The 115316-nt window shown below is 45.5% G+C and overlaps 2 protein-coding genes and 1 pseudogene across 2 annotated transcripts; 2 read left to right on the plus strand and 1 right to left on the minus strand.

Moving 5' to 3' along the window:
- The window catches only part of LOC137325640 (di-N-acetylchitobiase-like), a 15159-nt pseudogene extending 10376 nt beyond the window's left edge, over positions 1-4783 (plus strand).
- Positions 4784-49224: 44441 nt separating this feature from the next.
- Positions 49225-86475, minus strand: LOC137325641 (di-N-acetylchitobiase-like). Its single transcript, XM_067990906.1, has 10 exons — positions 86395-86475; positions 81473-81634; positions 70882-71030; positions 67163-67310; positions 62206-62344; positions 55127-55335; positions 53409-53580; positions 53223-53320; positions 51527-51688; positions 49225-49410 (listed from the first exon to the last, which is right to left on the minus strand). The coding sequence occupies exons 1-10, from the start codon at positions 86473-86475 to the stop codon at positions 49225-49227; spliced, it is 1506 nt and encodes a 501-aa protein (XP_067847007.1).
- Positions 86476-89899: 3424 nt separating this feature from the next.
- Positions 89900-106049, plus strand: LOC137325642 (di-N-acetylchitobiase-like). Its single transcript, XM_067990907.1, has 8 exons — positions 89900-90031; positions 94585-94723; positions 98198-98406; positions 99942-100113; positions 100203-100300; positions 101461-101622; positions 104263-104444; positions 105971-106049. The coding sequence occupies exons 1-8, from the start codon at positions 89900-89902 to the stop codon at positions 106047-106049; spliced, it is 1173 nt and encodes a 390-aa protein (XP_067847008.1).
- Positions 106050-115316: the final 9267 nt, after the last annotated feature.

The raw sequence follows: 115316 nt of genomic DNA on the forward strand, positions 1-115316 counted from the left end.
AGCTCTAGTTGGGAGTTCCATGGTATGGTTATGACTATCCTTGCACACAGTTTTTTGAGGTAAGGTTTTGTCATTATCTGGCTTTCAGTAATCCGAATTATTTACAATAGACTATTGTAAACCATTACAAAAGAGCCAGAGGTGATCTGGGGAAACATTTTTTTTACGCAGCGAGTTGTTATGATCTGGAATGCACTGCCTGAAAGGGTGGTGGAAGCAGATTTAATATTCACTTTCAAAAGGGAATTGGATAAATACTTGAGGGGAAAAATTTACAGGGCGATGGGGAAAGAGCAGAGGAATGGGACTAATTGGATAGTTCTTGTGACGAGCCAGCACAGGCATGATGGGCCGAATGACCTCCTCCCTTGCTGTACTTACTATGATACTATGATGTTATGATTGTCTTGTTGCTGTGCAAAATATCCCATTGATTCACTGTTCTGGAGAAATTATTTGTTTGCAGCGCTTGCTCTCTGGGCTTACCTTATCTGTGCTATTTAACATTTTATTCCACTGAGGCCTCCCCTTAACTGCATTCTTCTCGGCTGTAAATCTTAAGCTTCTCTAATCTTTTCTCAAAGCTCATCCTTTTAACACAAGGGATCATAAGAACATAGGAACAGGAGGAGGCCATTCAGCCTCTCAAGCTGTTCCGCCATTCAATTAGATCATGTCTGATCTGTATCTTCATTCCATCTACACACCTTGGTTCCATAACCCTTAATACCCTTCCCTAACAAAAATCTATCAATTTCAGTTTTGAAGTTTTCAATTGACCGAGCCTCAACAGCTTTTTGGGGGAGAGAATTCCAGATTTCCACGGCCCTTTTCGTGAAGAAGTGCTTCCTGACATCACCCCTGAACAGCCTTGCTCTAATTTTCAGGTTATGTCCCCTTGTTCTGGACTCTCACACCAGAGGAAATACTTTCTCTCTATCTACCCTTTCAACTGCTTTGATCATCTCAAACACATCAATTACATCACTCCGTAATCTTCTATATTCAGTCTTGTTGCTGTCTATTTGAAATTACAACCTTGTCCTTGTCTATAAATGTACTATTTAATTTTATATATTTCAGTGAGAGACCCTCCTGTCTAAATTGTAAAACTTATTTTTCTCTAATTGTTCCTCTTTACACTTAGAGATCAGTCATGTTGTAACTGCATTTTTGATGTTACCAAAGTAACTATATTTTCATCCTTTTGTATTTTCAGACTGGTAGGTGTGTATTGGAAAAGATTCCTTTCCGAGGTGCCCCTTGCAGTAATGCAGCTGGACGTCAGGTCCCATACAAAGAGATCGTACAGCATGTGCACAAATCAATTACTGGCAGATATTGGGATGATGAGCAGAAAGTCCCGTCTTATATCTACATGGTAAGACTATCAATCAAAACACAATGGAGAGTTGTGCATTGTCCATTCTTTGCAGAATGCAAACCTTGCAGTATTTCATGATTCAATATTCCCTGTATACAGGATTCAGCACAGTTCAGAATGTACAGTTTATACAGTAGAAAATGTGTGTAGTTGGAGAATAGCCAAGAAAATGGGAGTTGACAGACAAAGCACCAAACCCAGTTCCGTTTGTTAAGACATTGTGTATGACCAGTTGCAAAAAATGAGATGAGCTGTGGTCTTTTCAAATCGATCACTTTGCACAACCCATATTGACCCTCCTGTGAAAATTAGCGATTGTTTGGTTTGTGAAATGTGTGCCCCTGTCTCCCATTTGATGATCAATTTAGCACAAAAGATTGACGGTAGCGTGCCCTGTACATAAGAAAACTGCACAGTAGCAAATACCACACACTCTCGACCTACTGCGTTCTAATGTCCTTCAGGGAAGGAAACCTGCCGTCCTTACCCGGTCTGGCCTATATGTGACTCCAGACCCACAGCAATGTGGTTGATTCTTAATTGCCCTCTGAAATGGCCTCGCAAACCACTCAGTTGTAAAATCCAGATACGAAAAGTCATAATAAGAATAAAACCGGATGGACCACCCGGCATCGGACCACTAGGCACCGGACACGACAACGGCAAACCAAGCCCAGTCGACCCTGCAAAGTCCTCCTCACTCACATCTGGGGACTTGTGCCAAAATTGGGAGCGCTGTCCCACAGACTAGTCAAGCAACAGCCTGACACAGCCATACGCACATATCTTTCAACCAACTTCCCAGACTCTTCCATCACCATCCCTGGGTATGTCCTGTCTTCATCAATGACCTTCCCTCCATCATAAGGTCAGAAATGGGGATGTTCGCTGATGATTGCACAGTGTTCAGTTCCATTCGCAACCCCTCAAATAATGAAGCAGTCTGATCCCGCACGCAGCAAGACCTGGACAACATCCAGGCTTGGGCTCATAAGTGGCAAGTAACATTCGCGCCAGATAAGTGACAGGCATCTATCTCTTTCTATTTCCCCCAAATCATTTTTTTACCAATCAAACACCATAATCTTTTGACTTGTTGCATCCGAATTGACATCTGGGCTGTTCATGTGGATTTTTCTAAGTTGCTGTCCTGAGGGAGTGCTGCACTGTCGGAGGTGCCGTCCTTCAGATGACACGTTAAACTGAGGTCCCGTCTGTGCTTTAAATGTGTGCCTTATGTTCATATGTTGCACAGCATCCAGATGAGTTAATTGGTTTGGGTGTTAAAAAAGATAGACTTGGAGCTGCTCCTGCTCCGTTCCCGTTACTTGTGTGGACGTGCAGCGGAAAACCGCGTTTGTGCACGGAAATGGAGTTTCTGCCGACGGTCAGGGGACGGAGTGGGAGAAGCCCTGAGGAAATTGCCGGCCGTTGCCGTAAGTCCCTAATTTTTGAGTTTGTTTTGCTCATTTGTCATTGTGCATTTTCTCATCGTACATTTCAGTCCATTCTGTCTTCTGCTGATGAAGATTTTCAGCATAGTGTCTCGAACTGAGCATTGACCCAAACCCCTCGCTCCTATCTGTGTAACTCTTTATTTTTTTATGGCAGGTTAATAATACATTTCATGAGGTCTGGTATGACGATCCACAGAGCATTTCAATTAAGTCAGCGATCATGAAGAAATTGAGACTCCGTGGCATAGGCATGTGGAATGGAAATATGCTGAACTACAGTGATGATCATTTCATAGTGAAGCAAACTGAAGACATGTGGAATGCTCTTTGCCCTTTGTGAGGAAAACGGCGACGTTGAACCATCTCATCTTAACAGAATGTAATCATTTAATTTTGCAAGTAAACTCAGCAAAAAGTGAGCTTGCTTCCAACATTAGAAATTAAAGATAACGCAGATCTAGGGAACAGATTTAACATTTTGTCGAGCTAACGAATTTCTATTCAATGAAAAGAAAATGTACGAATACAATTTGTACTCCAAGATCTGGTCACTTCAGGCATCTCAAGTTGTTTACAAAATGCATCAAATCTGTATTGACTTTCATAATGCTTAATGATAGTGCAGGTTAAAACATCTCGCCGCTAATTATTTACAATTCAGGAAACAAGTCAGCTTTCCCGTTGGGTAATAATCCAATTCTGATATGCACACGCGTGTTGTCTGTTTTATGCACATCTTAATTCTTGACAATGATTTTGATGATTTTATTTTGATTGGTTATCATTTTGAACCTCGATAACTTTAATTTTCAACTTTCCTCCATTAAGGGGGGGTGAACGGACCAGATAATAGTATCCTGTGTACTGCTAGTATTTTTATTTAATTGTAATATTACAAGACAATGTAACCATTTGAATTTTATTCCACCTGAGTGCTTTACAATTGTCTATTCTTGAAAGGCAATTTAAATTTTTACGGGAACACGTATTTCACAAAATAAAATGTGATGTTTCCAAAGTAAGTGTTTTAGTTGTGTTGCTCCAGGAAAGTGGGGATTGTGTAAATATAAAACAGTTGTGGTACCGGTTAAAAAAATTCCCCTCAAGTCTAATCTTGGCACATATATTTAGTAGTCCTCAGTTAATCACTTGCCCTCCTCGTTGCCAACATGTGAAACTCAGTGTTGGGGGGAGGGAGGTCTGTGTCCCATTTTATCTTTATTTACTTTGTAATATTACCCAGCAAGAATTGTCCTGGTCTTTATTCCTGACACAGTTTTCTTCATTCACAATATTGTTTGACGAACTCTGTGCGTGAGATTATGGTCTAACCATCTCATAGATGAAAATGATAAGACAAAGAAGGCAATAAAATTGGTGCTGTCATTAAATAATACGTAAGTAAGACCATACTTGATCTTTAATATCTTTAACTGATTTCTCGAGGTAAAGTGATCGTTTCGTCGAACAGGAAGCAAAGTTGTCAGAATGGGGGACGGCGAATCAGTCCACTGATCTAATCTTTCCATGTTAGCAGACTGGAGCCCGCTGGCAATTGTACCAATGGGCACAGGAACCAGTTTAGAGCAGGCACTGAATTGGCAATGCAGAGAGCTGTCAGGGAGATCACACTGCTCATTAGGACCCGTGAGCATCATTAAAGCTGAAAGAGCTGGAAACATGACTTCATCTTATCAAGTTAATCATGGGCTGGGTGAGAAAAGGAAACTTTCTTTTTTTCTTTTCCCTTTTTTTCTTGAGAATGATAAGGCAAGTTCTTTCCTTTCTTTCCTTTCCTCTTTTTTCTTTTTCGATCTTTTCTCTTTTTCTTTTCTGTTCTCTTTTTTCTTTTCTTTCTTCTAGTTTCCGTTATCCTGTGCTCTCGAGCATTTCCAGCTGTTTCAATAGGATTTGTACGTTTGCTTTAAAACAAAAGCATTGAAGCAATTCCGACCCAAAATGGAATAAGACTCTTAGTTAATGGTGTAGAAAGACCTCTGAACCAGCAAGTTCCAAGTCCAAGTGATGAGTGGCCTTTTCACTCCTAAAGGGATATTGGTGACAGATTTACATTTCAGTAACCTCTTCACATTCCTGCAAACCCGTTAACTTGCCTATTCTGCATTACTTATCAGGTAACAAGCAATAAAGACTTTAGATCCTGAATTTCTTCTTTTACTTACTTTAGGATAAATGTTCGTATCATTTTAGAGTGGTGAATTGCACAAATAGAGTCATTTCTTTTCTACAAATGTATTTATTTGAGAAAATAGCGCGATATATATATGTGAGAATACTGAGAAAATCCGACTTCTGAGAAAGAGGAAAGGATATCACACCACGGTTTCCCGAATTTCCCTCTGTCGACGAGGGTTGGGCAGGTTGCTGAGGCCTAAGCAAGGTACATTCTTGGGGTCTGGGCAGAGGGAGAGTTGCCCACTACCGGGGCCCTGACCCTCCAAAAGAGGCTTCATCAGGACTTCAGCTGCTGACCAGGGATAACCACCACCCCTCTCCTGGTGACCTCTGTGGTCAGCAGTGCTAGGTGGGTTGCATTACCAGTGGCAGTGCGGCCAAGGATCTGCTGGAGGCCTTCCCTGATGTGATGGGAGGTGGAGAGGGTGGGAATATCCAGGTCGCTGGGAATGCTGCAGTCGGCATCATCGCAAGATATTCCTTGATTCATTATAGTGCAACTCACTGCAGGCAGACTTTGAAAGTGGCTGCAACAAAATATAGTTCAGAATTTGTTAATATGTGACAGTGGAATACCCTAACATAGAATCATAGAAATTTACGGTACAGAAGGAGGCCATTCGGCCCATCATGTCTGTGCCGACCAATAAAGAGCCATCTCGCCTGATCCCACTTTCCAGTTCCTGGTCCATAGCCCTGCAGGTTGTGGCATTTCAAGTGCATATCCAAGTACCCTTTAAATGCAATGAGGGTTTCTGCCTCTACCACCCTTTCAGGCAGTGAGTTCCAGACTCTAACCACCCTCTGGATGAAAACAGTTTTCTTCAACTTCCCTCTACCAATTACTTTAAATCTATGCCACCTGGTCATTGATCCCTCTGCTGAGGGAACGAGGTCCTTCCTATCCACTCTCGCTCGGCCCCTCATGATTTTATACACCTCATTTAAATCTCCCCTCAGCCTCCTCTGTTCCAAAGAAAACAACCCCAGCCGAACTAATTTTTCCTCTTAGCTAAAATTCTCCTGTCCTGGCAACATCCTCATAAATCTCCTCTGTACCCTCTCGAGTGCAATTACATCTTTCCTGTAATGTGATGACCAGAAATGTATGCAATACTCCAGCTGTGGCCTAACTAGTGTTTTATACAGTTCAAGCATAACCACCTTGCTCTTAAATTCTATGCCTCGGCCAATAAAGGAAAGTATCCCATTTGCCTTCTTAGCGAGAACCAGGCTGAATATAGAAAGTTCAGAGGGAAAGTGAGAAAGGAAATAAGAGGGGCAATGAGAGAATATGAGAATAGATGGGCGGCCAACATAAATGGGAATGCAAAAGACTTCAAGAGGCATGTGAACAGTAAAGGGGTAGTAAGAGGAGGGGTGTGGCCATTAAGGACCATGAAGGAGAACCACTCATGGAGGTAGAGGGCATGGCTGAGGTACTAAATGAATACTTTGCATCTGCCTTTACCGAGGAAGAAGATGCTGCCAGGGTCTCAGTAATGGAAGACATAGTAGAGATCCCAGATGGATTAAAAATTGATGAAGAAGAGGTACCAGAGAAGCTAGTCATACTTAAAGTAAATAAGTCACCCGGTCTGGATGGGATGCACCCTACGTTGCTGAGGGAAGTAAGGGTGGAAATTGCGGAGGTACTGGCCATAATCTTCCAAACATCGTTAGATACGGTGGTGTTGCCAGAGGACTGGAGAATTGTAAATGTTCACCCTTGTTCAAAAAAGGGTGGAAGGATAAACCCAGCAACTATAGGCCAGTCAGTTTAACCTCGGTGGGGGGAAACTTTTAGAAACGATAATCTGGGACAGAATTAGCAGTCACTTGGACAAGTGTAGATTGATGAGGGGAAGCCAGCACAGATTTGTTAAAGGCAAATCGTGTTTAACTAACTTGATCGAGTTTTTTGATGAGGTAACAGAGAGGGTAGATGAGGGCAATTCAGTTGATGTGGTGTATATGGACTTTCAAAAGGCGTTTGATAAAGTGCCACATAATAGGCTCGTCATCAAAATTGAAGCCCATGGAATAAAAGGGGCAGTAGCAGCATGGATACAGAATTGGCGAAGTGACAGGAAACAGAGGATAGTGGTGAACGTTTATTTTTTCGGATGGGAGGGAGGTATACAGTGGCGTTCCCCAGGGGTTGGTATGAGGACCACTGCTTTTCTTGATTATATTAATGACTTGGATTTGGGTATAGAGGGCACAGTTAAAAAATTTGCAGATGATACAAAACTTGGAAATGTAGTGAACAGTGAGGAGGATAGTTATAGACATCAAGAGGATATAGACAGGCTGGTGGAATGGGCGGACACGTGGCAGATGAAATTTAATGCAGAAAAATGCAAGGTCATACATTTTGGTAAGAAGAACGAGGAGCGGCAATATAAACCAAAGGACACAATTGTAAAAGGGGTGCATGAACAGAGAGATCTGGGGGAGTGTGCACACAAATCTTTGAAGGTGGCAGGGCAGGTTGAGAAAGTGGTTAAAAACCATATGGAGTCCTGGGCTTTATAAATAGAGGCATGGAGTACAAAAGCAAGGAAGTCATGATGAACCTTTATAAAACCCTGGTTCGGCCACAGCTGGAGTATTGTGTCCAGTTCTGGGCACTGCACTTTTGGAAAGATGTGAAAGCCTTCGAGGGGGAGCAGAAGAGATTTACTGGAATGATTCCAGGGATGAGGGACTTTAGTTACGTGGATAGACTGGAGAAGCTGGGGTTGTTCTCTTTGGAACAAAGAAGGTTGAGAGGAGATTTGATAGAGGTATTCAAAATCATGAAGGGTCTCGACAGAGTAGATAGGGTTGGCAGAAGGGTCAAGAACCAGAGGACATATATTTAAGGTGATTGGAAAAGAACCAAAGGTGACATGAGGAAAAGCTTTTTCACACAGCGAGTGGTTAGGATCGGGAATGCACTGCCCGAGGGGGTGGTGGAGGCAGATTCAATTATGGTCTTCAAAAGGGAATTGGAAAAGCACTTGAAAGGAAAATGTTTGCAGGGCTACGGGGATAAGGCGTGGGAGTGGGACGAACTGGATTGTTCTTATGTAGAGCCGGCACGGACTCAATGGGCTGAATGGCCTCTTCCATGCTATAACCTTTCTATGATGCTGTGATTCTCTGATTCTAACCACCTTATCTACCTGACCTACCTTCAGGGATCTGTAGACATGCACTCCAAGGCCCCTCTGTTCCTCTACACTTCTCAGTATCCTCCCATTTATTGTGTATTCCCTTGCCTTGTTTGCCCTCCACAAATGCATTACCTCACACTTCTCCGGATTGAATGCCATTTGACACTTCTTTGTCCACCTGACTGGTCCATTGATATCTTCCTGCAGTCTACAGCTTTCTTCCTCACCATCAACCACACGGCCAACGTTTGTGTCATCTGCAAACTTCTCAATCATACCCCCTACATTTCAGTCAAAATCATTGATATATACCAGAAAAAGCAATGGTCCTAGTGCTGAGTCCTACGGAACCCCACTGGAAACAGCCTTCCAGTCACAAAAACACCCGTCGACCATTACTCTTTGCAACTCACCAAGGCTTCTTCGACAGCCCCTCCCAAACCCGCGATCTCTACTACCGAGAAGGACAAGAGCAGCAGGCACATGGGAACAACACCACCTGCACGTTCCCTTCCAAGTCACACACCATCCCAACATGGAAATATATCGCCGTTCCATCATCGTCGCTGGGTCAAAATCCTGGAACTCCCGACCTAACACCACTGTGGGAGAAACTTCACCCCTCGGACTGCAGCGGTTAAAGAAGGTGGCTCACCACCACCTTCTCAAGGGCAATTAGGGATGGGCAATAAATGCTGGCTTTGGCAGCGATGCCCACATCCCATGAACGAATAAAAAAAAAGCCAATTCTGGATCCAACTTGCCACTGTCCCTTGGATCCCATGGGCTTTTACTTTTCTGACCAGTTTGCCATGTGAGATCTTGTCAACAGCCTTGATAAAATCCATGTGGACGATATCAAACATGCTACCCTCATAGACCCTCTTTGTTACCTCCTCAAAAAATTCGATCAAGTTGGTCTGACACGACCTTCCCTGAACAAATCCATGCTGACTGTCCTCGATTAATCCGTGCCTTTCTAAATGAGGTTAGGCTGACTGGTCTGTAATTACTCGGTCTATCCCTTTCTCCCGTTTTAAACAATGTTACAACGTTAGCAGTCCTCCAATCCTCCAGCACCAGGCCTGGAACCAGACAGGATTGGAAAATGATGGTCAGAGTCTCCGCTATTTCCTCCCTTGCTTCACGTAACAGCCTGGGATACATTTCATGCTGGCCTTGTGATTTATCTACTTTCAAGGATGCTAAACCCCTTAATATTTCCTCTCTCACGATGCTTATCCCGTCCAATATTTCACACTCCTCCTTAACTACAATGTCTGCATCGTCCCCCTCTTTTGTGAAGACAGACGCAAAGCATTCAGTCAGAGCCATGGCAGATGTCTTTGAGCCTCTCTCCTTGCATTTCTTTCAAGTCAATGCCAAAGTAAACAACTGTCCACTTTGACTGTGGAAAGTTTTCTGAACAAACATTTTTTTAAAAGCACAGCATAATAGACAGTCATCACCTGCTGACACATCACTGCAATCTGTGAGTCTGAGTTTTTTCCTCCATACATCACTCAATGCACAGATCTGTCCAGATACTTTCGAGGTGAAAATCATAACAATGGTATTGAAATGCAGAGGGGAAAATCATCACTTTTAAAAATATCTCCATTTTCCATCGTGGTTCTGTCATTAATCCCATATTTTTCTATTTACAGATTTCACCGTGCCTGACGTTACGATCTTCAATAAGAATTCTGTGGACCTCAGTCGCTCAGTAGATTCCCAGAGTGATTGTTTGTGCAGGTGTACTGAAGCATAAAGACATACGGCTACCTTGTCTTTAAGGAGGATGCAAAGTGTATACATTAACTTTATATTCATTTGTGAATTTAGAATAAGGTGAAAATTCTGAACTACAGTGTTCATAACAAGATGGACTAACTGTCCAGTAAATTCAACATTCTGAAATGTTCTTTCAAATAGGCCAATAAGTTTTTATTTCTTAGCAACAAATTGTTTGTGAATCATTTATGTCGATAGGAATAAACAATTACTGAAAGTATTCTGTCAGCAACTGAATATGACCCCGGATCTTTTTCTAGTTTCTCCCTTGTCTTCCCTCAAGCCCTTTCTGAGCCCATCTTGTCAACGAGACCCACCTCCTGCTCCATTTACCCCTAAACTGCTGACCACCCAATTTTACTTCATGGCCCCCATGCTAGCTGACATTGTAAATGGTTCCCTCTCCTCAGTTTACTGCCCCCACCCCGCTCCCTATCAAAACCAACATCATCACTCCTCCTTCTCAAAAACTCACCCTCGACCCCTCCGTCCTTGCAAACTACCACCCCATCTCCAACCCCTGTTTGATCTCCAAATTCCTTGAGCGTGTTGTTGCCTCTCAAATCTCAACTCACCTTTCACGCAACTCCATGGTTTAATCCCTTCAATCAGGTTTCCACTCCTGCCACAGCACAGAATCTGCTCTAATCAAAGTCACAAATAACACATAAATGCCGTGGCTACAAGATCAGGTCAGATGGTGGGTAATTCAATTGAGGGATCTGTGTATTCTACTTTTTAAACTCGAGAAATGACCAGATGGTCCAAAATAGGCTTTTTCTCTCCTGTACATTCCTGTGTTCCTACAAGTAGAATCCCACAAAGGTTGAATCCCTGTGTCCTGCCTCTGTACCATAATTGGTGAGCTTCATACAGTCTGTTGTGTCAGTGTGAGAAGAGCACTGTTCTTTATTGGTGGTTGGCATGGAACTTTCTGGGAGTCCTGCAGGGAAAGGAGAGGGTGGATCCGATCGGGTAGTCCCTGACCAGATGGTCGATACCATTTGGTAGAACCCCTTGTCACCAGAACTGACCAACATGCACCAAGATGTAGCCTGGATGGTGGTGAGAAGGGGCCTCCGAGTGCGGTCCTTCCAACACGCACGAAATCTCAGTGCCACCGCGAGCTGCCCTCGAGGATGCAGCGGGGACAAGACCGTCGTCAACCTCCTGATGGACTGCCCCTTCGCGCAGAAGGTATGGAGAGAGATGCGTTGGTATCTGTCCCGATTCATCCCCAACAGCTGGGTAATACAGGACGCTGTGCTCTATGGCCTGTTCCCAGGGACACACACCGAGACAGATATCAACTGCTGCTGGAAAACTATCAACTCGGTGAAGGAGGCCCTTTGGTTGGCCCAAAATCTGTTGGTCTTCCAGCTGGAGGAGCTGTCCACGACCGAGTGTTTCTGACAGGCACATTCCAAGGTCCAGGAGTAGATGCTGCGGGATGCACTGAAGCAAGTGCAGCCCAAGCAAAGGCTCTATGGGGAAAGGCCACCGAGTAAGGCCATCCCACTTTGTATTGTACAAAATGTATTCGATGATATGTACTGTGTTTTGAATTGTAATAATGAGATCATAGTGTGTACGATCTGCACTGTATTGATTCGAACTACATTGATTGAAATTGTGTCTTTTTACGTTGAACTGTGTGTATCTTTAAATATGATGAAATAAAGTGTATTTTGAAATAGAAAAAAAATTATCAAGTTTCTTAAAGTCTGTTGTGTCAGTGTGAGTAGAGCACTGTTCTTTATTGGTTTGATGGTTGATGAGGTCACTAAGGGAGTGAAGCTCTTCTCTGCTGCCGTCTGGAGTTTTTCACAAACATTTCATTCATTATGCTCGATACAAAATTTCCCCGTAAACTGTGGATTCAGTATCTGTTGCCATTTTGTAACAACGTGAACCACTTTCAGTTGCATATCAACAAGGTTTTACATAGAATTACACACATAGAATGGACAGCACCAAAACAGGCCATTCGGCCCAAATGATCGATGCCTCCTCCCACCCCTCTTCATCTAACCCTATCAGTATATCCTTCTAGCGCTTTCCCCCATGCTTTTATCTAGCTTCCCATTAAATGCATCTATGCTATTTGAACATAAGAACATAAGAAATAGGAGCAGGACGAGGCCATGCAGCCCCTCGATCCTGCTCCGCCATTCAATAAGATCATGGCTGATCTTCGACCTCAACTCCACTTTCCGGCGCGATCCCCAAATCCCTTGATTCCCCTCGATTCAAAAATCTATCCATCTCAGCCTTGAATGCACTCAACGACTGAGCATCCACAGTCCTCTGGGGTAGAGAATTCCAAAGATTCACAACCCTCGGAGCGAAGAAATTGCTCCTCATCTCAGTCCTTAATGGCTGACCCCTTATCCCGATATTGTGCCCTCGAGCTCTTGAATCGTCAGCCAGGGGAAGCAGCCTCTTTGCATCTACCTTGTCAAGCCCTCTCTGCATCTTATATGTTTCAATGAGATCATCTCTCATTCCTCTAAACTCCAGAGAGTATAGGCCCATTGTACTCAATCTCTCATCATAGCACAACCCTCTCATCCCAGGAATCAATCTAGTGAACCTTCGCTGCACCGTCCCCAGGGGTCAAGTATATCCTTCCTCAGGTAAGGAGTCCAAAACTGCACACAGTATTCCAGGTGTGGTCTCCATAAGCCCCTGTACAATTTGTAGGGGGTGGTGGTGTGTGTCAGCTTCACCTCTGACTTCTGAGCAGTTCGAATCACTCCCACTCCCTGGGTTCTCGACCTTGGACTTATTTGGGGGTTGTGACAAAGTGCAGCAGACAACTGGTTTTGGTGCAAGAAACATTGACCTTTATTCAAGAGAGAAAATACAACACAACAATCTTAACACTCTAATAAAATGGGGAACACTTCGGTACACATGAGGGAAATTACAGTAGAATGATACCTCACCCCTCCAAATCCCACTATACTTGCTAAGTTGGACTCTAAAGGGCCAGAGTTAATGGTTGGTGGCAATATTCGGTTGGTTGTTTCGTAAGGCCCTTATTGCCACGAGGTGTCTGATGGTCACTGGGGCTGTTGCTCTGGTTTCTTCTTGTGTGTCAGCCTGCTTCTGGAGCTGCTGACCTTCCCTGTCGAACTGCTTTCCTGTTGCCCCCTCGCCTTGTTGTTCGCTGAAGCTGCTCTTCCTTCCAGAGACAGCCAGAACAAGACAAGCAGCACACAAGCGCCAGCAAGAACCAGAGAGAGAGAGGGAGGTTTTGAGATTCCACTTCTATATCCCTCTCTTACAATGGTCTTCGTCACTTTTAAAAAAAACACTTCATGCCTGTTTAAACAGTTCTTGCAAAGTCCTTAAGAATCTCTGATGGCTTTTTGATGGTCCCTCATCATGTTGCAATTGCTTCTCCCGATGGGTCATTGTTAATTCCAATTTTTCGAGCTTGTCACTCAAGGCTTCCTTTTGTATCCAACGTCCTAGGTATTGATCGGTTTTGCTTTAAAACAAAGACGCGGTCCAACCTCAGTCTGGAGCTGTTGCCTCTTTCAATGGCAGTGAGTGTTGACCACCTGCTGTAGGTTTTGCATTAAAACAGAGGATGTCTGAAGCAGTAATTCTCCCACATTCCACAGTGTTTGTTGTGGATTCGTCTGGTGACCTCTCACCTATCCTTCCATCTTAGGATTTTAGTCAATGGTCAAAGTTTTCCATACTCAGGGAAAAGATAAATTCCAAAGTCCTTTTCTTTCGGGTTTTTCTCCGAGTTTTGGGAGATCTGTGAATTTTGAGAATCTTACAATTGTAGCAAGACTTCCTTACTCTTGGACTCCAAACCCCTTGCAATAAAGGCCAACATACCATTTGACTTCCTAATTGCTTGTTGTACCTGCATGTTAACTTCCTGTGTTTTGTGTACCAGGACACCCAATTCCCTCTGAACACCAACATTTAATAGTTTCTCTCCATTTCAAAAATATTCTGTTTTTCTATTCTTCCGATCAAAGTGAATAACCTCACATTTCTCCACATTATAATCCATCTGCCACCTTCTTGCCCACTCACTTAACCTCTCTATATCCCTTTTTGTGCCCTCCTCACAGCTGACTTTGCCCCAACTACTCCTTGAAGGAGCAAATTCCACAGAAGTAACAGATGTCAGGGCAGCAATCTGACTCCCAACGGTACTAAAATCAAGTAAAGCAATGACCCTCTGTTCCCCTCTCCCTCTATCCAGGAGTCTGTCCTGCACCAGCTTAAGTTCGTACCGGCAAAGTGAGACCCTCTCCGTTCCCCTCTCCCTCAGTCCAGGAATCTGTTCCGCACCAGCTTGAGTTTGTACCGGCTGCTATCATTTCCACCTGATGCAAAACAGCATTTTAAAACATCCGAGATCTTTTTAAACTTTCTGTGGAATCTTTTTAATTTGAGGAGGAAGCAAACACTCCCATTCATTCCCTCCCTATCATTAAAAATTAACTGGGAGAAAGTGGAGCTCTGCACCAGCATCCATCCAGACATGCACAGTACTCCTTTACAGCTGATATCAGTATAACTTTGGTCTGGCGACTCTGTACCGCACTCGGCAGAGACTGGCAGCTGCAGCATATCTGCAGCCTGAGTGATGAAAGGTAAAGTAAAAGGCAAATTTACCACTGATATCAGGGAGTTCAAAGAGTGATCAACAGATGGAATAAATTCCCAGATCCGGTAGATGGGACGAAAATCCTAGGAATCATTTAAATAGCAACTGGATGCAACAATGGGGTGGGGATTTGGGAGATTTCTGGATGGGCCGAGTGGCCTCCCTCATCTGTAATTATCTTGTGTGTACATTAAATTTGATAACATTGTACGACTGCTTCACATTTGTCTTGAATTCCTCTGAGCATCAGTCAACTGTGATATTATCCCATTTATTTCAAGGGGAGTTAGTGCCTGAGTTAAAATAGAGCGAAATACCTTCAAGAAAGAACTTGCATTTATATAGCACCTTTCATGCCCTCAGGACATCTCAAGGCACTTTGCAGACAATGAATAAATTTTTGAAGTGGAGTCACTGGGCCCGATTTTACCAGGGGTGGGGGTTCCCTGCGGGTCGGCCTGCGGGCACGTACCAAACGCGCCCGGTGAAATCAGTGGGTTTCCCGCGTGATCGCAGCAGGCAATTCACTAATTGGATCCACTTACCTGCTCCTCCGGGTTCCGCGCTGCTGATCTGCGCGTCGGGTGGGCTGCGCATGCGCAGTGCGATCTGTCAGCTGGAGGCGCTCTATTTAAAGGGGCAGTCCTCCACTGACAGATGCTGCCACAAAAAGTAAAAATTACAGCATGGAGCAGCCCAGGGGGAAGGCTGCTCCCAGTTTAATGACGCCTCACCCCAGGTATCATTAGATGGGGTGAGGAGGAGGGGGAGGACAGAGATCTTCCCCCCAGCGGCCGGGAGGAAGCGGCCTGCCTCTGCCACCAAGAAGGCCTGGCCCGAGGTGGCAGAGGGGGTGAGCTGCGCCACCAACATATCGCCCACCTGCATACAGTGCAGGTGGCGCACCAATGACCTCAGTAGGTCAGCCACAGTGAGAACACGTCGTCTTTCCCCTACACTCCGCCTGCCACATCACTGCCCCCACCCCACATATCCTTCGGCACTGCCAACACTACTCTGTCACATCACCCTTCATACCCACTCAAACATCATCCTCATCTTACCTGCACCTACTCACCTCACGAGTACTCACCCCGCCACTACCACACAACCCAATCCTCATACAATCTCATGGCTCTATCCCATACTCACCCTCTCGTGCATCTCTCTCACGGCCAGCCTCACTCAACCTGCCACCACCTGTGCTGCAGCCACAGGGCATGCATCACATATGTGCAGTAGGCAGCGTAAGGCAAACGTGCCGTGAGCATGAAGGGGATGCACAAGGGTGTTTGAGGGTCTGTCATGGTTCGTACTTCTATTGAATTAAATAACAACTCACATCACACATTATATTGGCTCCACTAGTGCCATGTCTTCGCGAATCCTGTCCGGTTTGTGCAATAATGCCCGCTCCTGGGTATCCCTATGAGGACCCACCACTGATGCCACCCAGTGTGTCACTGCAGAGTGGATGTGGATGTATTTGCAGGGCTCATCCGCGCAGACGACTGAGAGACACCGGGGATGTCCCCGGTTGCAGCCTGGAAGGCTGTGGAGGTGCCCTCACGGGCACCGAAACACAGGGGGCGTCGGCCCAAAGCATCTACCAGGTCAGGGCATGAACAGAAGCAACCTGCCACCACCTCTGCTGGAGCCACAGGGGTAGCACCACGTAGGGGTACCAGGAAACGAGAACCCAAAGTTCCGTGAGCACACAGGGATTGCACCAGGGTGTTTGTCTATTTGTTATCTTTTTATTTCCAGTCTTTGAATGGCAACACGAAATAAAGTCACTTTTTCTCACCAATGCTGCCACCTCTTGTCCATAATTCTGCGGCTTGTGCAATATGTCCCTTCTGTGCGCCTCATCATCACGACGACCACCCCGTCCCACCCATTGGGCATAATACAGTGGGTGCAGGTGTACAGGCACCACTCTTCTGTGGAGGGAGCCTGTATGGACCCTCGTCTGTGCACGTTATGACATGTGAACGCCTCACACAGTGTGATGTTAGGGGAACCGTTGGCATATGAGTGCCTCCCTGGCCTGACGAGCACGCAGGTCAGCCAGTGTTCGGGCCATGGGTCGTTCCTCCTCCTCTCGCTCGTACTCCTCCTCTTCCTCCTCCCCCTCCTCCTCCTCCTCCTCATTGTCGTCCTCAATGTGGGTGGCGGGTGTGCATGGGGCCTCCTCCAGCGGCACCCCTCTCTGTAGTGCCATGTTGTGCAGGGCACAGCAGACAACTATAATTCGTCCCACTCTGAGTGGCGTGTATTGGAGCGCTCCCTCGGAACGATCAAGGCACCTGAAGCGGATCTTGAGCAGCCCTGTGGCCTGCTCAATTGTAGACCTGGTAGCAATGTGGCTGTCATTATATCGACGATGTGGCTCGGTAATGGGGTTCCTCAGAGGTGTCAGAAGCCACGTGTGCAGGGGATATCCCTTGTCGCCGAGGAGCCAGCCGTTGCCGGCGTTGGGTGCGTGGAAGAGGGGCGGGACGGTGGACTCCCTGAGGACGAAGGCATCGTGGCAGCTGCCAGGGTATCTGGCGCACACGTGTAGGAATCTCTAGCGGTGGTCACAAATGCGCTGGGCGTTCATGGAGTGATACCCTTTCCTGTTGATGAACAGCCCTGGCTCATGTGGAGGTGCCCGTATTGCTATGTGGGTGCAATCGATTACACCCTGCACCCGTGGGAAGCCAGCCACATCATGGAATCCCACCGCCCTCTCCATCTGACTGCGCTCATCCATGGCGAAGTTGATGTAGGTCGAGGCCCTACGGAACAGCCCATCGGTGACCTGCCTTATGCACTTGTGTGCAGACGACTGAGAGACCCCGGTGATGTCCCCCGTGGCACCCTGGAAGGATCCGGAGGCGAAGAAGTTGAGGGCAGTGGTGACTTTGACGGCAACGGGTAAGAAGATGCTGCTTGGTGCATCCGGGAGCAGCTCGTCATTAAGGAGGCTGCGGATGTCGGCGACGACCTGGCGAGTGACTCTGAGCCTCCGTATGCACTGCTGCTCAGAGAGGTCCATGAAGCTGAGCCTCGGTCTGTAGACCCTGTGCGGAGGGTAGTGCCTCCTGCGACGTATCTCTCTCTGCGGTTGCCCTCCCTCCTGCTGTGCAGGTGGGTGTGCCGCAGCAACGTGTTGGTGGGCTCCACGTCGATGAGGCGGACGGCGTGGACTGCGAGGCTGCTGGGGCTGGTGATGCTGTTCGTCCTCCGAGGATGTCGAAGCGGCATCAATCTGGCAGGTGTTGGTTTGAGGGGTTGTGCACGTCGGTCGGTGTTTCCTCGCACTGGGGCTGTGGTTCCACGTCGGGGTTTCCTCTGGCTCGGAGCGGGGTGGTGGAGGGCAGGCGTTGCCCTATGTGACGGAGTGGCCTCCTGCGTGGGTGAGGGGTCTCCCCCACCCCCACCCTGTGGAGTGCACCTTGGCAGCTGCCACAGGCTGCTGGCTGCAACACGTCCGGTTGAAGTGAGACTGTTTCCCCCAGTGTGTGAAACAGTCTGCGTTGAAGGTAAAATCCCACACTTCCGATTAAGACAGCTGAATCAGGTCATTTAATGACCTCATCAAGCAAGGTAAATACACTCAAGTGGCATCCCGCTGGCTTTAATTGCCTGCGGGATTCCCACCAGCGGGGCCTGCGCACGCAGCCCCGCACGTCAGCGTGGAACCCGGAAGTGGCCGGGATCGAGGCGCGATCCGGTGACGCACCTGGATATCGCGCTGGTAAAATCGAGCCCATTGTCTTTTTGTCGGCAAAATGCAGCCACCTATTTTGTTCACCGCCGAGGTCCAACAAACAGCAAATGAGATAAATAACCAGTTATAAATGAGTCCTGGTCAAATTCTATCCCTCAACCAACACCGAAACAAAAACCAGATTTTCTGGTCATTTATTTTATTGCTGTTTGCGTGAGCTTACCGTGTGCAAATTGGCTGTCGCTTTTCCTACCTTTACAACAGTGATTACGCTTCAAGAGTACTTCATTGGCTGTGAACAACAATAACAACTTGCATTTATATAGTGCCTTTAATGTAGTAAAACGTCCCAGGACGCTTCACAAGAGCGATTATCAAACAAAATTTGACATTGAGCCACATAAGGAGATATTAGGACAGGTAACTAAAAGCTCGGTCAAAGAGGTAGTTTTTTTTTATTCGGTCATTCGATGTGGGCGTCACTGGCAAGGTCAGCATTTATTGCCCATCCCTTATTGACCTTGAGAAGGTGGTGGTGAGCCGCCTTCTTGAACCGCTGCAGTCCGTGTGGTGAAGGTTCTCCCACAGTGCTGTTAGGTGGGGAGTTCCAGGATTTTGACCCAGCGACGATGAAGTCACAGTGATATATTTCCAAGTCGGGATGGTGTGTGACTTGAAGGGGAACGTGCAGGTGGTGTTGTTCCCATGTGCCTGATGCCCTTTTCCTTCTCGGTGGTAGAGTTCGGGGGTTTGGGAGGTGCTGTCGAAGAAGCCTTGGTGAGTTGCTGCTGTGCATCCTGTAGATGGTACATACTGCAGCCACAGTGATGAAGGGAGTGAATGTTTCGGGTGGTGGATGGGGTGGCAGTCAAACGGGTTACTTTGTCCTGGATGGTGTCGAGCTTCTTGAGTGTTGTTGGAGCTACACTCATCCAGGCAAGTGGAGATTATTCCATCACACTCCTGCCTCGTGTCTTGTCGATGGTGGAAAGGCTTTGGGGAGTCAGAAGGTGAGTCACTCGCTGGAGTGTCTTCAAGGAGGGAGAGAGGCAAAAAGGCTGAGGGAGGGAATTCCAGAGCTTAAGGCCGAGGCAGCTGAAGGCATGGCCGCCAGTGGTGGAGCGATTAAAATCGGGGATGCGCAAGAGTCCAGAATTGGAGGAACTCAGAGTTATCGAAGGGTTGTACAGCTGGAGGCAGTTACAGAGATAGGGAGGGGAGAGGCCATGGTGGGATTTGAAACAAGGATGATTGTAAAGGTAGGAAACGCGGCAGCCAATTTGCGCACAGTAAGCTCCCGCAAACAGCAAGAAAATAAATGACCAAATAATCTGGTTTACATTTAGTTGTAGGTTGAGGGATAGATTTTAACTTTGAGGTTTCGGTGGACTGGGAGCCAATGTAGGTCAACGAGCACAGGTGTGATTGGTGAATGTGACTTGGTGTGAGTTAGGATACGGGCAGCAGAGTTCTGGATGAGCTCAAGGTTTTGGAAGGTGGAAGATGAGAGGCCGGTGGGGGAGCATTGGAATAGTCAAGTCTTGAGGTATCAAAGGCATGGATGAGGATTTCAGCAGCAGATGAGCTGAGGCAGGGTCGGAGAAGACAATGTTATGGAGGTGGATGTAGGCAGTCTTGGTGATGGAGAGGATTTGTGGTCAGAAGCTCATATCAGGGTCAAATAGGACTCCAAGTTTGCAAACGGTCTGGTTCAGCCTCAAACTGTGGTCATGGAGAGGGATGAAGCACTTTGAGACATTCTGAGGTCATGAAAGGCACTAAAAAATGCAAGTTCATTCTTTTTCCTTTATTAGTTACTCTGTTTGCTGTTGGCCAAGACTTGGAGGAAGGGGGAGAAGAGAACTTCCCTTGAAATGTTGCATTTCAGAGTATGAAGATTGTGTCAACATTTCACGATTGCCACATCCACCAACACAGAGAGAGAGAGAGAGAGAGAGAGACTCAGGAGGTGTCATCATCAGTCACATCCGGGTGGATTTCAATAAATGATCTTGCTGCATCTGGTGGATCTTCATATCGGGCAGAGCTCAGGCGGAGAGGATGCGCTGGAGTTTGGAATTGGCGCAGGCCCTGGTCGTGCTCGTGCTGTGGGTCTGCTGCGGCTCCGGGACTGGCTGCCCGTGTTCGGATCGGACTCTGTGCGAACCCGTGACCGTGGAGCATGAGTTCGAGGTGGGTGTTCGGGGGCTGGGGGTGGGTGTTCGGGGGCCGGGGTTGGGTGTTCGGGGGCCGGGGGTGGGTGTTCGGGGGCCGGGGGTGGGTGTTCGGGTCCGGGGGTGGGTGTTCGGGGGCCGGGGGTGAGGGCCCCCTGCTCATGGGCTTGTTTACCACGGTGGGTGGTGTTTGTTAAAATATTGGAGCCAAAGGCGCCTGGGGAGTGAGGTGAATTTAAAGGTCACGGGCTGGGCTGATTTGGGTTGGGGACACGGGCTGGGCTGAGTTGGGTTGGGGGACACGGGCTGGGCTGAGTTGGGTTGAGGGGCACAGCCTTTTTTGGAATTGGGGCACGGGCTGGGCTGGGGGCCGGCGGTGGAACAGAGAGCTCCAGCTTGGAGCATGGGTGAGAGATGGGCTGCAGAGGGGTCGTTGATATGGTCCAAATGTCAGGAACAGTCTGAGGGGTGTGGGTCGGGGTGAGGGACAGGTGGAGCTATTGGGATGGGGGTAGGAGGGGGAGGAATGTCCGATTATTGTTGAAATGCAAAGTGTATCATATTATAATCCGTATGTTAAAGTGTTAATATTGATATAGTTCCAGTTTGTATAAAATAGGACCAACCGTAGTATTGAGCAGTGCAAAGATATTTTAACAAGTGCAGCATCCATAAAATGTGTTTCTTAAAATATTTCTCCAATGTGCAGAGTCTGAAATGATGTGTGATCTAACTCCTGCAGTGTGTCTGTCTAATACCATGGTTGAGGTCACCGGTTTGCGGTTTTCACAGAATATTGATCCCCAAAACACCAGTTAAAAATCCTGGAATCTCATGTCATAAAAATGACATTTGACTTTTTCACTCATTGTAAAACTGGGACCTTGGCCACGATTAAACTGAACACAACGTAACAGATCTTTAAAAAATACATTGGTTGCAAAATGAATCTGTAACTGCTGACTGTATTGATGAGGTCAGTATTTACTTCAGAGCAATGTTACGAAGTGGGCAGTGTGGCAGCAACAAGAGCACCACCAATATAACCTGCAGGCTGGATGTGTTCATTCTGCTTTTATCCCACTTCTCCCACCTTCCCACCAACAAAACATTCTTCTGACAGATGGGTGGGATAAAAGTTTCCTCTGTCTGTTGGTTCCAAGAATGAATAAACTTGAATTTATGTCGCACCTCATGTCCTCAGGATGTCCCAAAGAACTTCACATGAAATGAATTACTTTTTGAAGTGTTGTCGGCAAACTCAGCGGCAATTTTTAAAAATTTGTTCATGGGATGTGGGCATCGCTGGCAAGGCCAGCATTTATTGCCCATCCCTAATTGCCCTTGAGAAGGTGGTGGTGAGCTGCCTTCTTGAACCGCTGCCGTCCGTGTGGTGAAGGTTCTCCCACAGTGCTGTTAGGTAAGGAGTTCCATGATTTTGACCCAGCGACGATGAAGGAATGGCGATATATTTCCAAGTTGGGATGGTGTGTGACTTGGAGGGGAACATGCAGGTGGTGTTGTTCCCATGTGACTGCTGCCCTTATCCTTCCAGGTGGTAGAGGTCGTGGGTTTGTGAGTTGCTGTCGAAGAAGACTTGGTGTGTTGCGACCATGCATCCCATGGATGGGTCACACTGTGCGCCGGTGGTGAAGGGAGTGAATGTTTAGGATGATGGATGGGGTACCAATGAAGCGGGCTGCTTTGTCCTGGATGGTGTGGAGTTCTTTCGTGTTGTTGGAGCTGCACTCATCCAGGCAAGTGGAGAGTATTCCATCACACTCCTGACTCGTGCCTGGTAGATGGTGGAAAGGCTTTGGGGAGTCAGGAGGTGAGTCACTTGCCACAGAATACCCAGCCTCTGACTTGCTCTTGCAGCCACAGAAATTATGTCGCTGGTCCAGTTAAGTTTCTGGTCAATCGTGACCCCCAGGATGTTGATGGTGGTGGATTTGGCGATGGTAATGGAGTTGAATATCAAGGGGAGGTGGTTAGACACTCTCTTGTTGGAGATGGTCATTGCCTGGCACTTACCTGGCACAAATATTACTTGCCACTTATGATTCCAAACCCGGATGTTGTCCAGGTCTTGCTGCATGCGGGCACGGACTGCTTCATTATCTGAAGGGTTGCGAATGGAACTGAACACTGTGCAATCATCAGTTAACATCCCCATTTCTGACCTTATGATGCAGGGAAGGTCATTGATGAAGCAGCTGAAGATGGCTGGGCCTTGGACACTGCCCTGAGGAACTCCTGCAGCAATGTCTTGGGGCTGAGATGATTGGCCTCCAACAACCACTGCAACCTTCCTTTATGCTAGGTATGACTCCAGCCACTGGATAGTTTTCCCCCTGATTCCCATTGACTTCAAATTTACTCTCGATCCTTGGTGCCACACTCGGTCAAATGCTGCCTTGATGTCAAGGGCTGTCACTCTCACCTCACCTCTGGAATTCAGCTCTTTTGTCCATGTTTGGACCAAGGCTGTAATGAGGTCTGGAGCTGAGTAGTCCTGGCGGGAACCAAACTGAGCATCGGTGAGCAAGTTTTGATGAGTAATGTCGTTTGAGAGCATTGTCGACGACACCTTCCATCACTTTGCTCATGATTGAGAGCAGACTGATGGGGCAGTAATTGGCCGGATTGGATTTGTCCTGCTTTTTATGGACAGGACATACCTGAGCAATTTTCCACATTGTTGGATAGTTGCCAGGGTTGCAGCTGTACTGGAACAGTTTGGCTGGATGTTGTCGGGGTCCATAACCTTTGATGTATCCAATCCACTCAGCTGTTTCTTGATATCACTTGGAGTGAATCGAATTAGCTGAAGACTGGCTTCTGTGATGGTGGGGATATCAGGAGGAGGCCGAGATGGATCATCTACTCGGCACTTCTGGCTGAAGATGGTTGCAAACGCTTCATGTCTTGTCTTTTGCACTCACGTGCTGGTCTCTGCCATTATTGAGGATGGGGATGTTTACAGAGCCTCCTCCTCCCGTTAGTTGTTTAATTGTCCACCACCATTCACGACTGGATGTGGCAAGACTGCAGAGCTTTGATCTGATCCGTTGGTTCTTGTGGAATCACTTAGCTCTGTGTATAGCATGTTGCTTCTGCTGTTTAGCATACATGTCGTCCTGTGTTGCAGCTTCACCCAGTTGGCACCTCATTATTAGGTACGCCTGGTGCTGCTCCTGACAAGCTCTTCTGCACTCCTCAATAAACCAGGGTTGATCCCCTTGTTTGTTGGTAATTGTAGAGAGTGGAATATGCCGGGCTATGAGGTTGCAGATTGTGCTGGAATACAATTCTGCTGATATGTGCAGAGCCATGTCCCACAAACAGCAAGTTGCATGAATGAACAGTTGATGTGTTTCTGCTGATGTTGGTTGAGAGAAAAGTGTTGGCCAGGACACCAAGAGAACTCCCTGCTCTTCAATATTGCCAGTGGTCTATTAGATCCCCTTTAACATCTCATCCAAAAGACAACCCCTCCAACAATGCAGCACTCTCTCATTACTGCACAAAAGTGCCAGCTTGGATGATGCATGTTTGATAGTCTCAGTCCAAATCAAAGGGCCCAAATCACAAAACTGTGATGAACTACACTGCAGCACTAAATAGGCAGTCTCATTTGAGAACACAGGATGGTTGGTGTGGGAAATGGAAAAATGTCACACTGGTGCAGTATGGGCTGTTTCTCTTTCTCGGGAACTATATTCTGATCTAGTCTTGCTGGTCTCATGGTAGAAATGCTTGATTTGACACCAGGTACCTTGAATGGAAAATTTTTTAAACTGTAACTCCAAAGTCCCTTGTAAAATGAATTTATTGAGTTTAAGTTGTCCTTTTCAAGTGTATTGAGCACCAACACTTGGAATGGAGTATTGGGATGTGAGCTCCTTTTCCTCATGTGGTTCAGTTCCTCTCACCTGCACTATTGTGGAGATGGAAATTCTGAGAGGTTGTTCCTCTTTAGCATATTCTTTTTTTCTGGTGGCTGCATTTAGATCGACATTGGTGGTAACATGAGAAGCAGTTCACCAGCCGTTCCTTACCCCGTAACCTGGGGAAATGATAATGGGCCAAATTTTGCTCTAACAGGGCATCTAACGGTGCTTGCCGTTACTTGGACCTGCCCTTGCACGTTTTTGAGTGGCAAGTTGCTGAAAGTGCGAACTGATAACGGGGCAGTGAGTGAAACAGGGCATTTGGGAGCCGAGTGAACAGGACAAGCAACAGGGTATCTCCTTAACCAATGAGATTGAAGGATTGGGAAATTAACAGCGCAATGATTGAGAAGGAAGTGTAAATTAGAGTGGGCGAATTCAATGTCAAATCAGGTACAGAAAGAGAAATAAAGAGAGGAAAAGAAAGATTGGATTAAAAGAGGGGAAAAAAAGCGAGTGAAAGGGGAAGAAAAAAAAGTTTTAATTTTAAAATTGCCATTTTTAAAAGCTCCAACAACAATTAAATCCTGAAGGAATGAGACTCCACTCTTGTAATAGTTAATTTTCAGTGCCAGAGATCTTGATTGCCGATAATGAACACATTCACCGTCGTTAAAAAGGTACTTAGACTGGAATGGAAAAGACGTAACTTTCCATGGCGAGTTTAGTTTGAATCTCCTGCGCAAATACATGAACTTTACGTCGTTCAATGCATTTTAAGGTTGAGCAAGATAGCTGGATGCTGTTTTCGTGAAGCTGACAGCGGAGCAGCCCAACTCGGTCAGCAACTTGTGGATGTTGGAGTTTAACTGCGTATCTGCCCCTCGCCTGAAGTTGCTGTACCATTTACACATAAATAAAACGAGCCCCATTCGCCTCACCGTTATTTTGTCAACAAAATCTGGGTCATTGATTGTGAAAATATATATTTTTAAATGGCAGTTTTCTGCCCTTCATTACTGCAATTGACTGCTTTATTTTGTACTAGGTCTTTGTCTTTGATGTTGGAGGAAAGGATTGGAAGTATTATGACTGGTCTAAGGTCACGATTATTGCAGCCTTTGGACCTTACGATCCTGAGCTTTTGTGTTATGCTCATGCGAATCAAGTTCGAGTTGTCCTGAGAGGTAAGTAATTTTATCACAGAAAAAACAAATGTCCTTCTGTCTTCCAATGCAAGCTGTATTATTGAGAACCACATAAAAGGACATTCAGTGAACAGCCTTGAATTGCGACCTTACAGTGCTGAAATTCCTCTACAGCTCCTGTGCAACTCGAGCAAATTATTCTCCATTCCATCTATAATATATTAAAATCTTACATCCACACACACCTCCTGTCTACAAAACCTTACTTTCTATTGTCAAGTTTTTCACACTTTTGTGGCAACTTTTTCCATTTATAAATTCCTCTGTCCACATTTATAATGGGAACTGTCTCCGTAAACTTGATGCACTGTAATTACATCCTCCCCACCAGTGGTGGCACTGTAGCACCTCTGTTTTGCATCTTTCAGCTCAAATTGCCATTTAAATAAAAATTACAATTGATCAAAGTATTATATTAAATATTAGGACAAAATTCATGATTTCACAATGGGGACTGAGTTACATCTGAACACCCTGGTTGAATTATCCCCCACACTCTAATCCTGCTTCGTCTGAATACTACACAAGTCTGGACTCTCTTTGTCCATTGCCATGGGAGATTGACTGGTGATGTATTTTTATTCTACTTTTCACCTCCCAAACTTGCTGGATTCGTGAGCACTGAGCGGGAGTCTTCTGATCTAGGAGTAGGGGAGGGGGAGAATTCTGAGGAGGGAGATTGTGGGATCCAGCAAGGACTCAGGAGATGGTCAGGGATTGCTGGGCTCTGGCAGTATTGGGGAGATGAGGGAATGGAGGGTCTAACATGTCTTGTTGGGGAGGAGGGTGATCTAATGGAATGCGACCCAAACTGTTATTGACATCTTTGGAAGCACCAGTCCCTCACCCCTCACATGTTCCTGCAAGTTAGGTGCCCGAACCACCGCTTCCCTCATCGTCGCCCTATTCCGATCTTCTGTACTTGCCTTGAGCATTTAAGCAGAAATGCTTGGTTAAGAAAGCCTTAAAAAGCACAAACAAAGCATTGGGGTTCATTTCTAGAGGGAAATAATTCACAGCAGAGAAGTTATGTTAATCATGTATAGGTCCTTGGTTAGAAAACACTGAGAGTACTGTGCACAGTTCTGGTCTCCACACGACAAAAAGATACAGAAGTACTGGAGAAAGTGCAAAAAGGATTTACAAGGATGATATCAGAACTGAGAGAGTATAACTATCAGGAAAGACTGAACAGGCTGGGGCTCTTTTCTCTAGAAAAGAGAAGGCTGAGAGGTGATCTGATAGAGGTCTTTAAAGTTATGAATGGGTTCGATCGGGCACATGGAGTTCCTCAGGGCAGTGTCCAAGGCCCAACCATCTTCAGCTGCTTCATCAATGACCTTCCCTCCATCATAAGGTCAGAAATGGGGATGTTCGCTGATGACTGCACAGTGTTCAGTTCCATTCGCAACCCCTCAGATAATGAAGCAGTCCGAGCCCGCATGCAGCAAGACCTGGACAACATCCAGGATTGGCCTCATAAGTGGCAAATAACATTCGCGCCAGATAAGTGCCAGGCAATGACCATCTCCAACAAGAGAGAGTCTAACCACCTCCCCTTGACATTCAACGGCATTACCATCGCCGAATCGCCCACCATCAACATCCTGGGGGTCACCATTGACCAGAAACTTAACTGGACCAGCCATATAAATACTGTGGCTACGAGAGCAGGTCAGAGGCTGGGTATTCTGCGGCGAGTGACTCACCTCCTGACTCCCCAAAGCCTTTCCACCATCTACAAGGCACAAGTCAGGAATTTGATGGAATGCTCTCCACTTGCCTGGATGATTGCAGCTCCAACAACACTCAAGAAGCTCAACACCATCCAGGACAAAGCAGCCCGCTTGATTGGCACCCCATCCACCACCCTAAACATCGACTCTCTTCACCACCGACGCATTGTGGCTGCAGTGTGCACCATCCAGAGGATGTACTGCAGCAACTCGCCAAGGCTTCTTCGACAGCACCTCCCAAACCCGCGACCTCTACCACCTAGAAGGACAAGAGCAGCAGGCACATGGGAACAACACTACCTGCACTTTCCCCTCCAAGTCACACACCATCCCGACTTGGAAATATATCGCCGTTCCTTCATTGTCGCTGGGTCAAAATCCTGGAACTCCCTTCTGAACAGCACTGTGGGAGAACCTTCACCACACGGACTGCAGCGGTTCAAGGCGGCGGCTCACCACCACCTTCTCAAGGGCAATTAGGGATGGGCAATAAATGCTGGCCTCACCAGTGATGCACACATCCCATGAACGAATGAAAAAAACCTCATTCTGCACTGCCAAGACGACTCTATCACCCACTTAAGGCTCTTCCTCAGCACTACCTCACCTCCCCATTAGTACCCCATCACTACCACACACCCCAATCCTCATCCAATGTGATGACTCTGTCTCATACTCACCCAGAGATGCATCTCTTTCACGGTCAGCCTCCCCCAAACCAATGCATTCATCAGTTGGCTACTTTACCATCACACACTCAAACGTCTGTTCTTTCTCCCCTTCCAGGAGGAGAGAACGCAAAATGCACACAAGAGGGCGAGGACTGGAGGAGGCCACAGCAAATAGTGGTCCTCACAGACGTGGAGCAGGAGGCGCTGGAGCTCAGCCGAACCCTCGAGTGCCTGTCTGTCGGGGACTCCGAGACTGGCACCCGACAAATGTCTGGTGACATAACTTTAACATTGATCACACACAATATGAAATGATGTTAAGAATGCTTGCCATCTTCAGCACCTCAGTATGCTCATCGCAACATGACACATCTGTGATGATGCGTAATATTGCCTTCTGTTCTCTTCCAGGGCCTTCAGCGACCGCAGTGACGGCAGAGGGCGATTCCTCAGAGGACCTGCCGGTCTCTGAGGGTGCACCGTCACATCTGAGCAAGCCATCCACCAGCGCAGATACTCACACCTCGGTGGGTCCTGGTCCTCAGTTAGTTGGGTTGGCAGCTGGTGATTCACCACACACAAGTGAGAACAAGCAGACGCTGGTGGCAGGAGCAGCTGTGAAGAGTCCGCGTCGGTGAGAGCACTCCTCGCCAGGCTCTGCTCAGCTGGATGCAGATGCTGAACCCCGGGGCCCATCCTTTAGAAAGACAATGATCAAGGGACAGCAGTACTGGAACAGGTGCCAGGCTCACTCTCCACAATAGCTCAGAGGATGGAGGAGTCCAACTCCTGCATGAGTGGAATGGTGGCACAGGTACGGGAGGGAATCTCTGAGATACTGTCACAGGGATGTGAGCAACTCTCTGAGATGGTGTCGCAAGGACATGAGCAACTGTGTGAGATAGTGTCATAGGTAAATGCGGGAATGTCTGCGATGGAGGGAAGGCTAGCCTCCGTTGAACCTCAAGCACCGCTCACAAAGGAGTCCATTCAGGCCCTGACAATGGCCGTTCGGAATGAGGGTGAACAACATTCTGCCGCCTCAGACAGGCAGGCAGATACACTAGCACTGGCCTTACAAGGCATCACACATGTCCTCCAAACTGTTGTCCAGCAGTGTGGTAGGAGTTGAGTGGGCCTGGCCCAGCGGAGGGATGATGGCGAAAGGGGACATGGAATTGGGGACGCCACTGAAAGCGCTCCCACGTCTCACCCGTTGCCCCCTCCTCTCAACCAGTACCCGCAATGCTGCCTCCTCTCCAGGTTTCCAAATCTGCCCGTGCACATGTGCAAGTAGAGCAGTCTTTGGAGGGGCCCAAAACCCAGAGGGCTTCGGCCCAAAGCATCGAAGTAGTCAAGGCATGAACATGAGCAACCTGCCACGTCCTCTCCAGCAGCCACAGGGGATGCACAACGTAGAAGTAGTCGTAATAGAAAGGCGAATGTTTTGTGAGCACGAAGGGGATGCACAAGTTTGTTTGACAGATGGTCATGTTTTTCATTTATATTTCCCTTTTGTTAAAGTCACATTAAATGTCATGATTATCAGCACTACTGCCACGTCTTGCCCATTCTTGACTGGCTTTTGTGATCGGGCCCTTTCATGAGATTCACCATGAATGGCGACACTTGCTGCCCATTGGGTCACTTTACAGTGGGTGTATGTGTAGTTGCAGGACTGTTTTGTGCAGGGAGGAGTGGTGAGGCTGATGATGTTACTCGTCCTCGGATGTAGTGGTGAATGGAGCCATGGCACTCCCCATCCTGATGGTGTGAGTTTGAGGCGGTCCGAATAGTTGTTCAATATGTGTGAACAGGAGAACTGTGAGTGGAAAGTAAGAATTTTCAGTGAAAACACAAAGATCTCTCAGCCAAAGGTTTGTGTGAAAGAACTCACCTTTTATCCCCATCTGTCAAACAAGAATTTGAATGTCCAATAGGACAACCCTCTCATCCCAGGAATTAATCCAGTGAACCTTCGCTGCACCGCCTCGAAGGCAAGTGCATCTTTCCTTCGATAAAGAGACCAAAACTGTACGCAGTACTCCAAGTGAGGTCTCACCAGAGCCCTGTACAATCGTAGTAAGACTTCCTTACTTTTGTACTCCAACACCCTTGCAATAAAGGCAAACATTCCATTTGACTTCCGAATTGCTTGCAGTACCTGCGTGCTAACTTTTTGCGTTTCTTGTACGAGGACACCCAAGTCTCTCTGAACACCAACATTTATTCGTTTCTCACCATTTAAAAATATTCTGTTTTTCTATTCTTCCTACAAAAGTGAATAACCTCACATTTCCCCACATCATACGCCATCTTGGATCATTATTATACTCTCTGGAGTTTAGAAGAGTGAGAGATGATGTCATTGAAACATCTCAGATTATGAGGGGGCTCATGAGGTTGTTTCCCATGGCTGGAGAGTCTAGAACTAGGGGCATAGTCGCAGGATAAGGGGTCGGCCGTTTAAGACTGAGATGAGCAGGAATTTTTTCATTCAGAGGGTTGTGAATCTTTGGAATTCTCTTCCCCAGAAGGCTGTGGATGCTGAGTTGTTGAATATATTCAAGGCTGAGATAGATAGATTTTTGGACTCCAGGGGGAATCAAGGGATATGGGGATTGGGCAGGAAAGTGGATTTGAGGTCAAAGATCAGCCATGATCTGTTTGAATGGCGGAGCAGGCTCAAGGTGCAATGTGGCCTACTCCTGCTTCTGTTTCTTATGTTCTTCTGTTCTTAGACCTTGTTAACTCAGATTGCAGTGATTTAATTCTTGACCTTAGGCCCTACGGTCAAATAGCCTGCCAGCACTCAATGTCTGGCCTCGTGTAAACAAACTTTAGGCACTTTGACGAGGTATTGGAGTGGGGCTGGCCCTTTTGGGACTGCAGTTTGGTCACAACTTAATGCCTTTTGAAGAGGAGGAGAGAAAACTGACAGAAAATTGGAGGAAGAAGGTGGGTGAGCAGTGGGGAATTGAACCTGATTAATATTTGATAACCGAGGATCCTATTAATTCTAACTCACTATTTGCCCCAACTTTATCCTGTTCCTTTTTATACAGTCATGAACACTGTCGAACTCCTAACCTGTTAAATTCACAGCTCCCTTGGACCATGTGCAAGTGCATATAAAAACCATATAACTACTAGTGATATCCAACATCAGGTATGAGATGAAACTAACTTTTTCTTGTTACTCTTTGGCCCTTAGGTCACATTTAACGTGCCTTGGTCTCCAGACTGCATTGATGGCCGATGCTATGACTTTTTGAGAATTGCAAATTCCTGTGACTTTTTATTTGTGATGTCCTATGATATGCAGAGTCAAATGTGGGACATTTGCTTTTCAAAGCCAAATGCTCCCTATTACCAGACTTTATCAGGTATGTACAATAAGACCATCTGGTTCAGGGTCTACCTGCCCGATATCAATGTGAATCTAAGATCCTCATTATTATTTTCCCCATTTAGGTTACTCCGCTTATATCAATCTGGGAATTGATTCCAGAAAGCTCGTGTTGGGAGTTCCATGGTATGGTTATGACTATACTTGCAGGCAGTTTTTGAGGTAAGGTGTTGTCATTATCAGGCTTTCAGATATCCTAATTATTGAGAATTAACTTTAGTAAACCGTTGTCTTGTTGCTGTGCAAACTATCCCATTGATTCCCTTTTCTGAGGAAATTAATTGTTTGCATTGCACAAGAAATGAGAGTGAAGTCAGTTCACCTGAAACTCATCCCTCTGGGACATTATCTGTCCTATCAGGGCATCGAATTATATTTTGGAACAGCCCAGTATTTTGCCTCTGTTCACTTGCTTGGAGACTATTTCAAAAACTTCTCTTTACACAAAGAAGATTTTTGATATCTGTTCTATGTTTACTTTTCACTAATTTCCACATGCATCCATTGGCTGGGCTTACCTTACCCGTGCTATTCAACATTTTATTCCACTGATGCCTCCCCTTAACTGCATTCTTCTGAGCTGCAAGTCTTAAGCTTCTGCTAATCTTTTCTCAAAACTCATTCCTTTACAATTTTTTTTATTTGTTCATGGGATGTGGGCATCACTGGTAAGGCCAGCATTTATTGCCCATCCCTAATTGCCCTTGAGAAGGTGGTGGTGAGCCACCTTCTTGGACCGCTGCAGTCCGTAGCAAAGATTGTACAACTGAGTGGCTTGCTCGGCCAATTCAGAGGGTGGTTCAGAATCAACCATATTGCTGTGGGTCTGGATTCACATATCGGCCAGAGTGGGTGAATTAATGAACAGATGAGGTACAACAATCCAGTTGTCTTATGTCCAACATTACTGATATTAGTTTTTTTTTAATTCCAGATTTTATTTAATTGAAATTAAACTTCCTCGCTGCTGTAATAGGATTTGAACTCATGATTCTACAATATTAGTCTAGGTATTTGGTTTATTAGTCCAAGTAACATAACCACAATGCTACCATACACAGTGGGAGTCGCATGAATACATGAACAGGAGTAGGCCATTCAGCCCCTCGAGCCTGTTCCATCAATCGATCATGGCTAATCTGTATCTTAACTCCATTTACCCACCTTGGTTCTGTAACCCTTAATACCCTTACCGAACAAAAATCTATCAGTCTCAGCTTTGAAATTTTCAATTGACCGAGCCTCAACAGCTTTTTGAGATCCAGAGTTCCAGATTTCCACCACCCTTTGTGTGAAGAAGTGCTTCCTGACAACACCCCTGAATGGCCAAGCTCTAATTTTAAGGTTATGCCCCCTTCTTCTGGACTCTCCCACCAGAGGAAATAGTTTCTCTCTATCTACCCTATCGACTGCTTTGATCATCTTGAAGACATCAATTAGATCACCCCTTAATCTTCTACATTCAGTCTTGTTGCTGTCTATTTCAAGTTACAACCTTGTCCTTATCTATAAATGTACTATTTAATTTATATATTTCTGTGAGAGACCCTCCTCTCTATATTGTGAAGCTTATGTTTCTCTCATTGTCCCTCATAGCCTTTACACTGAGAGATCAGTCATGCTGTGACTGCATTTTTGAAATTACCAAAGTAACTCTATTCACAAGTGTTATTTTTTCATCCTTTCGTACTTTTCAGGGTGGTAGGTGTGTATTGGAAAAGATTGCTTCCCGAGGTGCCCCTTGCAGTGGTGCAGCTGGACGTCAGGTCCCATACAAAGAGATCGTACAGCACGTGCACAAATCAATTACTGGCAGATATTGGGATGATGAGCAGAAAGCCCCGTATTATATCTACATGGTAAGACTATCAATCAAAACACAATGGAGAGTTTTGCATTGGCCAATCTTTGTAGAATGCAAACATTGCAGTGTTTCATGATTCAATATTCTCTGTGCACAGGATTCAGCAAAGTTCAGAATTTTTTTAATTTTTTTTTTATTCGTTCACGGGATGTGGGCGTCGCTGGCGAGGCCAGCATTTATTGCCCATCCCGAATTGCCCTCGAGAAGGTGGTGGTGAGCCGCCTTCTTGAACCGCTGCAGTCCGTGTGGTGACGGTTCTCCCACAGTGCTGTTAGGAAGGGAGTTCCAGGATTTTGACCCAGCGACGATGAAGGAACGGCGATATATTTCCAAGTCGGGATGGTGTGTGACTTGGAGGGGAATGTGCAGGTGGTGTTGTTCCCATGTGCCTGCTGCCCTTGTCCTTCTAGGTGGTAGAGGTCGCGGGTTTGGGAGGTGCTGTCGAAGAAGCCTTGGCGAGTTGCTGCAGTGCATCCTGTGGATGGTGCACACTGCAGCCACAGTACGCCGGTGGTGAAGGGAGTGAATGTTTAGGGTGATGGATGGGGTGCCAATCAAGCGGGCTGCTTTATCTTGGATGGTGTCGAGCTTCTTGAGTGTTGTTGGAGCTGCACTCATCCAGGCAAGTGGAGAGTATTCCATCACACTCCTGACTTGTGCCTTGTAGATGGTGGAAAGGCTTTGGGGAGTCAGAAGGTGAGTCACTCGCCGCAGAACACCCAGCCTCTGACCTGCTCTCGTAGCCACAGTATTTATATGGCTGGTCCAGTTCAGTTTCTGGTCAATGGTGACCCCCAGGATGTTGATGGTGGGGGATTCGGCGATGGTAATGCCGTTGAATGTCAAGGGGAGGTGGTTAGACTTTCTCTTGTTGGAGATGGTCATTGCCTGGCACTTATCTGGCGCGAATGTTACTTGCCACTTATGAGCCCAAGCCTGGATGTTGTCCAGGTCTTGCTGCATGCGGGCTCGGACTGCTTCATTATCTGAGGGGTTGCGAATGGAACTGAACACTGTGCAGTCATCAGCGAACATCCCCATTTCTGACCTTATGATGGAGGGAAGGTCATTGATGAAGCAGCTGAAGATGGTTGGGCCTAGGACACTGCCCTGAGGAACTCCTGCAGCAATGCCCTGGGGCTGAGATGATTGGCCTCCAACAACCACTACCATCTTCCTTTGTGCGAGGTATGACTCCAGCCACTTCCTTTGTGCTAGGTATGACTCCAGTTTATACAGAATAAAATGTGTGCAGTTGGAGAATAGCCAAGAAAATGGGAGTTGACAGACAAAGCACCAAACCAATTCCGAGCTGTGGACTTTTCAAATAGATCACTTCACACAACCCATATTGACCCTCCTGTGAAAATTAGCGATTGTTTGGTTCGTGAAATGTGTGCCCCTGTCTCCTATTTGATGATCAATTTGACACAAAAGATTGACGGTGGCGTGCCCTGTACATAAGAAAACTGCACAGTAGCAAATACCACACACTCTCAACCTACTGCATTCTACCTAGTCACATGTCTCATTGACATTGGCCAAATCTTGCTGAGATACTTGACACACTGCAGTCAAAGGCTGTGATGCTTGAGCTTTCAGCAGTAACATTTAAATCATGTTTTCCACCTTTCGATTGCAATATTTTGTTACTTTGAGTAATTTGAAAAGATTATTTTGAAATGATAGAATGTTCCACATTGAGTTAAATCAGACCTTGGTTTATCCTATTTATTTTTGAAAATTGTTTTCTCTGGAGGCCCATGCTAACTCTGACTTGCAAGTTATCTATTTCTTTCTATTTTCCCCCAAATCATTTTTTTCCCCAATCGAACACCATAATCTTTTGCCTTGTTGCATCTGAATTGACATCTGGGCTGTGCATTGGATTTTTCTAAGTTGCTGTGCTGAGGGAGCGCTGCACTGTCGGAGGTGCCATCTTTCAAATGACACGCTAAACTGAGGTCCCGTCTGCGCTTTAAATGTGTGTCTTATGTTCATATGTTGCACAGCATCCAGATGAGTTAATTGATTTGAGTGTTAAAAAAGATAGACTGGGATTTTCTTGGAGCTGCAGGGGCACAATTTCAAAATTTGCAGATGGCCCAAAACTTGGAAGTGTAGTGAACAGTGAGGATGTTAGTGATAGACTTCAAGAGGACATAGACAGGCTGGTGGAATGGGCGGACACGTGGCAGCTGAAATTCAACGCAGAAAAGTGTGAAGTCACACATTTCAGTCGGAAGAACAAGGTGAGGCAATATAAACTATGGGATGCAGGAAGGGAGAGATCTGGGGGTTGATGAGCACAAATCATTTAAGGTGGCACGGCAGGTTCGGCCACAACTGGAGCATTGTGCCAGTTCTGGGCACTGCACTTTCGGAAGGATGTGAAGGCCTCAGAGAGGGTGCAGAAGAGATTTATCTGAATGATTCGAGGGATGAGGGACTTCAGTTACGTGCATAGACTGGAGAAGCTGGGGTTGTTCTCCTTCGAGCAGAGAAGGTTGAGAGGAGATTTGATCGAGGAGTTCAAAATCATGAAGGGTCTGGACAGAGTAGATAGAGAGAAACTGTTCCCATTGGTGGAGGAGTCAAGAATGAGGACATAGATTTCAGGTGATTGGCAAAAGAACCAAAGGTGATGAGAGAAAAAACTTTTTTATACAGCGAGTGGTCGTGGTCTGGAATGCACTGCCTGAAGATGTGACAGGAAACCCTCAAAAATAGGATCTCCGTCTTAGATTCAAGCCAAATTGCCCAAACTGTCAGCCTAATTTTTAATATGAAATCCAACAGTCTATGTTGGAAACAATGCTTCACACTCAAGCACACATTTATGATTATAGTGGATTAGCAATGCTGAGGCTGCAGAATCATAGAATCAGAGAATGGTTACAACACGGAAGGAGGCCATACGTGATTCAATAGTGGCTTTCAAGAGTGAATTCGATATAATATCGCCGTTCCTTCATCGTCGCTGTGTCAAAATCCTGGAACTCCCTGCCTACAGCACTGTGGGAGAACCTTCACCACACGGACTGCAGCAGTTCAAGAAGGCGGCTCACCACCACCTTCTCAAGGGCAATTAGGGATGGACAATAAATGCTGGCCTTGCCAGTGATGCCTACATGCCATGAACGAATAAAAAAAAACTTTCAAAAGGGAATTCGATAAGTACTTGAAAGGAAAGAATTTCCAGAGCTAAGGGGCTAGTGTGGGGGAGTGGGACTAGCTGGATTGCTCTTGCAGGGAGCTGGCACGGACTTGATGGGCCGTATGGCCTCCTTCCGTGTTGTAACCATTCTATGATTCTATGATTCTGCAGTTTCAGCGAATCTAATCCACTATAATCAGAAATGTGTGCTTGAATGTGAAGCTGTGGGATGTTAACGGATGAACGCTTAATTCAATCAGTGAACAGTCTCGCGATATTTTAATGGCGTCATTAATCTATTAAATCATTTGTACTCTATCCCACGCTGTCATTTTAAGAACAACATTTTCATTGATTTTGCAATTTTAGTAATTTAAGGAATTCAAAAAGTTGACATTTATTCAGATTCGATGTTCTGTTATCATAGTGAAGGCTCAGTGGTCAGACTCTTTCTAAAATTAGTTTCTATTTTGATTCCTAATCAGGTGTGATGTGTAAATGTACTCAGACACTTTACAGATTACTTACAGTTCATGTAATGTTACAGTGCTTTTCACAATCCGTTTCAACTAAGGTTTGGAACAATCCACCTCTTTACCTTTCTTTTCCTCAGCCCACCTGAGCTTGTCTTTTAATGCAAGCATTTTAAATAGTGCTGCTGAAGATTTTCAGCACTGTGTCTCGAACTGTGCATTGACCCAAACCCCTAGCTCCTATCTGTGTAACTCTCTTTTGTTTTCTTATGGCAGGTTAATAATACTTATCATCTGGTCTGGTATGACGATCCGCAGAGCATTTCAATTAAGTCAACGATCATGAAGAAATTGAGACTCCGTGGCATAGGCATGTGGAATGGAAATATGCTGAACTACAGTGATGATCATTTCATAGTAAAGCAAACTGAAGACATGTGGAATGCTCTTTGCCCTTTGTGAGGAAAATAGCGACCTTGAACCATCTAATCTTAACATAATGTAATCATTTTATTTTGCAAGTAAACTCAGCAAAAAGTGAGCTAGCTTCCAACATTAGAAATTAAAGATAACGCAGATCGAGGGAACAGATTTAACATTTTATCTAGCTAACGATTTCCAATTCAATGAGAAACAAATGTGCTAATGTGATTTGTACCACAAGATCTGGTCGCTTCAGGCATCTTAAGTTGCTCACAAAGTGCGCCAAACCTGTATTAACTATCATAATACTTAATGATAGTGCAGGCTAAAACTTCTTGCCACTAAATACTTAATATTCAGGGAACAATTCAGCTTTTCCGTTGAGTAATTATGCAGTTCTGACATGCACATGTGTGCTGTTTGTTTTATGCACATCTTAATTCCTGAATGTTCATTTTTATGATTTTTTTTGTCTTGGGTTATCATTTTGAACATAGATAACTTTAATTTTCTCTTTCCTCCATTAAGGGGGTCAGAACGGACCAGCAAATTGTGTCCTGTGTATTGCTACTGTTTTTTGAAAAAATGTTAACATTACAAGACATTGTAACTATTTGACTTTTTAATCCTCCTGAGTGCTTTACAATTGTCTCTTCCTGAAAGGATAAATTAATTTTTAAGTGAATATGTATTTTGCAAAATAAAATACTGTTTTCAAAGTAAGTGTTTTAGTTGTGTTGCTCCAGGAAAGTGGGGATTGTGTAAATATAAAACAATTGTGGTGCCGGTTTATTGTGTTGCCGCAATCCTGAAACACAAAGACAGCATCGAATGAAAATATCCTGAGGAACAGCCAGTATCTTGGTTTAAATGTTCTTGATTAATATCTCAATTATTGTATTGCTTTCTCTTTAGCATAGTTAAAAGCAAATTATGTCACTTTTTTTCTGGCAGCTCCCCAGGGAACTCTTTTGCTGTGAACTCTATCCCTGGCCATCTTTTCCCTTTTCTCCCCCCAGTCTCCTCTCTTCCCCTGGCTCTAATAGTGGGTGTATTTTAGCCCGAACTACAAGCTCAAGCTGCAAGTTTAAAGTTACATGGGCCCACTGCCCATCCCCCGACACATTTCTGTGTGAGTGCTGCTCGTCATGACCAATTGTGCCTCAATCTGTGCCCGTTGCCTCCAAAATACCGGACATGGTGAAGGGTTCTCAAAATTCACACATTTTTCACATCATCAACAAGGATATGACTTTTGGACTTTTATGGCAGAGGACCCAACTGCTGGGTTAAATGTGGAACCCTGCAGACAGGAGGTTAGGCCCATGAGGGCCTGGGACTTGACATGCCCGGGCTTGTTGGGTGCAGTGTGGATTGTTGCCTGAAACCAGACAACGAGAGGAGACAGAATATGCATTCGTCCCTTTAAAACAATCAACCCAGAGAAAGACTTCATCTTACAGATAGAGAGTCTGAACCTTGCTCAAAGGACGGCAAAAGGCATGGTGTGCCTCATAAGCCCGAAGGCAGCCCAGGTCAACTTCACAGGGAACCTGGGGAGAACGGTTCAGACACCACAGGTAGTGCCAAAGGGACGACCCGGTTGAGGAGCAGGAAGGCCCACGACCACCACCCGTAGCGCCAAGCTTTAGCGAAATCTGGCAGGAGTGGGGGGTGGAATTAGGGGCAGAAGCTGAGGAGGAAAACCCCCAGCAAGAGAGGCTGGGACCGGGGCCGATGTGCCCGGCCCGGCAGCAAAGGTTCGGCCCGCCCGCTGATAACGGGGATGAGGGAGCCCTCCAAAACCAGTTCTTAGTTCCCCACAGCACCCAACAGTTTAGGGCCATGGTAAGCCATTTAACTAAACTTGCGGAAATGGGGACCCCCTCGGTCCACTTCAGGGAAGTGGAACAAGCAGCAAGCATCAACGAGTGTAATGATGCTGAACAGGCCAAAATGCTGCTATTCTCCCTGGAGAGTAAGCTCTTCCAGTCCCTCTCTGACCAATGTAAGATGGGACAATGTAAGTTGTTTAAATCCGAGAAAAGGGAACAGACAGTTGGGGCAAGGTCTGAGATTAAAAATCCTCAGCCTGCAGCAGGAGCAAACTCACAGACTGCACAAGCAGGTGCAGTGGCTTGTTTTAAGGGAAGGGCCATCCCACCCACCGTTTGGGACACTCCCCCGCTCATCTGGGACTCAGACGAGGTGGGACTTGAGGGCAGAGAGTTACCTGCCTCTGACACAGGTTTAGAAGAGGTACAGCCTGAGGATAGAAATCCCCAGCCAGCAGCAGTGGAGATTCCACAGGCAGCACAAGAGGGGACAGTGGCTCGGGTTGAAGACCCACCAGCCAGAAAACCCCCACCAGCCAGAGTCCCTAGAAGGTCCCCACGAACGCCACGGCCAAAGAAACCGTGGTCACTGGCTCCCCAGTTTAACAGGGCAGCCCCTCAAGTCAGGGATCGATCTGAGGACAGAGGTCCCCAGCCAGCAGCTGCTGGCTGCGAGGGTCCAAAGGTAAAGGACAGGGCGGCCACACCGAAGGGAGCAGTGTGCTGTAGCCCGAACAGGGATCAGCCTGGCCGTCCGGGGACGGGAGGCGGATGTACATAGCTTCTGTCATTTAATTTTGAGATTGTTAAGTTTGGGTGTTTTAGTTACATTTTAAACAAGGTGGTTGGTAGTTTCAGTATTATTGTTGAAGAGTGTTTGTATTGAGTCGCGGTCGATAAAGTTTTGTGACCGTGTATTATTTTTCTGTGTATGTACCATATTTTCCAAGTGGTGCAGGGGTGTTGGACCCCCTCCGTGCTTGGTGGTGAATGTTAATTCTTACCTGTGTCTGCATCTGAACACTACACCTAAAGGGGAATATATGTTTCAGGTCTTAGATAGGTAAACTATAGAGGAAGGTTGGCTCGCGAGGATCGAGAATTTTGCTCACCCAGCATGATACTCTAGAAAATAAAGTATCACAGTGGGGAGTGTAAGATTTTCAAAATTCACAGATCCCCCAAAAACTCGGAGGAGAAAAAAACCCTAAAGATAAGGACTTTGGACTCTTTTCTAACCATTTCAGGGTGATGAAATATTGGGCCGACTCACACATGCGCCACACCAGGAAGCATCAACAGGGAAAAGTACTTTTCGAGGAATCCACGTCCTTTAAGGGACTCGCTTCCTCGTCGGGGCGATTGTAATAATTCTGGGAATTCACCTTTTCCCTGAGTATGGAAAACTGTGGCCATTGACTAAAATCCTAAGATGGAAAGATAGGTGAGAGGTCATCAGACGAATCAACAACACACACAATGGAATGTGGGAGAATTACTGCTGAAGACATGTCTCTGTTTTAATGCAAAACCTACAGCAGGTGGTCAACACTCAGCACTAATTCGAAAGGCAGTAGGCCATTGAAAGAGGCAACTGCTCCAGACATGGTGGGGCCATGTCTTTGTTTTAAAGTAAAACCAATCAACACCTAGGACGTTGGATACAAAAGGAAGCCTTGTGTGACAAGCTCTAAAAATCGGAATTAACAATGACCCATCGGGAGAAGCAATTGCAACATGATGAGGGACCATCAAAAAGCCATCAAAGATTCTTAAGGACTTTGTAAGAACTGTTTAAACGAACATGAAGTGCTTTTTTTTAAGTGACGAAGACCATTGTAAGAGAGGGATATAGAAGTGGAAACTCAAAACCTCTCTCGCTCTCTCTGGCTCTTGTTGGCTCTTGTGTTCTGCTTCTCTTGTTCTGCCTGTCTCTGGAAGGAGAGCAGCTTCCAGTGAAACCAACGAACCCTACGTGAGAGAAACGCTCAGCCAGACCTTCCAGTGCAAAGGATTGTTCAGTTCAGTTCAGCCAGGAGTTCGACAGCTTGGGAGACAACAGTTCAACAAGGCGAGGGGCAACAGAGAGAAGGTCAGCAGCTGTAGAAGCAGACCGACACACAAGAAGAAACCAGAGCTACAGCCCCAGTGACCATCAGACACCTCGCGCCAACAAGAGCCTTACGAAACAACCAACCGAATATTATCATCAACCAACCGGGTAATATTGGGCCATCGCGACCAAAGAAAACCAACTCGGGAGAAAACCGAAGATCCGCAAAGTTTCCACTCTACAACCTAATCCTGACTTACCTCTGGGTGAGTTACTGTCAAGGATTTGTTTGGTGAGCATTATCTCTGGTCCTTTAGAGTCCAAATTAGCTAGTACAGTGGGATTGGGGGGGTGGGTTATTTTTCTACTGTAATTTCCCTCGCGTGCACTGAAGTGTTCCCCATTTTATTAGATTGTTAAGATTGTTGTGTTGTATTTTCTCTCTTGAATAAAGGTCAAAGTTTCTTGCAACAAAACCAGTTGTCTGCTGCACTTTGTCACAACCCCCAAATATGTCCAAGGTCTAGAACCCAGGGAGTGGGAGCGATTCGGACCACTCAGAAGTCAGAGGTGAAGCTGACACACACCACCACCCCCTACAAGGACCAAGTAAGGTCCATTCTTGGGGTCTGAGCAGAGGGAATGGTGCCCACCACCAGGGCCCTGTCTCTCCAAAAGAGGCTTCGTCAGTTCTTCAGCTGCTGCCCATGGATTACCACCACCCCTCTCCTGGCGACCACTGTGGTCAGCAGTGCTAGGTGGGTTGCAGGGGTCTATGCCTCTCTGCCATCATCTCGAACTGGCAGTGTGGTCAAGGGTCTGCTGGAGGCCTTCCCTGCTGGATGGGAGGCAGGGAGGGTGGGAATATCCAGGTCACTGGGAATGCTGCGGTCGGCCTCACGCTGGATTTTCCTTGATTTTCCTCATTGGGGTTTTCCACTGTCGCATTCCACTCCTCCCTCGAAAGGAAGTGATCAATTGGATTGTTTGGGCTCAGTACTTTTATATTCCCACATGATCACTGGGAAGAAATGGATTGGATATTTTGGATGAGTTATTTGACCAGATATTTGAGAAGTTCCATTTCCACTGTTCACCATGGCCTCTTGCACGATCCAATACAACAGGAAACAAAAACATGAAGTGGCCGAGGTTGCTCCTGAATTCCTGACATTGTGGAATGAGGCATACACACTAACTATAGAAAATAGAAATTAAGTACGAGCGGATGAAACTCATTATAGTGCAACTCACTGCAGGCATACTTTGAAAGTTGCTGTGTCAGAATAAATTTGAGAATTTGTTAAACTGTGACAGTGGAACACCCGAATACAGCAGATGTCTTTGAGCCTCTCTCCGTGCATTTCCTTCAACTCAGTGCCAAAGTAAACAACACAACTCTTTGACTGTGGAAAGTTTTCTGAGCAAACATTTTTTTTAAAAGCACAGCACAATAGACAGTCATCACCTGCTGACACATCATTTCAATCCATCAGTCTGAGTTTTTTCCTCCATACATCACTCAATGTACAGATCTGTCCAGATACTATCGAGGTTACAATCATTTTGTAGCAGAGGGCTTGAAAGACCTTTGCTTTTCAGGACATCAATTTAGTAGCAACAAGTAGCCCACATAAAGTGTCAGAAGATCAAAATATCTGGTTGGACAAACGGATGTGCATTGCAACATTGCAATGGTATTGAAATGCAGAGGGGAGAGTCATCACTTTTAAAAATATCTCCATTTTCTATCGTGGTTCTGTCATTAATCGCATATTTTTCTATTTACGGATTTCACCGTGCCTGACGTTACGATCTTCAATAAGAATTCTGTGGACCTCAGTTGCTCAGTCGATTCCCAGAGTGATTGTTTGTGCAGGTGTACAGAAGCATAAAGACATACGGCTACCTTGTCTTTAAGGAGGATACAGAGTGTATACATTAACTTTGTATTCATTTGTGAATATAGATAAACGTGAAAATTCTGAACTACAGTGTTCGTAACAAGATGGACTAACTGTCCAGTAAATTCAACATTCTGAAATGTTCTTTCAAATAGGCCGATGACATTTTTATTTTATACAAGAGCAAAACAAATCATTTGTGAATCATTTATGCAAATTGGAATAAACAATTGCTGAAAGTATTCTGTCAGCAACTGAATATGACCCCGGATCTTTTTTTAGTTTCTCCCTTGTCTTCCCTCAAGCCCTCTCTGAGCCCATCTTGTCAACGAGACCCACCTCCTGCTCCATTGACCACATTCCCACTAAACTGCTGACCACCCAATTTTCCTTCATGGCCCCTATGCTAGCTCTCATTGTAATTGGTTCCCTCTCCTCAGCTATTGCCCCCACCCAACTCCCGATCAAAACCAACATCATCACCCCTCCTCTTCATAAACTCACCCTCAACCCCTCCATCCTCGATAACTACCACCCCATCTCCAACCCCTGTTTAATCTCCAAACTCCTTGAGCGTGTTGTTGCCTCTCAAATCTCAACTCACCTTTCACGCAACTCCATGTTTTAATCCCTCCAATCAGGTTTCCACTCCTGCCAGAGCACAGAATCTGCCCTAATCAAAGTCACAAATGCCACATAAATGCCGTGGCTACAAGAGCAGGTCAGACGGTGGCTACAATGGACGTGCTCTCCAAAATGGGGTTTGGGGAGGGAATCCGCAATTGAATCCGATTGCTCCACGCAGACATCTGTAGCGCAGTCCTAATCAACGGGTGAGAGTCGGAGAGCTTTCCCATCAGATCTGGAGTCAGGCAGGGCTGTCCTCTCTCCACGGTCTTGTTCGTATCAAGCGATTTGCAGTGTCCATCAGGAAGGACGCAGGTATCGGGGGTGACAATCCCGGGCAGTGGAGGCTCTCATGTTAACGCTTCCCTGTACATGGACGATGTCACTGTCTTTTGCTCCGATCAGTGGTCGGTCCACAGACTGATGGGCATCTGCAACCATTTCGAGCTGGCCTCAGGGGCCAGAGCGAACCGAAGTAAGAGTGAAGTCTTGTTCTTTGGCAGGTGGAAGAATCGAACCTTTGTCCCCTTCACCGTCAGGCCCGACTACCTGAAGTTGCTGGCGGTCTGGCTCGGGGGGTCCCAGACCTGCACCATGAACTGGGAAGAGCGGATTGCCAAGGCCAAACAGAAGCCTGGTATGTGGGTGGGGCGATCCCTCTCCAGAACCGGCAAGAACCTGGTGATAATGTGTGAGGTACTCACGATGTTGCTCTCCGTGGCCAACGTCTGGCTCATTCCCCACCAATCCGCCGTCACTGTCGCCCGAGCTATCTTCCACTTTGTCTGGAGGTCCAAGGTACAACGCGTCTGCAAGGCCACCATGTACAAGCCCCCAGACAAAGGGGAGACGAGCGTACCCAATGCAGCTCTGATCCTGATGGCCATCTTTGTGTGTGGCTGCCTTAGGATGTGTGTAGAGCCCCAGTACGCAAACACCAAGCCTCACTGCGTGCTGAGTTTCTACATGTCCACCACACTGAGAAGACTGGGTCTGGCAACGCTGGCCAAGCAGATGCAGGATGTCCCGTCCAGCTGGACCGTACCCCACCACCTTTTCCCAGGTGGAGAAGTTCCTGAGGAGGAACCCCTTCAACCGCAAAGCCATCAGACAGTGTTCGGCACGGAACATTCTGGGAGTCCTGCAGGGAAAGGAGAAGGTGGATTTGATTGGCCAGTTGCCCGACCAGATGGTAGATGTCATTTGGCAGAACGTCTCGTCGCTGGAACTGACCAATAGGGACCAGGATACAGCCTGGACGGTGGTGAGAGGGCCCTTGCAGTGCGGTCCTTCCAACATGCACGGAATCTCAGTGCCACCACGAGCTGCCCTCGAGGCTGCGGCAGAGACGAGGCCATCGTCCACCTCCTGATGGACTGCCCCTTCACACAGAAGGTGTGGAGAGAGAGGCGTTGGTATCTGTCCAAATTCATCCCCAACAGTTCGGTAAAACAGGACGCTGTGCCATAGGGGCTGTTCCCCGGGACACACACTGAGACAGATATCAACTGCTGCTGGAAAACCATCAACTCGGTGAAGGAGGCCTTTTGGTCCACCCGAAACCTGCTGGTCTTCCAACTGACAGGGCTGTTCATGACCGAGTGTTACCAAATGCACACTCCTAAGGTCCAGGAGTATGTGCTGCGGGACGCACTGAGGCGAGGTGCAGCCCAAGCAAAGACTCTATGGGGAAAGGCCACTGTGTAAGGCCATCCCACTTTGTATTGTACAGAATGTATTGAAGATATGTACTGTCCCACCAGCAGGACAGACCCACCAGAGGTGGCAGTACAGTGATATACAGTCAGGAGGGAGTGGCCCTGGGAATCCTCAACATTGACTCTGGACCCCATGAAATCTCATGGCATCATGTCAAACATGGGCAAGGAAACCTCCTGCTGATTACGACCGACCGTCCTCCCTCAGCTGATGAATCAGTCCCCCGACATGTTGAACACCACTTGGAGGAAGCATTGAGGGTAGCAAGGGCACAAAATGTTCTCTGGGTGGGGAACTTCAATGTCCATCACCAAGAGTGGCTCGGTAGCACCACTACTGACCGAGTTGGCTGAGTCCTGAAGGACATAGCTGCCAGACTGGGCCTGCGGCAGGTGGTGAGCGAACCAACACAAGGGAAAAATTTACTTGAACTCGTCCTCACCAATCTACCTGTCGCAAATGAATCTGTCCATGACAGTGTTGGTAGGAGTGACCGCCGCACAGTCCTCGTGGAGATGAAGTCCCGTCTACGCACTGAGGAGACCATCCAACGTGTTGTGTGGCACTACCACCATGCTAAATGGGATAGATTCAGAACAGATCTTGCAGCACAAAACTGGGCATCCATGAGGCATTGTGGGCCATCAGCAGCAGCAGAATTGTATTCCAGCACAATCTGTAACCACATGGCCTGGCATATTCCTCACTCTACCATTACCAACAAGCCAGGGGATCAACCCTGGTTCAATGAGGAGTGTAGAAGAGCATGCCAGGAGCAGCACCAGGCGTACCAAAAAATGAGGTGCCAACCTGGTGAAGCTACCACTCAGGACAACATGCATGCTGAACAGCGGAAGCGACATGCTGCAGACAGAGCGAAGCGATTCCACAACCAACGGATCAGATCAAAGCTCTGCAGTCCTGCCACATCCAGTCGTGAATGGTGGTGGACAATTAAACAACTAACGGGAGGAGGAGGCTCTGCAAACATCCCCTTCCTCAATGATGGCAGAGTCCAGCACATGAGTGAAAAAGACAAGGCTGAAGCGTTTGCAACCATCTTCAGCCAGAAGTGCCGAGTGGATGATCCATCTCGGCCTCCTCCCGATATCCCCACCATCACAGAAGCCAGTCTTCGGCCAATTCAATTCACTCCACGTGATATCAAGAAACGGCTGAGTGCACTGGATACAGCAAAGGCTATGGGCCCTGACAACATCCCAGCTGTAGTGCTGAAGACTTGTGCTCCAGAACGAGCTGCGCCTCTAGCCAAGCTGTTCCAGTACAGCGACAAAACTGGCATCGACCCGACAATGTGGAAAATTGCCCAGGTATGTCCTGTCCACAAAAAGCAGGACAAATCCAATCCGGCCAATTACCGCCCCATCAGTCTACTCTTAATTATCAGCAAAGTGATGGAAGGTGTCGTCGACAGTGCTATCAAGCGGCACTTACTCACCAATAACCTGCTCACCGATGCTCAGTTTGGTTCCCGCCAGGACTACTCGGCTCCCGACCTCATTACAGCCTTGGTCCAAACATGGACAAAAAAGCTGAATTCCAGAGGTGAGGTGAGAGTGACTGCCCTTGACATCAAGGCAGCATTTGACCGAGTGTGGCACCAAGGAGCCCGAGTAAAATTGAAGTCAATAGGAATCAGGGGGAAAACTCTCCAGTGGCTGGATTCATACCTAGCTCAAAGGAAGATGGTAGTGGTTGTTGGAGGCCAATCATCTCAGCCCCAGGACATTGCTGCAGGAGTTCCTCAGGGCAGTGTCCGAGGCCCAACCATCTTCAGCTGCTTCATCAATGACCTTCCCTCCATCATAAGGTCAGAAATGGGGATGTTCGCTGATGATTGCACAGTGTTCAGTTCCATTCGCAACCCCTCAAAGCAGTCCGACCCTGCATGCAGCAAGACCTGGACAACATCCAGGCTTGGGCTCATAAGTGGCAAGTAACATTCGTGCCAGAAAAGTGCCAGGCAATGACCATCTCCAAAAAGGGAGAGTCTAACCACCTCCCCTTGACATTCAACGGCATTACCATCACCGAATCCCCCACCATCAACATCCTGGGGGTCACCATTGACCAGAAACTTAAATGAACCAGCCATATAAATACTGTGGCTACGAGAGCAGGTCAGAGGCTGGGTGTTCTGCGGCGAGTGACTCACCTCCTGACTCCCCAAAGCCTTTCCACCATCTACAAGGCACAACTCAGGAGTGTGATGGAATACTCTCCACTTGCTTGGATGAGTGCAGCTCCAACAACACTCACGAAGCTCGACCCCATTCAAGATAAAGCAGCCCACTTGATTGGCACCCCATCCACCACCCTAAACATTTACTCCCTTCACCACCGGCACACAGTGACGACAGTGTGTACCATCCACCGGATGCACTGCAGCAACTCGCCAAGGCTTCTTCGACATCACCTCCCAAAACCGCGACCTCTACCAGCTAGAATGACAAGGGCAGCAGGCACATGGGAACAACACCACCTGCACGTTCCCCTCCAAGTCACACACCATCCCGACTTGGAAATATATCGCCGTTCCTTCATCGTTGCTGGGTCAAAATCCTGGAACTCTCTTCCTAACAGCACTGTGGGAGAACCGTCACCACACGGACTGCAGCGGTTCAAGAAGGCGGCTCACCACCACCTTCTCAAGGGCAATTAGGGATGGGCAATAAATGCCGGCCTCGCCAGCGGCGCCCACATCCCATGAACGAATGAAAAAAAAACTGTGTTTTGTAATAATGGGATCATAGTGTGTACGATCTGCACTGTATTGGTTCGAACTGCAATGCTTGAAATTGTGTCTTTTTACATTGAACTGTGTGTATCTTTAAATTTGATAAAATAAAGTCTATTTTGAAATATTAAAAAAAATTGTCAAGTTCCTGACAGTCTGTTGTGTCAGTGTGAGTAGAGCACTGTTCTTTATTGGTTTGATGGTTGATGAGGTCACTAAGGGAGTGAAGGGGAGGGGGGAAGAGAGGAACTTACTCACGTGGCTTCTGGAAGTCCATATAAATAACATCCATTGACATTCCCCTGATCACTACTTTACTTAACTCTTCAATAAATACAATCAGGTTTGTCAGGCACGACCGACTTTTCACAAATCCATGCTGGCTCTCTCTGATTAACTGAAAATTCTCGAGTTGTTCAGTCACCCTATCCTTAATTATAGACTCCAGCATTTTCCCCAGATCAGATGATAGGCTAACTGGTCTATAATTCCCTGGTTTCCCTCTCTCGCCTTTCTTAAAAATGATAACCCAAGACAAAAAAAATCATAAAAATGAACAGTCAGGAATTAAAATGTGCATCAAACAGACAGCACACATGTGCATGTCAGAACTGCATAATTACCCAACGGGAAAGCTGAATTGTTCCCTGAATATTAAGTATTTAGTGGCAAGAAGTTTTAGCCTGCACTATCATTAAGCATTATGATAGTCAATACAGGTTTGGCGCACTTTGTAAGCAACTTAAGATGCCTGAAGCGACCAGATCTTGTGGTACAAATCACGTTCGTACATTTGTTTCTCATTGAATTGGAAATCGTTAGCTAGATAAAATGTTAAATCTGTTTCCTAGATCTGCGTTATCTTTAATTTCTAATGTTGGAAGCTCGCTCACTTTTTGCTGAGTTTACTTGCAAAATGAAATGATTACATTATGTTAAGGTTAGATGGTTCAAGGTTGCCATTTTCCTCACAAAGGGCAAAGAGCATTCCACATGTCTTCAGTTTGCTTTACTATGAAATGATCATCACTGTAGTTCAGCATATTTCCATTCCACATGCCTATGCCACGGAGTCTCAATTTCTTCATGATCGTTGACTTAATTGAAATGCTCTGCGGATCGTCATACCAGACCAGATGATAAGTATTATTAACCTGCCATAAGAAAACAAAAGAGAGTTACACAGATAGGAGCGAGGGGTTTGGGTCAATGCACAGTTCGAGACACAGTGCTGAAAATCTTCAGCAGCACTATTTAAAATGCTTGCATTAAAAGACAAGCTCAGGTGGGCTGAGGAAAAGAAAGGTAAAGAGGTGGATTGTTCCAAACCTTAGTTGAAACGGATTGTGAAAAGCACTGTAACATTACATGAACTGTAAGTAATCTGTAAAGTGTCTTAGTACATTTACACATCACACCTGATTAGGAATCAAAATAGAAACTAATTTTAGAAAGAGTCTGACCACTGAGCCTTCACTATGATAACAGAACATCGAATCTGAATAAATGTCAACTTTTTGAATTCTTTAAATTACTAAAATTGGAAAAATCAATGAAAATGTTGTTCTAAAAATGACAGCGTGGGATAGAGTACAAATGATTTAATAGGTTAATGACGCCATTAAAATATCGTGAGACTGTTCACTGATTGAATTAAGCATTCATCCGTTAACATCCCACAGCTTAATTTCAAGTCAGTGATATAACGATGTTCCTGCACTTCAAAGTAACTTATTGTGAGAAGCACTTTGGGACGATTCAGAGAGACAATCGATAAAGCACAATATAAATGCCATTCTTTAACTTTTACTGATACCGGCTTTTTATTTCCTACCTGTAGTGTAGAGATTTTGTTTTTAAAATTCCAACGTTATGTCATTGTGGACTAACTCTCTGTTCAAACAACGAAGCTTTGAAAATGAGCCGAAGTTCCTCCATGGGCTTGACATTTAAATTCAGGTGTCCTGATGGGAAACCCTCAAAAAGAGGATCTCCGTCTTAGATTCAAGCCAAATTGCCCAAACTGTCAGCTTAATTTTTAATATGAAATCCAACAGTCTATGTCGGAAACAATGCTTCACACTCAAGCACACATTTCTGAATATTGTGGATGAGCTTTGCTGAAGATGCAGAATCATGGAATCATAGAATGGTTACAACACGGAAGGAGGCCATACGGCCCGTCACATCCATGCCAGCTCCCTGCAAGAGCAATCCAGCTAGTCCCATTCCCCCGCCCTCGCCCCTTAGCTCTGGAAAGTTTTTCCTTTCAAGCACTTACCGAATTCCCTTTTGAAAGTTTTTTTTTATTCGTTCATGGGATGTAAGCATCGCTGGCAAGGCCAGCATTTATTGTCCATCCCTAATTGCCCTTGAGAAGGTGGTGGTGAGCCGCCTTCTTAAAAAGCTGCAGTCCGTGTGGTGAAGGTTCTGCCACAGTGCTGTAGGTCGGGAGTTCCAGGATTTTGACACAGCGACGATGAAGGAACGGCGATATTATATCGAATTCACTTTTGAAAGCCACTATTGAATCTGCTCCACCACATCTTCAGGCAGTGCATTCCAGACCACGACCACTCGCTGTGTAAAAAAGTTTTTCCTCATATCACCTTTGGTTCTTTTGCCAATCACCTGAAATCTATGTCCTCATTCTTGACTCCTCCACCAATGGGAACAGTTTCTCTCTATCTACTCTGTCCAGACCCTTCATGACTTTGAACACCTCTATCAAATCTCCTCGAAAGGTGGAAAACATGATTTAAATGTTACTGCTGAAAGCTCAAGCATCACAGCCTTTGACTGCAGTGCATCAAGTATCTCAGCAAGATTTGGCCAATGTCAATTAGACATGTGACTAGGTAGAATGCAGTAGGTTGAGAGTGTGTGGTATTTGCTACTGTGCAGTTTTCTTATGTACAGGGCACGCTACCGTCAATCTTTTGTGTTAAATTGATCATCAAATGGGAGACAGGGGCACACATTTCACGAACTAAACTATGATGATTTTCACAGGAGGGTCAATATGGGTTGTGTAAAGTGATCTATTTGAAAAGTCCACAGCTCGGAATTGGTTTGGTGCTTTGTCTGTCAACTCCCATTTTCTTGGCTATTCTCCAACTACACACATTTTCTACTCTAGAAACTGTACATTCTGAACTTTGCTGAATCCTGCACACAGAGAATATTGAATCATGAAACACTGCAATGTTTGCATTCTGCAAAGAATGGACAATGCACAACTCTCCATTGTGTTTTGATTGATAGTCTTACCATGCAGATATAATACGGGGCTTTCTGCTCATCATCCCAATATCTGCCAGTAATTGATTTGTGCACGTGCTGTACGATCTCTTTGTATGGGACCTGACGTCCAGCTGCACCACTGCAAGGGGCACTTCGGGAAGCAATCTTTTCCAATACACACCTACCACCCTGAAAAGTACGAAAGGATGAAAAAATAACACTTGTGAATAGAGTTACTTTGGTAATTTCAAAAATGCAATAACAGCATGACTGGTCTCTAAGTGTAAAGGCTATGAGGGACAATTAGAGAAACATAAGCTTTACAATATGGAGAGGAGGGTCTCTCACAGAAATATATAAATTAAATAGTACATTTATAGATAAGGACAAGGTTGTAACTTGAAATAGACAGCAACAAGACTGAATGTCGAAGATTAAGGGGTGATCTAATTGATGTGTTTGAATTGATCAAAGCAGTTCATAGGGTAGATAGAGAGAAAGTATTTCCTCTGTTGGGAGAGTCCAGAACAAGGGGACATAACCTTAAAATTAGAGCTTGGCCATTCAGGGGTGTTGTCAGGAAGCACTTCTTCACACAAAGGGTGGTGGAAATCTGGAACTCTGGACCTCAAAAAACTGTTGAGGCTCGGTCAATTGAAAATTTCAAAGCTGAGACTGATAGATTTTTGTTCGGTCAGGGTATTAAGGGTTACAGAACCAAGGTGGGTAAATGGAGTTAAGATCCAGATTAGCCATGATCGATTGGTGGAACAGGCTCGAGGGGCAGAATGGACTACTCCTGTTCCTATATTCCAATGTCTCCCACTGGGTATGGTAGCATTGTGGTTATGTTACTGGACGAATGAACCAGATAACTGGACGAATAATCTGGAATCATGAGTTCAAATTCTGCTACAGCAGCTGGGAAATTTAATTTCAACTAAATAAAATCTGAAATTTAAAAAAACTATTTTCAGTAATGGTGGCCATGAGACTATGGGATTGTTGTATTTCATCTGTTCACGAATTCATCCACTCTGGCCGATATGTGACTCCAGACCCACAGCAATATAGTTGATTCTTAATCACCCTCTGAATTGGCCGAGCAAGCCACTCAGTTGTACAATCTTTGCTACGGACTGCAGCGGTTCAAGAAGGTGGCTCACCACCACCTTCTCAAGGGCAATTAGGGATGGGCAATAAATGCTGGCCTTACCAGTGATGCCCACATCCCATGAACAAATAAAAAAAATTGTAAAGGAATGAGTTTTGAGAAAAGATTAGCAGAAGCTTAAGATTTGCAGCTCAGAAGAATGCAATTAAGGGGAGGCCTCAGTGGAATAAAATGTTGAATAGCATGGGTAAGGTAAGCCCAGCCAATGGATGCATGTGGAAATTAGTGAAAAGTAAACATAGAACAGATATCAAAAATCTTCTTTATGTAAAGAGAAGTTTTTGAAATAGTCTACAAGCAAGTGAACAGAGGCAAAAATACTGGACTGTTCCAAAATATAATTCGATGCCCTGTTCGGACAGATAATGTACCAGAGGGATGAGTTTCAGGTGAACTGACTTCACTCTAATTTCTTGTGCAATGCAAACAATTAATTTCCTCAGAAAAGGGAATCAATGGGATAGTTTGCACAGCAACAAGACAACGGTTTACTGAAGTTAATTCTCAATAATTAGGATATCTGAAAGCCAGATAATGACAACACCTTACCTCAAACAACTGCCTGCAAGTATAGTCATAACCATACCATGGAACTCCCAGCACGAGCTTTCTGGAATCAATACCCAGATTGATATAAGCGGAGTAACCTAAATGGGGAAAATAATAATCAGGGTCCTAGATTCACATTGATATCGGGCAGGTAGACCCTGAACCAGATGGTCTTATTGTACATACCTGATAAAGTCTGGTAATAGGGAGCATTTGGCTTTGAAAAGCAAATGTCCCATATTTGACTCTGCATATCATAGGACATCACAAATAAAAAGTCACAGGAATTTGCAATTCTCAAAAAGTCATAGCATCGGCCATCAATGCAGTCTGGAGACCAAGGCACGTTAAATGTGACCTAAGGGCCAAAGAGTAACAAGAAGAAGTTAGTTTCATCTCATACCTTATGTTGGATATCACTAGTAGTTATATGGTTTTTATATGCACTCGCACATGCTCCATGGGAGCTGTGAATTTAACAGGTTAGGAGTTCGACAGTGTTCATGACTGTATAAAAAGGAACAGGATAAAGTTGGGGCAAATTGTGAGTTAGAATTAATAGGATCCTCGGTTATCAAATATTAATCAGGTTCGATTCCCCACTGCTCACCCACCTTCTTCCTCCAATTTTCTGTCAGTTTTCTCTCCTCCTCTTCAAAAGGCATTAAGTTGTGACCAAACTGCAGTCCTGAGAGGGCCAGCCCCACTCCAATACCTAGTCAAAGTGCCTAAAGTTTGTTTGCACGAGGCCAGACATTGAGTGCTGGCAGGCTATTTGAGTGTAGGGCTTAAGGTCAAGAATTAAATCACTGCAATCTGAGTTAACAAGGTCTGAGAACAGAAGAACATAAGAAACAGAAGCAGGAGTAGGCCACATTGCACCTTGAGCCTGCTCCGCCATTCAAACAGATTGTGGCTGATCTTTGACCTCAAATCCACTTTCCTGCCCAATCCCCATATCCCTTGATTCTGCCAAGAGTCCAAAAATCTATTTATCTCAGCCTTGAATATATTCAACAACTCAGCATCCACAGCCTTCTGGGGAAGAGAATTCCAAAGATTCACAACCCTCTGAATGAAAAAATTCCAACTCATCTCAGTCTGAAAGGGCCAACCCCTTATCCTGCGACTATGCCCCTTGTTCGAGACTCTCCAGCCATGGGAAACAACCTCATAAGCCCCCTCATAATCTGAGATGTTTCAATGAGATCATCTCACTCTTCTAAACTCCAGAGAGTATAATAGTGATCCAAGGTGGCGTACAGAGTGGGGAAATGTAAGGTTATTCACTTTGGTAGGAAGAATAGAAAAACAGAATATTTTTAAATGGTGAGAAACTATTAAATGTTGGTGTTCAGAGAGACTTGGGTGTCCTCGTACACAGTGAATTGTTATGATCTGGAATGCACTGCCTGAAAGGGCGGTGGAAGCAGATTCAATAGTAACTTTCAAAAGGGAATTGGATAAATAATTGAAGGGAAAAAATTGCAGGGCAATGGAGAAAGAGCAGGGGAGTGGGACTAATTAGATCGCTCTTTCAAAGAGCCGGCACAGGCATGATGGGCCGAATGGCCTCCTCCTGTGCTGTAACATTCTAAGAACCGATGTGAAAATTACAGTTCGAACAATGCTGGTCCGGGAAGCCGGGCCTCAAGTCACTTGTATCATTCCGGGCTACAAGTGGTGCAGCATCAAGTTTGCTGTATATCCAGTTTAAACTGATTCAATCTAAAATTTCTAACCTCAGCAATGGTTAAAGCAGCTTTGGAACAAGATGATGCACTGATAAACAGCAGCTAAAAATCAGGATTTCAATTCACTTATCCAGAAAAATATCAATGGTCTTTACAATTAAGTAGAAACTAAATTGCTTATCCCCATTTAATAAATAACGGCTCCTTTACCTGAGACCCAGGTATTAAAATGTGGAATTTCTTCGTGGTTTCGGCAACCAGGTCAGTTATCAACAATTTGATAGCAGAATTATTTTCAGCAGAAAACTTCAGGTCCAAATTGATTCCATCCATAAATTGTCTTTTTACAGAGTTGACTCTGTGATTGATCCATTTTCTTTGGTGATTTCTGTCCATAATGTCTTTGTATGTTGGAACTCCTGGTGAACAAACAATGTCCATTTATACAGAAATAAAAACAGAAAATGCTGAAAATACTCAGCAATCCGGGCAACATCTGTGGAGAGAGAAACAGAGTTAATGTTTCAGGTCGATGACCTTTCCTCAGAACTGGAAGAAGTTCGAGATTGAACAGTTTTTAAGCAAGTGCAGAGGCAGAGAAAGGGGGGTGGGGTGGGGAAGGAAGGGGAGGGGACAAAAGAACAAAAGGGAAGGTCTGTGATGGGTGGAGGGCAAGAGAGATCAAATGACAAAAGGGATGATGGTGCAAGTCAAGGAGGGTGGGAATGGGAAAGGTAAAGACACGATGGGCTGAAGGGCCTCCTCCTGTCCCTTATCATTCTATCAACTTCATTGGAACAGTGTAAGAGGCCGAGGACAGAGAGGTCAGAGTGGGAGTGGGACAGAGAATTAAAGAGGAAAGCGACCGGAAGGTCAGGGTCACGTTTGCAGACTGAGCGGAAGTGTTCAGCAAAGCGATCACCCAACATGCGTTTGGTCTCCCCAGTGTAGAGGAGACTGCATTGTGAGCAGCAAATACAGTACACTATACAATCATGGAATCATAGACTGGTTACAGCACAGAAGGAGGCCATTCAGCCCATCGAGCCTCTGCCGGCTCATTGAAAGAGCAATCCAGTTCGTCCCATTTCCCTGCTTTTTTCTCGTAGCCCTGCAAAAGTTTCCGTTCAAGTATTTATCCAATTCCTTTTTGAAAGCCATGATTGAATCTGCTTCCACCATCCTTTCAGGCAGAGCGTTCCAGATCATAACTACTCGCTGCGTAAAAAAGCTTTTCCTCATGTCGCCTTCGGTTCTTTTGCCAATCATCTTAAATCTGTGTCCTCTGGTTCTTGACCCTTTTGCCAATGGCAACATTTTCTGCTTATTTACTTCATCTAAACTCTTCAGGATTTTGAACGAAGGGGAGTGGGTTTTGGGGATGATGGAAGAGGGGACCAGGGTGTCGCAGAGGGAATGGTCCCTTCAGAATGCTGAAACGTGGGGGAGTTGAAGATGCGTTTGGTGGTGGGATCGCGCTGGAGGTGGTGGAAATGGCAGAGGATGATACATTGAATGTGGAGGCGAGTAGGGGTGCAAGGTAAGGACAAGGGGGACCCTATCATGGTTCTGGGAGGGAGGGGAAAGGGTGAGGGCAGAAGTACGGGAAATGGGATGGACATGGTCGAGGGCCATTAACCAGAGTGGAGGGGAATCCTCGGTTGAGGAAAAAGGAAGACTTATCGGAAGCACTGATGTGGAAGGTGGCATCGTCAGAACAGATGCAACAGAGACGGAGAAACCAGGAGAATGAATAGAGTTCTTACAGGAAGTGTGGTGAGAGGTAATCAAGGTAGCTGTGGGAGTCAGTGGGCTTATAATAGATGTTGGTTGACAGCCTATCCCCAGAAATGGAGATAGAGAAGTCGAGGAAGGGAAAGAGATGGACCATGTGAAGGCAGGAGGAGGTTGGAAATTGGAAGCAAAGTTGATCAAATATTCCAGTTCAGGGCGGGAGCAGGAAACAACACCGATACAGTCATCAATGTACCGGAAAAAGAGGTGAGGGAGGGGTCCTGAGTGGGACTGGAACAAAAGTATTCCACATATCCGACAAAAAGGCAGGCATAGCCAGCCCCCGTATGAGTTCCCATAGCAACACCTTTTATTTAGAGGAAGTGAGTGGAGTCAAAGGAGAAGTTGTTCAACGTAAGAACAAGTTCAGCCAGGCTGAGGAGGGTGGTGGTGGATGGGGACTGATTGGGTCTCCGTTCAAGGAAGCAGCGGAGGGCCCGCAGGCCGTCGTGGTGAGGGATGGAGGTGTAGAGGGACTGGGCATCCAGGGTGAAAAGGAGATGGATAGGGCCGGGAAACTGGGAACTGTTAAAGCTACAGAGGACATTGGAAGAGGAAGAAATAAATTCCGTGGGGCAAGAACAGGCTGAAACAATTGGTCTACCGGGGCAGTCCAGTTTGTGGATCTTGGGGAGTAGGTAGAAGCGGGTTGTGTAGAGTTGGGGGACTATGAGGTTGGAGGCCATGGGGGGAAGATCTCCAGAGGAGATGAGGTTAGTCATGGTCTGGGAAAGTATGACTTGATGCTCAGCGGTGGGGTCATGTTCCAGGGGGAGATAGGAGGAGGTGTTGGAGAGTTGCCATTCAGCCTCTGCGAGGTAGAGGTCTGTTCACCAAACTACAATAGAGCCGCCCTTGTCAGCAGGTTTAATGAAAATGTCAAGGTTGGAACTGAGAGAACGGAGTGCTGCAAGTTCAGATGGAGGTCGATTTACAGAGCATTTACAGAGCATCATTCACAGAACATTGTGTCCAAAGACACTTTACAGGACAGAACTGACAACATCAAGTAGGAAGTCGTAGAGGAAGATTTAGCTAGAATTTGCATTCACATAGTGCCTTTCACATCCTCAAGATGTCCTTAAATGCTTCATAGCCAATAAATTATTTTGGAAGCGTAATCACTGTTGTCTTGTAAGCAGATGTGGTCGCTAATTTGTGCCCAGCAAGGTCCCACAAATAGGAAATTAGATAAATGGCCAGTTAATCTGTTTTGGTAATGTAGGTTGAGGGATGAATGTTGTCCAGGACACCAGGAGAACTCCCTGTTCTTTGAATTGTGCCAATGGGCTCTTTTACATCCACCTGAACAGACAGGTGGAGCCTTTGTTTAAGGTCTCTTCTGAAACACAGCACCTCTGGCAATGCAGCATTCCCTCAGTACTGCACTTATGTGTCACGTCCTGGAGTAAACCCAAAATCTTCTGACCCAGGAGGAGAGACACAGTGCTACCACTGAGCCAAGCTGACACTTGAGGGAAGTGACCAAAGGCACAGTCAAACAGGTAGGTTTTGATGAGGCATTCGAAGATAGGAAGAGAAATAGCAAGACAAAGAAGTTGAAGAAGAAGAATCTGGAGTTCAAGACAGTAACAGCTGAAGGTTCTGCCATTGATGGTGGAAGAGGAGAAATCTCAGTCGCCCAGAGTCGGAAGAATGGAGCGTGTGTGCTGGGCTCTGGACACAATTGGGTGGAGCTTTCATTAAACTGCATTCTTCATTCTAAATCCTGGCATCAGTGGCAGACTGCTGCTGTGCCAGGGAATAAAAGTTCCACCTATCTATTTATAGGTTATTAAAAACAGTATGTCCTGTCATCTTTTTATTCAAAAGTTCTGTGTCAACAGTGTCTTTTGTTTTTCTATTTTAATTGTGTTCCCATCCAGTGACACCCGTCCTGTCTCCTTTATAATAGGATTTTGCCCATAATGTGGCCTGTGGTGATGCAGTTCCACACTACGGCCACCAAGTGATGGTGTGGAACAGATTTCTCAACCTGCAGCTGAAACTGTTTTTCATGGACCATGTTTTTCCTCAGTAACTGCAATATTTAATTTATAAAATAAGAGTTTCTAAAATAAAATACAAATTCAAAAAATGACATTTCACAATAACATGTTTATATTTATTCACCTAATTTTCATTTGTGTCTTTTAGTGTCTTTGCTTGAAGTGAAGACATTGAAGACAAGTGAAGTTTTTATTTGAAGGCCTCAGCCTGTCTCCAAAGCCTGGACATATCCTTCTCCCTCATACACTTCTGCAGCTTCCCCTTAAATGCATCCATTATATTTGCATCAGCCACTCCATGTGGTTGCAAGTTCCACATTCTCACCACTCACTGACGAAAGAAGTTTTTCCTGAATTCCCTATTGGATTTATTTGTGACTATCTTATAGTTTTGGATTACCTCTAGTTTTCGACTCGCCCACAAGCGGAAAATTACAAACATATGAACATACGAGAGCAGGAGTAGGCCATTCAGCCCCTCGAGCCTGCTCTGCTATTTGGTAAGGTCATGATTGATCTGATTGTGACCTCAACCCTACTTACCTGTGTCCCGACTACAACCTTTGACTCCCTTGTTAATCAGGAGTCTGTCTAACTCAGCCTGAGAAATATTCAATGACCCTGCCTCCACCGTTCTCTGGGAAGGGAGTTCCACAGACTCATGACCCTATGAGAGAAAAAATTCCTCCTCATCTCCGTCTTAAATGGGAGACACGTTATTTTTAAACTGGTGGCCCCTAGTTCTAGTATCTCCCACAAAGGGAAACCTCCTCTCATCATCGACCCCTTCTCGTCCCTTCAGGATCTTGTATGTTTCAATAAGATAACCTCTCGTTCTTCTAAATTCCAGTGTATGCAGGCCCAACTTATCCAACCTTTCCTCAAAAGATAACCCCCTCATCTGAGGAATCAGTCGAGTGAACCTTCTCTGAACTACCTCCAAAGCAATTATGTCCTTTCTTAAATAAGAAGACCACAACTGCATACAGTATTCTAGATGTGGTCTCACCAATGCCCTGTACAACTGTAGCAAAACATCTCTACTTTTATATTCCATTCCCCTTGCAATAAATGACAATATTCCATTTGCCTTCCTTATCACTTGCTGTACCTGCACACTAACTCTTTGTGATTCATGTACTAGGACACTGATTCCTGTGGCACTCGTTACATCTTGCCAATTTTTTTTTTTTTATTCGTTCACGGGATGTGGGCGTCGCTGGCAAGGCCGGCATTTATTGCCCATCCCTCATTGCCCTCGAGAAGGTGGTGGTGAGCCGCCTTCTTGAACCGCTGCAGTCCGTGTGGTGACGGTTCTCCCACAGTGCTGTTAGGAAGGGAGTTCCAGGATTTTGACCCAGCGACAATGAAGGAACGGCGATATATTTGAAAGTCGGGATGGTGTGTGACTTGGAGGGGAACGTGCAGGTGGTGTTGTTCCCATGCGCCTGCTGCCCTTGTCCTTCTAGGTGGTAGAGGTCGCGGGTTTGGGAGGTGCTGTCGAAGAAGCCTTGGCGAGTTGCTGCAGTGCATCCTGTGGATGGTGCACACTGCAGCCACAGTGCGCCGGTGGTGAAGGGAGTGAATGTTTAGGGTGGTGGATGGGTTGCCAATCAAGCGGGCTGCTTTATCTTGGATGGTGTCGAGCTTCTTGAGTGTTGTTGGAGCTGCACTCATCCAGGCAAGTGGAGAGTATTCCATCACACTCCTGACTTGTGCCTTGTAGATGGTGGAAAGGCTTTGGGGAATCAGGAGGTGAGTCACTCGCCGCAGAATACCCAGCCTCTGACCTGCTCTCGTAGCCACAGTATTTAGATGGCTGGTCCAGTTAAGTTTCTGGTCAATGGTGACCCCCTGGATGTTGATGGTGGGGGATTCGGTGATGGTAATGTCGTTGAATGTCAAGGGGAGGTGGTTAGACTCTCTCTTGTTGGAGATGGTCATTGCCTGGCACTTATCTGGCGCGAATGTTACTTGCCACTTATGAGCCCAAGCCTGGATGTTGTCCAGGTCTTGCTGCATGCAGGATCGGACTGCATCATTATCTGAGGGGTTGCGAATGGAAGTGAACACTGTGCAGTCATCAGCGAACATCCCCATTTCTGACCTTATGATGGAGGGAAGGTCATTGATGAAGCAGCTGAAGATGGTTGGGCCTAGGACACTGCCTGAGGAACTCCACGTGCCCGATCGAAACCATTCATAATTTTAAATACCTTTATCAGATCACCTCTCAGCCTTCTCTTATCTAGAGAAAAGAGCCCCAGCCTGTTCAGTCTTTCCTGATAATCATGCTCTCTCAGTTCTGATATCATCCTTGTAAATCCTTTTTGCACTTTCTCCAATACTTCTGTATCTTTTTGTAGTATGGAGTCCAGAACTGTGCACAGTCCTCTCAGTGTTTTCTAACCAAGGACCTATACAAGATTAACATAACTTCTCTGCTGTGAATTATTTCCCTCTAGAAATGAACCCCAATGCTTTGTTTGCGCTTTTTAAGGCTTTCTTAACCAAGCATTTCAGCTCAAATGCTCAAGGTAAGTACAGAAGATCGGAATAGGGCGACGATGAGGGAAGCGGTGGTTCGGGCACCTAACTTGCAGGAACATGTGAGGGGTGAGGGACTGATGCTTCCAAAGATGTCAATAGCAGTTTGGGTCGCATTCCATTAGACCACCCTCCTCCCCAACAAGACATGTTAGACCCTCCATTCCCTCATCTCCCCAATACTGCCAGATCCCAGCAATCCCTGACCATCTCCTGAGTCCTTGCTGGATCCCACAATCTCCCTCCTCAGAATTCTCCCCCTCCCCTACTCCTAGATCAGAAGACTCCCGCTCAGTGCTCACGAATCCAGCAAGTTTGGGAGGTGAAAAGTAGAATAAAAATACATCACCAGTCAATCTCCCATGGCAATGGACAAAGAGAGTCCAGACTTGTGTAGTATTCAGACGAAGCAGGATTAGAGTGTGGGGGATAATTCAATCAGGGTGTTCAGATGTAACTCAGTCCCCATTGTGAAATCATGAATTTTGTCCTGATATTTAATATAATACTTTGATCAATTATAATTTTTATTTAAATGGCAGTTTGAGCTGAAAGATGCAAAACAGAGGTGCTACAGTGCCACCACTGGTGGGGAGGATGTAATTACAGTGCATCAAGTTTACGGAGACAGTTCCCATTATAAATGTGGACAGAGGAATTTATAAATGGAAAAACTTGCAACAAAAGTGTGAAAAACTTGACTACAGAAAGTAAGGTTTTGTAGACAGGAGGTGTGTGTGTGGATGTAAGATTTTAATATATTATAGATGGAATGTGGAATTATTAGCTCGAGTTGTGCAGGAGCTGCAGAGGAATTTCAGCACTGTAAGGTCGCAATTCAAGGCTGTGCACTGAATGTCCTTTTATGTGGTTCTCGATAATACAGCTTGCATTAGAAGACAGAAGGACATTTGTTTTTTCTGTGATAAAATTACTTACCTCTCAGGACAACTCGAACTTGATTCGCATGAGCATAACACAAAAGCTCAGGATCGTAAGGTCCAAAGGCTGCAATAGTCGTAACCTTAAACCAGTCATAATACTTCCAATCCTTTCCTCCAACATCAAAGACAAAGACCTGGTACAAAATAAAGCAGTCAATTGCAGTAATGAAGGGCAGAAAACTGCCATTTAAAAATATATATTTTCACAATCAATGGCCCAGATTTTGTTGACAAAATAACGGTGAGGCGAATGGGGCTCGTTTTATTTATGTGTAAATGGTACAGCAACTTCAGGCGAGGGGCAGATACGCAGTTAAACTCAAACATCCACAAGTTGCTGACCGAGTTGGGCTGCTCCGCTGTTCGCTTCACGAAAACAGCATCCAGCTATCTTGCTCAACCTAAAAATGCATTGAATGACGTAAAGTTCATGTATTTGCGCAGGAGATTCAAACTAAACTCGCCATGGAAAGTTACGTCTTTTCCATTCCAGTCTAAGTACCTTTTTAACGACGGTGAATGTGTTCATTATCGGCAATCAAGATCTCTGGCACTGAAAATTAACTATTACAAGAGTGGAGTCTCATTCCTTCAGGATTTAATTGTTGTTGGAGCTTTTAAAAATGGCAATTTTAAAATTAAAACTTTTTTTTCTTCCCCTTTCACTCGCTTTTTTTCCCCTCTTTTAATCCAATCTTTCTTTTCCTCTCTTTATTTCTCTTTCTGTACCTGATTTGACATTGAATTCGCCCACTCTAATTTAGACTTCCTTCTCAATCCTTGCGCTGTTAATTTCACAATCCTTCAATCTCATTGGTTAAGGAGATCCCCTGTTTCTTGCCCTGTTCACTCAGCTCCCAAATGCCCTGTTTCACTCACTGCCCCGTTATCAGTTCGCACTTTCAGCAACTTGCCACTCAAAAACGTGCAAGGGCAGGTCCAAGTAACGGCAAGCACCGTTAGATGCCCTGTTAGAGCAAAATTTGGCCCATTATCATTTCCCCAGGTTGTAGGGTATGGAATGGCTGGTGAACTGATTCTCAGGTTGCCACCAATGTCGATCTAAATGCAGCCACCAGAAAAAAAGAATATGCTAAAGAGGAACAACCTCTCAGAACTTCCATCTCCACAATAGTGCAGGTGAGAGGAACTGAACAACATGAGGAAAAGGAGCTCACATCCCAATACTCCATTCCAAGTGTTGGTGCTCAATACACTGCAAAAGGACAACTTAAACTCAATAAATTCATTTTACAAGGGACTTTGGAGTTACAGTTTAAAAAATTTTCCATTCAAGGTACCTGGTGTCAAATCAAGCATTTCTACCATGAGACCAGCAAGACTAGATCAGAATATAGTTCCCGAGAAAGAGAAACAGCCCATACTGCACCAGTGTGACATTTTTCCATTTCTCACACCAACCATCCTGTGTTCTCAAATGAGACTGCCTGTTTAGTGCTGCAGTTTAGTTCATCACAGTTTTGTGATTTGGGCCCTTTCCTTTGGACTGAGACGATCAAACATGCATCATCCAAGCTGGCACTTTTGTGCAGTAATGAGAGAGTGCTGCATTGTTGGAGGGGTTGACTTTTGGATGAGATGTTAAAGTGGATCTAATAGACCGCTGGCAATATTGAAGAGCAGGGAGTTCTCTTGGTGTCCTGGCCAACACTTTTCTCTCAACCAACATCAGCAGAAACACATTAACTGTTCATTCATGCAACTTGCTGTTTGTGGGACCTTGCTCTGCACATATCAACAGAATTGTATTCCAGCACAATCTCTAACCTCATAGCCCGGCATATTCCACTCTCTACAATTACCAACAAGCCAGGGGATCAACCCTGGTTCATTGAGGAGTGCAGAAGAGCTTGTCAGGAGCAGCACCAGGCGTACCTAATAATGAGGTGCCAACCGGGTGAAGCTACAACACAGGACTACATGTATGCTAAACAGCAGAAGCAACATGCTATACACAGAGCTAAGTGATTCCACAACAACCAACGGACCAGATCAAAGCTCTGCAGTCTTGCCACATCCAGTCGTGAATGGTGGTGGACAATTGAACAACTAACGGGAGGAGGAGGCTCTGTAAACATCCCCATCCTCAATAATGGCAGAGACCAGCACGTGAGTGCAAAATACAAGGCATGAAGCGTTTGCAACCATCTTCAGCCAGAAGTGCCGAGTAGATGATCCATCTCGGCCTCCTCCTGACATCCCCACAATCACAGAAGCCAATCTTCAGCTAATTCGATTCACTCCAAGTGATATCAAGAAACAGCTGAGTGCATTGGATACATCAAAGGTTATGGACCCCGACAACATCCAGCCAAACTGTTCCAGTACAGCTGCAACCCTGGCAACTATCCAACAATGTGGAAAATTGCTCAGGTATGTCCTGTCCATAAAAAGCAGGACAAATCCAATCCGGCTAATTACTGCCCCATCAGTCTGCTCTCAATCATTAGCAAAGTGATGGAAGGTGTCGTCGACAATGCTCTCAAACGACATTACTCATCAAAACTTGCTCACCGATGCTCAGTTTGGTTCCCGCCAGGACTACTCAGCTCCAGACCTCATTACAGCCTTGGTCCAAACATGGACAAAAGAGCTGAATTCCAGAGGTGAGGTGAGAGTGACAGCCCTTGACATCAAGGCAGCATTTGACCGAGTGTGGCACCAAGGATCCCGAGTAAATTTGAAGTCAATGGGAATCAGGGGGAAAACTATCCAGTGGCTGGAGTCATACCTAGCACAAAGGAAGGTTGCAGTGGTTGTTGGAGGCCAATCATCTCAGCCCCAAGACATTGCTGCAGGAGTTCCTCAGGGCAGTGTCCAAGGCCCAGCCATCTTCAGCTGCTTCATCAATGACCTTCCCTGCATCATAAGGTCAGAAATGGGGATTGCACAGTGTTCAGTTCCATTCGCAACCCTTCAGATAATGAAGCAGTCCGTGCCCGCATGCAGCAAGACCTGGACAACATCCGGGTTTGGAATCATAAGTGGCAAGTAATATTTGTGCCAGGTAAGTGCCAGGCAATGACCATCTCCAACAAGAGAGTGTCTAACCACCTCCCCTTGATATTCAACTGCATTACCATCGCCGAATCCACCACCATCAACATCCTGGGGGTCACCATTGACCAGAAACTTAACTGGACCAGCGACATAATTTCTGTGGCTGCAAGAGCAAGTCAGAGGCTGGGTATTCTGTGGCAAGTGACTCACCTCCTGACTCCCCAAAGCCATTCCACCATCTACCAGGCACGAGTCAGGAGTTTGATGGAATACTCTCCACTTGCCTGGATGAGTGCAGCTCCAACAACACTAAATAACTCCACACCATCCAGGACAAAGCAGCCCGCTTCATTGGTACCCCATCCATCACCCTAAACATTCACTCCCTTCACCACCGGCGCACAGTGTGACCCATCCATGGGATGCATTGTCGCAACTCACCAAGTCTTCTTCGACAGCACCTCACAAACCCACGACCTCTACCACCTGGAAGGACAAGGGCAGCAGTCACATGGGAACAACACCACATGCACGTTCCCCTCCAAGTCAAACACCATCCCAACTTGGAAATATATCGCCATTCCTTCATCGTCGCTGGGTCAAAATCATGGAACTCCTGACCTAACAGCACTGTGGGAGAACCTTCACCACACTGACGGCAGCGATTCAAGAAGGCGGCTCACCACCACCTTCTCAAGGGCAATTAGGGATGGGCAATAAATGCTGGCCTTGCCAGCGATGCCCACATCCCATGAACAAATTTTTAAAAATTGCCGCTGAGTTTGCCGACAACACTTCAAAAAGTAATTCATTTCATGTGAAGTTCTTTGGGACATCCTGAGGACATGAGGTGCTCCATAAATTCAAGTTTATTCATTCTTGGAACCAACAGACAGAGGAGACTTTTATCCCACCCATCTGTCAGAAGAATGTTTTGTTAGTGGGAAGGTGGGGGAAGTGGGATAAAAGCAGAATGAACACATCGAGCCTGCAGGTTATATTGGTGGTGCTCTTGTTGCTGCCACACTGCCCACTTCGTAACATTGCTCTGAAGTAAATACTGACCTCATCAATACAGTCAGCAGTTACAGAGTCATTTTGCAACCAATGTATTTTTTAAAGATCTGTTACGTTGTATTCAGTTTAACCGTGGCCAAGGTCCCAGTTTTACAATGAGTGAAAAAGTCAAATGTCATTTTTATTGCATGATATTCCAGGATTTTTAACTGGTGTTTTGAGGATCAATATTCTGTGAAAACCACAAACCGGTGACCTCAACCATGGTATTAGACAGACGCACTGCAGGAGTTAGATCACACATCATTTAAGACTCTGCACATTGGAGAAATATTTTAAGAAATACATTTTATGGATGCTGCACTTGTTAAAATATCTTTGCACTGCTCAATACTACGGTTGGTCTTATTTTATACAAACTGTAACGATACCAACATTAACACTTTAACATACGGATTATAAGATGATACACTTGTCATTTCAACAATAATCGGACATTCCTCCCCCTACTATCCCCATCCCAAGAGCTCCACCTGTCCCTCACCCTGACCCACACCCCTCAGACTGTTCCTGACAGTTGGACCATATCAACGACCCCTCTGCAGCCCATCTCTCACCCATGCTCCAGGCTGGAGCTCTCTGTTCCACCGCCGGCCCCCAGCCCAGCCCGTGGCCCAATTCCAAGAAAGGCTGTGCCCCTCAACCCAACTCAGCCCAGCCCGTGTCCCCCAACCCAACTCAGCCCAGCCCGTGACCTTTAAATTCACCTCACTCCCCAGACGCCTTTGGCTCCAATATTTTAACAAACACCACCCACCGTGGTAAACAAGCCCATGAGCAGGGGGCCCCCACCCCCGGCCCCCGAACACCCACCCCCGGACCCGAACACCCACCCCCGGCCCCCGAACACCCACCTCGAACTCATGCTCCACGGTCACGGGTTCGCACAGAGCCCGATCCGAACAGGGGCAGCCAGTCCCGGAGCCGGAGCAGATCCACAGCACGAGCACGACCAGGGCCTGCGCCAATTCCAAACTCCAGCGCATCCTCTCCGCCTGAGCTCTGCCCGATATGAAGATCCACCAGATGCAGCAAGATCATTTATTGAAATCCACCCGGATGTGACTGATGATGACACCTCCTGAGTCTCTCTCTCTCTCTCTCTCTGTGTTGGTGGATGTGGCAATAGTGAAATGTTGAAACAATCTTCATACTCTGAAATGCAATTTTTAAAGGGACGTTCTCTTCTCCCCCTTCCTCCAAATCTTGGCTAACCTTCAGCCCAACACCGAACAGAGTAACTAAAAAAGGAAAAAGAAAGAACTTGCATTTGTATACCGCCTTTCATGACCTCAGAATGTCTCAAAGTGCTTCATCCCTCTCCATGACCACAGTTTGAGGCTGAACCAGACCGTTTGCAAACTTGGAGTCCTATTTGACCCTGATATGAGCTTCTGACCACAAATCCTCTCCATCACCAAGACTGCCTACATCCACCTCCATAACGTTGCCTTCTCTGACCCTGCCTCAGCTCATCTGCTGCTGAAATCCTCATCCATGCCTTTGATACCTCAAGACTTGACTATTCCAATGCTCCCCCACCGGCCTCTCATCTTCCACCCTCCAAAACCTTGAGCTCATCCAGAACTCTGCTGCCCGTATCCTAACTCACACCAAGTCCCATTCACCAATCACACCTGTGCTCGCTGACCGACATTGGCTCCCAGTCCACCAACACCTCGAATTTAAAATCTATCCCTCAACCAACAACTAAATGTAAAGCAGATTATCTGGTCATTTATTTTATTGCTGGTTGCGGGAGCTTACTGTGCGCAAATTGGCTGCCGCGTTTCCTACCTTTACAATCATCCTTGTTTCAAATCCCTCCATGGCCTCGCCCCCCGGCTATCTCTGTAACTTCCTCCAGCTGTACAACCCTCCGACAACTCTGCATTCCTCCAATACTGGACTCTTGCGCATCCCCGATTTTAATCGCTCCACCACTGGAGGCCGTGCCTTCAGCTGCCTCGGCCTTAAGCTCTGGAATTCCCTCCCTAAGTCATTTTGACGCTCTACGTCTCTCTCCTCCTTTAAGACACTCCGGCGAGTGACTCACCTCCTGATTCCCCAAAGCCTTTCCACCATCTACAAGGCTAGAATCAGGAGTGTGATGAAATACTCTCCACTTGCCTGGATGAGTGCAGCTCCAATAACACTCAAGAAACTCGACACCATCCAGGACAAATCAGCCCGTTTGATTGGCACCCCATCCACCACCCGAAACATTCACTCCCTTCATCGCCGGTGCACCTTGGCTGCAGTGTGTACCATCTACAGGATGCACTGCAGCAACTCGCCAAGGCTTCTTCGACAGCACTTCCCAAACCCACGACCTCTACCACCTAGAAGGACAAGGACTGCAGGCAGATGGGAACAACACCACCTGCACGTTCCCCTCCAAGTCACGCACCATCTCGACTTGGAAATATATCACCGTGCCTTCATCGTCGCTTGGTCAAAATCCTGGAACTCCCCACCTAACAACACTGTCGGAGAATCTTCACCACACGGACTGCAGCGGTTCAAGAAGGCGGCTCACCATCATCTTCTCAAGGGCAATTAGGGATGGGCAATAAATGCTGACCTTGCAAGTGACACCTGAAAGAGGAGATGGTGTTTGTCAGCTTCACCTCTGACTTCTGAGCGGTTCGAATCGCTCCCACTCCCTGGGTTCGAGACCTTGGACTTAGTTGGGGGTTGTGACAAAGTGCAGCAGACAACTGGTTTTGGTGCAAGAAACTTTGACTTTTTTTCAAGAGAGAAAATACAACACAACAATCTTAACAATCTAATAAAATGGGGAACACTTCGGTACACACGAGGGAAATTACAGTAGAATGATACCTCACCCCTCCCAATCCCACTTTACTAGCTAATTTGGACTTCTAAAGGACCAGAGATAATGCTCACCAAATGAATCCTTGGCAGTAATTCACCCAGATGTAAGTCAGGAATAGATCGTAGAGTGGAAACTTTGCGGATCTTCGATTATCTCCCGAGTTGGTTGTCTTGGTCGCGGTGGCCCAATATTACCCGGTTGATTGGTGGCAATATTCGGTTGGTTGTTTCGTAAGGCCCTTGTTGCCGCGAGGTGTCTGATGGTCACTGGGGCTGTTACTCTGGTTTCTTCTTGTGTATCGGCCTGCTTCTAGAGCTGCTGACCTTCTCTCTGTTGCCCCTCGCCCAGTTGAACTGTCGCCTCCCGAGCTGTCGAACTCCTGGCTGAACTGAACTGAACAATCCTTTGCACTGGAAGGTCTGGCTGAGCGTTTCTCTCACGTAGGGTTCGTTGGTTTCACTGGAAGCTGCTCTCCTTCCAGAGACAGGCAGAACAAGAGAAGCAGAACACAAGAGCCAGCAAGAGCCAGAGAGAGCGAGAGAGGTTTCGAGTTTCCACTTCTATATCCCTCTCTTACAATGGTCCTCGTCACTTAAAAAGAAAGCACTTCATGTCTGTTTAAACAGTTCTTACAAATTCCTTAACAACCTTTGATGGCTTTTGATGGTCCATCATCATGTTGCAATTGCTTCTCCCGATGGGTCATTGTTTTAATTCCGATTTTCTGATCACCTAGTATACAGGCTTCAATTTGTATCCAACGTCCTAGGTGTTGATCGGTTTTGCTTCAAAACAAAGGCATGGCCCCATCATGTCTGGAGCAGTTGCCTCTTTCAATGGCCTACTGCCTTTCGAATTAGTGCTGAGTGTTGACCACCTGCTGTAGGTTTTGCATTAAAACAGAGACATGTCTGAAGTAGTAATTCTCCCACATTCCACAGTATGTGTTGTTGATTCCTCTGGTGACGTCTCACCTATCCTTCCATCTTAGGATTTTAGTCAATGGCCAAAGTTTTCCATACTCAGGGAAAAGGTGAATTCCCAGAAATCTTACAGTCGCCCCTACGAGGAAGCGAGTCCCTTAAAGGACGTGGATTCCTCAAAAAGTACTTTTCCCTGTTGATGCTTCCTGGTGTGGCGCGTGTGTGAGTCGTCCCAATATTTCATCACCCTGAAATGGTTAGAAAAGAGTCCAAAGTCCTTTTCTTTAGGGTTTCTTTTTTCCTCCGAGTTTTTGGGGGATCTGTGAATTTTGAGAATCTTACACTCCCCACTGTGATACTTTACTTGCTAGAGAATCATACTGGGTGAGCAAAATTCTCGATCCTCGAGAGTCAACCTTCCCCTGTAGTTTACCTATCTAAGACCTGAAACATTCATTCCCCTTTAGGTGTTGTGTTCAGATGCAGGCACAGGTAAGAATTAACATTCACCACCAAGCACGGAGGGGGTCCAACACCCCTGCACCGCTTGGAAAATATGGTACACACATAGAAAAATAATACACGGTCACAAAACTTTATCGACCTCGACTCAATACAAACACTCTTCAACAATAATACTGAAACTACCAACCACCTTGTTTAAAATGTAACTAAAACACCCAAACTTAACAATCTGAAAATTAAATAACAGAAGCTATGTGCATCCGCCTCCCGTCCCCGGGGGGCCAGGCTAATCCCTGTTCGGGCTACAGCACACTACTCCCTTCGGTCTGGCCGCCCTGTCCTTTACCTTTGGATCCTCGCAGCCTGCGGCTGCTGGCTGGGGACCTCTGTCCTCAGATCGATCCCTGACTTGAGGGGCTGCCCTGTTAAACTGGGGAGACGGTGACCACGGTTTCTTTGGCCGTGGCGTTCGTGGGGACCTTTTAGGGACTCTGGCTGGTGGGGGTTTTCTGGCTGGTGGGTCTTCAACCCGAGCCACTGTCCCCTCTTGTGCTGTCTGTGGAATCTCCACTGCTGCTGGCTGGGGATTTCTATCCTCAGGCTGTACCTCTTCTAAACCTGTGTCAGAGGCAGGTAACTCTCTGCCCTCAAGTCCCACCTCGTCTGAGTCCCAGATGAGCGGGGGAGTGTCCCAAACGGTGGGTGGGATGGCCCTTCCCTTAAAACAAGTCACTGCACCTGCTTGTGCAGTCTGTGAGTTTGCCCCTGCTGCAGGCTGAGGATTTTTAATCTCAGACCTTCCCCCAACTGTCTGTTCCCTTTTCTCGGATTTAAACAACTTACATTGTCCCATCTTACATTGGTCAGAGAGGGACTGGAAGAGTTTACTCTCCAGGGAGAATAGCAGCATTTTGGCCTGTTCAGCATCATTACACTCGTTGATGCTTGCTGCTTGTTCCACTTCCCTGAAGTGGACCGAGGGGGTCCCCATTTCCGCAAGTTTAGTTAAATGGCTTACCATGGCCCTAAACTGTTGGGTGCCGTGGGGAACTAAGAACTGGTTTTGGAGGGCTCCCTCATCCCCGTTATCAGCGGGCGGGCCGAACCTTTGCTGCCGGGCCGGGCACATCGGCCCCGGTCCCAGCCTCTCTTGCTGGGGGTTTTCCTCCTCAGCTTCTGCCCCTAATTCCACCCCCCACTCCTGCCAGATTTCGCTAAAGCTTGGCGCTACGGGTGGTGGTCGTGGGCCTTCCTGCTCCTCAACCGGGTCGTCCCTTTGGCACTACCTGTGGTGTCTAAACCGTTCTCCCCAGGTTCCCTGTGAAGTTGACCTGGGCTGCCTTCGGGCTTATGAAGCACACCATGCCTTTTCCCGTCCTTCGAGCAAGGTTCAGACTCTCAATCTGCTTCTGGCAGGGGCCATGGTCTGCATCCTCAAACCCCTGTGCGCTCACTATCTTATAGGCTGCCTGTAAGCCTTTTACTTTCTCCTCCTGCTCTCTTACTTGTCTTGCTAGGCGGGCATTCTTTTCCCGCAACCTCAGCTCATTGTTCTTGGCCTCGGTGACCTGACACTGTAAATATTCCTGCCGGGTCTTATGCTCCCCCACTAACTGCACCCTTTCCTGGTTCAGAGCCTGCAATGCTAACAGTAACTTCTCCCCTACTTGGGCCTTTGTTTGGACTTCCAGGGCTGACTCCCGAATCTCAGCTGCCTGTGCTTCAACGAGCCTGTCCAAAAGCTGGATCTGTTTCTTGAAGCACATCAGCCAGACTGCCTTTTCTATGGATTTTTTATGATCCTTCCCTTCTGTCCATTTCGCTGCAGCATCTACCGGGCGCCCAGCCTTTAACAGATCAGTGACCCATTTTTTTTCCATATTCACCTGACTGAACACATCATCTGAAATCCTCTCTTCCATTACAGTGTGTCAGCTTCACCTCTGACTTCTGAGTGGTCCGAATCGCTCCCACTCCCTGGGTTCGAGACCTTGGACTTATTTGGTGGTTGCAACAAAGTGCAGCAGACAACTGGTTTTGGTGCAAGAAAAACTGGGTTTATTGAAGTCACAAACTTGTAACATTCGGTTTACACTGAGATTATACAGAACTACAAAAGTACACTTAGTTAAGAATGGGGAACACACGGCATAATGAGGGAAAATCACGCTACTAATCCCCTTACCCTTGTCCCACCCCCAAAACCTAACTAAATTGAACTAGGAGAGGTCAGGGATCATGCTCACCAACCAGGGTTCCTTGACAGTTCGAAATCCAGCCAGGTAAGCCGGTTGCAGTTTTGGGATACGCTCTTTGTGTCCTTTGGGGCCTGCCGTCCCCACGTGGTCCTGGTCTGTGGAATCTGCGAAGGTTCTTCAGTTGGGTGGAGTTCGCTGATGCGGTAAGGCGCGGTTGTGGGTGGTCGATCTTCGTGGAGGGCTGCGGTTGCTGCCTTGTTGTCTTCGGTTGAGCCTGACACACCGTGCCCCTCGCCGTGATTTTGCCTGCGGGCCTGCGAACCTCTGGATCTCCTTCCTCCGCTCAGCTCAGCTATCTCTCCCTGCTTAAACTCTGCTTAAAACTGCTTAAAACCTGCTTGAAACCTGCCCCCTTCGTAACTGGTGGCCCATTTATTCTGTTTTTTTTAAATTTCTTATCTGAGCGCCAAATCAAGGTTCATTCTTTGTCTGATTTAGGTGGGCTTCTTGAGGTGATTATATTTTTTCACCTTAACTGATTTTGGGGCCGTTGTCTCGTTGTTTTTAATGGGCTCTCATAATGTTTATCGTTGCCTTCCTGCCCCCGGAACTAGTCTTGAACTGAAAGCCATTGTATATGTGAAGTCTTGATGGGCTTGCATAATTGCTCCATTGTTGCCTTCCTGCCTTAGTGATTATTTATGCAAGGTTTTGATGGGCTTTAGTTTCGTGTAAGATGAAGTCTTTCTCTGGGTTGATTGTTTTAAAGGGACGAATGCATATTCTGTCTCCTCTCGTTGTCTGGTTTCAGGCAACAATCCACACTGCACCCAACAAGCCCGGGCATGTCAAGTCCCAGGCCCTCATGGGCCTAACCTCCTGTCTGCAGGGTTCCACATTTAACCCAGCAGTTGGGTCCTCTGCCATGAAAGTCCAAAAGTCATATCCTTGTTGATGATATGAAAAATGTGGGAATTTTGAGAACCCTTCAACCACCAAAAGAAACTGGCCCAGAAATTGCAATGAGTGGAGAGTGAACCTCGCCCACTGCTCGTTAGTTATAAATTCGCCCACTTGCTTTAACGGTGAGCTGCAAAAAATGCAGTGGGCTTTCCCGGGCTTCTTTGAGGTGTGAGAGTGGGGAAAGGATCTATTTTTCCACCAACCTATCAGTTTGAAGCGTCCTTGACAAGCTGCGCAGTCAGAACCAGAGAGTGAAAGCTCCAACAGTGAATTAATTTTAAAATCAGTTAGAGAGAGCGAGATAAAGAGAGGGTAAGAAATATCGAATTAAAAGCCAGAGATAAAAGAGACAGACAGAAAAAGTTTCAAACATTATAAATGTCCAACAACAATTAAAATCGGAAGTAATGAAACTCCTCATTTTTAAACATTAATTTTCAGTGCCAGAGAGATTTGTTGGCAGACATTAAGACTTACCACACTGCTAAAAGTTAGTTTAGGCCTAAAAAAACACAGCGTACCTTTTTTATGGAGAGATTAGTTTGTTTCCAGTTGGGCAGTGCAGCAAGTTCACGCTGGTCCATTTATTCAGCCGACGAGCTGTCCCTCCCATGCAGCTTTCAAGCAAACAGGGCAAACGGGAGAGCAATTTCCAGATTTCCGCGGTTAACTGCGCATGTACGCTCGCCAGAACTTGCTCTTCTACTTGGCCTGAAATTACGGTGAGACCTGTTACCGTCGCCGTTATTTCATGTGCAATTTCCAGGGCCATTCGCTGATAATTTATCTCACTGCAGTTTGTAGGACTTTGCTGTGACGACATTGGCTGCTGTATTTGTCTCCATAACATTAGTGAGTGCATTTCAAGAGTAATTCTCTGGCTGTGAAGTGCTCTGGGAAGTCCTGAGGATGTGAAAGGCACGATGTTAATGTTCATTTGTTCTTTCTTTCTTACGGGATGGAGCTCAAAAGAGGAAATACATGGATAGATTGGATTGAACAATTTCACACATAGAGTGATAAATGTTTGGAATGGACTGCACAAGACTGGTAACATGATCAATTTTAAGAGGAGGTTGGAGAGGCAGATGGTGAGAAATCCAATTGAGGGATCTGCGTATTCTACTTTTTAAACTCTAGAAATGGCCAGAAGGATCAACATGGGCTTTTTCTCTCCTGTGCATTCCTGTGTTTCTACGAGTTGAGTCCCACAAAGGTTGTATCCCTGTGTCCTGTCTCTGTACCATAATTGGTAAGTTTCTTCCAGTCTGTTGTGTCAGTGTGAGTAGAGCACTGTTCTTTATTGGTTTGATGGTTGATGAGGTCACTAAGGGAGTGAAGGGGAGGGGGGACGAGAGGAACTTACTCACGTGGCTCAAGGTCTTGAGCGGCCAATAATTCGAGCTCTTATCTGCTGCCGTCATTGGAGTTTTTCACAAACGTTTCATTCATTGTGCTAGATACAAAATATACCCGTAAACTATGGATTCAGTATCTGATGCCATTTTGTAACAAAGTGAACCACTTTCGGGTGAATATCAACAAGGTATTACATAGAATTACATGCATAGAATGTACAGCACCGGACCAGGCCATTCGGCCCATCTGGTCCGTGCCGGTGTTTCTGCTCCACACGAACCTCCTCCCAACCCTCTTCATCCAATCCAATCAGCATTTCCTTCTATTCCTTTCTTTCCTTTCTCCCTCATGTGTTTATCCAGCTTCCCCTTAAATGCTTCGATAATATTCACCTCAACGACTCCATGTGACAGCGAGTTCCACAGTAGTAGCCGCATAATACAAATACATAAAGGGCAAAAGAGTAACTAGGGAGAGAGTAGGGCCTCTTAAGGATCAACAAGGTCATCTATGTGCGGAACCACAAGAGATGGGTGAGATCCTGAATGAATATTTCACATCGGTATTTACGGTTGAGAAAGGCATGGATGTTAGGGAACTTGGGGAAATAAATAGTGATGGCTTGAGGAGTGTACATATTACAGAGAGGGAGGTGCTGGAAGTCTTAACGCGCATCAAGGTAGATAAATCTCCGGGACCTGATGAAATGTATCCCAGGACGTTATGGGAGGTTAGCGAGGAAATTGCCGATCCCCTAGCAGAGATATTTGAATCATCCACCGCTACAGGTGAGGTGCCTGAAGATTGGAAGGTAGCAAATGTTGTGCCTTTGTTGAAGAAGGGCGGCAGGGAAAAGCCTGGGAACTACAGACCGGTGAGCCTGACATCTGTAGTGGGTAAGTTGTTAGAGGGTATTCTGAGGGACAGGATCTGCAGGCATTTGGAGAGGCAGGGACTGATTAGGAACAGTCAGCATGGTTTTGTGAGAGGAAAATCATGTCTCACGAATTTGATTGAGTTTTTTGAAGGGGTAACCAAGAAGATAGATGAGGGCTGTGCAGTAGACGTGGTCTACATGGACTTCAGCAAAGCCTTTGACAAGGTACCGCATGGTAGGTTGTTACATAAGGTTAAATCTCATGGGATCCAAGGTGAGGTAGCCAATTGGATACAAAATTGGCTTGATGACAGAAGACAGAGGGTGGTTGTAGAGGGTTGTTTTTCAAACTGGATGCCTGTGTCCAGCGGTGTGCCTCAGGGATCGGTGCTGGGTCCGCTGTTATTTGTTATTTATATTAATGATTTGGATGAGAATTTAGGAGGCATAGTTAGTAAGTTTGCAGATGACACCAAGATTGGTGGCATTGTGGACAGTGAAGAAGGTTATCTAGGATTGCAACGGGTTCTTGATAAATTGGGCCAGTGGGCCGATGAATGGCAGATGGAATTTAATTTAGATAAATGTGAGGTGATGCATTTTGGTAGATCAAATCGGGCCAGGACCTACTCCATTAATGGTAGGGCGTTGGGGAGAGTTATAGAACAAAGAGATCTAGGAGTACAGGTTCATAGCTCCTTGAAAGTGGAGTCACAGGTGGATAGGGTGGTGAAGAAGGCATTCGGCATGCTTGGTTTCATTGGTCAGAACATTGAATGCAGGAGTTGGGATGTCTTGTTGAAGTTGTACAGGGCATTGGTGAGGCCACACTTGGAATACTGTGTACAGTTCTGGTCACCCTATTATAGAAAGGATATTATTAAACTAGAAAGAGTGCAGAAAAGATTTACTAGGATGCTACCGTGACTTGATGGTTTGACTTATAGGGAGAGGTTAGACAGACTGGGACTTTTTTCCCTGGAGAGTAGGAGGTTAAGGGGTGATCTTATAGAAGTCTATAAAATAATGAGGGGCATAGATAAGGTAGATAGTCAAAATCTTTTCCCAAAGGTAGGGGAGTCTATAACGAGGGGGCATAGATTTAAGGTGAGAGGGGAGAGATACAAAAGGGTCCAGAGGGGCAATTTTTTCACTCAAAGGGTGGTGAGTGTCTGGAACGAGCTGCCAGAGGCAGTAGTAGAGGCGGGTACAATTTTGTCTTTTAAAAAGCATTTGGACAGTTACATGGGTAAGATGGGTATTGAGGGATATGGGCCAAGTGCAGGCAATTGGGACGAGCTTTGTGGTATCAACTGGGCGACATGGACATGTTGGGCCGAAGGGCCTGTTTCCATGTTGTAACTTCTATGATTCTATGATGATAACTCAGATGCCAGGCCAGCAATCTGACTCCCAACGGGACTAAAATCAAGTAAAGTGAGACCCCCTCCGTTCCCCTCTCCCTCAGTCCAGGAGTCTGTCCCTAACATAGGAACATAGGAACTTCGGAACAGGAGTAGGCCATTCAGCCCCTTGTGCCTGCTCCGCCATTTGATAAGATCATGGCTGATCTGTGATCTATCTCCATAAACCTGCCTTTGGCCCATATCCCTTAATACCTTTGGTTGCCAATAGGGTATCTATCTCAGATTTAAATTTAGCAATTGAGCTAGTATCAATTGCCGTTTGCAGAAGAGAGTTCCAAACTTCTACCATCCTTTGTGTGTAGAAATGTTTTCTAATCTCACTCCTGAAAGGTCTGGCTCTAAATTTTATACTGTGCCCCCTACTCCTAGAATCCCCAACCAGCGGAAATAGTTTCTCTCTATCCACCCTATCTGTTCTCCTTAATATCATATAAACTTCGATCAGATCACCCCTTAACCTTCGAAACTCCAGAGAATACAACCCCAATTTGTGCAATCTCTTCTCGTAACTTAACCCTTGAAGTCCAGGTATCATTCTAGTAAACCTACGCTGCACTCCCTCCAAGGCCAATATGTCCTTCCGAAGGGGCAGAGCCCAGAACTGCTCACAGTACTCCAGGTGCGGTCTAACCAGGGTTTTGTATCGCTGCAGCATAACTTCTGCCCCCTTTACTCCAGTCCTCTCGATATAAAGGCCAGCATTCCATTTGCCTTATTGATTATTTTCGGCACCTGTTCATGACACTTCAATGATCTATGTACCTGAACCCTTCGGTCCCTTTGGACATCCACTGTTTTTAACTTTTTACCATTCAGAAAGTACCCTGTTCTATCCTTTTTTGATCCAAAGTGGATGACCTCATATTTGTCTACATTGAATTCCATTTGCCACAGTTTTGCCCATTCACCTAATCTGTCAAGATCACTTTGTAATTTTATGTTTCCATCTACACTGCTTACAATGCCACCAATCTTTGTGTCATTGGCAAACTTAGATATGAGACTTTCTATGCCTTCATCTAAGTCGTTCATAAATATTGAGAATAATTGAGGCCCCAAGACAGATCAGGAGCGAGATTATCCGATCCAATATTTCACATTTCTCCTCCTTAACTACAATCTCTGCATCGTCCCCCTCCTTTGTGAAGACAGACGCATACAGGGCACAATTTCAAAATTTGCAGATGACACAAAACTTGGAAGTGCAGTGAACAGTGAGGAGGATAGTGATAGACTTCAAGAGGATATAGACAGGCTGGAGGAATGGGCTGATACGTGGCAGATGAAATTTAACGCAGAGAAGTGTGAAGTGATACATTTTGGCAGGAAGAACGAGGAGAGGATATGCTAAATGGTTCGATTCGAAAGGAGGTGTAGGAACAGAGTGACCTGGTGGTATATGTGCACAAATCTTTGAAGGTGGCAGGACAGGTTGAGAAAACGGTTGAAAAAGCATATGGGATTCTGGGCTTTATAAATAGAGGCATAGAGTACAAAAGCAAGGAAGTTATGGTGAACCATTATCAAACTATGGTTCGGCTACAACAGGAGTATTGTGTCCAATTCTGGGCACCGCACTTAAGGAAGGATGTGAAGACCACAGAGAGGGTGCAGAAAAGATTTATTAGAATGGTTCCAGGGATGAGGGACTTCGGTTACGTGGATAGACTGGAGAAGCTGGTATTGTTCTCTTTAGAGCAGAGAAGGTTGAGAGGAGATTTGATAGAAGTGTTCAAATCATGAAGGGTTTCGGTAAAGTAAATAAAGAGAAACTGTTCCAATTGGTAGAAGGGTCGAGAACAAGAGAACACAGATTTAAGGTGATTGGCAAAAGAACCAACGGCAACATGAGGAAAAACTTTTTGACGCAGCGAACAGATATGATCTGGAATGCGCTGCCTGAAAGGGTGGGAGAAGCAGATTCAATTGTGGCTTTCACAAAGGAATTGGATGAATACCAGAAGAGAAAAAATTTGCAGGGCTACGGGGAAAGAGTGGAAGAATGGGACTAACTGGATTGCTCTTACAAAGAGCCAGCGCGGGCTCGATGGGCCGAATGGCCTCCTTCTGTGTTATAACCATTCTATGATTCCATGATCTAAACATTCGCAAATGTAACACCCCAATTCAAGAAGGGAGTGAGACAGAACGTAGGTAACTATCGACAAGTTAGCCTAAAATCTGTCATTGGGAAAATGCTAGAATCCATTATTAAGGAAGTACTAGCAGGACATTTGGAGACTCAGAATACAATCAAGGAGAGTCAACATGGTTTTATGAAGGGGAAATCATGTCTGACAAATTTATTCGAGTTCTTTGAGGAAGTAATGGGCAGGGTGGATAAAGGGGAACCAATGGATGCAGTATATTTGGATTTCCAAAAGGCATTCGAGAAGGTGCCACATAAAAGATTACTGCACAAGATAAGAGCTCATGGTGTGGGATGAAGGAACAGAGTGTCTTGTGGCCAAATTTGCTGACGATACAAAGATAGGTGGAAAAGCAAGTTGTGATGAGGACACAAAGTGTCTGCAAAGGGATATTGACAGGTTAAGTGAATGAGCAAAAATTTGGCAGATGGAATTTCATGTGGGAAAATGTGAAGTCATCCACTTTGGGAGGAAAAATAAAAAAGCAAAATATTATTTGAATGGTGAAATACTACAAAATGCTGCGGTACAGAGGGATCTGGGTGTCCTCGTACATGAAACACAAAAAGTCAACATACAGGTGCAGCAGGTAATCCGGAAAGCAAACGGAATATTGGCCTTTCTTTCGAGGGGGATGGAGTATAAAAGCAGGGAAGTCATGCTTCAACTGTACAGGGTGCTGGTGAGACCACACCTGGAGTACTGAGTACAGTTCTGGTGCCCTTAATTAAGGAAAGACATACTTGCGTTGGAGGCAGTTCAGAGAAGGTTAACTAGGTTGATTCAGGGCATGAAAGGATTGTCTTATGAGGAAAGCTTGAACAGGTTGGGTCTATACTCATTGGAGTTTAGAAGAATGAGAGGAGATCTTATTGAAACATACAAGATTCTGAGGGGACTCGATCGGGTAGATGCTGAGAGGATGTTACCCCTCAAGGATATGGGCAAAGGGTGGGAAAGTGAGTTGAGGTAAAAATCAGATCAGCCATGATCTCATAAAATGGCGGAGCAGGTACGAGGGGCCGAATGGCCTACTCCTGCTCCTATCTCTTATGGTTCACAGGAGGGTCAATATGGTTTGTGTAAAGTGACCGATTTGAAAAGTTCACAGCTCATCTCATTTTTCTGCAAATGTTCATGCACAATGTTTTAACAAACGGAACTGGGTTTGGTGCTTTGTGTGTCAGCTCCCATTTTTTGGCAATTCTCCAACTCCACACATTTTCTACCATCCAAACCGGACAAACCGACTGCAGTTATACGGCGCCTTGGTGAGACCACACCTGGAGTATTGTGTTCAGTTTTGGTCTCCTTACCTTCGAAAGGATATGCTTGCCACAGAGGGAGTGCAGTGAAGGTTCACCAGATTGATTCCTGGGATGGCAGGACTGTCGTATGAGGAGAGATTGGGTCGACTCGGCCTGAATTCACTCGAGTTTAGAAGAATAAGAGGGGATCTCATGGAAACATATAAAATTCTGACAGGGCTAGACAGACTGGATGCAGGGAGGATGTTTCCCTTGGCTGGGGGGTCGAGAACGAGGGGTCACAGTCTCAGGGTACGGGGTAGGATATTTAGGACTGAGATGAGGAGAAATTTCTTCACTCAGAGGGTGGTGAACCTGTGGAATTCTCTACCACAGAAGGCTGTGGAGGCCAAGTCACTGAATATATTTAAGATGGAGCTAGATAGATTTCTAGACACAAAAGGCATCAAGGGGTATGGGGAGAGAGCGGGAATATGGTATTGAGATAGAGGATCAGCCATGATCATATTGAATGTTGGAGCAGGCTCGAAGGGCCGAATGGCCTACTCCTGCTCTTATTTTCGATGTTTCTATGTTCTGAACTTTGCTGAATCCTGTACACAGAGAATATTGAATCATGAAACACTGCAATGTTTGCATTCTACAAAGAATGGACAATGCACAGCTCTCCATTGTGTTTTGATTGATAGTCTTACCATGTAGATATAATACGGGGCTTTCTGATCATCATCCCAAGATCTGCCAGTAATTGATTTGTGCACTTGCTGTATGATCTCTTTGTCTGGGACCTGATGTCCAGCTGCATCACTGCAAGGGGCACCTCTGAAAGGAATTTTTGGCAATGCACATCGACCAGCCTGAAAAATACAAAAGGATGAAAATATCGTACTTGTGAATATAGTTACATTGGCAACTTCAAAATTGCAGTCACAGCATGACTGATCTCGAAGAGTCAAGGCTGAAGAAACATCAGCTTTACAATTTAGAGAGGAGGGTCTCTCACTGAAATATATAAATTAAATAGTACATTTACAGGTAAGGACAAGGTTGTAACTTCAAATAGACAGCAACAAGACTGAATATAAAAGATTAAGGGGTGATCTAATTGATGTGTTTAAAATGATTAATGGAATTGATAGGGTAGATGGAGAGAAAGTAATTCCTCTGGTGGGAGAGTCCAGAACAAGGGGGCATAACCTTAAAATTAGAGCTGGGCCATTCAGGGGTGATGTCAGGAAGCTACACGTGTGGTGCCGGAGGATTGGCGGACTTTTAATGTTGTACGGTTGTTTAACAAGGGAGAAAAGGATAGACCGAGTAATTACAAGCCAGTCAGTCTGACCTCGGTGGTGGGCAAATTACTGGAAACAATTCTGAAGGACAGCTTTAATCATCATTTAGAAAGGCACGGATTAATCAAGGACAGTCAGCATGGATTTGTGAAGGGAAAGTCGTGTCTGACTAACTTGATTGAAATTTTTGAGGAGGCAACAAGGAGTTTGATGAGGGTAACGCATTTGATGTCGTCTACATGGATTTTAGCAAGGCTTTTGACAAGTTCGCACATGGCAGACTGCTCAGAAAAGTAAAAGCCCATGGGATCCAAGGGAAAGTGGCAAGTTGGATCCAAAATTGGCTCAGTGGCAGGAAGCAAAGGGCAATGGTCAACGGGTGTTTTTGTGACTGGAAGGCTGTTTCCAGTGGGGTCAGTACTAGGTCAGCAGGGCTCAGTACGAGGTCTCTTGCTTTTTCTGGTACATATCAATGATTTAGACTTAAACGTAGGGGACGTGATTAAGAAGTTTGCAGATGATACAAAAATTGGCCGTGTGGTTGATGGTAAGGAGGAAAGTGATAGACTACAGGACGATATCAATGGACTGGTCAGGTGGGCAGAAAAGTGTCAAATGGAATTCAATCCAGAGAAGTGTGAGGTAATGCATTTGGGGAGGACAAGCAAGGCAAGGGAGTACACAATAAATGGTAGGATACTAAGAAGTGTCGAGAAACAGAGGGACCTTGGAGTGCATGTCCACAGATCCCTGATGATAGCAGGACAGGTAGATAAGGTGGTTAAAAAGGCATAAGAGATACTTTCCTTTATTAGCCAAGGCACAGAATATAGGAGCAGTGAGGTTCTGCTAGAACTCCATAAAACATTGGTTAGTCCACAACTTGAGTACTGCATGCAGTTCTGGTCACCACATTACAGGAAAGATCTGATTGCATTGGAGAGGGTACAAAGGAGATTTACGAGGATATTGCCAGGACTGGAGAATTTTAGCCATGAGGAAAGATTGGATAGGCTGGGGTTGTTTTCTTTGGAACAGAGGAGGCTGAGGGGTGATTTAATTAAGGTGTATAAAATTTTGAGTGGCCTAGATAGAGTGACAATTGTAAACAATTTTACAACACCAAGTTATAGTCCAACGATTTTTATTTGAAATCTACAAGCTTTCGGAGGTTTCCTCCTTCCTCAGGTAAATGTTCAGGAGCTCCTTGAAGCCTACGCATTTATACATCACAGAACAATACATGGTGTTTACAGACTGCCCCTGCAACTGCCCGTTGCCAAGGCAATCACCGTGTTCAGACAGAGAGGTGTCACCTACAGAACCCCCGAATACACATTCAACAAAAAAACAAACAGGAAAAAAAAACAGAGAGAGAGAGGCAGAAACATCCGGAAGGCAGAGAAAGCCAGCAAATGACCCATTATATTAAAAACAGATAGCTTTTGTTCGCTAATGGGGTAACGTGTAGCGTGACATGAACCCAAGATCCCGGTTGAGGCCGTCCTCATGGGTGCGGAACTTGGCTATCAATTTCTGCTCGACGATTTTGCGTTGTCGTGTGTCTCAAAGGCCGCCTTGGAGAACGCTTACCCGAAGATCGGTGGCTGTTTGTCCCTGACTGCTGAAGTGTTCCCCGACTGGGAGGGAACCCTCCTGTCTGGCGATTGTTGCGCGGTGTCCGTTCATCCGTTGTCGCAGTGTCTGCATGGTCTCGCCAATGTACCATGCTCCGGGGCATCCTTTCCTGCAGCGTATGAGGTAGACAACGTTGGCCGAGTCACAGGAGTATGAACCATGCACCTGGTGGGTGGTGTCCTCTCGTGTGATGGTGGTATCTGTGTCGATGATCTGGCATGTCTTGCAGAGGTTACCGTGGCAGGGTTGTGTGGTGTCGTGGACGCTGTTCTCCTGAAAGCTAGGTAATTTGCTGCGAACGATGGTCTGTTTGAGGTTGGGTGGCTGTTTAAAGGCGTGTAGTGGAGGTGTGGGGATGGCCATAGCGAGGTGTTCGTCGTCATTGATGACATGTTGAAGGCTGCGGAGAACATGGCGTAGTTTCTCCGCTCCGGGGAAGTACTGGACGACGAAGGGTACTCTGTTGGTTGCGTCCCGTGTTAGTCTTCTGAGGAGGTCTATACGATTTTTCGCTGTGGCCCGTCGGAACTGTCGATCGATGAGTCGAGCGTCATATCCCGTTCTTACCAGGGCGTCTTTCAGAGTCTGTAGGTGTCCATCCCGTTCCTCCTCGTCTGAGCAGACCCTGTGTATTCGCAGGGCCTGTCCATAGGGGATGGCCTCTTTGACATGGTTAGGATGGAAGCTGGAAAAGTGGAGCATCGTGAGGTTGTCCGTGGACTTGCGGTAGAGTGAGGTGCTGAGGTGCCCGTCTTTGATGGAGATTCGTGTGTCCAAGAAAGAAACTGATTCTGAGGAGTAGTCCATGGTGAGCTTGATGGTGGGATGGAACTTGTTGATGTTATCGTGTAGTCTCTTTAGTGATTCTTCGCCATGGGTCCATAGAAAGAAAATGTCGTCGATGTATCTGGTGTATAGCGTTGGTTGGAGGTCCTGTGCAGTGAAGAAGTCCTGCTCGAACTTGTGCATGAAAATGTTGGCGTATTGGGGTGCAAATTTGGTCCCCATGGCTGTTCCGTGTGTTTGGGTAAAGAACTGGTTGTCGAAGGTGAAGACATTGTGATCCAGGATGAAGCGAATGAGTTGTAGGATGGCGTTTGGAGATTGGCTGTTGTTGGTGTTGAGTATTGATGCTGTCGCAGCGATGCTGTCATCGTGGGGGATACTGGTGTAGAGTGCTGAGACGTCCATCGTGGTGAGAAGTGTTCCTGGTTCAACTGGTCCGTGGGTACTGAGTTTTTGTAGGAAGTCTGGAGTGTCGCGACAGAAGCTGGGGGTTCCTTGTGTACAGGGAAGAGTATAGAGTTTACAGGAAGGATCTGTTTCCCTTAGCAGAGAGGTCAATAACCAGGAGACATAGATTTAAAGTAATTGGTAGAAGAATTAGAGGGGAGATGAGGAGAAATCTTTTCACCCAGAGGGTGGTGGGGGTCTGGAACTCACTTCCTGAAAGGGTGGTAGAGGCAGAAACCCTCATCGCATTTAAAAAGTACTTGGATATGCACTTGAAGTACCGTAACCTGCAAGGCCACAGACCAAGAGCTGGAAAGTGGGATTAGGCTGGATAGCTCTTTTTCAGACTGCACAGACACGATGGTTCGAATGGCCTCATTCTATGCCTTAATTTTCGATGATTCTATGCATTGTGATTTTCACATTGAACTGTGTGTATCTTTAAACTTGATGAAATAAAGTACATTTTGTAATTTAAAAAAATGATTGGAAACTTTCTTCGAGTCAGTGTGAGTGGAGCACTGTTCTTTATTGGTTTGATGGTTGATGAGGTCACTCAGGGAGTGAAAGGGGAGGGGGGACGAGAGGGACTTACTCACGTGGCTCAAGGTCTTGAGCGGCCAATAATTCGAGCTCTTATCTGCTGCCGTCATTGGAGTTTTTCACAAACATTTCATTCATTATGCTCGATACAAAATATACCCGTAAACTGTGGATTCAGTATCTGTTGCCATTTTGTAACAACGTGAACCACTTTCAGTTGCATATTAACAAGGTTTTACATAGAATGACAAACAGAGAATGTACAGCACAGAAACAGGCCATTCGGCCCAAATGATCTCTGCCTCCTCGCACTCCTCTTCATCTAACCCTATCAGTATATCTTTCTCGTGCTTTCTCCACCATGCGTTGATCCAGCTTCCCCTTAAATGCATCTATGCTATTTGAACATAAGAACATAAGAAATAGGAGCAGGACTAGGCCAGACGGCCCCTCGATCCTGCTCCGCCATTCAATAAGATCATGGCTGATCTTCGACCTCAACTCCACTTTCCCGCCCGATCCCCATATCCCTTGATTCCCAAGATTCCAAAAATCTATCCATATCAGCCTTGAATGTACTCAACGACTGAGCATCCACAGGAGTGAGATTGGAAAACATTTCGACACACAAAGGGTCGTAGAAGTTTGGAACTCTCTTCCACAAACGGCAATTGATACTAGCTCAATTGCTAAATGTAAATGTGAGATGGATAGCTTTTTGTCAACCAAAGGTATTAAGGGATATGGTCCAAAGGCAGGTCTCTGAAGCTGGATCACAGATCAGCCATGATCTTATCAAATTGTGGAGCAAGCATGAGGGGCTGAATGGCTTACTCCTGTTCCTATGTTCCTATATTGTGCCCTCTAGCTCTGGACTCTTCAGCCAGGGGAAGCAGCCTTTTGGCATTTACCTTGTCAAGCCCTTTCAGAATCTTATATGTTTCAATGAGATCATCTCTCATTCCTCGAAACCCCAGAGTGTATCGGCCCATTGTACTCAATCTCTCATCATTGGACAACCCTCTCATCCCAGGAATCAATCGAGTGAACCTTCGCTGCACCATCCCCAGGGCAAGTATATCCTTCCTTAGGTAAGGAGGCCAAAACTGCACACAGTATTCCAGGTGTGGTCTCCATAAGCCCCTGTACAATTGTAGCAAGACTTCCTCACTCTTGGACTCCAACCCCCTTTGCAATAAAGGCCAACATACCATTTGTCTTCCTAATTGCTTGTTGTACCGGCATGTTAACTTCCTGTGTTTTGTATACCAGGACACCCAATTCTCTCTGAACATCAACATTTAATAGTTTCTCTCCATTTAAAAATTTTCTGTTTTTCTATTCTTCCGACCAAAGTGACACCTCACATTTCTCCACATTATAATCCATCTGCCACCTTCTTGCCCACTCACTTAACCTCTCTATATCCCTTTTTGTGCCCTCCTCACAGCTGACTTTGCCCCAACTACTCCTTGTGGGAGCAAATTCCACAGAAGTAACAGATGTCAGGGCAGCAATCTGACTCCCAACGGTACTAAAATCAAGTAAAGCAATGACCCTCCGTTCCCCTCTCCCTCTATCCAGGAGTCTGTCCTGCACCAGCTTAAGTTCGTACCGGTAAAGTGAGACCCTGCCCGTTCCTCTCTCCCTCAGTCCAGGAATCTGTTCCGCACCAGCTTGAGTTTGTACCGGCTGCTATCATTTTCACCTGATGCAAAACAGCATTTTAAAACATCCGAGATCTTTTTAAACATTCTGTGGAATCTTTTTAATTTTAGGAGGAAGCAAACACTCCCATTCACTCCCTCCCGATCATTAAAAATTAACTGGGAGAAAGTGGAGCTCTGCACCAGCATCCATCCAGACATGCACAGTACTCCTTTACAGCTGATATCAGTATAACTTTGGTCTGGCGACTCTGTACCGCACTCGGCAGAGACTGGCAGCTGCAGCATATCTGCAGTCTTAGTGATGAAAGGTAAAGTAAAAGGCAAATTTACCACTGATATCAGGGAGTTCAAAGAGTGATCAACAGATGGAATGAATTCCCAGATCCGGTCGATGGGACGAAAATCCGAGGAATCATTTAAATAGCAACTGGATGCAACAATGGGGTGGGGATTTGGGAGTTTTCTGGATGGGCCGAGTGGCCTCCCTCATCTGTAATTATCTTGTGTGTACATTAAATTTGATAACATTGTACGACTGCGTCACATTTGTCTTGAATTCCTCTGAGCATCAGTCAACTGTGATATTAACCCACTTATTTTGTGCCTGAGTTAAAATAGAGCGAAATACCTTCAAGAAAGAACTTGCATTTATATAGCACCTTTCATGCCCTCAGGACATCTCAAGGCAATTTGCAGCCAATGAATAACTTTTTGAAGTGGAGTCACTGTCTTTTTGTCGGCAAAATTTCGGCCACCTATTTTGTTCACCGCTGAGGTCCAAAAAACAGAAAATGAGATAAATAACCAGTTATAAATGTGTCCTGGTCAAATTCTATCCCTCAACCAACACCGAAACAAAAACCAGATTATCTGGTCATTTATTTTATTGCTGTTTGCGCGAGCTGACCGTGTGCAAATTGGCTGTCGCTTTTCCTACCTTTACAACAGTGATTACGCTTCAAGAGTACTTCATTGGCTGTGAACAACAATAACAACTTGCATTTATATAGCGCCTTTAATGTTGTAAAACATCCCAGGACGTTTCACAAGAGCGATTATCAAACAAAATTTGAGATATAGCCACATAAGGAGATATTAGGACAGGTAACTAAAAGCTCGGTCAATGAGGTAGTTTTTTTGATTCGTTCATTCGGTGTGGGCGTCGCTGGCCAGGCCAGCATTTATTGCCCATCCCTAATTGCCCTTGAGAAGGTGGTGGTGAGCCGCCTTCTTGAACCGCTGCAGTCCGTGTGGTGAAGGTTCTCCCACAGTGCTGTCAGGTGGGAAGTTCCAGGATTTTGACCCAGCGACGATGAAGTCACGGTGATATATTTCCAAGTCGGGATGGTGTGTGACTTGAAGGGGAACGTGCAGGTGGTGTTGTTCCCATGTGCCTGATGCCCTTGTCCTTCTCGGTGGTAGAGTTCGCGGGTTTGGGAGGTGATGTCGATGAAGCCTTGGTGAGTTGCTGCTGTGCATCCTGTAGACGGTACATACTGCAGCCACAGTGATGAAGGGAGTGAATGTTTAGGGTGGTGGATGGGGTGGCAGTCAAACAGGTTGCTGTGTCCTGGATGGTGTCGAGCTTCTTGAGTGTTGTTGGAGCTACACTCATCCAGGCAAGTGGAGATTATTCCATCACACTCCTGACTCGTGTCTTGTAGATGGTGGAAAGGCTTTGGGGAGTCAGAAGGTGAGTCACTCGCTGGAGTGTCTTCAAGGAGGAGAGAGAGGGAGAGAGGCAAAAAGGCTGAGGGAGGGAATTCCAGAGCTTAAGGCCGAGGCAGCTGAAGGCATGGCCGCCAGTGGTGGAGCGATTAAAATCGGGGATGCGCAAGAGTCCAGAATTGGAGGAACACAGAGTTGTCGGAGGGTTGTATAGCTGGAGGCATTTGCAGAGATAGGGAGGGGAGAGGCCATGGTGGGATTTGAAACAAGGATGATTGTAAAGGTTAGAAACGCGGCAGCCAATTCGCGCACAGTAAGATCCCGCAAACAGCAATAAAATTAATGACCAAATAATCTGGTTTACATTTCGTTGTTGGTTGAGGGATAGATTTTAAATTCGAGGTGTCGGTGGACTGGGAACCAATGTAGGTCAGCGAGCACAGGTGTGATTGGTGAATGGGAATTGGTGTGAGTTAGGATACGGGCAGCAGAGTTCTGGACGAGCTCAAGGTTTTGGAGGGTGGAAGATGAGAGGCCGGTGGGGGAGCATTGGAATAGTCAATTCTTGAGGTATCAAAGGCATGGATGAGGATTTCAGCAGCAGATGAGCTGAGGCAGGGTCGGAGAAGGCAACGTTATGGAGGTGGATGTAGGCAGTCTTGGTGATGGAGAGGATTTGTGGTCAGAAGCTCATCTCAGGGTCAAATAGGACTCCAATTTGGAAACGGTCTGGTTCAGCCTCAAACAGTGGTCATGGAGAGGGATGAAGCACTTTGAGACATTCTGAGGTCATGAAAGGCGCTAAAAAATGCAAGTTCATTCTTTTTCCTATATTAGTTTCTCTGTTTGCTGTTGGCCAAGATTTGGAGGAAGGGGGAGAAGAGAACGTCCCTGTAAATGTTGCATTTCAGAGTATGAAGATTGTAACAACATTTCACGATTGCCACATCCACCAACACAGAGAGAGAGAGAGAGAGACTCAGGAGGTGTCATCATCAGTCACATCCGGGTGGATGTAAATAAATGATCTTGCTGCATCTGGTGGATCTTCATATCGGGCAGAGCTCAGGCGGAGAGGATGCGCTGGAGTTTGGAATTGGTGCAGGCCCTGGTCGTGCTCGTGCTGTGGGTCTGCTGCGGCTCCGGGACTGGCTGTCCATGTTCGGATCGGATTCTGTGCGAACCCGTGACCGTGGAGCATGAGTTCGAGGTGGGTGTTCGGGGCTTGGGGTGGGTGTTTGGGGGCTGGGGGTGGGTGTTCGGGGGCTGGGGGTGGGTGTTCGGGGGCCGGGGGTGGGTGTTCGGGGGCTGGGGGATGGTGTTTGGAGGCCGAGGGTGGGTGTTCGTGGGTCGTGGGTGGGTGTTCGGAACAGTCTGAGGGGTGTGGGTCAGGGTGAGGGACAGGTGGAGCTATTGGGATGGGGGTAGAGTCGGGGGGGGGGAATGTCCGATTATTGTTGAAATGCAAAGTGTATCATATTATAATCCGTATGTTAAAGTGTTAATATTGGTACAGTTACAGTTTGTATAAAATAGGACGAACAGTAGTATTGAGCAGTGCAAAGATATTTTAACAAGTGCAGCTTCCATAAAATGTGTTTTTTAAATATATTTCTCCAATGTGCAGAGTCTTAAATGATGTGTGATCTAACTCCTGCAGTGTGTCTGTCTAATACCATGGTTAAGGTCACCAGTTTGTTGTTTCCACAGAATATTGAAAATCCTGGAATCTCATGTCATAAAAATGACATTTGACTTTTTCACTCATTGTAAAACTGGGACCTTGGCCACGATTAAACTGAATACAACATAACAGATCTTTAAAAAATACATTGGTTGCAAAATGACTCTGTAACTGCTGACTGTATTGATGAGGTCAGTATTTACTTCAGAGCAATGTTACTAAGTGGGCAGTGTGGCAGCAACAAGAGCACCACCAATATAACCTGCAGGCTCGATGTGTTCATTCTGCTTTTATCCCACTTCCCCCACCTTCCCACCAACAAAACATTCTTCTGACAGATGGGTGGGATAAAAGTTTCCTCTGTCTGTTGGTTCCAAGAATGAATAAACTTGAATTTATGTCGCACCTCATGTCCTCAGGATGTCCCAAAGAACTTCACATGAAATGAATTACTTTTTGAAGTGTTGTCGGCAAACTCAGCAGCAATTTTTAAAAATTTGTTCATGGGATGTGGGCGTCGCTGGCAATGCCAGCATTTATTGCCCATCCCGAATTGCCCTTGAGAAGGTGGTGGTGAGCCGCCTTCTTGAACCGCTGCAGTCCGTGTGGTGAAGGTTCTCCCACAGTGCTGTTAGGTCGGGAGTTCATGATTTTGATCCAGCGACGATGAAGGAATGGCGATATAATTCCAAGTTGGGATGGTGTGTGACTTGGAGGGGAACTTGCATGTGGTGTTGTTCCCATGTGACTGCTGCCCTTGTCCTTCTAGGTGGTAGAGGTGGCGGGTTTGGGAGGTGCTGTCGAAGAAGCCTTGGAGAGTTGCGCCAATGCATCCCGTGGATGGTACACACTGCAGCCACTGTGCGCCGGTGGTGAAGGGAGTGAATGTTTAGGGTGGTGGATGGGGTACCAATCAAGCGGGCTGCATTGTCCTGGATGGTGTGGAGTTCTTGAGTGTTGTTGGAGCTGCACTCATCCAGGCAAGTGGAGAGTATTCCATCACACTCCTGACTCGTGCCTTGTAGATGGTGGAAAGGTTTTGGGAGTCAGGAGGTGAGTCAATCACCACAGAATACCCAACCTCTGACTTGCTCTTGTAGCCACCGAATTTATATGGCTGGTCCAGTTCAGTTTCTGGTCAATGGTGACCCCCAGGATGTTGATGATAATGCCGTTGAATGTCAAGGGGAGGTGGTTAGACTCTCTCTTGTTGGAGGTGGTCATTGCCTGGCACTTGTCTGGCGTGAATGTTACTTGCCACTATTCAGCCCAAACCTGGATGTTGTCCAGGTCTTGCTGCATTGGGGCTCGGACTGCTTCATTATCTGAGGGGTTGAGAATGGAACTGAACACTGTGCAATATTCAGTGAACATCCCCATTTCTGACCATATGATGGAGGGAAGATCATTGATGAAGCAGCTGAAGATGGTTGGGCCTTGGTCACTGCCCTGAGGAACTCCTGCAGCAATGTCTTGGTGCTGAGATGATTGTCCTCCAACAAGCACTACCATCTTCCTTTGTGCTAGGTATGACTCTAGCCACTGGAGAGATTTCCCCCTGATTCCCATTGACTTCAATTTTACTCGGGCTCCTTGGTGCCACACTCGGTCAAATACTGCCTTGATTTCAAGGGCTGTCACTCTCACCTCACCTCTGGAATTCAGCTCTTTTGTCCATGTTTGAACCTAGGCTGTAATGAGGTCTGGAGGCGGGAACCAAACTGAGCATCGGTGAGCAGGTTAATGGTGAGTAAGTGTCGTTTGATAGCATTGTCGATGACACCTTCCATCACTTTGCTAATGATTGAGAGTAGACTGATGGGGCAGTAATTGGCCGGATTGGATTTGTCCTGCTTTTTGTGGACAGGACATACCTGGACAATTTTCCACATTGTTGGATAGATGCCAGTGTTGTAGTTGCACTGGAACAGTTTGGCTGGAGGCGTCGCGAGTCCTGGAGCACGAGTCTTCAGCACTACAGTCGGGATGTTGCCGGGGCCCATAACCTTTGATGTATGCAATGCACTCAGCTGTTTCTTGATATCACGTGGAGTGAATCGAATTGGCTGAAGACTGTCTTCTGTGATGGTGGGGATGTCAGGAGGAGGTTGAGATGGATCATCTACTTGGCACTTTTTGCTGAAGATGGTTGCAAATTCTTCAGCCTTGTCTTTTGCACTCACGTGTTGGACTCCGCCATCATTGAAGATGGGCATGTTTACAGAGCCTCCTCCTCCCGTTAGTTGTTCAATTGTCCACCACATTTCACGACTGGGTGTGGCAAGACTGCAGAGCTTTGATCTGAACCGTTGGTTGTTGTGGAATCTCTTATCTATGTGTATAGCATGTTGCTTCCGCTGTTTAGCATGCATGTAGTCCTGTGTTGCAGCTGCAACCAGTTGGCACCTCATTTTTAGGTACGCCTGGTGCTGCTCCTGACATGCTCTTCTGCACTCCTCAATGAATCAGGGTTGATCCCCTGGCTTTTTGGTAATGGTAGAGAGTGGAATATGCCGGGCTATGAGGTTACAGATTGTGCTGGAATACAATTCTGCTGATATGTGCAGAGCAAGGTCCCACAAACAGCAAGTTGCATGAATGAACAGTTAATGTGTTTCTGCTGATGTTGGTTGAGAGATAATTGTTGGCCAGGACACCAAGAGAACTCCCTGCTCTTCAATATTGCCAGCGTTCTATTAGATCCACTTTAACATCTCATCCAAAAGACAACCCCTCCAACAATGCAGCACTCTCTCATTACTGCACAAAAGTGTCAGCTCAGATGATGCATGTTTGATAGTCTCAGTCCAACTCAAAGGGCCCAAATCACAAAACTGTGATGAACTAAACTGCAGCACTAAACAGGCAGTCTCATTTGAGAACACAGGATGGTTGGTGTGGGAAATGGAAAAATGTCACACTGGTGCAGTATGCGCTGTTTCTCTTTCTCGGGAACTATATTCTGATCTAGTCTTGCTGGTCTCATGGTAGAAATGCTTGATTTGACACCAGGTACCTTGAATGCAAAATTTTTAAAACTGGAACACTAAAATCCCTTGTATAAAGAGTTTATTTAGTTTAAGTTGTCCTTTTGAAGTGTATTGAGCACCAACACTTGGAATGGAGTATTGGGATGTGAGCTCCGTTTCCTCATGTTGTTCAGTTCCTCTCACCTGCACTATTGTGCAGATGGAAGTTCTGAGAGGTTGTTGCTATTTAGCATATTCTTTTTTTCTGGTGGCTGCATTTAGATCGACATTGGTGGTAACCTGAGAATCAGTTCACCAGCCGTTCCTTACCCCGTAACCTGGGGAAATGATAATGGGCCAAATTTTGCTCTAACAGGGCATCTAACGGTGCTTGCCGTTACTTGGACCTGCCCTTGCACGTTTTTGAGTGGCAAGTTGCTGAAAGTGCGAACTGATAACGGGGCAGTGAGTGAAACAGGGCATTTGGGAGCTGAGTGAACAGGCCAAGAAACAGGGTATCTCCTTAACCAATGAGATTGAAGGTAGTGAAATTAACAGTGCAAGGATTGAGAAGTGAGTGAAAGGGGAAGTGAAAAAAAGTTTTAATTTTAAAATTGACATTTTTAAAATCTCCAACAGCAATTAAATCCTGAAGGAATGAGACTCCACTCTTGTAATAGTTAATTATCAGTGCCAGAGATCTTGATTGCCGATAATGAACACATTCACCGTCGTTAAAAAGTTACTTAGACTGGAATGGAAAAGACGTAACTTTCCATGGCGAGTTCAGTTTGAATCTCCTGCACAAATACATGAACTTCACGTCGTTCAATGCATTTTAAGGTTGAGCAAGATAGCTGGATGCTGTTTTCGTGAAGCTAACAGCGGAGCAGCCCAACTCGGTCAGCAACTTGTGGATGTTTGAGTTTAACTGCGTATCTGCCCCTCGCCTGAAGTTGCTGTACCATTTACACATAAATAAAACGAGCCCCATTCGCCTCACCGTTATTTTGTCAACAAAATCTGGGCCATTGATTGTGAAAATATATATTTTTAAATGGCAGTTTTCTGCCCTTCATTACTGCAATTGACTGCTTTATTTTGTACTAGGTCTTTGTCTTTGATGTTGGAGGAAAGGATTGGAAGTATTATGACTGGTCTAAGGTCACGACTATTGCAGCCTTTGGACCTTACGATCCTGAGCTTTTGTGTTATGCTCATGCGAATCAAGTTCGAGTTGTCCTGAGAGGTAAGTAATTTTATCACAGAAAAAACAAATGTCCTTCTGTCTTCCAATGCAAGCTGTATTATTGAAAACCACATAAATGGACATTCAGTGCACAGCCTTGAATTGCTATTTTTGACATTACAGTGCTGAAATTCCCCTCCAGCTCCGGTACAGCTCTCGCAAATTATTCTACATTCCATCTATTGCATGTGAAAAATCTTATATCCACACACACCTCCTGTCAACAAAACCTTACTTTCTGTTCTCAAGTTTTTCACACTTTTGTTGCAACTTTTTCCATTTATAAATTCCTCTGTCCACATTTATAATGGGAACTGTCTCCGTAAACTTGATGCACTGTAATTACATCCTCCCCACCAGTGGTGGCACTGTAGCACCTCTGTTTTGCATCTTTCAGCTCAAATTGCCATTTAAATAAAAATTATAATTGATCAAAGTATTATATTAAATATCAGGACAAAATTCATGATTTCACAATGGGGACTGAGTTACATCTGAACACCCTGGTTGAATTATCCCCCACACTCCAATCCTGCTTCGTCTGAATACGACACAAGTCAGGACTCTCTTTGTCCATTGCCATGGGAGATTGACTGGTGATGTATTTTTATTCTACTTTTCACCTCCCAAACTTGCTGGATTCGTGAGCACTGAGTGGGAGTCTTCTGATCTAGGAGTAGGGGAGGGGGAGAATTCTGAGGAGGGAGATTGTGGGATCCAGCAAGGACTCAGGAGATGGTCAGGGATTGCTGGGATCTGGCAGTATTGGGGAGATCGGGGAATGGAGGGTCTAACATGTCTTGTTGGGGAGGAGGGTGGTCTAATGGAATGCGACCAAACTGCTATTGACATCTTTGGAAGCATCAGTCCCTCACCCCTCACATGTTCCTGCAAGTTAGGTGCCCGAACCACCGCTTCCCTCATCGTCGCCCTATTCCGATCTTCTGTACTTGCCTGGAGCATTTAAGCAGAAATGCTTAGTTAAGAAAGCCGTAAAAAGCACAAACAAATCATTGGGATTCATTTCTGGAGGAAAATAATTCACAGCAGAGAAGTTATGTTAATCATGTATAGGTCCTTGGTTAGAAAACACTGAGAGTACTGTGCACAGTTCTGGTCTCCATACTACAAAAAGATACAGAAGTACTGGAGAAAGTGCAAAAAGGATTTACAAGGATGATATCAGAACTGAGAGAGTATAACTATCAGGAAAGACTGAACAGGCTGGGGCTCTTTTCTCTGGAAAAGGGAAGACTGAGTGGTGATCTGATAGAGGTCTTTAAAATTATGAATTGGCAAGATGTAACGAGTGCCACAGGAATCAGTGTCCTAGTACATGAATCACAAAAAGTTAGTATGCAGGTACAGCAAGTGATTAGGAAGGCAAATGGAATATTGTCATTTATTGCAAGGGGAATGGAATATAAAAGTAGAGATGTTTTGCTACAGTTGTACAGGGCATTGGTGAGACCACATCTCGAATACTGTGTGCAGTTTTGGTCTTCTTATTTAAGAAAGGACATAATTGCTTTGGAGGCAGTTCAGAGAAGGTTCACTCGACTGATTCCTCAGATGAGGGGGTTATCTTTTGAGGAAAGGTTGGATAAGTTGGGCCTGCATACACTGGAATTTAGAAGAACGAGAGGTTATCTTATTGAAACATATGAGATCCTGAGGGGACTAGAAGGGTAGATGATGAGAGGAGGTTTCCCTTTGTGGGAGATACTAGAACTAGGGGCCACCAGTTTAAAAATAATGGGTCTCCCATTTAAGACGGAGGTGTGGAGGAATTTTTTCTCTCAGAGGGTCGTGAGTCTGTCGAACTCCCTTGCCAGGGAGCGGTGGAGGCAGGGTCATTGAATATTTCTAAGGCTGAGTTAGATAGACTCCTGATTAACAAGGGAGTCAAAGGTTATAGTCGGTAGACAGGTAAGTGGGGTTGAGGTCACAATCAGATCAATCATGATCTTACCAAATAGCAGAGCAGGCTCGAGGAGCCGAATGGCCTACCCCAGCTCTCGTATGTTCATATGTTCATAATTTTCCATTTGTGGGCAAGTCGAAAACTAGAGGTAATCCAAAACTATAAGATAGTCACAAATAAATCCAATAGGGAATTCAGGAAAAACTTCTTTCGTCAGTGAATGGTAAGAATGTGGAACTTGCAACCACATGGAGTGGCTGATGCAAATGACATAGATGCATTTAAGGGGAAGCTGCAGAAGTATATGAGGGAGAAGGATATGTCCAGGCTTTGGAGACAGGCTGAGGCCTTCAAATAAAAACTGTTCACACCATCACTTGATGGCCGTCGTGTGGAACTATATAACCACAGGCCACATTATAGGCAAAATCCAATTACAAAGGTGACAGGACGGGCGTCACCAGATGTGAACACAATTAAAATAGAAAAACAAAAGATACTGTTGACAAAGAATTTTTGAACAGAAAGATGACAGGACATACTGTTTTTAATAACCTATAAATAGATAGGTGGAACTTTTATTCCCTGGCACAGCAGCAGTCTGCCACTGATGCCAGGATTTAGAATGAAGAATGCAGTTTAATGAAAGCCCGACCCAATTGTGTCCAGAGCCCAGCACACACGCTCCATTCTTCCGACTCTGGGCCGCTGAGATTTCTCCTCTTCCTCCATCAATGGCAGAACCTTCAGCTGTTACTGTCTTGAACTCCAGATTCTTCTTCTTCAACCTCTTTGTCTTGCTATTTCTCTTCCTATCTTCGAAAGCCTCATCAAAACCGACCTGTTTGACTGCGCCTTTGGTCTCTTCCCTCAAGTGTCAGCATGGCTCAGCTTTAGCACTGTGTCTCTCCTCCTGGGTCAGAAGGTTTTGGGTTTACTCCAGGACTTGACACATAAGTGCAGTACTGAGGGAATGCTGCATTGCCAGAGGTGCTGTTGTAAACAATTTTACAACACCAAGTGAAAATTGGAACCAAGTCCAACGATTTTATTTGAAAATCACAAGCTTTCGGAGGCTTCCTCCTTCCTCAGGTGAATGTTTCAGAGCTGCTGTGATTCAGATGAGACCTTAAACAAGGGCTCCACCTGCCTATTCTGTTGGATGTAAAAGATCCCATTGGCACAATTCAAAGAACAGGGAGTTCTCCTGGTGTCCTGGACAACATTCATCCCTCAACCTACATCACCAAATCAGATGAACTGGCCATTTATCTAATTTCCTATTTGTGGGGCCTCTCTGGGTACAAATTAGCGACCACATCTGCTTACAAAGCAACAGTGATTATGCTTCAAAAATAATTAATTGGCGATGAAGCATTTAAGGACATCCTGAGGATGTGTCAGGCACTATGTAAATACAAATTCGAGCTAAATCTTCCTCTACTACTTCCTACTTGATGTTGGCAATTCTGTCCTGCAAAGTGTCTTGGGACACAATGTTGTGCGAATGATGCTCTATAATTGGAAGTTGTTTCTTCACCCTTCACCAGGAGTTTTTTCACTATGGAACACTGTATACAAACAACGCCGAGAAAAGTGGGTCGATAAGCAATTGCAGTTGGCAAAAAGGCAATTTATGGATGGAATCAATTTGGATGTGAACATTGCTGATAAAAAACCATCTATAGGTTATTTCAAGATCCCTCAACTGGTTTCCGAAACCATGGATGTGTTCCACCGTGAAATACCTGGGTCTCAGGTAAAGAAGCCATTTTTTTAATTAAATGGGGATAAGCAATTTACTTTCTACTTAATCATAAAGGAAGATTGATATTTTTCTGGATAAGTGAATTGAAATCATGATTTTTCGCTGCTGTTTATCAGTGCATCATCTTGTTACAAAGCTGCTTTGACAATTGCTGAGGTTAGAAATTTTAGATTGAATCAGTCTAAGCTGGATATACAGCAAACTTGATGCTGCATCACTTGTAGCCCAGAATGATACAAGTGACTTGAGTTCCAGCTTCCATGGATGGCATAGTTCGAACTGTAATTTTCACATAGGTTCTCAGAAGGTTCCAGCACAGTAGGAGGCCGTTCGGCCCAGCGTGCCTGTGTTGGCTCTTTGAAAGAGCTATCCAATTAATCCCACTCCCCTGTTCTTTCCCCATAGCCCTGGAATTTTTTCCCCTTCAAGTATTTATCCAATTCCCTTTTGAAAGTTACTGTTGAATCTGCTTCCACCACCATTTCTGGTTTTATATTCCAGATCATAACAACTCTCTGTGTAAAAAAAATTCTCCTCATCTCCCCTCTCATTCTTTTGCCAATCTCCTGAAAGCTGTGTCCTCTGGCTATCAACCCTCCTGCCACTGGGAACATTTTCTCCTTATTTACTCCGTCAAAACACTTCTTCAAAGGAAGAAATGTTTGTCTTAATGTCAAGCCCGATAACATCCTTCAGAAATGTCCCACAGTTTATATCTAATGAGTTACTTTGAAATAAAGGGACCATTAAGTAGGCAAAAAAGTAAATCACTCGCTGCATTTTTATTGGGTAAAGTTTGAAGCAGACTTTTACTGCTGAGAAGTTTGCACATAACGGACTTTGCTAACTCAGATTACAGTGATTTAATTCTTGACCTTCGGCTCCCGAATGCCTTCTTGTTCAGGCAGTGACTACATGAGCCATGCAAATCCTGGTTCGTGCTGAGTTATCTGATTTCAGCTGGGATGTTGGAGGGCACAATTTACCCCGAGTGCCACTGGGTCGGGGAAGGTCAAATGAACCATCTGATCATTATCTGGAAACCTCCCACTGGAAGTGTGACCGTGCAGATGGCCACCAATTGGGTTAGTCCCCCCACCCATGTTAAAATTGCCTGCCAGCACTCAATGTCTGGCCTCGCGTAAAAGAACTTTGGCCACTTTGACTCAGTATTGGAGTGTGGCTGGCCCTTTTGGGACTACAATTTGGTTACAACTTAATGCCTTTTGGAGAGGAGGAGAGAAAACTGACAGAAAATTGGAGGAAGAAGGTGAGTGAGCAGTGGGGAATTGAACCTGATTAATATTTGATAACCGAGGATCCTATTAATTCTAACTCACTATTTGCCCCAACTTTATCCTGTTCCTTTTTATACAGTCATGAACACTGTCGAACTCCTAACCTGTTAAATTCACAGTTCCCATGGACCATGTGCGAGTGCATATAAAAACCATATAACTACTAGTGATATCCAACATAAGGTATGAGATGAAACTAACTTCTTCTTGTTACTCTTTGGCCCTTAGGTCACATTTAACGTGCCTTGGTCTCCAGACTGCATTGATGGCCGATGCTATGACTTTTTGAGAATTGCAAATTCCTGTGACTTTTTATTTGTGATGTCCTATGATATGCAGAGTCAAATGTGGGACAATTGCTTTGCAAAGGCAAATGCTCCCTATTACCAGACTTTATCAGGTATGTACAATAAGACCATCTGGTTCAGGGTCTACCTGCCCGATATCAATGTGAATCTAAGACCCTCATTATTTTTTTTCCCCATTTAGGTTACTCCGCTTATATCAATCTGGGAATTGATTCCAGAAAGCTCGTGTTGGGAGTTCCATGGTATGGTTATGACTATCCTTGCACACAGTTTTTTGAGGTAAGGTTTTGTCATTATCTGGCTTTCAGTAATCCGAATTATTTAGAATAGACTATTGTAAACCATTACAAAAGAGCCAGAGGTGATCTGGGGAAACATTTTTTTTACGCAGCGAGTTGTTATGATCTGGAATGCACTGCCTGAAAGGGTGGTGGAAGCAGATTTAATATTCACTTTCAAAAGGGAATTGGATAAATACTTGAGGGGAAAAATTTACAGGGCGATGGGGAAAGAGCAGAGGAATGGGACTAATTGGATAGTTCTTGTGACGAGCCAGCACAGGCATGATGGGCCGAATGACCTCCTCCCTTGCTGTACTTACTATGATACTATGATGTTATGATTGTCTTGTTGCTGTGCAAAATATCCCATTGATTCACTGTTCTGGAGAAATTATTTGTTTGCAGCGCTTGCTCTCTGGGCTTACTTTATCTGTGCTATTTAACATTTTATTCCACTGAGGCCTCCCCTTAACTGCATTCTTCTCGGCTGTAAATCTTAAGCTTCTCTAATCTTTTCTCAAAGCTCATCCTTTTAACACAAGGGATCATAAGAACATAGGAACAGGAGGAGGCCATTCAGCCTCTCAAGCTGTTCCGCCATTCAATTAGATCATGTCTGATCTGTATCTTCATTCCATCTACACACCTTGGTTCCATAACCCTTAATACCCTTCCCTAACAAAAATCTATCAATTTCAGTTTTGAAGTTTTCAATTGACCGAGCCTCAACAGCTTTTTGGGGGAGAGAATTCCAGATTTCCACGGCCCTTTTCGTGAAGAAGTGCTTCCTGACATCACCCCTGAACAGCCTTGCTCTAATTTTCAGGTTATGTCCCCTTGTTCTGGACTCTCCCACCAGAGGAAATACTTTCTCTCTATCTACCCTTTCAACTGCTTTGATCATCTCAAACACATCAATTACATCACTCCGTAATCTTCTATATTCAGTCTTGTTGCTGTCTATTTGAAATTACAACCTTGTCCTTTTCTATAAATGTACTATTTAATTTTATATATTTCAGTGAGAGACCCTCCTGTCTAAATTGTAAAACTTATTTTTCTCTAATTGTTCCTCTTTACACTTAGAGATCAGTCATGTTGTTACTGCATTTTTGAAGTTCCCAAAGTAACTATATTTTCATCCTTTTGTATTTTCAGACTGGTAGGTGTGTATTGGAAAAGATTCCTTTCCGAGGTGCCCCTTGCAGTAATGCAGCTGGACGTCAGGTCCCATACAAAGAGATCGTACAGCATGTGCACAAATCAATTACTGGCAGATATTGGGATGATGAGCAGAAAGTCCCGTCTTATATCTACATGGTAAGACTATCAATCAAAACACAATGGAGAGTTGTGCATTGTCCATTCTTTGCAGAATGCAAACCTTGCAGTATTTCATGATTCAATATTCCCTGTATACAGGATTCAGCACAGTTCAGAATGTACAGTTTATACAGTAGAAAATGTGTGTAGTTGGAGAATAGCCAAGAAAATGGGAGTTGACAGACAAAGCACCAAACCCAGTTCCGTTTGTTAAGACATTGTGTATGACCAGTTGCAAAAAATGAGATGAGCTGTGGTCTTTTCAAATCGATCACTTTGCACAACCCATATTGACCCTCCTGTGAAAATTAGCGATTGTTTGGTTTGTGAAATGTGTGCCCCTGTCTCCCATTTGATGATCAATTTAGCACAAAAGATTGACGGTAGCGTGCCCTGTACATAAGAAAACTGCACAGTAGCAAATACCACACACTCTCGACCTACTGCGTTCTAATGTCCTTCAGGGAAGGAAACCTGCCGTCCTTACCCGGTCTGGCCTATATGTGACTCCAGACCCACAGCAATGTGGTTGATTCTTAATTGCCCTCTGAAATGGCCTCGCAAACCACTCAGTTGTAAAATCCAGATACGAAAAGTCATAATAAGAATAAAACCGGATGGACCACCCGGCATCGGACCACTAGGCACCGGACACGACAACGGCAAACCAAGCCCAGTCGACCCTGCAAAGTCCTCCTCACTCACATCTGGGGACTTGTGCCAAAATTGGGAGCGCTGTCCCACAGACTAGTCAAGCAACAGCCTGACACAGCCATACGCACATATCTTTCAACCAACTTCCCAGACTCTTCCATCACCATCCCTGGGTATGTCCTGTCTTCATCAATGACCTTCCCTCCATCATAAGGTCAGAAATGGGGATGTTCGCTGATGATTGCACAGTGTTCAGTTCCATTCGCAACCCCTCAAATAATGAAGCAGTCTGATCCCGCACGCAGCAAGACCTGGACAACATCCAGGCTTGGGCTCATAAGTGGCAAGTAACATTCGCGCCAGATAAGTGACAGGCAATGCCCATCTCCAACAAGAGAGGGTCCAACCACCTCCCCTTGACATTCAACGGCATTACCATCACCAAATCCCCCACCATCAACATCCTGGGGGTCACCATTGACCAGAAACTTAACTGGACCAGCCATATAAATACTGTGGCTACGAGAGCAGGTCAGAGGCTGGGTATTCTGTGGCGAGTGAATCACCTCCTGACTCTCCAAAGCCTTTCCACCATCTACAAGGCACAAGTCAGGAGTGTGATGGAATACTCTCCACTTGCTTGGATGAGTGCAGCTCCAACAACACTCAGGAAGCTCGACACCATCCAAGATAAAGCAGCCGCTTGATTGGTTCCACCACCCTAAACATTCACTCCCTTCACCACCGGCGCACAGTGGCTGCAGTGCGTACTATCCACAGGATGCACTGCAGCCACTCGCCAAGGCTTCTTCGACAGCACCTCCCATACCCGCGACCTCTACCATCTAGAAGGACAAGAGCAGCAGGCACATGGAAACAACACCACCTGTATGTTCCCTTCCAAGTCACATACCATCCCGACTTGGAAATATATCGCCGTTCCTTCATCGTCGCTGGGTCAAAATCCTGGAACTCCCTTCCTAACAACACTGTGGGAGAACCGTCACCACACGGACTGCAGCAGTTCAAGAAGGCGGCTCACCACCACCTTCTCAAGGGCAATGAGGGATGGGCAATAAATGCCGGCCTCGCCAGCGACGCCCACATCCCATGAACGAATATAAAAAAATACCTAGTCACATGTCTAATTGACGTTGGCCAAGTTTGCTGAGATACTTGATGCACTGCAGTCAAAGGCTGTGATGCTTGAGCTTTCAGCAGTAACATTGAAATCATGTTTTCCACCTTTCGATTGCAATATTTTGTTACTTTGAGCAATTTGAAAAGATTATTTTGAAATGATAGAATGTTCCACATTGAGTTAAATCAGACCTTGGATAATTCGATTTATTTTTTTAAATCATTTTCTCTGGAGGCCCATGCTAACTCTGACTTGCAAGTCATCTATCTCTTTCTATTTCCCCCAAATCATTTTTTTCCCAATCAAACACCATAATCTTTTGACTTGTTGCATCCGAATTGACATCTGGGCTGTTCATGTGGATTTTTCTAAGTTGCTGTACTGAGGGAGTGCTGCACTGTCGGAGGTGCCGTCCTTCAGATGACACGTTAAACTGAGGTCCCGTCTGTGCTTTAAATGTGTGCCTTATGTTCATATGTTGCACAGCATCCAGATGAGTTAATTGGTTTGGGTGTTAAAAAAGATAGACTTGGAGCTGCTCCTGCTCCGTTCCCGTTACTTGTGTGGACGTGCAGCGGAAAACCGCGTTTGTGCACGGAAATGGAGTTTCTGCCGACGGTCAGGGGACGGAGTGGGAGAAGCCCTGAGGAAATTGCCGGCCGTTGCCGTAAGTCCCTAATTTTTGAGTTTGTTTTGCTCATTTGTCATTGTGCATTTTCTCATCGTACATTTCAGTCCATTCTGTCTTCTGCTGATGAAGATTTTCAGCATAGTGTCTCGAACTGAGCATTGACCCAAACCCCTCGCTCCTATCTGTGTAACTCTTTATTTTTTTATGGCAGGTTAATAATACATTTCATGAGGTCTGGTATGACGATCCACAGAGCATTTCAATTAAGTCAGCGATCATGAAGAAATTGAGACTCCGTGGCATAGGCATGTGGAATGGAAATATGCTGAACTACAGTGATGATCATTTCATAGTGAAGCAAACTGAAGACATGTGGAATGCTCTTTGCCCTTTGTGAGGAAAACGGCGACGTTGAACCATCTCATCTTAACAGAATGTAATCATTTAATTTTGCAAGTAAACTCAGCAAAAGGTGAGCTAGCTTCCAACATTAGAAATTAAAGATAACGCAGATCTAGGGAACAGATTTAACATTTTGTCGAGCTAACGAATTTCTATTCAATGAAAAGAAAATGTACGAATACAATTTGTACTCCAAGATCTGGTCACTTCAGGCATCTCAAGTTGTTTACAAAATGCATCAAATCTGTATTGACTTTCATAATGCTTAATGATAGTGCAGGTTAAAACATCTCGCCGCTAATTATTTACAATTCAGGAAACAAGTCAGCTTTCCCGTTGGGTAATAATCCAATTCTGATATGCACACGCGTGTTGTCTGTTTTATGCACATCTTAATTCTTGACAATGATTTTGATGATTTTATTTTGATTGGTTATCATTTTGAACCTCGATAACTTTAATTTTCAACTTTCCTCCATTAAGGGGGGGTGAACGGACCAGATAATAGTATCCTGTGTACTGCTAGTATTTTTATTTAATTGTAATATTACAAGACAATGTAACCATTTGAATTTTATTCCACCTGAGTGCTTTACAATTGTCTATTCTTGAAAGGCAATTTAAATTTTTACGGGAACACGTATTTCACAAAATAAAATGTGATGTTTCCAAAGTAAGTGTTTTAGTTGTGTTGCTCCAGGAAAGTGGGGATTGTGTAAATATAAAACAGTTGTGGTACCGGTTAAAAAAATTCCCCTCAAGTCTAATCTTGGCACATATATTTAGTAGTCCTTAGTTAATCACTTGCCCTCCTCGTTGCCAACATGTGAAACTCAGTGTTGGGGGAGGGAGGTCTGTGTCCCATTTTATCTTTATTTACTTTGTAATATTACCCAGCAAGAATTGTCCTGGTCTTTATTCCTGACACAGTTTTCTTCATTCACAATATTGTTTGACGAACTCTGTGCGTGAGATTATGGTCTAACCATCTCATAGATGAAAATGATAAGACAAAGAAGGCAATAAAATTGGTGCTGTCATTAAATAATACGTAAGTAAGACCATACTTGATCTTTAATATCTTTAACTGATTTCTCGAGGTAAAGTGATCGTTTCGTCGAACAGGAAGCAAAGTTGTCAGAATGGGGGACGGCGAATCAGTCCACTGATCTAATCTTTCCATGTTAGCAGACTGGAGCCCGCTGGCAATTGTACCAATGGGCACAGGAACCAGTTTAGAGCAGGCACTGAATTGGCAATGCAGAGAGCTGTCAGGGAGATCACACTGCTCAATAGGACCCGTGAGCATCATTAAAGCTGAAAGAGCTGGAAACATTACTTCATCTTATCAAGTTAATCATGGGCTGGGTGAGAAAAGGAAACTTTCTTTTTTTCTTTTCCCTTTTTTTCTTGAGAATGATAAGGCAAGTTCTTTCCTTTCTTTGCTTTCCTCTTTTTTCTTTTTCGATCTTTTCTCTTTTTCTTTTCTGTTCTCTTTTTTCTTTTCTTTCTTCTAGTTTCCGTTATCCTGTGCTCTCGAGCATTTCCAGCTGTTTCAATAGGATTTGTACGTTTGCTTTAAAACAAAAGCATTGAAGCAATTCCGACCCAAAATGGAATAAGACTCTTAGTTAATGGTGTAGAAAGACCTCTGAACCAGCAAGTTCCAAGTCCAAGTGATGAGTGGCCTTTCCACTCCTAAAGGGATATTGGTGACAGATTTACATTTCAGTAACCTCTTCACATTCCTGCAAACCTGTTAACTTGCCTATTCTGCATTACTTATCAGGTAACAAGCAATAAAGACTTTAGATCCTGAATTTCTTCTTTTACTTACTTTAGGATAAATGTTCGTATCATTTTAGAGTGGTGAATTGCACAAATAGAGTCATTTCTTTTCTACAAATGTATTTATTTGAGAAAATAGCGCAATATATGTGAGAATACTGAGAAAATCCGACTTCTGAGAAAGAGGAAAGGATATCACACCACGGTTTCCCGAATTTCCCTCTGTCGACGAGGGTTGGGCAGGTTGCTGAGGCCTAAGCAAGGTACATTCTTGGGGTCTGGGCAGAGGGAGAGTTGCCCACTACCGGGGCCCTGACCCTCCAAAAGAGGCTTCATCAGGTCTTCAGCTGCTGCCCAGGGATAACCACCACCCCTCTCCTGGTGACCTCTGTGGTCAGCAGTGCTAGGTGGGTTGCATTACCAGTGGCAGTGCGGCCAAGGATCTGCTGGAGGCCTTCCCTGATGTGATGGGAGGTGGAGAGGGTGGGAATATCCAGGTCGCTGGGAATGCTGCAGTCGGCATCATCGCAAGATATTCCTTGATTCATTATAGTGCAACTCACTGCAGGCAGACTTTGAAAGTTGCTGCAACAAAATATAGTTCAGAATTTGTTAATATGTGACAGTGGAATACCCTAATATAGAATCATAGAAATTTACGGTACAGAAGGAGGCCATTCGGCCCATCATGTCTGTGCCGACCAATAAAGAGCCATCTCGCCTGATCCCACTTTCCAGTTCCTGGTCCATAGCCCTGTAGGTTGTGGCATTTCAAGTGCATATCCAAGTACCCTTTAAATGCAATGAGGGTTTCTGCCTCTACCACCCTTTCAGGCAGTGAGTTCCAGACCCTCACCACCCTCTGGATGAAAACATTTTTCTTCAACTCCCCTCTACCAATTACTTTAAATCTATGCCACCTGGTCATTGATCCCTCTGCTGAGGGAACGAGGTCCTTCCTATCCACTCTCGCTCGGCCCCTCATGATTTTATACACCTCATTTAAATCTTCCCTCAGCCTCCTCTGTTCCAAAGAAAACAACCCCAGCCGAACTAATTTTTCCTCTTAGCTAAAATTCTCCTGTCCTGGCAACATCCTCATAAATCTCCTCTGTACCCTCTCGAGTGCAATTACATCTTTCCTGTAATGTGATGAACAGAAATGTATGCAATACTCCAGCTGTGGCCTAACTAGTGTTTTATACAGTTCAAGCATAACCACCTTGCTCTTAAATTCTATGCCTCGGCCAATAAAGGAAAGTATCCCATTTGCCTTCTTAGCGAGAACAAGGCTGAATATAGAAAGTTCAGAGGGAAAGTGAGAAAGGAAATAAGAGGGGCAAAGAGAGAATATGAGAATAGATGGGCGGCCAACATAAATGGGAATGCAAAAGTCTTCTATAGGCATGTGAACAGTAAAGGGGTAGTAAGAGGAGGGGTGGGGCCATTAAGGACCATGAAGGAGAACCACTCATGGAGGTAGAGGGCATGGCTGAGGTACTAAATGAATACTTTGCATCTGCCTTTACCGAGGAAGAAGATGCTGCCAGGGTCTCAGTAATGGAAGACATAGTTGAGATACCAGATGGATTAAAAATTGATGAAGAAGAGGTACCAGAGAGGCTAGTGAAACTTAAAGTAAATAAGTCACCCGGTCTGGATGGGATGCACCCTACGTTGCTGAGGGAAGTAAGGGTGGAAATTGCGGAGGTACTGGCCATAATCTTCCAAACATCGTTAGATACGGTGGTGTTGCCAGAGGACTGGAGAATTGTAAATGTTCACCCTTGTTCAAAAAAGGGTGGAAGGATAAACCCAGCAACTATAGGCCAGTCAGTTTAACCTCGGTGGTGGGGAAACTTTTAGAAACGATAATCTGGGACAGAATTAGCAGTCACTTGGACAAGTGTGGATTGATGAGGGGAAGCCAGCACAGATTTGTTAAAGGCAAATCGTGTTTAACTAACTTGATCGAGTTTTTTGATGAGGTAACAGAGAGGGTAGATGAGGGCAATGCAGTTGATGTGGTGTATATGGACTTTCAAAAGGCATTTGATAAAGTGCCACATAACAGGCTCGTCATCAAAATTGAAGCCCATGGAATAAAAGGGGCAGTAGCAGCATGGATACAGAATTGGCGAAGTGACAGGGAACAGAGGATAGTGGTGAACGTTTATTTTTTGGATGGGAGGGAGGTATACAGTGGTGTTCCCCAGGGGTTGGTACGAGGACCACTGCTTTTCTTGATTATATTAATGACTTGGACTTGGGTATGGAGGGCACAGTTAAAAAATTTGCAGATGATACAAAACTTGGAAACGTAGTGAACAGTGAGGAGGATAGTTATAGACATCAAGAGGATATAGACAGGCTGGTGGAATGGGCGGACACGTGGCAGATGAAATTTAATGCAGAAAAATGCAAGGTGATACATTTTGGTAAGAAGAACGAGGAGCGGCAATATAAACCAAAGGACACAATTGTAAAAGGGGTGTATGAACAGAGAGATCTGGGGGAGTGTGCACACAAATCTTTGAAGGTGGCAGGGCAGGTTGAGAAAGTGGTTAAAAACCATATGGAGTCCTGGGCTTTATAAATAGAGGCATGGAGTACAAAAGCAAGGAAGTCATGATGAACCTTTATAAAACCCTGGTTCGGCCACAGCTGGAGTATTGTGTCCAGTTCTGGGCACCGCACTTTTGGAATGATGTGAAAGCCTTAGAGAGGGTGCAGAAGAGATTTACTGGAATGATTCCAGGGATGAGGGACTTTAGTTACGTGGATCGACTGGGGAAGCTGGGGTTGTTCTCTTTGGAACAAAGAAGGTTGAGAGGAGATTTGATAGAGGTATTCAAAATCATGAAGGATCTCGACAGAGGAGATAGGGTTGGCAGAAGGGTCAAGAACCAGAGGACATATATTTAAGGTGATTGGAAAAGAACCAAAGGTGACATGAGGAAAAGCTTTTTCACACAGCGAGTGGTTAGGATCGGGAATGCACTGCCCGAGGGGGTGGTGGAGGCAGATTCAATTATGGTCTTCAAAAGGGAATTGGAAAAGTACTTGAAAGGAAAATGTTTGCAGGGCTACGGGGATAAGGCGTGGGAGTGGGACGAACTGGATTGTTCTTATGTAGAGCCGGCACGGACTCAATGGGCTGAATGGCCTCTTCCATGCTATAACCTTTCTATGATGCTGTGATTCTCTGATTCTAACCACCTTATCTACCTGACCTACCTTCAGGGATCTGTAGACATGCACTCCAAGGCCCCTCTGTTCCTCTACACTTCTCAGTATCCTCCCATTTATTGTGTATTCCCTTGCCTTGTTTGCCCTCCACAAATGCATTACCTCACACTTCTCCGGATTGAATGCCATTTGACACTTCTTTGTGAACCTGACTGGTCCATTGATATCTTCCTGCAGTCTACAGCTTTCTTCCTCACCATCAACCACACGGCCAACGTTTGTGTCATCTGCAAACTTCTCAATCATACCCCCTACATTTCAGTCAAAATCATTGATATATACCAGAAAAAGCAATGGTCCTAGTGCTGAGTCCTACGGAACCCCACTGGAAAGAGCCTTCCAGTCACAAAAACACCCGTCGACCATTACTCTTTGTAACTCACCAAGGCTTCTTCGACAGCACCTCCCAAACCCGCGATCTCTACTACCGAGAAGGACAAGAGCAGCAGGCACATGGGAACAACACCACCTGCACGTTCTCTTCCAAGTCACACACCATCCCGACATGGAAATATATCGTCGTTCCATCATCGTCGCTGGGTCAAAATCCTGGAACTCCCGACCTAACACCACTGTGGGAGAAACTTCACCCCTCGGACTGCAGCGGTTAAAGAAGGTGGCTCACCACCACCTTCTCAAGGGCAATTAGGGATGGGCAATAAATGCTGGCTTTGCCAGCGATGCCCACATCCCATGAACGAATAAAAAAAAAGCCAATTCTGGATCCAACTTGCCACTGTCCCTTGGATCCCATGGGCTTTTACTTTTCTGACCAGTTTGCCATGTGAGATCTTGTCAACAGCCTTGATAAAATCCATGTGGACGATATCAAACATGCTACCCTCATAGACCCTCTTTGTTACCTCCTCAAAAAATTCGATCAAGTTGGTCTGACACGACCTTCCCTGAACAAATCCATGCTGACTGTCCTCGATTAATCCGTGCCTTTCTAAATGAGGTAAGGCTGACTGGTCTGTAATTACTCGGTCTATCCCTTTCTCCCGTTTTAAACAATGTTACAACGTTAGCAGTCCTCCAATCCTCCAGCACCAGGCCTGGAACCAGACAGGATTGGAAAATGATGGTCAGAGTCTCCGCTATTTCCTCCCTTGCTTCACGTAACAGCCTGGGATACATTTCATGCTGGCCTTGTGATTTATCTACTTTCAAGGATGCTAAACCCCTTAATATTTCCTCTCTCACGATGCTTATCCCGTCCAATATTTCACACTCCTCCTTAACTACAATGTCTGCATCGTCCCCCTCTTTTGTGAAGACAGACGCAAAGCATTCAGGAAGAGCCATGGCAGATGTCTTTGAGCCTCTCTCCTTGCATTTCTTTCAAGTCAATGCCAAAGTAAACAACTGTCCACTTTGACTGTGGAAAGTTTTCTGAACAAACATTTTTTTAAAAGCACAGCATAATAGACAGTCATCACCTGCTGACACATCACTGCAATCTGTGAGTCTGAGTTTTTTCCTCCATACATCACTCAATGTACAGATCTGTCCAGATACTTTCGAGGTGAAAATCATAACAATGGTATTGAAATGCAGAGGGGAAAATCATCACTTTTAAAAATATCTCCATTTTCCATCGTGGTTCTGTCATTAATCCCATATTTTTCTATTTACAGATTTCACCGTGCCTGACGTTACGATCTTCAATAAGAATTCTGTGGACCTCAGTCGCTCAGTAGATTCCCAGAGTGATTGTTTGTGCAGGTGTACTGAAGCATAAAGATATACGGCTACCTTGTCTTTAAGGAGGATGCAAAGTGTATACATTAACTTTATATTCATTTGTGAATTTAGAATAATGTGAAAATTCTGAACTACAGTGTTCATAACAAGATGGACTAACTGTCCAGTAAATTCAACATTCTGAAATGTTCTTTCAAATAGGCCAATAAGTTTTTATTTCTTAGCAACAAATTGTTTGTGAATCATTTATGTCGATAGGAATAAACAATTACTGAAAGTATTCTGTCAGCAACTGAATATGACCCCGGATCTTTTTCTAGTTTCTCCCTTGTCTTCCCTCAAGCCCTTTCTGAGCCCATCTTGTCAACGAGACCCACCTCCTGCTCCATTTACCCCTAAACTGCTGACCACCCAATTTTACTTCATGGCCCCCATGCAAGCTGACATTGTAAATAGTTCCCTCTCCTCAGTTTACTGCCCCCACCCCGCTCCCTATCAAAACCAACATCATCACTCCTCCTTCTCAAAAACTCACCCTCGACCCCTCCGTCCTTGCAAACTACCACCCCATCTCCAACCCCTGCTTGATCTCCAAATTCCTTGAGCGTGTTGTTGCCTCTCAAATCTCAACTCACCTTTCACGCAACTCCATGGTTTAATCCCTTCAATCAGGTTTCCACTCCTGCCACAGCACAGAATCTGCTCTAATCAAAGTCACAAATAACACATAAATGCCGTGGCTACAAGAGCAGGTCAGATGGTGGGTAATTCAATTGAGGGATCTGTGTATTCTACTTTTTAAACTCGAGAAATGACCAGATGGTCCAAAATAGGCTTTTTCTCTCCTGTACATTCCTGTGTTCCTACGAGTAGAATCCCACAAAGGTTGAATCCCTGTGTCCTACCTCTGTACCATAATTGGTGAGCTTCATACAGTCTGTTGTGTCAGTGTGAGAAGAGCACTGTTCTTTATTGGTGGTTGTCATGGAACTTTCTGGGAGTCCTGCAGGGAAAGGAGAGGGTGGATCCGATCGGGTAGTCCCTGACCAGATGGTCGATACCATTTGGCAGAACCCCTTGTCACCAGAACTGACCAACATGCACCAAGATGTAGCCTGGATGGTGGTGAGAAGGGGCCTCCGAGTGCGGTCCTTCCAACACGCACGAAATCTCCGTGCCACCGCGAGCTGCCCTCGAGGATGCAGCGGGGACAAGACCGTCGTCAACCTCCTGATGGACTGCCCCTTCGCGCAGAAGGTTTGGAGAGAGATGCGTTGGTATCTGTCCCGATTCATCCCCAACAGCTGGGTAATACAGGACGCTGTGCTCTATGGCCTGTTCCCAGGGACACACACCGAGACAGATATCAACTGCTGCTGGAAAACTATCAACTCGGTGAAGGAGGCCCTTTGGTTGGCCCGAAATCTGTTGGTCTTCCAGCTGAAGGAGCTGTCCACGACCGAATGTTTCTGACAGGCACATTCCAAGGTCCAGGAGTAGATGCTGCGGGATGCACTGAAGCAAGTGCAGCCCAAGCAAAGGCTCTATGGGGAAAGGCCACCGAGTAAGGCCATCCCACTTTGTATTGTACAAAATGTATTCGATGATATGTACTGTGTTTTGAATTGTAATAATGAGATCATAGTGTGTACGATCTGCATTGTATTGGTTCGAACTACATTGATTGAAATTGTGTCTTTTTACGTTGAACTGTGTGTATCTTTAAATATGATGAAATAAAGTGTATTTTGAAATAGAAAAAAAATTATCGAGTTTCTTAAAGTCTGTTGTGTCAGTGTGAGTAGAGCACTGTTCTTTATTGGTTTGATGGTTGATGAGGTCACTAAGGGAGTGAAGCTCTTCTCTGCTGCCGTCATTGGAGTTTTTCACAAACATTTCATTCATTATGCTCGATACAAAATTTCCCCGTAAACTGTGGATTCAGTATCTGTTGCCATTTTGTAACAATGTGAACCACTTTCAGTTGCATATCAACAAGGTTTTACATAGAATTACACACATAGAATGGACAGCACCAAAACAGGCCATTCGGCCCAAATGATCGATGCCTCCTCCCACCCCTCTTCATCTAACCCTATCAGTACATCCTTCTAGTGCTTTCCCCCATGCGTTTATCCAGCTTCCCATTAAATGCATCTATGCTATTTGAACATAAGAACATAAGAAATAGGAGCAGGACGAGGCCATACAGCCCCTCGATCCTGCTCCACCATTCAATAAGATCATGGCTGATCTTCGACCTCAACTGCACTTTCCGGCCCGATCCCCATATCCCTTGATTCCCCTCGATTCAAAAATCTATCCATCTCAGCCTTGAATGTACTCAACGACTGAGCATCCACAGTCCTCTGGGGTAGAGAATTCCAAAGATTCACAACCCTCGGAGCGAAGAAATTGCTCCTCATCTCGGTCCTTAATGGCTGACCCCTTATCCCGATATTGTGCCCTCAAGCTCTTGACTCGTCAGCCAGGGGAAGCAGCCTCTGAGCATCTACCTTGTCAAGCCCTCTCTGCATCTTATATGTTTCAATGAGATAATCTCTCATTCCTCTAAACTCCAGAGAGTATAGGCCCATTGTACTCAATCTCTCATCATTGGACAACCCTCTCATCCCAGGGATCAATCTGGTGAACCTTCGCTGCACCGTCCCCAGGGGTCAAGTATATCCTTCCTCAGGTAAGGAGGCCAAAACTGCACACAGTATTCCAGGTGTGGTCTCCATAAGCCCCTGTACAATTTGTAGGGGGTGGTGGTGTGTGTCAGCTTCGCCTCTGACTTCTGAGTGGTTTGAATCGCTCCCACTCCCTGGGTTCTCAACCTTGGACTTAGTTGTGACAAAGTGCAGCAGCCAACTGGTTTTGGTGCAAGAAACTTTGACCTTTATTCAAGAGAGAAAATACAACACAACAATCTTAACACTCTAATAAAATGGGGAACACTTCGGTACACACGAGGGAAATTACAGTGGAATGATACCTCACCCCTCCTAATCCCACTATATTAGCTAAGTTGGACTCTAAAGGGCCAGAGTTAATGGTTGGTGGCAATATTCGGTTGGTTGTTTCGTAAGGAACCTTGTTGCCGCAAGGTGTCTGATGGTCACTGGGGCTGTTGCTCTGGTTTCTTCTTGTGTGTCAGCCTGCTTCTGGAGCTACTGACCTTCCCTGTTGAACTGCTTTCCTGTTGCCCCCTCGCCTTGTTGTTCGCTGAAGCTGCTCTTCCTTCCAGAGACAGCCAGAACAAGACAAGCAGCACACAAGCGCCAGCAAGAACCAGAGAGAGAGCGAGAGAGGTTTCGAGTTTCCACTTCTATATCCCTCTCTTACAACGGTCTTCGTCACTTTAAAAAAAACACTTCATGCCTGTTTAAACAGTTCTTACAAAGTCCTTAAGAATCTTTGATGGCTTTTTGATGGTCCCTCATCATGTTGCAATTGCTTCTCCCGATGGGTCATTGTTAATTCCAATTTTTCGAGCTTGTCACTCAAGGCTTCCTTTTGTATCCAACGTCCAAGGTGTTGATCGGTTTTGCTTTCAAACAAAGATGTGGTCCCATCATGTCTGGAGCAGTTGTCTCTTTCAATGGCAGTGAGTGTTGACCACCTGCTGTAGGTTTTGCATTAAAACAGAGACATGTCTGAAGCAGTAATTCTCCCACATTCCACAGTGTGTATTGTGGATTCGTCTGGTGACCTCTCACCTATCCTTCCATCTTAGGATTTCAGTCACTGGTCAAAGTTTTCCATACTCAGGGAAAAGGTAAATTCCAAAGTCCTTTTCTTTGGGGTTTTTCTCCGAGTTTTGGGAGATCTGTGAATTTTGAGAATCTTACAATTGTAGCAAGACTTCCTTACTCTTGGACTCCAACCCCCTTGCAATAAAGGCCAACAGACCATTTGCCTTCCTAATTGCTTTCTGTACCTGCATGTTGACTTCCTGTGTTTTGTGTACCAGGACACCCAATTATCTCTGAACACCAACATTTTATAGTTTCTCTCCATTTCAAAAATATTCTGTTTTTCTATTCTTCCGATCAAAGTGAATAACCTCACATTTCTCCACATTATAATCCATCTGCCACCTTCTTGCCCACTCACTTA

Source organism: Heptranchias perlo, chromosome 9 (genome assembly GCF_035084215.1).
Source record: "Heptranchias perlo isolate sHepPer1 chromosome 9, sHepPer1.hap1, whole genome shotgun sequence".
In the NCBI taxonomy this organism is placed as follows: domain Eukaryota; kingdom Metazoa; phylum Chordata; class Chondrichthyes; order Hexanchiformes; family Hexanchidae; genus Heptranchias; species Heptranchias perlo.

Bases quoted from the DNA above. Each gene is read 5' to 3' on its own strand.
- LOC137325642 (XM_067990907.1), top strand. From the start codon at position 89,900: ATGCGCTGGAGTTTGGAATTGGTGCAGGCCCTGGTCGTGCTCGTGCTG. The intron at 94,724-98,197 runs GTAAGTAATTTT...ACCCTTCACCAG, and splicing joins AGTTCGAGTTGTCCTGAGAG to GAGTTTTTTCACTATGGAAC. The intron at 101,623-104,262 runs GTAAGACTATCA...TTTTTATGGCAG, and splicing joins TCCCGTCTTATATCTACATG to GTTAATAATACATTTCATGA.
- LOC137325641 (XM_067990906.1), bottom strand. From the start codon at position 86,475: ATGGGCCGATACACTCTGGGGTTTCGAGGAATGAGAGATGATCTCATT. The intron at 62,345-67,162 runs GTGGGTGTTCGG...ATTTTGTACCAG, and splicing joins CCGTGGAGCATGAGTTCGAG to GTCTTTGTCTTTGATGTTGG. The intron at 53,321-53,408 runs GTATGTACAATA...TTCCCCATTTAG, and splicing joins CTATTACCAGACTTTATCAG to GTTACTCCGCTTATATCAAT.